The sequence below is a fragment of the Aulonocara sp. 'chitande type north' Nkhata Bay genome, linkage group LG4 (assembly GCF_057382095.1).
Source record: "Aulonocara sp. 'chitande type north' Nkhata Bay isolate Kocher_YH1m ecotype deep benthic linkage group LG4, A_spYH_male_GT1.1, whole genome shotgun sequence".
NCBI classification, from domain to species: Eukaryota; Metazoa; Chordata; class Actinopteri; order Cichliformes; family Cichlidae; genus Aulonocara; species Aulonocara sp. 'chitande type north' Nkhata Bay.
In genome coordinates this window covers 4,030,164-4,152,059 of record NC_141347.1, presented here as the reverse complement: position 1 = coordinate 4,152,059, position 121,896 = coordinate 4,030,164, and the positions used below count along the sequence as shown (strand labels likewise).

Sequence of the window (121,896 nt, the reverse complement as noted above, 5' to 3'; positions counted from 1 at the left end):
GAATTAGAGAGAGCATGCATCCAGTCAAGGCTCCCTTATCGCTCCCTATCATCCAGAGAGGCTGTTTCATCTGAGAGTAATCCTTGAGATTATATCCCAGCATGGTGGACAATGAGCATATTGTTTTGATCTTGTTGCTGTAATCCAGCTCAGCACCCTATGCAATAAACAGCAACGCTCTCTGGAGAGCTGCAGCTGAATAATAGACTGTCCAGTCATAGGACGGCCAATCATCTCGATGTCTGAAAATAACTCCAAACTACAACTAAATTACAGAGCAGCATCCACCGTATTATCTGGAAAATGAAGAGCAAACATCTCTCTCTTTCTTATCTGGTCATTTTATTTTTTGTTTTTGGTTCAGGAACAACTAGACATATCAAAAGGACACAGCATGGTACATCCATTTGAATGTCTTGTAGTCTAATACGAATATGATTTCAATTTTGGTCATAACCTCAAGTGCACAGCGAGGCGATAGATTGAAATTGGGGATGGGGGGTGAAGCCATCTGTTTTGCAGTAGAATCAGAGAGACAGAAGAAGGAATCTGGAGGAGCCGAGGCTCATAAAGAAACAGCAGACTCAGGCCAAATTGTCAGGCAGTTAGTAGATGAGATGTCATGCTAGCCAGACATGCTAGACAGGCGGGCGGCGTTGCCTGAGGAGGAATCCTACTATTTAATGTGCCTCAGCAACCCAGCTGATTCACCACTACACCATCCCATCTAATAGGTTTTGTTCTGGTGAATCACTCCAGGTTTCCTTAATGGAAAAGCCAAACATACTGCTCTAACATTGGGTGACAAGGGCACCTTGGGTTTGCAGATGTTCACGCAGATGACAGATGGCGTCGGCGCAGCTAAGGGAGCAACGGGAATGATGTCTGCGCCAGGCTGGTGCCACACTCACCCCTCCTCCCTCTTACGCTCCCCCTCTGCACTACAGAGTCCCCATCCCAAAAACAAACCTCCCCCAAAATGATGGGAGTGCAGAGTGTGCATGTGTCTGTCTGAAAGTGAATATTCAAATGTAGTGACTCAGCACCCTGCGGTCAGGGTTGATGCCGCCACAGTGTGTTTCCCATGCATCTTTGTGTTCCCGGTTAAACCAAGTGGCAGCTCAGACCTTTCACCTTTGTCACATGAGGAAGTCACAGAAGGGCATCAGAGGTCAGACTGGTTACTGTGTCTTTCATGCTTTGCATTCTCTGGACAGTTTACAATGACTGCAATGAAAATCATTCACTTATTCACTTCTTAAATGTAGGCTTGTACCAGGATAACTTTGGCAGGTCAGTCAAGTACTTGACTGTTTACTTGAGATCTCAGATAAACTATAAAACATGACATACAATGTCACAAAAACAAACCAAAAATGTAGAAGCAGTTTGTGAAAAACTAAGTACACCCTCACTGCTTCCATGGCAATTAAGAGTCAGCTAGATGTTGGTAATCAAAAGCACTTCATTTACTGATCATCAGCAAGTGTGGGCGGTTCCATAAAAGCTGGTTTGCTGGTTCGGAGAAATTCAAGTGTGTGTTGACACAATGTCAAGGAGGAATGAACTTGGAGAAGCAACTGTTGGTGCTCATCAGTCTAGAAAGGGCTGGAAGGACGTCCATCGTTCTACAGTGAAAAAGATTACTCGCATATTCATGACATTCAGGTTGTGGCCAAAATTCCCAGGAGTGGGGGTTCCAGTGTTATTTTACTCACTGAGGTAAAGGACACTGAGTTATGCACTGTAATTCAGATCCAGACAGACATTTGTTGCAATACACAGTGTTTATCTCCTATAGCAAACTAGCCAATCAAGCTAACTTAAAAATGTGTAGCTAGGAAATGTTTAAAGCTAGCTAGGTAGCTATTAAATGTTCGGACGATAGCCACATGCATGATTCTGTGATCAAGTTTTATAAAGTCAACATCCTATCCAGACGATGATCTATACAGAAAAATAATTATCCGAACATATTCGATAGTAATAAATAAGAAAAAGGGATGAGAAACAGGTTTGGTTGCTGTTTTTTTTTAAATAAAATCTACAGCTTGGCCTACTAAGCTTATCTTGATGTTTCACAGCATCTAAGGAATCATTCTTGTTCCCAGCTCCAGTCTTCCCTCAGTTCTACCCCCGGGATGGGGAAGTCTTATGATCCAAGAGCTTTGGGCTGTTGTGAAATTTAGTCAGAAGGGCTATGGTTAACTCACCGCAAATAAAATTAAATGATGAAAATCATTTGTTTTCTTGCTTTTATACAACAGAAACAATATCAAATGTACATGTGAGTAACACATCATATTGTTACAATGCAGTATCCTGCTGGGAAACTTTGAGTCCTGGAATTCATCTGGATATCACTTTAACACATACCACACTCAACGTTGTTGCAAATTACACTCCCAGTGCACCCCAACAAAGAAGAAGAGCACAACAGCCAAAGAGGGGTTGACCTTGCCTCTGAGCTTCACAGATCCCAATCCGAGCGTCTACAGCCGGTGCCAGAACAAGCCTGATCCATGGAGGCCCCATTCTGCACCCTGCAAGACTCAAAGGAATTGCTCCCACTGACTGAGTACCAGACGCTATCCTGGCAGGTCGGGTCTGTTTTTACAGCATGATTTGCACAATATTAAGCAGGCGGTTTTATGATGTTATGTAGAAATTTTGTTTTTAAAATTTGAATACAAGACCCTGAAACATGCGACCATGGGAAGGAAAATACCCTCCCAATCAGCAACGGGCCCCATAGAAAAAAAAGGCCATGTAATAATGTCTCAAATCACTCTTTATTTTATAATATTTACAGTAATGTCCATGCCATTTGCACTATTTTAAGCTTAGAATCCACCAATGCAATGCAGTGTGCATGAATGTCTCAAAGTCCTATTGGAAAATGACATTAGCAAGACATGCTACGTCTTTGCAGGTAAGGTTGCAGTAAAATCAAAGAGATTAAACTTTTTGTTAAACTCTTTATATTAATGTTAAAAGGCAGAAAAAATGTCTCCTCAACACCGCCTCGTCATGTTGACAAATCAAAAGCAGGGTCGGCCTTTGCTACTTCGTCCTGCGTAAGGAGTGAATGATCAGTTTTGTTCTCTTTGCTAACTGAAGCGGAATTGTCCGAAAGCGGGTCTGGAAAATAAAACTCGAGGATAGTAAAAGTTTTTGTCAGTGCTATTTCTAGCTGCTCTTCCAGCAGTTACCATTCTGGTAATTTGGCAGCATTTTCAGCATCTCAGGGAGGAGATTTCATAGAAATCACTGACATTTTAGCACAATGCCAGCTGGAGCACAAACAGTGATAGCTGTGTTGACCAAGTGTTAGCAGTATCACTTAGAGTCGACTGTATCAGCGGAGAATGCTTCGTGATTAGATCGTTTAGTGCCAGTGTGCAGAACGAGGCATTCGGCGCGGCATTTCTGTGTCAGATGAGAGCAACAATACTGCTGTATTAGTATAATGTGGAATAATCTCTCATTTCGGGTTCAATTGTGGTCTATCATTAAGAAGAGGAATTTGAGTTAAATGTGGGCTTTTTCTTGCAGACAGATTACGAGGCTTGGAACGGCAGGAAGCCACGCAGAAGGCTGAGAGCAGGTAGTGCTCATAATTAGCTCCATTCATCTTCACTGGACCCAGGCACTGTTTTATGAAGGTGCATCTGAGTGCGGGCCCACATTTGATGAATCTCCCCTTAAATTAGCAGCCACCGGTGGATCGAGAGCCTCCATCACTCCGTATGTTCCCATTCATCATCTCATTAGGACCCTGGGCTGGGCTGCAAAGGCCCGAGGACTCCCAAAGAGAAAGGAGAACCTATGAGCTCCATCATAGCTAAACATTTCAGGGATGTTATCATTGCTGTTTACAAATCTGTCAAATCGTGCATTTTTGTGTGTGTTTTTTATAAACTGCAATCTGTTCAACTCCCAAGGCCATTTCATGATTTGTGGGGGGGAAAAAAAATCTTAATGTATCATGGGCGGAGAGTGGCGCAGTTGTTTACTACCACGGGAATCTGGTGCCATTACAGCCCGAGAACAAATGCCAAATCCTTATGTAAACCCAGTCTGTGTGTATGTTTATAGGACCGGGCTTCTCCTCAGGTATTTACGTGAGCGTGTGTGATATAAAGGTTTGTGACGCAAGGTAATTTGGTTAAAATGTTACGGCCATTGTGATGCGGGAAATCCAGTGGCAGTCCGAGGAGTCCCGGCACGCCATTTGTACTGCACTCTTTGCAGCAAAGTGAGCAGAAATAAAAGGTCCCCGGTGGTCTGGCTGCTCCGCTCCCCCTCTTTTCTGGTTCCTCTGTCACCCCTCTTTTGCCCAGGTGGGATGAATCTTTCAGAAAGCCACAGGAACACCCCCTCCCTGCATTTTTTCCACAGACGGTGAGGATGCAAGCAGGGGCACCGAACAACCCCCGGCCCTCTTCAAAACCCCCTGCCTTGCCCCCAGACACACCACAAACTAGAACTCCATGTGGTACATCCATTACCATAAAATACTCTGCTGCTCCCCTCGCTATCCTCCTCTGCCCTCCGCGCTCCCTTTGCGCACCCATCAGCCCTTACACCTCCCCCTAAAAACGCCACAGCCACAGTCCCTGTCGTAAGAACGCTTACGCTGGCAGTTTTGAATTGGGCCAAGTCCAAGTTTAACATTAGTGGGGTGGGGGGTGGTTAGGGGGTTTTAAAAGCAGCATGCAGAGAGAGCTGCAAGAGGGATCACAGCCATGACTTAAGCTCTGTTTAAGAAAAAATAAGCATCTGCATGCTTTGTAGAGAGTGCGATGGTTTTGTTCGAGACCAAGTTTAGAATTCAGTAATGCCATACAGATGTGCGTTCACATGTTGGAGGAGAAAGCTGAAGTTGTCTATGGGCAAGTTATGTCCCTGCTGCCAAGGACAACATTAGTTACCTCAGGATTATTAATTTCTGTATGATGTTCCCGTGGAGAGCTGCAATTCATCACCAGCGCTGTGGGGACTTGCCTTACCAATGAGGACCCCCCTCCCTCATTTTCTTTTTTCTTCTCCTACTCTGCGTATATCGCCAGAGTTTGCTGTCATTACCAGGAAATGGAGATATTTTAAGGCTCAGCTCTCTTTTATTTGGATTTTGTCCTCATCTCTTGTTCTGCGGAGATGCTGACAAATCAAATTCTTGGTGCCAAAATTCTGAGTAAAATCCTGTCATTGTTTAATGCCAACAAAAGAGCGGTTCATTTGGTCTCAATTTATTACGATTTCGTCTTTGTGTCGACACGTAGACGCACAGGCTTGGGAGATTCACGGGAAAGACAAAACCCGGTGCTGGCTCTTTCTGAGCGTGAAAAAAGTGCATCATGTGGAAATTTGGGGGCTTTGGGGCAAATGTTTAATCACCTTTAAAATAATAGAAAAGTGTGCATATCAAAGCTCCAAGACATTTCAATGTGTTAGAGAAAAAGGAAAAAGTGTTCATTGCAACTGCAAGCTTTCCATCTTTATGAAGAGACGTTATTAATAAAGTTATCAAATTCTGGTCCTGTGGTGAATTTCATCATTTAAAAGGGGTATACCTACATTTATCACACAAATCTGTTCATTTAAAATCAGGTCCAAATTAGGTGCCAGCAATCAGAACTTTCTTTCCTACATGTGCTGCAGCTATGTAAAATAAAAAGGAAGTCTCAGAATATGCCCAGTTTATCAGAGCATCTGCAGGTAATCCTGAAATTGCTCATGTTAACATGTATGTGAGCTTGCCCTTCACTGGAAGTAAAGCCTTTGCTGACACAATATTGGAGCAAAACTGCTTTATAGCAGAGAAAATATGAGCTAAGCCTCTGAGAATAATGTGCAACAACTGAAAAGCATGGCATTGGAAATGTTCTGGTTTAGGATTGCATCGCAGGTGCATATTAACATAAACAGCACTCTGGTCACATGATGTCAATGCTGTGAACTGAATAAAAAAGCAAACATACAGGTTATAATAATCACTGCTGTTCTTAACGTGCAGGCATTGCAATTTTTTGTGGTAGGCTGTAACAGAACAATGGCCAGATAATAGCCTGCGCCGCACGAAATAGCATCACTGGACCAAGAGTGTGTAATTTTACGTTTTAATGTCTGCTGTCTCGACTCCTCTCTCACCCTCGCCTTTCCTCGCCTGCTCAGCTTGCATTTCAGGCGGCAGGAAAGCACGGACGTAAAAGCTACGAAGGAGGGAGAAGAGGGATTGGATTCAACTAAGAAATCTGCACGTCATATCAAACTGTGCTTCAAGTTACTGTGTGGCACCTGTTCTAAAGCTGAAGTTAAACCCAAAGTGGACCTTTAAGCAGGATAATGATCGGCACACAGCAAGTCCACACAGGAATGATCCAGAAGAAATGGACTCTAAATGGATGGAGTCAAATTCTCGTTTTAAATCCCATCAAAATATTTGGGTAAAGGATCAGATCAGTCTTTCCACAGACAATTTTATATCTATTGATATTTCATTCATTTCATTTTCACTGAATTAATTTAGGGATGAGCTGATTTTCCTCAGGCATAAAGTTCATCTGTACGAACACAGTTTGACTTCTGACTGCACATAAAGACTTCTGGTCCTCATTCTGAACCTTTAAATTGCTGTTTGACGGTTCACATTTTTTGGGTGTATTAGTGTATCACTGTAGTAGTGATGGTTCGGATCTGGTTTTATATGCCTGTTAGCACAAAGAAAATCCATCAGTAATTACTGGTTAAGTAAATCACATGTGGGAACCAAGTAATGTGATCCACTTTTTTGTGCAGCTTATTAGGAAGTTCAGAAAAACACAATAGCTTCTTGGTATCCTGCTAAGAAAACCAAACCACAGCTGCACAGAGGCACCACTTATAAAATCATAAACTCTAATAACTGGATTAAATGAGTGAAGTAAGGTCACTAAAATCAGAGTTCCTCTAAGTTAACTGCAGACTTTGTAGACATATTAAAACGTTTAGCTAAGTGTCCCACTAAGTTCTTTCCTTCATTTTATGCTTCCCCTGCTTTTCCATGATGCTGTGACTTTAGAGTGAGAGGATCAAAAAGCAAGGCCCAGTGGAAGATGCATAAGGATTATTCTACCCTGTGAATAACCCGCTGACGTGTAAGTGATCATATGTGCTAACCCTATCTCTAATCCTAACCTGGACTTCGGGAGAGCAGCACCAGGAAATGGCATCAAACAGTCAAACAAACACCAGCATCCCAAATATCTAGATTATTAGATTATATAACACCAACTGTGATAACATTTTTATTTTTGTATGTATTGTTTTACATAGTTTAACAGCATCATTCTCACATCATACAATATTTTATTTACTGTGAAATTTCTCCACATCAGACAACATAAGCTTGGTTATTTAGTCAGCGTCCATCTATTTTTGTGATGTAGGACTCCAAGCATATAGGTCTTTAGTTTAGTTAAGGGTACCACGCACTGACAAAATAGATGTTGGGTTTTGTATGATGTGTCCATCATTGTCTCAAACTTAGATCATTTATTTAGCTTATAAAATAGTTGGAAAACACCCACTGAGTTACAGTTGAACTTCAGGGATGCACCAGAACCTTGCAGCACTTTGTGCTACTGAAGACTAAAAACAAACGCGCTGCTCAACAGAAACTAAATGCATCTATTGCTGAGCTAATAATGCAGGTGAGCGTGTTTTATATAAGTTCCCCAAACATGTATTAGCACACAGCCATCCCTCCTACTCACATACTCACTCAAAAATAGAACCATCCCCTTATCGTCTAACTGCTAACAAGCCTATTTGCCTGTGACTGACGTTGATGTGATCCCTAAAGCCTCGAGCTTGGCACCAGATTGCTTCTAAGCCAAATTAAGCCTCTGTCATGCCCACCCCCACCTTCAGTCTAGTGCTACCCCTGCCATGGGAACCCTAAATCTTTAATGACGACGGAGAGCTCTGCGCGCTCCCACGATACAAAAGCGATGACATCTGTCTCTGTAAGTGCCGCACTCCAGAGCAACCCCATTTGTTCTATCCTCGCTTCTTGAAAATAAATCAAATATAAAAGTTGCAGGAGGGCGGAGGCTGCTAAAAGAGGAAAGAGGAGGTGGAGTTAAGGGGGTTAAAACAAAGATCCTTTCTTTCGGCGGTTTACTCCCCTGCCCCAGTAGTCCCAACATGTTCAAAGAAGGTGTTAAAAACGTTTCAGCTTCCCTTCTTGCACTGGAGCTCTGGCAGCAGCCCACCTGCTTACAACTGTTTCCAAGTCAACGGGGACCACACACCTCTAAATATAAATCTGTAAGAGTCAATGTAACTTCAAAATGCTTTGAACACTTTGACCTTTAGTCACCCACTACCACTGAATCTAAGTGAAGTTATTTATTATGAAATATAAGAAGCAAACCATGCCAAACAGAAGGAGAAAGAGCATCATTCTACAGATAGATAAAGAATTGGGATTAAGGAAAAAAGAACACATAAAGGAAGCTTTGGGCCAGCACATGCTGTCAAAGCAGCGTGGCACGGACTCTCTAAACTCTGGAACTCTGCTGATGGGATGAACACTATATTTTGAAATTACATTCACTCTTTTGTTCAGGAAGGTTAAAAACTGGTGACGGCAAAGGTCGTGGAATACTTGACTTTTAGATCCTTTTCATGCTCATCAAACCAATCTGTGACTGCTTGTGCTCCACGGATGGGGTCATTGTCATCCTGAAAGAGACTGCTCCCATTAGGAAAGAATAGTGTCATATGATATAAAGGTGATCAGAAGCATCGATGTGGGCGGATCGATCCAAATATCGATAGTATTGATACCAACGCTAGTGTTGGTATGGGAACAATACTTTGCTTTTATCCTCCAAGTTCAGTATTAATTATTTCTTTGGAGAAACTAAACCTCAAACATGCACTATGAAAAATGTCCGAACCTTATTGTGTGCTTTAGTTTATAGACAGAAAGATTTACATTCAAGGTATCCAGAAACCCAGCTGTAAAACACATGAAAAGCTCAAAGGTGTGTTTTTGTTGTGCTAACTAATTATCGTGGAAAATAACAATCACAGTGATGTAGTGGTGTTTAAAATATGTTCAGAATTTGCAAATTCAGAATTCATCAAGACATGGCACACTACTGTCCCCCACATTAGCTGCCTGAATAACTTAAAATCATTGGTACTGATATTGGCAATACCGGCCATGTATTTACTTGGTATTGGATCGAACTGAATCAACGCTCCTTTCTACTAATTTATCAAACTGTTTCCCCATCACACCCCAGCAGTGTGCAAAATCCATGAACTGCCAAGCTTAAGCTCTAACGACTTACAAAATCTTTCAATGAAAATAAACATTCAATTCATTATTTTGACATGTCATAGAAGATATACATGAAATATCACACACACACACACACACACACACACACACACACACACACACACACACACACACACACACACACACACACACACACGTCACACGTGGTTAAAAGCTTTATGGTTTTCTGATAAACTTATTTGAAAATGTGAATAATCATAATGGATTTTCTTTTCCCCCACATAAATCCACCACACTGAATTTAGAGATATTCCGCGTCCTTATGTAAGACTTCCGTCTCTAGAATTAGGGGGAGAAAAAGGCCAGCTTTCATTGAACTTAAAGACATTTTATTTTCTCTTCATGCTTCCATAAATATGAATTCCTACTCTCAGAATCAGCAGCACCAGATGCTCATCTCCCTAAAACATCAAACATCTGTTTAATAACAGTGTATGTAACACTGCAGCTGCAACATCACCAGTGTAAAGATTTAAAGGAGTGCTTTGCAGTTTTCCAGCTTTAATCGCTGAGGATCAAATTACACAAATGTCAGCAGGAACTCTTTCAAACCGCTGAGCCACATCAAAATGAGCCCTGCTTCCTTTTGACGCGAGTGTTACTGAAGATGATACAGATGATGCTGAAAAGCAAATACTTCTTTAATAAGATTAATTATGTATTCAATATAATTTATAACAGAATAGTGTTTAGATCAGTTGCATTAATCCTCCCTTAATGCTATCACAAAATCGCATGGTTTAATGTAATTACTATGTAAATGCACTTTTTCATATTTACCATATAATTTCTGTATAATAGTAATTATAAGTGTCATTATCATCATAATCATAATTATTGGGGCAAACTATTGTTGAACTCTGGGGGTTTTGTCAGTGGGTAACACAGCTGACAGAGATTTCTCAGAGACATAGAGCGGGAATAATTTATAATTATTTATTTAGTCAAATAGTTTTCAACACGTTTCTCAGATTTTAATGATTATTTGGAACACTTAAATGACTATAATATGCATGCATGTATCGTGGTGTGTATTTAAACAGATAACTTGAAACAGCACAAAAGAGAAAACAAAATTCTTGTAGCGTACACATTTTCTGCAAAATAAAAGAGAGTTGTTTTTTTTCACATTACCCCAGAGTTAAACTTTTTTCTCTGTGTGTATTATTGTAGGGTCCAACTTACAATATAAAGCGTCTTGAGGCGACTGTTGTTGTGATTTGGCGCTGTATAAATAAAACTGAATTGAACTGAATTAAACTGATCACTGCCTGAAGTGAACATTTTTTTAAATTCATAAATTCGACCTGTGTACATGAAATGTACCACTAATTAATAAACTAATTAATAAACTAACATCTATTACACATTGCACATCATCTGCAAGCGACAATAATTTACCACTTACAAGCCTAATTGATCTTTTTATGTGCTGCGAGCATGTGAAATAGATAACAGCAAAGACTGCCCATTACAATTCTCAACGCACCGGTTTTAATTAGCAGCTATAAAGTCATATAAAGTAAAGGTTTTAAGCTGGAATTTGGCTTTAAAACAACAATGATTTAATAATAAAGGAATTTTCTTGCTAATTAATGCTTCCAACACTTTTCACGACGTTTACTTACGTCATAACGTGTCCTGGAGTGTATGCGTTTAAACTATATTTGTGTCCTAAAAATATCTTGGAAATATATTTGGTGCTGCTATCTTTTCCTTTATGTAATGGCACGTTATAAAAATCCATCCATCCATCCATTCGCTTCCGCTTATCCTTTTCAGGGTCGCGGGGGGCGCTGGAGCCTATCCCAGCTGTCATAGGGCGAAAGGCGGGGTACAACCTGGACAGGTCGCCAGTCTGTCGCAAGGCCAACACACAGAGACAGACAACCATTCACACCTAGTGACAATTTGGATTAATCAATTAACCTATCCCCACAAGCTGCATGTCTTTGGACGGTGGGAGGAAGCCGGAGTACCCGGAGAGAACCCACGCAAACACGGGGAGAACATGCAAACTCCACACAGAAAGACCCCGGCCTGATGGAGGAATTGAACTCAGGACCTTCTTGCTGTGTGGCAACAGTGCTAACCACCGTGCTGCCCCTACGTTATAAAAATAAACTGCATAAAAAACAAACTACTGTCACATTAAGAATGTAAAAACCACACGGAACGGTCATCTGTCGCATTGAACAGGCACTGCGGTAGGCATCTATGACTTCACTCCGGGTCCTTCTTGTGTTAGAAGAAACATGGCGGCGTCCATGCTGTGCAGGAGGACGGCTGCCTTATGTAGGACTTTAAAGGACTTCTCATCTTGTAAAGCTGTGCTTTCTGTAAACTCTCCGTGTGGATCTTTATCACAAACAGCGTCCTATAATCCCAAACCTTTAAAGCTGAACCTCCGGAACCCGTACATCCCGGACAAGGACAGCGAGAAGACGCCGGAATGGCAGAAGACAGCCCGCTACGATAAGAAGCTGTTCGGTCGGTATGGCTCTGTGTCGGGCATCGATCCTGCATCTCTGTGGCCCACACATGAGGAGCTGGAGAAGATTATTGCGGAGGAAACCCAGTGGCATCCCCCGCTAGAGGTGATGCTGAAGAACATAGAAGCCAGGGAGAAGGAGGAGAGGGAAAAACGGCTGGCGAGGTAAGGCTACATGGCTAACGTCAGTGCGTCCATTATCGGACAACGTCCTCACCAGTGTTTGTCATTCTGTCAAACACGTTTACAGAGTAACTAGCAACACGTTTTCATAGTTCTCTCTTTCAAGCTTTTAAAAAGAGCACTTTTTAAAGCAGGATTTTTAAATAAGCTAATGTAAAATCAAATCGAATTAGAAATTGTATCTAATAAAATAGAAGCTTGTCTTAAGTGTACTGAAGAAGGTAGAGTGGCAGGCTTTAGCTCCCTTCTGTACCAGCGTGGCGGGCCTAATGAATTGTTACCCATTGAAAAGGGTCTGGTTTTAAATGTATAGAGGAAAATGTGTGGACAAATCCAGCTGTCTTCCACCATCCTAAAGAGACATTGAAAGAAAACCTTAGTAAGGTGCTTGGGCTCCACATGTAGTGAGAAACCCTTCAGTGCTCCTTCTTCCAGCTGTAGTAGATGGATATGGGTGTCTTTTTTTTATTAGTGGTGAAATGAAGTCCAAAACGTTCCATCTGTGCTGGCCTGTAGTCACTGCAAAAGCCAAACTGTGTGATTTACGTCAATTTCACGTTTCATCACAGGAGGTCCTTCCTTCTCATATGACCCAAACCATGCTAGTAAAATGAGAACTGTGGCATAAGCTTTTGAAAGTGTGAAAAGGCAGGAATGAGAATGAGCACCTCCAAGTCTGAGGCCATGGTTCTTCCCACTCCGAGTTGAGGAGTGGACTTCACCATCCATCTTTACAGTCGAGGACTCGGAGTGGCCCAACTGGAGGAATTAAACAATTTCAGGGTCGTGTTCAGGTGTGAGTGGAGCTGTGGATTTACCTGTCAATCTACATCCTCACACTAGCTTTGGGTAGTGACCGAAACAATGAGATTGTGGATACAAGCAGTGGAAATGAGCTTTCTCTGAAGGGAAGGCTGATGTCTCCCTTAGATATGGGGTGAGGGGTTTGGTCATTTAGGGGAGGCCCAGAGTAGAGCCGCTACTCCACATTGAAAGAAGCCAGCTGAGGTCATTCTGGATTGTGACAAGGATGGCTCCTGGATTCGCTACAGGAGGTAGCTGGAAGAGGGAGGTCTGAGCTTCTCTGCTTTGGCTGCTGATCTGGGCCCAAATAAGTAGAAGAAGATGGATAATTGTGAAGAATCAGAGGCGTGATTGGTTTTCTTTGATCTTGTTTCCCTTGTTTCTGTGGGCAAGTTTAAAAAAATATTATTTTTATTTTTTTTGGAGCTGTAGTAACGGCAGCTTTTTCCTCCATATTGTATGAATGCAGCACATATCAACAGAGAATGGGAATAAAGGGCTCCATGCCGGGGTCAGCTCGTCAGCAAATGTTTAAAGAAGAAGAAACTGAAACACCATCTGGCCCACTGGTCTCATTAGAGTGCAACTTTTTAAAAAAAAACCTTGGCCGCACTCCTTGGATCACATCCAGTTTGTTTCTTTGTTGGATCACATAGCGGAGACCCTGTTTGTGAACTAGTTACTTTAATATGAAAATGTGCTTAATGACTTAATGTTTTCATTTTACAACATATTCCACGCCTTTTGTCATGTTCTTGTCTTGCACATTGAGCTTTTAGCTTAGTCACAGACTGGAAAAGGCTTTTAACTTTCTAGTTCTCTGCATGGATGATGGCGTACTTTGGTTAATCAGAGATCGAGATGTCTTTCATGAGACTCAAGGAAGCTTTAAATGTACACAACCATCCTTGTTAAAACAGACAGGTATGTTATAATTATAATGAGAGTCACCAGCTTGAACATATCTTAAGAAACTTCCCCAGAGTTGATACCATAGACTAGGGCTGCTCGATTATGGCAAAAATGATAATCACGATTATTTTCACTGAAATTGAGATCTCGATTATTTGACGATATTTATTTAACAATAACAATGTGTTGAATGATGACTTTAAAGATTGTCAAAAAATAATATAAAACAGTGCAAATACTGATAACAGTGCAAATGTTTGCAATATAAAAATCAATGAAAAATGTAAACATCTATGTTTAGTGAGCTTTGCAGTGTTGCTCTGTGGTGCAGCTACATTGTAGCAAAGTTTACACACTGTGTCTACTTGATCCACGTCTGACTGAACCCATAATGTTTCCACACCACTGAAGTTTTTTTTTAACCTCTTTTCAACCAACAGCAGTCACTCTCCTCTCCAAATAACTTCTGCTTAGCTTTCCGAGCTTCCCTCGGGTCCTCTTAATCAGCGGTCCCCAACCCCCGGGCCTCGGACCGGTACCGGGCCGCGAGCGTTGAGGCTCAGGTGTGAAATGTCTGGTTTTCAGGGTTTTTATCGGTTTTCAGTGTTATTTTGTTATCGCTTTTATCGTTTACTCGGTTTTCCTGGGTCTTTTCATGTGTGTTATGAATAAATCTTTTTTTCGGTACCGGTACTAGTTTTATTTTGTTGTATTTATCCGCGACACCTTAAAGGCCGGTCCGTGAAAATGTTGTCGGGCATAAACCGGTCCGTGGGGCAAAAAAAGGTTGGAGACCGCTGCTCTTAATTGTTGTGACACGTGTTCGAAATGCAGAGAGGTGCGCTCGATTTGCCACACGGAGCAGCGCGAGAGTAAAGCACGAGGGAGGGGCTAATAATCGGCTCAGTCATTTTTAATGATCGTTGAAAGCCCAGATCGTAATCGTGATTAAAATTCGATTAATTGAGCAGCCCTACCATAGACTGTAAACTAAAGATGCACGAAGCTTTGAAGTTTGAGAAGTGAAGTAAACTTTTTTTTTTCCAGGGGTGACTCCTTTGTTTGGAAAATATGTGCATAGGTGTAGAAGCCTGTCACTACCCGATCCGTACCGGAAACCCGATCGGTACCCCGCATGCGCGAAAGGTTTCTACTTCCGGTCGTAGCGTTTTACGATAGTTATGGGTCAGAGTATCTGTTAAAATGTTAAGAATAACAAGTATATCTTAAAATGTTTGCAATAATGAAGCATTTCAGTACAATGTAGACAAAAACGAAAAATAAAAAGAAAGTTACGGATCAGGACTCTCCGATCCTTACTGCGCATGTGCAGATGTTTTCTTCTTCTTCTGTTCGTTTAATGGCAGTTTACTCCCCAGTGTACGAGGATACCGCCACCTGCTGACGGAGCGAATAAACCCTATTATAAACTGAATTATCGTCATTACAAACGTGTGTTAAATCTGATTTAGCGAAAGTCGAGTGTGTTTATGCTCGTCTGTGAGGAGAGGACTGTTGGAATAGTGATGATGATGTGCGCTATCACTGTCAATTGTCAGTAAACACTTAATCTGGCTGATGAATCTACACGTGAGATATTACAAAGTCGGCATTATTAACTCTGTAATTAGGCGCCATTCTTCTTATTTTACGGCGCTGTTGCTCAATCGGGGGATGCTCTCTGTTGAGGAGAAAAGCATGAATTTCTTTGTATACGGATTATCCATTGTTTAAATGTCCTGGGCAGTCGAAAAGGAGGCAGAGCTGTTGAGAAATGCTAGGAGCTAACTGGGCGCTAACCGCATCATTCAAATATATTGAATGTCGCAATGTTGGCAAAGAGAGGAAGTGACGTAAGATTTGCGCATGCGGGGTACCGATCGGGTTTCCGGTACGGATCGGGTAGTGACATCGCCTGTGGGAAACATGTTGTTCATTTAGCACCATCAGCGGGTATACCTCGTGATTGTGTTGTCACACTGCGAACCTGCAGAGTCCCACAGTGTAACACACAGATCAACGCCTCACTCATCAGATGTGGTTTCAAAACGGCAACAGCACAAATACTCAGCTCAGGGCTTCAAAATGACCTCACTAACCAATGTGAAACATCGCCATCCATCTTTTAGGTCCAGTCTAATCAGTGTAGTCCTAGATGTTCCAAGAAATGCTCAAGTCTCATTCCTTGAATTTGCTGTGGTGGTATCAGCTGTGAACTGACCTCAGCTAAGCATAGCAGCACCTGCACGCAGGCATTCTGATGTCATCATGAGTATAAACCATATACGGTAATAAAAGACGAGCGTAGCTTCAAGAGCGTGAAGCCAAAGTGTAATAACCTTTAACGTGTATTCTTTTGAATGGCCACCAGATGGTGATACGTATGGCTTTACATTGACTTCTGGTCCTGTACAAGTCTATGGATGAAGGCCTTTCTGTCTTGACTTCTCGAAACACTTTACTGATGGTTTCTGGGCTTACGTGACCAGTTTGTAGTGTACCACAGCTGAATCAACAATTACATTAATCTCTAAGGACAAACTTCTTGAAACTGTAATACTTTTAAACTCATTTAGATTTGTGTGATGGATTAAAGTCCGCAGTTGGTTTTCTGAAGTGTAGCTGTGATATCCAAGTATTGTGGCCAAGTTTTTGTTTTCCTTCTTAAAGTTGCACTTTAATAAGACCAGTGGGCCAGATGGAGTTTCAGTTTTTCTTCTTCAAACATTTGCTGACGAGCTGACCCCCGGCACAAAGCCCTTTATTCCCATTCTCTGTTCCATTCATGCAATATGGAGGAAAAAGCTGCCATTATGTTAACACAAATACAGCTTTACACTTCTCACTTTCAGAAAAGTGAAACAGTTTGATCCAAAACTCCTTCTTCATTGACGGCTTTCTTTGTGTTAGCTGGTTTAACAAAACTCCTGGATGGAGTTGGAGACTGTGACACATCATCTGGCTCTTCCTCCAGACAGACAAATTGAATCAGTCGAGTGCCTCTTATTTCAGTTAGAGACACACTGAGAGGAATTAGTGAACATTAAACAGTCCCATAGCTTAATAAAGGACATGTGGAAGTTTAGTCTCCAGATCAATTTAATTGGCATTCTTGGTGATGGATAGCAAATGTAACTGATCAGTTTTCTAATCTGTGTCCGAGTCGCTGTAGTTCCAGCTGTGCAAAAGACTGCTGGAACTACAGAGGGATCAAACATAAAAGCAAATTCCAGTGACAATAACACAGTTTGCACTGCTTTAACGTTGCAGCTGGGCTTCATTCAGCAGTGTTGGGAGGGGACAGCTCGACAGTTTGCATGTGCAAAGTGGAGGAGAGGACCTATATCGCACACAAAACATACTGTAGACTTAATAAATGGTGAAAACGTGGCGCTTCCAGCTGATTTTAAACACACACTCCAAACATAAACTGTTCTGGACCAAGTTATGTTCTCAGCACAAGTTACCATGGTGATTTAGCCAGGTAAAAAGAAAGCTACTTAAGCTTAAAGCTTAGGCATCGTTTTATTAGCTTATTGCTTTGGAGTATGTCCACAGGTCCGTTGTTTACCGTTGCCGCTTCCCTTGAAACTAGTATGTCAGACAAAGTTGATCTGAGGCTGATGTTTGTGTTTGTGTTGTTGTTGTTTTGTTTTTCAGGGTTTTTGAAAAAGTTTTATTTTGATGGGCTAACCTTAAGATTAATCACTGTATTTGGTGTATATCCAGATACCATGGATGGCATTACCTTGGCCTCCCGTAACACTGTGAGGAATCTTGCAGTCAGTTTGACCAGGACACGTCCTTCAGCACGCATATTAAACAAATGTGTAGGACTGCTTTCTTTCATCTGTGCAGTATCTCTAAAATTAGAAACATCCTGTCTGAGAGTGATGCTGAAAAACTAGTTTACGCATTTGTTACTTTTAGGTTGGACAAATTAATTTATTATTATCAGGTTGTTCTAAAAAGTTCCCTTGAAAGCCTTCAGTTAATCTAAAACACTGCAGGAGCGTACTGACAGCACCGGCCTTCTGCTTGACCATTTCTGATTTGCATAAAAATGTTATGGCTAAATTTGAACTTGTATATTGACTTTCAGATGGGTTTTTTTCACAGTCCTTGAAATTTTAGGCCATATTTGGACATCAATATCTCCAAAAACGATTAAAGTTAAAAACTCAGCATTTTCACTGGTCTTTCCTAACATTAAATTGAATTAGGATTTCTAGTTTAGGGTAGATACATCAAAAATGTTTGTGTTGACTAGTTAAAATATGAAAAAAGAAACTGAAAGAATGAAATACTGGAGTTTCCAGATGGTACTGTAATTATAACTGAGAACATAATTTCTTAAATATATGTATACGTTTCATTTTTGAGAGCTACTGCCCTGCAGGAGTCTAATTCAGGTGGCAGTGTAAAAACTTTGGCTACATTTATTTTTATGTATTAAACGAGTCATGCAAACAGGATGATTTCACAGGAGTAGTCTTGCGAGGTCAAGCTGTGGTGTCTAAATGGCCGAACTGGTAATCTGACACAAGATGCTAACCTAATGTCACGACTGCTGCAGGCAAGCAGGGATCAGACGGTCGGTGTGTTGACTGTCTAAATGAGTGTTGCAACAATTGTAATACATAAATAAAAATGCTACATTGTTGCATTTTAATATCTCTTTGTACATTTCAAACTAAACCTGAATTATTAGTCAGCTCCAGGGCACTAGGTCTTGAAATGATAGGTAGAGTAGGACTTGAAAATGAAAAATCTGAACAAATTTCTTATCTTAGTTAAAATCAAAATACCATCTGGAAACTCAAATTTTGTTCTGTTCAGATAATAATACCTACTGATATTTTTGTGGCATGACTAATATCTGCTCCATCCAGCATGAAAATACCATTTTCTTCATTTTTTTTTTACTAAGAATTTCACGTTAAACTATTCTGCATGCTTTGTTACACTGTTTATTACAACTACATATGATTCAGAAATAGTCTTTTGCAATATGGCATATTTTTATTAGTGTGTGCTCAAATTTAGACTTTGCAGGAACACTTGATTCTTTTTAAATGAAATTAAAATTCAGACACTGAAGACACCGGAGATTAAAGACCCTGATTTAGGGCAATGAAAAGTTCAGCCTTTTATCTTTTAACAGTGTTTAGGATATCCATCCATCCAATTGCTTCCGCTTATACTTTTCAGGGTCGCAGGGGGTGCTGGAGCCTATCCCAGCTGGCATAGGGCGAGAGGCGGGGTACACCGCAGCACGGTGGTTAGCACTGTTGCTGCACAGCAAGAAGGTCCTGAGTTCAATTCCACCATCAGGCCTTTCTGTGTGGAGTTTGCATGTTCTCCCCGTGTTTGCGTGGGTTCCCTCCGGGTACTCCGGCTTCCTCCCACCGTCCAAAGACATGCAGTTTGTGGGGATAGGTTAACTGATTAATCCAAATTGTCCACAGATGTGAATGCGCGAGTGAATGTGTTTAGGATATTCGTCTTCAAACATTGAATCAGATGTAGGGAAAAATGGTGTGGAGGGTTAGCAAAGAGACCTTTTTTAAAAAAAAGATGTAGATCTTGAAAAGTATTCAGTACAGGAAACTAAATTTCACAGCAGTCATACTACGTGTTCAAAGTTTGGACCATTAATTATTTACTTTAGGCAAATGGCACAGTTGATCAGAAAACCTTTAAAGACATTTGCTGTCTTGAGATGGATGATTGCAGTTTTTCCCTTTGTTTCTGTCGGAGGCTTCTTCCTGTTAGAGGGAGTTTTTCCTTCCCACCATTGCAAAGTGCTTGGTTGTTGGGCACCGTTCACCTTACAGTGTGAAGCAACTTGAGACTGTTGTGTTTTGGAATCGGAAGTTATGTTAAGTTCTTCTGACATGAGTGCTTGTACCAAATTTACTGTAAAAACCACGATATTCACGCCAGGACATTTCTCTCAAAATCAATGTTAATTACCAGCCAGTATGATGGACAGCACTAACATCTGCTATCTTTTCTATTTTCACCGCAGAGAGAAGCTCATTGCCGCAAACATGGCCAAAATGCCCAAGATGATAGCAGACTGGCGCAGAGAAAAGCGTGAAACCAAACAGAAGCTAAAGGAGGAAAAGGCTCGCCGTACAAGGTTGCTGGCTGAGGCCAGAGAGCGTTTTGGCTATGCAGTGGACCCCCGCAGCCCCAAGTTCTTGGAAATGGTTGCTGAAATAGAAAAGGAAGAGAAGAAGAAGAAGAAACTAATGAAACGCAGACTGAGAGAGGAACAGGCAACAGGCTCCGATGCACCTCCTGCTGCCTCCTCATAGTCTTGGACCGAGTCGTTAAAGACGTAAATAACTGTTGGGCCTGGGTCAGATTGTGTTTGATAGTTTTGAAGGTGTGCTGTGTAGTACAGTTCAATGGAACCGTTCAAATGGCTAAAAATAAGTTTTGTCCTTCTGTGAAGATGTGACGATTCCAACTTTCAACTTAGTTTTTCAGGACTGCTCCAGATAAATACAACCTCTGCACAGATGGTGTGGGTGTGTTTAAAACATGACACGAGGCCAAGTTCAGCAATTTTCATGATTGCAGATATCCATGAGAACAATTTATTTATACAAAAATAATTTTTACACTCAAGTTTTCTGAAAAGCGCACGTCGTGTCTCGGCACCGACGCGCTGAGTGTGAACAGCAGTAAGCCGTAGTTTAGCCTCACTGGCTCTGCCGTGCTCTTATGCTGCACCCGTACAGAATGGGCGCGCAGTGCACGAGCCAGTCCTCCTTCATGCTCGTTATCTTTGTCTAAAATATGTTTGTGCAGCTGCACATGAAATGCTCTAGCCATCTCAACACCTCATACACTACCAAACCTGTGGCAGTAGCAGCGTCTAACCCTGTAAGGTCCAAGTTCTCATCGGTGATGATGAAGTAACACCAACCCAAACTCGCTGGTGGGGAAAAATAAAAACTTTGAGGGTAAATTAAAGTTTTTGTGTGTCTGTAGGAATGCAGAATTTAAAAAAAAGTCCACATTTGGGAGAAACATTACTTTCAGAAGCCAAATATATTTTAATGTGTTAGGGTTCGTAGTACTTAGACGTCACGGGAGTGACTACTGCATATTACACAGAGCTCTTTTAGAACAGTAAAATAAATTCATTGCATTTCATTAGGTTTTCATTCTATTAAATATTTCTCGTGGCTTCCAATTGCTTAAGATTTGGTGTTTATCAGTGTAAACAATAAAACCATGGCCTATAAGTGTGTGTTAACCTGTGGCAGGTGGTGAAATTAAAGGTCCCTCAGCTGTGCCTCACTGACAAATATTCTACAGATTACACCTTTGTCCAGCTTAAATTGTGGAGTGCATATGATCACACAAAGGTAAACCTGACCACAGCAATACCGTACCCAGTGTACTCTTGTTGAAAAAGGCACTTTGGTCAAAAACTGAAGTAGCTGTAACTGTGAGGGGAATCGGAGACTCCAGCGGAAGGAGCCCGAGCAGTCTTAGAGGTGGGTGTCATCATCCTCACCGGGATCAGCCTTGAGTTTGGCAAGAGCAGCGTGCACCCTGAACTGTGTGCGAGACTCCATGGAGTAGTCTTTGTAGTTGTGCCTGTAAGTCAGAACAGCAGACGTGGTAAAGGCGTGTCCTGCAATGAAACTTAACTTGCCATACACATTATATGCTGCTGTTGGATGCACGTTTCTAAAGTACAAGCAGATGGATGAGAAATGGATAAAAGTGTTTGGCATCGGCACCCTTAAAGAGGATCACGCTTGAAGAGCTGGAGTCATTATCAGCTAATGGATCGTACATGGTTACACAGGGATAGGGTGACCTCTAGTGTTCCCTACAGTTGCTAACAACCATTTTACTGCAGTCCTATTTAACCCCTAAAAAACATCATTTTCCTGATTTTGCATTTCAGGATTCTGTGAGTTTTACAAGTACACTAATGTTGTTTACTTTTGGATACACACGAGCTGTTTCGTAGTGCTTCGATTTTACACTACGCCAAGATAACGGCTTAAGAGTTGGGAGTTCGCCTTGTAATCGGAAGGTTGCCGGTTCGAGCCCCGGCTTGGACAGTCTCGGTCGTTGTGTCCTTGGGCAAGACACTTCACCCGTTGCCTACTGGTGGTGGTCAGAGGGCCCGGTGGCGCCAGTGTCCGGCAGCCTCGCCTCTGTCAGTGCGCCCCAGGGTGGCTGTGGCTACAATGTAGCTTGCCATCACCAGTGTGTGAATGTGTGTGTGAATGGGTGGATGACTGGTTGTGTAAAGCGCTTTGGGGTCCTTAGGGACTAGAAAAGCGCTATACAAATACAGGCCATTTACCATTTACAGGCCATAACCTATCAACTACAATACTAACACACCATAAAATAAAATAACAAAACCACTTGTTATAACCAAAGTATGCAGAAGAGCATCTCTGAACACACATGGTGTTGAAGCTCGATGCAGATGGACTACAACGGCAGAAGACCACACTGGGTTGCCACTCCTGTCAGCTAGTCTTGAGTTCACATGAGCTCGTTGAAGCTGAACAATAGCAGATCGGAATAAAGTTGCCTGGTATGATGAGTCTCGACTTCTTGTACAGCGTTCAGGTGGGGTCACGTTTGGTATAAACAACATGAAAGCATGGATCCACCCTGCCTTGTATTAACAGTTCAGGCTGATTGTGAGATAATTTTGCTGGGGATATTATCTTGGCACACTGTGCCCAGTCCTTTATGACTGCTACGTACCCGCTATCATGACAACCCAAGGTGTACCTAATGAACTGACCAGCGAGTGTATACCTAATTTTGTTTTGTGGTGCAGCATGCCAGCACTTTAAACTTCCGTCCAACTAATTAGTGTCATTTACTACTCATTTACATTCCATTGGCACTAAAGTGAAGCTGGGCTCATCATCTGCTCAGACTGAACTCAAATGGAAGCAAAAACGCGTGGCTATGTGAGGCACACTATGTGGGCTTGTTCAGTTGAAAGCCAGCTGAATAAGGTTCTAGCTCCCTGCCAGTGCCGCTAAAATGGTAGAAAAGTAGTGCAAACTTTTATATTCAAAACAGAATGCTGCAGTCTCACAATAATATGGAGAGTGAAGACTGAAGGAGTAACTTACTTGGCCTTGTGCAGTATTTTAATAGCTTCATCCCTTCTGCCTTGGTCTATGTAAAGCAGACTGAGCTCCACGAGACAGTTGGGCACCAAGTAGTGGTCAAACCTGATCTTCTTTTCACTGCAATAAGAAGCGAGTTAAATATTCATTCAACACGGACATTCATTTAAGACATAGGCTATGATGTTGATCCTGCACTGTACTCAATGTGGCATCCTTGGGAAGGCTGAGGGTTGTGCTGCAGGTGGCTGACCAATTTGGTGAATAAACAAACGTCTCTCATGAGGACTGTCAGTGTAATTTAAGCTGGAAGTCCTTCTTGATTGCCACGCAAATATTCACACTGTGACGTAGTGAGATGAGAGTTTTATGGCTGCAAAACAAACAGGGCACTGAAAGGACGTCCAATGAAGAGTTACCCTGATACGTTTTAAAAGGAAGACCTGCAGAATTTATGCAATGTTTGGAAAATCAGAGAAAACACTGATGTAAAAAGCTTGTATTACAGGTTTTAGTAGAAGAAAGTAGTAAGATTCTGAAGTACTCCCTCTTCTGCCACTAATTCAAGAAAACACAGTGTGTTAACCAGTGTTGCCAAAAAAAACGTTGCAATGAAAGGCTGATATTCATTTGTTCACACAAGATTAATTGATTCTGAATAAACTGCTTTCACTGTGAGCAGGAAATAACTTGCCTGCGTTTGAAACTCTGCTAGAGCTCACCTGGAACACACTTTGTTAAAGCACTCCTCAGCAGCCTGGAGGAGGCCTTGATTCTTCAAACAAAGGCCCTTCAACATGTGGATCACACAGCGGTCGTCCACTGTGTACTCGTTTACTGCAGGGGACGGAGCAGACACCATGAGCAAACATGAAAAACTGCGTGTTCCTGTTTCACAGTTTGGAAAAAGGGCAGCAATACCAGGAGCTTCCAGTAGAGAGCGCTCTGCCTCCACCAACGTCTGCATCATGCCTTCAGTTAGCTCTGGTGTCTTGTTGATCATACTGAATCCATTCCACATGTACATCATTTCCTGTAATGAAGCAGTTCATATTGTTGGGACGCTCTTTTAATCAAACATAGCAGTCGTTATATGTGTTTATTTTATTTCGTAACTCTTACCAGCACTGGTACAGGTAACCTGACTGGGAGGGCAGCCTTGTAGCGTCTGGCTTTACGAATTGCAAACTTCTCCGTTGGAGGAGACTTCCCCGCTATCTTCTGCTTCAAGGTGGGCACTTGTCTAAAATGACAGGGGATATACAAAGACACACCAACGAATGATTCAGTTACTAAGTACACCATGTGACTGTTTGGCATCGTAGTGAGTGTAGGCTGTTACTCTGCTGTTTACCTCAGCTGTCAATATGTGTCCGTGTCTATTTATTGTAAAGTAGGCTACAAGACTTTGTGAAAGGATAAAAATCGATTGACCAGCGAAGCTCACTTCTTTCCAGTGACTGCGATACGGAGGTGAGTTACTGAGGGCTACCACTATTAGCCGCTGTTAGCTGCTGTTAGTTAGTGTTAGGGTTGCCAACCGTCCCTTAAAATACGGAATCGTCCCGTATTTCGAAACAAAAGTACACGTCCCGTATTGAGCTAATAAGGGACGCACTTTGTCCCGTAATACAGTGAGAATCAAAAGTAGTCTATAAATGTTAATGGAATTAACACTTTGTTTGAAAACATAATTCCCAGCCCCTCTCCTGCTTTGTGACCAATGAGCTGACAGCACACTTACGAGTATGACAATTCAGATTACCGCTCATCTCATTGGTCGAGATAAGGTCGCTTACGGAGAAAATACCGGAAGACAACAAATGACCACAACAAGAAGCATGGCCAACAGGGGAACAAACGCAGACACTGCGGTGCAAGTCTCGGACGACAGTACACCTAAAGCTGGGCAGACACTGTGCGATTTTTTCAGTCACGTTATTCAGCTCCTGCTCAAACTGCACGATTGACTCGCAGTTGGTAGGTCACGATGCAGGTCTCACACTATACCGCCCGATGCTCTGATGCGACCTGAGTGCTCACACTGTGCCTCCATAACATGAAGGTTATAACAGAAAATCTGTCGCGCTCTCTGTCTTTCACTCACACAGACACACCACCACCATCAACTTTGCTAAATTGCTAATGAAAAACATGATCAGGCAGCTGTGATTGAGCAGCAGTGTAAATCCAACTATTTTCACGTTTGTTGTGGTCGTGATAATTTTGTGATGCCACATCGAAAAGGCTCGGATGAGCTTTCCAAAGTTCTACAAGTTGTGCCTCCATCGCTTGTGTCCAGATCACACGCTGCACAGCCGTGCTGCTCCATCTTTTACACCAACGTTTACGTGTTTGCGCGCGAGCAGTGTGAGCGGCTGTGGTGAGACCCTCACGAGCGATTGATGATCGGGAGCTGGTCGTGAGGTGTTAATCACTTCTCGTTACCCCACGTATACTACACGACGCACGATGAAGGCCAAAATCGGTCCGATCACTCAAAAAATCGGCTCAAAATGGGCCTAAAACCGCACAGTGTGAGCCCAGCATTAGAGCAGCAATGTTTGTTCCCCTCAGAGAAAGGGAAGAATGGGAAAAGGAAAACACCTGGCTGGAAAAAGTTAATATGGGCATGTGCAGTGAATATCAGCGCTATGTGGCCAGAAGTGTGATAATATAATTTATTTTGTGTAATAAACAACTGCAAGGATGGATGATTACAACAAATAGATGACTAATACATAAAAGTAATACATAGGTGAATAATGATGATGAGTTATGATGCGTAATCATGGGAACAAGCGGGTTTACAAACAGGAGCAGCTGATTAGAAAAGCTGAAATAATACCTCAACTGAAGCCAATTGTACTAAATGCACTAAATGTGCACTGTTACAAGAATATTTTTCTTTCTATTGTTTTCTATTATTTTAAGTTAAGCAGGACAGAGTGCTTTTAAAGAAAGGTTTACTTATATTCTCAAAAGTTAAGCATGACAGGCTTCTGTTTAAGAAGGAGACCTGTTTTACTGTGTTAATGTTGTCATTTTGAGCTAAAAATAAATGGCTAAATGATCATTTGTTTCACATGTGTTCATATCACAAAGAATAGAATATGCATCTACTTAAATCAACTTCAAGTCAAATGGTTAAAAAAATAATTTCACACACAAAAAAAGAGCTAGAAAATTCACCACACTGGGAAGGGTGAAGACAACTGGGTCGCCCGGCCCTGGCCACGAGGTGTCCCTTATTTATTTTTCAGGGAGTTGGCAACCCTAGTTAGTGTTAGTAGTGAAAATTTCTTTGACATGGATTTAACATTGTTGGACTTAGCAAATAAACTCCCATGTGATGTAAGGATGTAATCTCTTTTTATCAGAGGGAAAGTTTGACTTTTAGGACCCTTGAGCCAATAATTAGCTGGCTTAATGTTAGCTTATAACCAGCTAATATAATGTTAGCTAACAACAAGATGTTTTTGTGGTTTGGTTTGTGGTTTTGTTGTTAGCTGTCTGGAGATTTGACGAGTGCATGTCTATTTGCTGACAATAACTAATTGCAACAATATTGGGAATAAATAAGAATGTCATTTCACGCTTTCCTTTGTTAAAGCCCTGACGTGAGATCAGGAGATGAGGCTTGAGGTAAGGAGGAAGAGGATAAGATTTTATTCAGATGCCAGTCATGTTGTCTCTTTCCTTTCCGTTTTTCAAGAAACCTGTGAGTTCCTTTCTCCTTTGCTACATATGTGGATGGTCTAACCACATATGTGATTAAACACGATTAAGTGGAATAGCTATGTCCATCCAGGCCACTGTATTCAAGATGGCAGGGCAACATGTTGGCTTCCACAAACTGGTGCCTACTCAATCTGCAGGAAGACACTAATTAACATTTTCACATCAAAGTTTGGTCTTCTTCATATTCTAAAGGAAAAATATCCCTCCCATTTAGCTGTAAAATGTACCACGGTGTTCATCCATGTGAAAAATGAAACCAATAACCAAAGTGCCTGAAACCTGTATTCTAACTGAAAGCGCCAGATGGCGATACCTGTGGTAATATTACTTATTGAAGAAATAAAATTCTGTTTTTAGGCATGTCACGTTTCAGAATGGAGGGTTATCTGTTGTACGAAACCACATGCTCATTGGTTAAGGACCTGTTATTCACAAACCAATGAATGTGACGCAGTGACCTACGTCCCTCTTTATTGTGTCTAGTTATTTTTTTGCAACCAAGATGGCGACGGCAGAAATGCTGGTCCCAACTGTTTGAAACAGAACAACAGAAAGCAGAGGATGCCATCACAGTAGCTATGTTTTTTTTAAATATTGTCTGTATTGTAAGCAAAAAGCACAGAGACATTTACGTGAACTATACCGCTCACCTCACAGCATCTATACTGGTAAAGAGGAAGTAAGGATATAATCCCTGCTTACCTAAAGAGTTCTACCTCGTCCTCCCCAAAAGGCCTGGCCTCATCTTTAGGCAGCATACTGAGGTAAGCAGCTTTCATGTACACATACATGGCCTAACAGGGAGAACCATAAAGAAAGGATTCATGTATTAAATCCTCAAAATGTCTGACAATAAATTTTATTCTGATCTTCTCCCGTCATAATTTCTGTACCTTGGACCAACGACTCTCCTTGCTCAGCAGGTCAGCGTAGAAGTACGCCATCTTCCACGCACGCTTGTACGTGAAGCACCACATCAGCTCCCAGTAGCACATGTGGTGAAACTGCTTCCATGTCTGCTGGGCCTTACAGCCGTCTTCAAAGAATTTCACTGCCTGGAAGCGCAGAGAAATTAAACCGTAGAGCAGAAGAACACGGACAGTGACAAGGCATGTTGTACATTTAATATTAACACTGGGCGCTGGTTTTTTGGAGCTCATTTCCTTAAAAACATAGAAACACTGCCACAGCAAGTGACGTATCATAAATGCTCCTCATACCCTCAAGAAGTGCAATCAAGCAATGTTTTCTTGACACACCTCATCAATGTTCCCTTTGATTTCCTCAGTTCGACCAGCAAAGAAGAGGAATATGGCCCCCTAGAGAAAAGAGAAAAATGTACAAATCTAAACACTGTTAAATTTTCATCTACCTGGAAGCAGGCACATCACACAACAATCATTCTTGGCAGTGTTTGATCAAGAAATTTTCATCCGAGCGCTCAGTTTGTTCTCTGGGATGGGCTGTGAGTAAAAGGTGGAGCAGAGAGAAGGATTGTGAATTTACGAGAATGTGCGTCATGCGGAGTGGTAGTGATGGCATGAAGCAAGCGTGACATGGACGAGAGACCTCGGCAAGGATCGTGCGAGTGGAAGTTTGAGACAGTATCGGGTCGAAGGAATCAAGGTGTGGATGGATGGCAACGTGAATACAATCAACGACTGTGTGAAAACTATGGCGTGAACCCGTCAGAGACAATATACATTTACAAGCAATACAAAAAACAGAAATGTTTGGCAATAATAAATGATACGGTTTTGCCTTTTTGGCCAAAATTCCCATCTGTTATCATACGTTTGTTCTGACCACTATAAGGATCCTTCACTGTGTATGGAACTGCAGCTGGTCAAAGTTTAACCACATTACTCCATACAGGTTCTTTGTTGCTAAGTTCCACTCTTATCAGCTACTCTCGTGTGTGCAAATATGAGTTCAACTAATGTCATCCCACCATCCATTTTCTTCTGCTTATCCAATTCAGAGTCAGAACTGGGATGGAGCCTATTCCAGTGGTCATAAGGAGGGAGACGGGGTACATTACGGATAGTTCGCCAACATAGCGGGCTAACAGAGAGGGACAGACATCCATTCACACTCACATTCACACTAGAGACAATTTAGAGCCACCAGTTAACCTAAACAGTCTTTGGACTGTGGGAGAAAGCCAGAGTACCTGGAAACCTATGCCAACATTACACAGAAAGGCTGGCTGTTGGATTCAAATCCAGCTAACCACCATACTACTGTGCTGACTTCAAATACTAAAAATTATGAGTTAAAAATTCCTACAGCCCTGTGTCCTGCACTGCCTGGCCAAATGTTAGAAACCCAAACACATTCAGTTAATGGGGAACTTAAAAAAGGTCACATTTAGATTAAAAAAACAATTTGATCATCAGAAATGTGTTTATTAATCAGCCAGTTGTCACAGTGCTGACTACAATGCAGTCAGCTTCTGCCATGTCATTAAAACTAAAACATTTAAACATCAAAACAGAAATGACACGTTAATAATGAACTCTAAAGAACAGTATCGACGTTCCATAAGTTGGTGTATTTATTTAAAAAAATAAAATCAGTCAAATCTGAAGCAGCAAACCAAAAGACTCTTCTCCAAATACTTACTCGTTATGTAAACATGGACGTATTTGAAGAGCAGCCAGTGCTACCGACAGTTACAAAAGACACAATGGCACTGACAGGAGTGCAGGCACGCTAGTTTTCATTCTTTGTATTGATTAAACAAGAGATTTTATTTCCATGGGACTCACAACATGGAAGGAAAACTGGAAGCTATATTCTGCTGCCTAACGTAGCAGAGCGTTTGATTATGACAGCCTTGAACTGAGCTGCTCTGGACTGCAAAAGACATTACTGGGTTGGGGGTGATAGCTGTCTTCAAGGGTTTTTTTTAAATGCTTGAATCATAGTTTAGTCTGTGGTACAGTATATGGTTGAAACATCATGACTACCTCGAAGGTTTACCATAGCTGGTAAACTAACTGCTGACACACTAACCAGCAGGCCATGTAACTGTCCCTGAGACAGTTAAAATAAAGTTGGTTATTTCATGTTTCTGTGATAGATTCATGCTGTAATGTGTAAAGTGCTGTAATGTTTGTATGAGGTAAAGTTTGTAATTGTCACATGACCAGAGTTTGGTTGAGAGCACAACCATGGCATTGTGGAGCTAGCATGGATACATGGCTACCGATGCATCTACAGCCTCAGCGTTAATGTTATTCTGCATGTGGTCCAAGAGGCGCACACGGTATGGTTTCATGTATATTGTTTGTATAATGTTGCATACGTGTTCTACACTGGTAATGAGAGGACATTTTTGTGATATCCATTATTGTGCATTTTTCTGTTCTGCTTGCACAAGACTGTTTATGGACACTGATATGAGAGACTGATAAGCTCAAAACATTTATGTTGTAAACTTTGTGTTTCTTCAGTTTTCACGGTGTCTGAAGACAATAAGAGTGAGAGAGAGAGAGAAATAAATTTCCGAAGACATCAGTATGATGCGTGGCCATTCTTTGTTGGACCCCTGTAGTTACAGGCCAGCTAGTCACAAGGAAACCCTGAAAAGTTCAATAAAATAGCCTCAAATGTTTTTAGGACTCCTTTTTCCATTTTATCTCACACTTGCAGACTGAATCAACCAATCACAATTAAACTGACAGGAACTGATTTTCTCACATAATGTTTCCACCTCAAATGTTGTCTGTTAGCAACAATGCATATCCACCCCAGTCTGTGAGTCATTTACAGGAGACTAACACACAGTTGGTAAACAACATCGTTATAACACTTTTAAAACCAAAGTGCTTTACACTAAAATAAAATAGAATAACAAAACTGACGTTGCACACATTCACCATGTTTACATGACACGTCCCAACAGCAGCCCATCATCCAATTACAGTTCTAGACACCAGCATTTTCCAAACGCTTAACAAAAAAGGTTTGTCCTTAAATACAAAACCTGTTACAGCTGATGTCTGAGGTCAGAGTTTCAGTGCAACAACAGCAAAGACACGAGCTCCTTCTGAAATAAGTTTGACCACAACGTGATCAGACTGACCGAGAAGCCAACATTAATGATCCTGCAGCATTATCTACCACATATGTATATACAACCCCATTAAAGGCTTCTGGATACTGGATTCTGTAATTAGCCAGTGCAAGGCTAATAACAGTATAGAGTTATACTCCAATATATTCCAGTTTAGAAGTAACAAAGACATGCATAATCCTTTGCAGATCAGAAGGTTGCAAAGATGTTTTTAGTCTGGAGGTTTTTCTGAGGTGGAAAAAACTGATCTTTACCGCAGCATTGATTTGTTTGTCTAATTGTAAACGTGTCACAAGTTTTTAAGCTGTGTTTTTAATAAAAGGAGTTAAATAGCTCAGGTAATGCTTCAGCCTCTCAGTTAATACTGGAGAGCTTCGGTTTTGAACTGACTTAACTGTAAGAAAGTGTGGGATATCCAAAAATGTACTCATCGAGCCTTCTTATGTAATAGTGATTTCCAAGACTCAAAAGGTAAATACAACCATAAATCATCTGTATATGACAAGAAATGTTATGTTAGCAGATAATTTGACCATGAGGGAGCATGCAGCAAAGAAAAACAGAACAGGACAGATGCCTGTGGAACTCCAGGTGTCACATTAAGTGACATAGGAAAGTGTTACCCAGGGGGAGTCACATGCTTGACTGCTGCACAGTCTCCGAGCGCTCACTGAGTAAGTCACAGTCAAAAAGGTTAAAAGCAGCACTCAAGTCCAGCAAAACTGAGATAGAAGGATAAAAGCAGACTCAGTACCACGAAAGGCCCTGAAACCTGACTGAAAGGTCTCATAGTCTCTAGTCCAGTAAGGACAATAGTTGAATACAGACAAGTTTTTATAAAGCTTTTTTAAATAATTAGAGTAAGTTACCCGTGGGTAACGCAGAAGGAAAGGTTTCAGCAATCTCTCAGCTTCCACCACCTCTCCCTCGCCTGTCCCTGAGAGGATAAAATGGACATATAATATAACACAGGCGTCTTGTAGGAATGATTTAAAAAAAACCCTGATTTTTAGCACTACCTAGTATGAATGTGAGGAAGGTGTAGTAGCAGAGCAGCAGCAGAGCACACAGCATAGAGCGCAAGTTCATCCCCGTCGCACCATCGTTCAAAAGAGACAAGCCGTATTCCTGAACAGGATTAAAAAGAAAACAGAAAGTATCATAAAATAACAGCTGTCAGCTAATGATTAAATACACAGAGGTGGGCGTGTATGTTCATTGCACCTTGTCTCCAGAGAAGCCTGCAAACTCCAAAACTTTGAGTATCCGCGGAGGGAAGAGAGAGAGAGTCTGTAAGCAAAGAAGATCTGATAAACGGAATAATACAAACACGTAATTATACACATGCAGCCACCCAGCAGTGCAAATATATAATGTGGGACATACCAGGTTAAACGCCCCTATCCCGAATGCTATTCCTCCCTCTAAGTGAACGTGGCTGGGCTCTTTGAGACAGCGGTGCGATTTTATGAAGGAATGCAGCTCTCTGCGTTATGAAAGACAAGCATTTCTAATCACACAGCTTATCATATCACCGTTTTACTACAGAGGTTAATGAAAAGTAAAAACATGGAAGCGTTCAGGAAACACTTATTCGAGACTGCTTTGACTTCATCATTTCTTGTATCTCACAATATTCTGGACTTGCAGTTGTGATAAATCAGCAAATCCTTCAACTGTAAAACTGGTGAAGTAGCCGTTTAATAATCACAGTGCAAATATGTTTTAGTGACTGATTTCTGTTTAGACATTAAATACAGACAAGTGAAAGTAAAGTTCAGAATTACTTTAATTACTATACTGCATTATAAACATTACACATTTACTTAAAAACAGCTTCTTGTTTCATTGTTTACTTACTTGTAAATAAGGTAACTGTTTCGTACTTTGATTCCTCCTTTGATAAAACTCACCATGTTCTCATCCTGCAAAACAGTGCAAGGAATGCATCGCTACAGTTTACCTGTGTGTTGTTTGCAAACAAATTTAACATGACACAAATGGTTTTTGCATGCTATGTGTTATATGAGGCAGGTTCTACAGCTTGTGCAGCCTTAAGAAGACTAGACTGGGAGGTTGTGCTGTTTTTGAAAGTGTAGAGAAATTGTTACTTTGTTAGAAGGATATTAGCATACTGCACCTGCAGGAAGGTGAGGGCAGCTCTTTGGAGTTGACACTCTGCATAACAGACTTCTGCATGGAGCTGCACTGCAAAAACACATCCATGTACACACAGATTAAATGATAAATTATATATGATGAAGTGTAAAATCTAGGTATACTCCTGTGTTTGGTGTTCATCTACCAGGCAGGTGCTTCCTAGCTTAACCCTCCATATGCAATCCTGACTGAAGACATTTAGTCAGCTTATCAGTTCGAATACATTTTATTTATATAGTGCATAGGTGTCAAACTCTGGCCCATGGGCCAAATTTGGCCCGCAGCCTAATTACATTTGGCCCGCGAAGCCATACCAAATTACTATTAGAGCTGGCCTACTGGTATTATACAGCTAATATATATATTGTTTAGTATTAAGCTTTGCTTGTTCCATATTCAGTTTTCCAGCAAAACTTATTTGAGTCCATAAGAAAAGATTCATTCTTATATCTGGAGGAAGATTTTTTTTTCAATAAATATTAAAGTTAGCCCGCGACTTTGTTCCAGTTTTGAATTTTGGCCCACTGTGTGTTTGAGTTTGACACCCCTGATATAGTGCAAGACCCTATAATATCAGACATACAGGCCCCTTTATGCAAGAATGTGGCAATGTGGAGAGGAAGAACTCTGAGCTGAGGGTCCTAGCCTCAACGGTTCAGAGCGGCGAGTCAACTGCAGAAAGAATGGTTTCACTGCTGCATCACAGCAAGGAATGAAAAACAAACGTTGCCTGAATGTGTTCATTAATAGCTGGGGTCCGTCAGTGCTGGAACAACTATTGTTCATTTTCCTTTTTCTAGGTTCTCTGATCTGTTTAAGGCACTTTAAGTCACACTGTTAAAGCAGATCTACAGGTACAAGTATGAGTCTGCCAGCCAATCACATAGCTGCATTCTGAAATACTCAACATCTATAACTTTGGTTGCAGGATAATTTTGAGCCAACATTAGTAATACTTCCATGCATTGTTAAACTGTAATTCTTTGGTTATCCTGGTTTTCTTTTCTTAGCTCAACTGTCATTTTCATTTTTCCTATATATGTCTACAACCTGCACTCCCATCAGCCTCAGCTACACTGGAAAAAACTACATGCAAAATACATGACAGCATGTTGGAATGGTATCACATTAAACCAAGGTGGCACACACAGTAAAAATTATGCACGCTTATGATCAGTTTTTTAGCAGTGTCTGAGATCACGTTGGTATATCAATGTGTAATGGAACTTTTTGAGAGGATTCCAAAATGTGGATTCTGTTCATCCAGATGTAGTAACTTAGTGTCAGACTCTTCCTAGACTGCAGAAAGAACTGGCATGAGTAAAGAAACGTTTTCCCCACCGAATATGCAACGTCCAGGGGTGTTTAAAGATATCTATTTAAGTGCAGGCAGATGGGGAAATTGGCTTCTTCAAAAAAATGGAACTAAATAAAATGACTTACAGTAGACATTTCTCCACTGCATTTTTGGAAGGATCCTTTAAAACTACACGAGTGGCACATTTAAACCTTTTACCTTCAGAAAGTGACCCCCCGGCTGATTTGTTGGAAAGGCTGGAAGACTTCCGTCGAAACCTGAAAATAAAAATCAAATGGCACTTCAGGACACTCAGACACTGACTACTGCGGCCATGTTATCTGACACATCAACCATTTGCCAATCAAATGTGTCTATTTTCTCTTATCTAAGAAGTTGCTATTGCGAATTCTATTATGCAAACACAGTCAAACTGGTACTATGGTCACATGGGAGCCATAAAAGTACATGCAGCTCTTAATATTTGCCTCTGTGGCTCATGGAATGTGGAAGAATAGTTCACTGCATCCAAGCTGAGGATTGGGGGGTGTTACCATCGTTAACCTTTGTAAGACAGAATCAGGGGACAACAATCTCGACATCCTGACCTCTGACAGACCTCCTGGGCACTCTTCATGGTATTTCCTGCATTGGTGATGTCATCCTGCTGGAAAGTCATCATTGCCTGCATTTCCAACACTGTGGCGTAGATAAGAGCATGGTACATGCTCTCATTCACTCTACATAAAAACACAGAGTTGCAGGATCAACATCACACACCTCAGGCTGTAAGCAAACATGTAGTTACTGCATTTCCCTGTTGCGCAAAGATAAGAGTAAATATCTGGCTCTTTTTATTCTTTCTATCTCTTCCACCATCCCAGTCCGTCTTGTGCACAGTGTTTATTTTGCAGGCCTAACAGTCTGTACGCTGTTGAATCAGTCAGACCTTGGGCGTCAGCTTCGGCAAACACTTCATATCCTGGAGAACTGAAGCCTGACAGGAAGGCCACTGCTTCACGGTTCACACCATATAAGTCTCTAAATATCACCAAAGGCTAAAATACTGCTGACATCACACTGAAAATGTGAACACTGTGAAACAAAGCAAGAACACCACAAGCGCATACAGCCTGCATCGTAAGAGTTACATGAAACCTCCGGAGAGCTAAAACCTGACTATGGATTGTTGTGTCACCTTGGTCGCAGCTTCTCCAGGCTCTCGTTGAAGTGGTTGTTAAGGAAGAGATCCAACGCCTCCATACAGTCATCCAAACACTCTTTCAGGGTCATCTCAGAGGAGCTGCTGCACACACACACACACACACACACACACACACACACACACACACACACACACACACACACACACACACACACACCTGTGACTCAGGGTAAAACAAGCCTTGCAGTATTAGCATGAGATAATGGACCAGATCTATTCGGGTTCAGCGATTAGCATGCCTCCCAGTTAAAGCTGACATCCGCGTTTACATGCAGGCGTGTTTACTTTGTGAAATTTGCCTAAAAGACTCGTTGTTTAATAAGATCGCAGCAAGTGGGACAAAATATTCGATTAAAAACATACGGAAGCCTAATTGAGTTTTTTTAACTTGTAGTTTGAAGTAACACTCTCCGTTTCACTACGTGAAAGAATGCGAAACTACACAAGTCTCCTTCCTGGTGCAGCACAAACTTTTTAAAAACATTGAAAAAAGTTCTGCTCATTCACGTTTCCCTGCTACAGACAAAGGCGAATAATCACATTTATAGATCTGCACAGGTGGCTTTTCAACATTTGCCGGGCGATATGTCACCGCTGAAGTGGACAGACCCACACATAAACACTTTGTGGGAAACAACTCCAACTTTTGACGTGTCCTTGACTTTTCACTCGCCTCCCGTACTCACTTTTCCGCGGCGTTTGTCTCTCTCCCATTGGACATGTTCGCTCTCCGGGCGGCGCGCCTCCCAACACCTGTTCGGAGTTCAGCGGCACTCGCAGAAAATCGGGACGCATTCAGCTCTCACACCGCGACACCAAGCTTTCAGCTCTCACGCTTCTTCGCGTTGGCGTAAAAGCTGACAGTTAAGCTACCGAGGCTTTGCTGTCAGTTAAAGTTGACCAGAAATAAGAACGTGCACTCCTCTGTGCTGACCCAACAGCCCGATACTACGCATTGCGCAACAGAAGCGCAGCTCCTCCGCCTACCTCTGTGGCTCCACTGCCACGCAGACACTACACCGTAACACTGATCAGTGTCAGGTGCTCGCAGCTCTTAAAGATCCATCTTAGTCTTGACTAAGAAGTTCGGTAACTTTCAACAGTAAATGGCGCCATTTCCCCTTTGTCTTCTTCTCCTCTCAAAAGTGAAAATGTTGAGTACATTCTTCTTTGCGCCATTGCTGCATATGGACGCGATGATGGGCTGAGGGGAGAGCAAATATGATGAGGTGACAGAAAAGGGAATATTATTTCGCTGTTAATCAGAATTTAAAGGCAAATTATTTTGTTGCTGCTTCGTCTCTGGTACCTAAATAAGGAAGAGGTGAGTGTACTGTAAAATTCACGCGTCGGCTCACGTGTGATTCCACGGAATCGTGAATAGGGGTCAGTGTTGTAGTTATACCTCACGAGGAGACACAGATGCCAGAAGTGGTTCATCATCTAGTAATCTAAATCTACACCTTTTTATTTATTTTAAGTTATTCCAAAATCTTGTTTATACAGCCCCTCTCACACTTTGCATCCCTGCTATGAACTACAGGTACGACAGCAGTGCACTTGTTTGACAAACAAAGACAAAAGCAGGGTGAGACTGTGGGTAAAGGGTGGGACGGCGATAGGAAACTTGCGATGACTTGTTGCAGTTTTGTATTTTCTAATTCGTTTTAATTTTCTTTCAATTTTAGTTTGACTTTTTGTTTTAGTTTCGGGTAGTGTACAGAGTAGGTTTGTTTCTGTTTAATGTTTTACTGTTTCAAAAGGTTTCGTTTTTATTATTTCACTTTTAGTCTCCTCAAGTATTACTGCACTGCAAGATGTAGGAAAACCCGCACAGGTCATTCAATGAAAACACTGAACTTTTTGGAACTGGACTCACAATCTTAGACATCCAAGGCCCCAAGAAGCGTGTGCATCAAAGGAATTACAGCCATGTCCATTTTCACAATTCCTGTTATATATGTGCAGGGAGGCTACTTTGTCAGTCGATGCATTTTAAAAGGATTTGCTATAAACTCACTGCCCCAGTGTAAGATCATGCAAAGAGCTTATATACATGGTCTCCCGTTTTTAGAGGTTAACATATAATTTGACAGTTTACAAAGTATATTTCATGGCCAGGTGAGGCCTGTCTCCTTGTTAGTTGTTGATACATGATGTAGACATCTGAAGTTGATTCAAGGTGTTGAATTTGTATTTCAGGGCTGTAATCAGGGCTTAGAAATGAATGAGTTCCATGCTTTCTCTTAACACTGTGGATTTAAGGTGTGGCATCTGTTCTCCAGCAGAAAAGACTCCTGAAGAGACTCTGTCCTACAGTTGCAATACAGTCAAAGAAACAGAAATGTTGGGAGCTGTAAAAGGCTTGTACAACTTCCATCTTTTGCAGGAACAACTGTGTATAAAGAAATATGGAAGAAGGCTGTTGTGTCTATGAAACAATTAAATAAAGCAAAATAAAATGTAGAATGATTTCTTTACTTCAAATTACAATAGCACAGATTTACTCAGAGCAATTCTTTAAAAAACTATTACCCTTCAAAATGGTGATGTCTTCTACTCATGTTTCGTTCTCCCTGAGCATATTGTGACCTGACAAAGCTAAACTGATCACTTAACAATATGGATCTGTCTTTGATTAAAAGTAACATCTGTCCCCTATTTTCATACCACCATTAGAAATATGTATTTGTTTGAATTATAACCTTTTTCAAGCTGCTTGATTTTATAAAGCTTCTTAAAGTGCAACATAAATGGTCTGCATTTGTATAGCGCTTTACTCAGTCCCTAAGGACCTCAAAGCACTTTACACTACATTCAGTCATCCACACATTCACACACTGGTGATGGCAGCTACATTGTAGCCACAGCTGCCCTGGGGCGCACTGACAGAGGCGAGGCTGCCGGACACTGGCGCCATCGGGCCCTCTGACCACCACCAGTAGGCAAACATGGGTATCTTGCCCAAGGATATTTGGAGATCGAACCACCGACCTTCTGATTAGTGGCTGACCTGCTCTGCCACCTGAGCTACAGCCACCGCCAACATAAAGAAGCAGTGTGTCCCATTCAGTTCCTAGTTGGCCACTTGACTTTCTTTTTGTTTTGGGTCTTGAGCAATAGGCCGTCAGGCTTTTTGGAAGACTTACTAAAACGTTTCTTTGAACTTACTTTTTACATTCATTTTCAGTCATGTGTCTGTACCTGATCATTTACAGAGAAACCCCAACAACAACAACAATATAGGTATGAACTGGGACCTGCCGACAGAGAGAGAGAGAGTCTTTCCTCTTGAATATTTGTTCAGTATTGTATCAACCTCCTTAAATGTGTAATTATTATTGGCGATTAAAATTCCAATTCAAGAAATAAAATGAAAGAAAATCCTTTAAATGCATTTAATGTATGTATTTCCAGACATACAGAGGATTTTTGCGTTGCAGCATTTACCTATATGAAAACGTTGTTTTTGGAAAGCAGTTTATGCTGTTACCAATCTGAATTAAAACAACTGATTTATATTATTTGTTCAGCTGTTTAGCAGTTGGCCTTCTCTTTCATTTGATAACAGGAAATTAAAGTAACTACTGATCATGAGCTGACCGTAAAGTTCGAGATAGGAACCACTGCAGTCTAGAACACTAACAGTCTGTTTTACACTGTAGCTCATGATCAGTTTCAGTGGATTTGTTTGAGATTTTTCTTGTTATTTCTTATGAGATGTCAAAGTAAACGCATCAAAAGGACACAGATCAGTGAGCATGGATGGGTGCCTGACGCTTTATCTGCAATTCCTCTGTTTGAACTGTAGGTGGAGCTGCTACATAAAACATTGACCCCAGACTAAACCATGCAAAGGCTCCAGTGTTCCTCTTCTATCTGGACTATAACACAGGAATCAGCTCTTAGAACTACAAAGTGAAAACATAAATGTGGTTCAGAATAAAACAGGTTTGTGTGTTTGTGTTACTTCAGGACGTCAACATGACACGTTCAAGGACCCAGTAAACATCAGAGCAGACAGCTGTTCATAAACATGTCATAAAAACGTGCTTAAACTACTCAAAGCTGCCCCTGTGACCACTGCTGCAGAGCAGAATGAACAGTACTGATGGGGACTATGAAGGTTTGTAGTTTAATTCCTGCTCTTGCAGGATCAGTGAGTTTAAAGATAAACCTCACGAACACAACTTTAAATCCCCACGACATCACCAACAGTTCTGCAGGAGGACAGAAGCCCCTGATTTAATCTACCATAATGCTCTGTGATATGTTGTCATGGCAACATGAAGTCCAAAAAATACAAATACAAAAATGCAAAAGAAGAGGAGGACAACAAGACAGGCAGCTGGAGGAGCTTTTGAAGCAGGACAACTTTTCTGGATTTATCTTAACTGGAAATTCTGCTAAACAAGTCAAGCTGGAAACAAGGAGGCAGCTGGTTGGATTATATCTGAGGACAGGACGCATGAAGAGAAGCATGAGGAGAGAGGAAACAGCAGAGAGATGCTGTGGAGACGATCGTGGATCAAGTCGAAGAAGCAAGCACCAAAACTGTGAGTAGACATCACACACCAAGAGCTAAAATGACTGTGCTGATTAAGGAAACATTACATTTGGTTAGTTTGGGGTCTGGAGCTTCAGGTTTGTGGGTTCAGTTGGTCTCAAAATTGAAGAAAGACAAAAACATGTTTCTTTCAAAGGTTGTTGGAGGATTCTTACTGTAAGAACTGAAAGTTAATCCGTGGGGTTTAACTGATAATTAAATAATTGTAATTGTTGTTATACAAATGTGCAAACATCAATCATAATTAGTGATCAATGTGAGTTTTAATCATTGACATTTCTTTTAATTTCTTTATATTTCTGACAAATTTGCAAAATATGAAAAAGAATTTTAGTATTTTTTCAAAATAAGACGTTTCTAATGGACTTCAAACTTCTGAGCTGTAGTGTAGATTGCAATGATAGTTCTCTATTATAGAAGATGATATAGAAGTATGAGGACAGGGAGACACTGTTAAAACGTTATGAGCTGTCTTGCTGCAGAGAAAGTGGAGTCTGTCATCCTTGAAATGCTCCCTAGATAGGCAGCTGGCAGGATTGAACGATGCTCTGCCTCTGTGGTCAAGTACAGACATCCATGAGCCACTGATGAGCGTGACAGGTCAGGAAGCATGCATGAAGTGGACGTGTTAGGGAGAGTTTGCCATCAGAGTTAAAACACTTCAACTCAGTTTTTGATGATAGACACAACTAAAAATCCTGATCAGTTACAGACACACGTACACATGTAAAAGTTTGGAGTCAGCTTGTTTGGATCCCTGCAATCTTCTGTGACAGTGTGTGAGTGCAGTACCTCTGCCCCGTCTCCTGGAGCCCACAGTGTTTATCCTGGATTCATAACTATCTGCAAATAATCCTGTGAAACTTTACCACAGTGTCTCATGATCACTCCGAACACTACACTTATGTAGATATTTCACTAAATCTCATTCGTGATTTGCGATAAATGTTACCATTAATCTTATATTTCTTTATACTTCTGATTAATTTAGTAAAACATAAAATTTTTTTTTACTGTTGTCAGAAAATTATAATGTTTACTAAGTTAAAGCAACTTCTTCATTATGTGTATATAGTACTACGATAGTACTAAAAATACAGTGGGGCAAAAAAGTATTTAGTCAGCCACCGATTGTGCAAGTTCCCCCACTTAAAATGATGACAGAGGTCAGTAATTTGCACCAGAGGTACACTTCAACTGTGAGAGACAGAATGTGAAAGAAAAATCCATGAATCCACATGGTAGGATTTGTAAAGAATTTATTCGTAAATCAGGGTGGAAAATAAGTATTTGGTCACCTCAAACAAGGAAAATCTCTGGCTCTCACAGACCTGTAACGTCTTCTGTAAGAAGCTTTTCTGTCCCCCACTCGTTACCTGTATGAATGGCACCTGTTTGAACTCATCATCTGTATAAAAGACACCTGTCCACAGCCTCAAACAGTCAGACTCCAAACTCCGCCATGGCCAAGACCAAAGAGCTTTCGAAGGACACCAGGAAAAGTATTGTAGACCTGCACCAGACTGGGAAGAGTGAATCTACAATAGGCAAGCAGCTTGGTGTGAAAAAATCAACTGTGGGAGCAATCATCAGAAAATGGAAGACATACAAGACCACTGATAATCTCCCTCGATCTGGGGCTCCACGCAAGATCTCATCCCGTGGGGTCAAAATGATCATGAGAACGGTGAGCAAAGATCCCAGAACCACACGGGGGGACCTGGTGAATGACCTGCAGAGAGCTGGGACCAAAGTAACAAAGGTCACCATCAGTAACACACTACAACGGCAGGGAATCAAATCCCGCAGTGCCAGACGTGTTCCGCTGCTGAAGCCAGTGCATGTCCAGGCCCGTCTGAAGTTTGCCAGAGAGCACATGGATGATACAGCAGAGGATTGGGAGAATGTCATGTGGTCAGATGAAACCAAAGTAGAACTTTTTGGTATAAACTCAACTCATCGTGTTTGGAGGAAGAAGAATACTGAGTTGCATCCCAAGAACACCATACCTACTGTGAAGCATGGGGGTGGAAACATCATGCTATGGGGCTGTTTTTCTGCCAAGGGGACAGGACGACTGATCCGTGTTAAGGACAGAATGAATGGGGCCATGTATCGTGAGAGTTTGAGCCAAAACCTCCTTCCATCAGTGAGAACTTTGAAGATGAAACGAGGCTGGGTCTTCCAACATGACAATGATCCAAAACACACCGCCCGGGCAACAAAGGAGTGGCTCCGTAAGAAGCATTTGAAAGTCCTGGAGTGGCCTAGCCAGTCTCCAGACCTCAACCCCATAGAAAATCTGTGGCGGGAGTTGAAAGTCCGTGTTGCTCGGCGACAGCCCCAAAACATCACTGCTCTCGAGAAGATCTGCATGGAGGAATGGGCCAAAATACCAGCTACTGTGTGTGCAAACCTGGTAAAGACCTATAGTAAACGTTTGACCTCTGTTATTGCCAACAAAGGTTATGTTACAAAGTATTGAGTTGTATTTTTGTTATTGACCAAATACTTATTTTCCACCCTGATTTACCAATAAATTCTTTACAAATCCTACCATGTGGATTCATGGATTTTTTTTTCACATTCTGTCTCTCACAGTTGAAGTGTACCTCTGGTGCAAATTACTGACCTCTGTCATCATTTTAGGTGGGGGAACTTGCAAAATCGGTGGCTGACCTGACCTGCACTCAATCTACAGCAGGCGGTGCTGGACCAAGGCCAGGAAGATCGTGAAGGACCTCAGCCATCCCAACAACAGACTGTTCTCTCTGTTGAGGTCAGGAAAGCGATTCCGCTCCCTGAAGACCAACACAGAGAGACTGAGGAGGAGCTTCTTCCCGCAGGCGATACGGTCTCTCAATCACACCACCACACAGTCCTGACCCACACATATGGTTCTTACACACACTGGACTTTCTGAACATTTGTTTACACTTCATTACTTAAATCACGCTGCTGTTATTGTGTATATATTTATTTATATTTCTTCATACATTCTTATATAGTTCTATATTGTGTATTTTGTTGTACAGTTATTTTATTTTCAACTTTAATTTATATATTTTATCTTATTCTCCCAGTTAAATTTACCCTTCATTCTAATTTGTGTTGTACAGTTATTTCATTTTTAACCTTAATTTATATTTTATTCCTTCCTAGTTAAATTTACCCTTTTTAATTTTTCATATTTATTTCCTATCTTATTCATAGCCTTTTCCTTTTTTGTTCTCTTTAGGTCACGAGCAGTTGTCCAAGCATTTCACTACATATCGTACTGTGTATGACTGTGTACGTGACAAATAAAATTAGAATTTTTGAATTTGACTAAATACTTTTTTGCCCCAGTGTAACTAGTTTGCTTGCATGCAAATTGAATGCAACTAAGTAACATTATGTTTGATTGCCCTTCGACCTAAGAGATGTTTGTGGCTGTGTGGCAGGCAGAGGTAGGACCTAAACGCAGGACTCAGAACCAAAAGGACAGAAACAGGTAGCTTTACTGTTGTGATTACATAAACTCAAGTGTAAAAACATACAAAAAATCAGAAATTAGGAACTATACACTAGAATTAAACAACTAGGAATTAACGACTGAAACATGGCCCACATGGAAATACAGCAAACGGGATGATGCAGCAACAGTCAGAGGGAGACTGACATACACAGGATGAGGAGAGGATGGACCACTGCTGACACTAATTGCACACTGACAGGAGAGAGGAGGCAAAGCAGAACACAATGCACACAGGACACAGACAGGCAAAATAAAACAGGAAACAGATGGAACGGACACAGGATGACGGTGGAAACAAACACTGAGACGAGACTGACTCGATAAAGGGAACGCATGGAGGGGACAGACATAAGACTAGAAAGACAAACGCAAAGACACTGAAGATGAAAACGAGGGCGACAGAGAGAATGAGAGACAGAAAGGGGGAGACGCAAAACAAACTAAACTTAAAATAAATACAATATACTCAGCAAACTCCTAAGCACAAGAAAATACACCAGGAAATGTAAATCACTCTAAGAATACAGCAACAAGATGAGATTCAAGAGTCCACAAAGACAAAATGCAATGACAAACACAACAATGCTAAATCATTACAAACATTGTATGTGGGTATGATTAAAAATAATTAAAAACCAGTTGTTGTAATGCAATTAAATGATTCCAGCTTTTATTTTTAAAATCAAAAAGTGTATCAGCCAACACACTGGACATTTTTCTGCTGAACAACAAACACGAATATTGCCACAATTGTAGCTGGTGTTATTTAATAAAATTTAAATTCTATATTTATTTGTTACACAATTTAAAATTTTAATATACATATTATAATGTCATATATATCATCTTACAATAAAAACAGATTCAATAATTCTGAAACAAAGTTTAAGCTTCCCATAACTTTGTACTGCAAGTTATAGTATTGATATAATTGATATAAAATGTATGTATTGTTCAGCCATAAGTGCAGTCTCTGGCTCAAACAACACATTTGTTTTGCATTCAAATGCACGAAATTGGTATGTTGTATTTATATTTTAAGGATGGCTTGTTTCCAGTCCAGGCACTGCTGCCTGATTGACTGTCATGGATTTAGTTGATCCAAATGCCTGAAGAAAGTCTTTAACATCTCCCTTTAAGTACAGTGGCAGTGGATGTGGGCTTGAGATGCATTGACCTAGAACCTGCTGGTGACCATCTTCACTGAACACACCGTCTGTGACGGAGGGTGAAGTAAAATGCTTCCCAGATGGTATTGCACGGTAGCTCAAAGTCATACAGCCCTTTTCTGTGATCATAATTCCATCAGTTTTGTCAGGACTGCAAACATCACCAGCCGCAGCTCCAAACCATGACACAGCCTCCCTCTTACAGTTTGTTGTAGACATTCATTGTTATACATTTCTCCTCGCATCCTCCTTGTATACTGACAGTGAACCAACATTTTTCAAATTTGAATTCATATGTTTTTATGGAGCTGCCAGCAGGAGGGGAAAGGTGAAGACCACAGAGAAGGTTTATGGATGAAGTGAAGGTGGACATGCCGAGCGATGGTGTCGCAGAAGCGAATTCAAGGGATAGGCTATAGTTCTTTGAGAATCACTTTGTTGGTGGAAAAGTAATATTTTATGCTTTTATCTTTGTCATTTTTCACTGACTCAGCATGCAAAATGGGAACAAATTACATCTGTTTTGCTTAGTGTTTTTGACAGGCTGACAGTTCCTAAACACACTTACAATTAAAATAGGTTCTTTGTTAAGTTGCTTATTTATTAATTTAGTGCTTCAGTATATTATGGATCAGTGATAAGTGGCTTAACAAACAAATCTTCACCTAAATACAGTCAGGTGCAAGGACTTGATTAAAATGACTGGGAAAAAGTAAAAATAAAAAGTTTAAAAGATCTTTACAAACCTGAGAATTATTGCTCAAGACTACTTTAAATCAGTGGTTCCTAAACTTTTTCCCGCCACATACCCCGTGAAACATGTCAGCTACCAATGACTCACGATTAGTGTCTATAAATACAATGCAATACCGCATGCATAAAACTAAATACTGCAAAGTCGATTATTTCTCACTACAAAATGAATTTATTAAAATATTTTAGTAATGACCCAATTTTAATCACAAACTTTACTACTTAATACTAGCAGTGTATCAAAAGATTTATTAGAATTCACCATTTTGTCGAGAGCTTAAAGGCCAGATGTGAACTTTCATTAAGCAGAACTTTATTTAATGTGATGGGCAGACGCACACAGCTTTTCAATATTTGGCTCAATTTGGGAAAGGATGAGTCTTAAATCGTTTTCCACACAAAGTCTTGCTGTGTGTTTTGTTTTCATTTTTTAAAAGCAGAAAACCCCCTTTCTCACAAGTATGTGGTTGGCGGAAGGCATCAGAGTCTTGATAGCGTGCTTAGCCAGTGCATGCTGTTTAGTGCGCAGTCCTATGCAGAAATCCACCAGGGAGATCCAACTGTGGCGATCTCAATTAGGCTCTCCTGGTCAGACGGTCATAACGAAGTAGGCTCGGCTGAAACATGATTCAGACGGAGAGGAATTCCCTTTGCAGCAAGAACCTCTCGGTGGATGCTGCAGTGTACCCAAGAGGCATCTGGCGTGACTGCTTGTACACGCCAAACCACACCTCCGTGTGTCCCAGTCATGGCCCATGCGCCATCAGTGCTAACACCTCTGTCACACACGAGTCCATGTGTGTTCACGAATGTGTCCAGCTTTTGAAAAATATCAGCGGCAGTTGTCTTTTCTTCCAGCGGTTTACAGAACAGCATGTCCTCCTTGATAGTTCCTTCATAAATGTTGCCCACATACATTAGGAGATGCGCCAGGTCAGCCACATCCGTGGACTCATTCAGCTGTATTGCATAAAATTCTCTGTGAAATATGCGCTGATGGAATGGACTGTATCGTCTTTTTTGCCTTTTCCATTGTCCCTACCATATCTAAAGCAGCAGGGAGAACGAGGTCCTCCAAGTTGGTTTTAGCCACTCTGTAACTGACCATGTAAGATGCTTGTAGTCTGTTTTTCTTCATAGGATTTGGCATTCGAATGCAAGTTTTACTTGTTGAAAGTGATTTTAGCTGTCGCTCAATATATTCTCTTGGTTTATTTTTCAAATGGGGATGATTTGTCTCTAAATGTCTGCACAATAGTGAAGGTTTCATTGAGTTGTTAGACAATACTTTTGCACAATTAACACATTGTGGCCGGTAATATCCACCAATATTTATACACGTGAATCCCCGCAAAATATAATTGTCATCATATTTGCGCTTCTTTGATGAGGGTGTGTTACAGTCCGAGGTGATATGCTTTCTCCCACTTTGACGCTCTGCATCAGACCCTTAATCACTTTCTCCACGACTGTCTCCAGCTATGCTAGCCACTTGGCTAGTAACCACAGATGCATCTGTGCTAGAACCCCAATCTGACCATTGTTGTTGAACAATCACCTGTGCGGTCACTGGCAAATGCATCTTCAGATATGAGCTGATTGGTTTTAGTGGCCGGTGTTTTGGTGGTAGGGTGTTTTTTTCCTTCTTCTTGTTAACCATTTGTCCATTTCTGCGCTGCACTGAATGCTTGGAGGCAACTTTGACTGTCAGGCCTCAGTCAATCGGGCAAGTCACGCCCATTTATTTTGTCAGTGCAATGTTTTTGCTGAACACCAGAGGGTGGTATATAGTCATTTAATAACCACAGCAAACTGTATTAAAGCAAATTTAGGCTTTTTAAATTCGTGATCGCCACTCCAACCTCAACCCTCGTGTACACCCTACAGCCACTTGCCTGCCCCCGAGGGTACGCGTACCCTAGTTTCGGAACCACTGCTTTAAACAATACAGGACATTCTGGCTTCTTGACAACAAAATAAATGTGGTTTGGCTCAAGACTTTTGCACAGTACTGTACGTATTGAACAAATGACTAGATATCGTTCCATTTGCCTGTGCATCAGGAAGTCTACATCTACAAGTATCTGGAGATTAATCGTTATATAATTTACATATTTTGCTTGTTTCCTGATGAAATGTGAAAATGCTTTGTCATTGCACGTGACTATCTGCCAGCAGGTCACATTAAACATTAAAGTGGATGATGAGATTTCTACGAATCAGGAGGAGAAAAAAATGCAACTTCATCCTGTGAGTCACAGCTGGTACAGACGCCCCGGCTCAGTGATTGGTGGAAACATACGTCACATCTTGCACGAGCACTTCCGGTGGAGTATAAATACAGGGACCCGCGAGTGTGCCGTTTCACACCAGGGGAGAAATCTTTGAGGAGTTTTTGCTTCAACAGTGTTTGAACGGAACTTCTTGACTTCGTCCCGCTTTGTATTTCAGCTACTCTGCACTTCGGAAGAAAAACCCTTTTCTACTTGAACACTACACATAAAGTCGACGTGAAGCTTTATTTTTGCACCGTTTTTGTTAATAAAAAGCACAAGAAACGCCAGCCGAAATGGAGTCCCAAGTGCGCCAGAACTACCACCGCGACTGCGAGGCCGCCATCAACCGGATGGTGAACATGGAGCTGTTTGCGTCTTACACCTACACTTCTATGGTGAGAACACGTCATGTGATGCTGATGTCTGTAATAACCTTAGTCTCAAGCTATATTAGCTTAATGCTAGACAAAGAGAACGGAGTAGAGTCGTTAAATGTAAAGTCCGGTATGTTGTTGCTAATTTCAGTAATACATGATTTCAGTAACGGCTTCTTTGCTGCCTATCATGTGCCAATAAGCAGGTTGTCAGATACGGAGTGTATTTTCACCACAAGTACTGTCACTAAGTAACCAAAAAATGCTGCGTCATGCTTACGGTGGCTTTTCCATACACATGCTCGCTTCGCAGGAAACGAGTGTAGACTCTGTCCTGCAGAATTTAGTGCACATTGTCTTTTTAAATCAAATTTGAAACATTTTATATCAAAGTTAAACTTGTATAACTTGTGTTGTACAGGGGCGAAATGATTGGTGCTGTGTACTAATAACCTGTGTCTGATTTGTCAGGCCTTCTACTTTGACCGTGATGATGTGGCCCTGCCAGGCTTCTCCCACTTCTTCAAGGAGAACAGCCATGAGGAGAGGGAGCACGCTGACAAGCTGCTGTCCTTCCAGAACAAGAGAGGAGGTCGCGTCTTACTCCAGGACATCAAGGTGTGTACAAACTGAACCAGTCCTGCTGTGACATACCTGACTGTGTCTCTAACACAGAAACTGGGATTAATGAGCAGTGTTATGACACTTGTTCTCTTGTTGTTAGCGTTAGTGTGTAATGTGTACACAGAGCTTAAAACAAGTGTTCAGTCTCTAACAGAATTGTTTGTTGTGCAGAAACCAGAGCGTGACGAGTGGGGCAGCGGGCTGGAGGCCATGCAGTGTGCTCTGCAGCTGGAGAAGAATGTCAACCAGGCTCTGCTGGACCTGCACAAGCTGGCTTCTCAGCATAATGACCCTCATGTAAGTGGGAGTTGGAGGGAAGAGTTTGGGGTTAAAGACTGAACTAGTTGATGCTGTGTATGTTTGACAAATCATCAAATGTTAACTGTAGTTTGTTTTCCCAGCTGTGTGACTTCCTGGAGAGCCACTACCTGGATGAGCAGGTGAAGTCCATCAAGAAGCTGGGTGACCATATCACTAACCTCACCCGCATGGATGCCCACAACAACAAGATGGCAGAGTACCTGTTTGACAAGCACACTCTGGGTGACAAGAGCTAAATGCTGAGACGTAGAAGTGAGCCTGGAGTCAGCATGTTAACAACACAGGCTTTGAAGTAAACTCACTTCTGCTCCAGCTGATTCTTTCCTGATTTCCTCACTTTAAAGCTGGCATCAGTTCTTGTATGTTGTGGTGTTTTTGTGTGAAATGTCACATGGAGCGATGGATGTTATCAGGGTATGGCTCTGCTTCTAAGCTGTCTGACATTTGGAAATGTTTCTGATCTGTTCATCTGAATAAACCTTTTGAGCTGGATCTTTGGTCTGTCTGAATCTGTGACTCACTCACGAATCACTTCAGTGACTTGGGGTACAAATAAGTGTTTAAATCAGAATGTGAGTGTTACTTGGAGTTTTGCACAGTGAAGTCATGTTAACTGACACTTGCTGACAACATTTTGGTACACTTCCACCTCAGTGCAGACCTGCAGTTTCATGGCTGAAAGCAATGAGACTTTGTTACTTGTGATTGTGCTTTTACTTAACAGTTGCTGGGTGGATGAATTCTGACAGATAGGGCTGCAAAAGCAATGAGTGTTTGAGAATCCTTTTTCTGGTCAGATGAAACAAAGCTGGGACTGAAAAGCCAGACTTGGACTTTTGAGCTACAGTAAACTTGCTCTCATGTAATTTTCTTTAAAGCGGTCTGGCTAAAAGATACAGTAACCACTGACCTTAAGTTCATACTTAAGAATGGAGATAATTTTAACTACCCAGTAAAAGTAACCATGTTCTATTAAAATGTTTCCAGGAGAAACAAAAGCCACCTGTGTAAAGTTTATTCATACAATAGTATACTTTGGTTAAAATATACCGTGAAAAACATATTTCAAAGTAATAGGCCTGTCAGGGGTCAGCAACCTTTAACACCCAAAGAGCCATTTGGAGCCGGTTTCCACACAAAAGAAAACACTGAGCCGCAAATACTTTCTGACATGTAAAATGAAGATAACACTGTATTGTTTTTCACCTTTATGCTTTGTGTGAACAACTAAGGTGTGTTGCTTATGAAATCCATGAAGTGCTACAGAGAAAATTACATTTTATTTATGTAATAAACACATTTTGAACTCTTAAAGAAATATAAGAAAAGGAAAGATGCTGAACTAAAATGATCCAGCAAACAAAAACTGTTATATCACCTTTGTGCTTTTGGAGCTTTGACCTGACTTTTAAAAACTAATTGGAAAAAAAGCACTATGCTGCTAAAAAATGAAAAATAGATATTTGCAAAATTCTGCCTAAATATGTATTTTACCTGGTTAATGTGTGTGGCGGGGCGTGGTCTGCAGCGCCGCTGCTGGGGAGGCGACGCACCTGAGCGGCACCCGCAATCACGCCTCGCCGCTTTAACGTCTGTGCTCTCTCTGCTGTTGTGTTGGTGTGTGTCGGGCTGTGAGCTGCAAAGCTACAGCCGGCTGTGTGCGCACAGCAACCGTGTGTGAAAAGTGGTCAATATAGAGATGCTGAAAAGCGTGTTCATGCAAACATCGTCGGGCCTGCCGTGATAAGTTTACAATGGGACTTCTGCTCCTGAACCTCTGCGCACAGCGTCTGCAGATCAGGGCTGTACGAAGTCAGTTTACGCAGGACTGTAAGCTGTCGTCTGTGAGGCGTGAGCGCTGTTTGTTTGTAACATAGTTCACGGTGGAGAACAGCTGCTGACATAATGTGGATCCAAAGATCCATAATTGGCCTACCTGGGTTTGAAAGTCTCGATAAATGCAGGCGTTTCGGCGGGTACACCGGCTTCCGCGAGTGTGACGCTTATTTTGAGCGATGAAAAATAATAAAATAATATTATTTTATATTTCAATATCACAATAATCTTCTAGAACTACAAGTTAAAAAAAGAACTAAAGACAAATAAAATACACTTTAGCTAAATACTGAAGTATAAGGACAAAAGAGCCGCAGGTTGCCGACCCCTGTTCTATACAGAAGTTGAACTGGAACTTTGACCACTAGGGGGGAGTGTTTTACCATTAACAGTTCTAATTGTTTGACTGTCAGATGTGAGCTGTAGATATTATTTTATATTTCTTTTTAGCCCTACCCACCTTTTTTCAAGGTTTCTGTTACAGGTTTCTGTTGTGGAGAAGAATGTTTTCATATTTATTAGAACTGTCAAGAGAGGTCATCTTGTGCCCCATTATGCAACACCAGCAATGATGGCAAAGAGTCGCACAGCGCCTGATGCAGCGCCGTAGTTCTTGTGGTGAAGAAGGGTCTAAACGGTTCTATGTTGACTACTGCAAGATGAATGAAGTGTCACAGTTTGATGCTTACCCCATGTACCGGGTCGATGAGCTGCTGGACCGGTTAGGCACCGATGTTAGATTTAACCAAGGGCTACTGGCACTTGCTAATTATACCCCTCAGTCTGTTTTGTTGCCACATTAATTTCACCCTCCGTTGAATTCAATTGAATTCCTCTTTCCTCTAAAAGGAACATGACTTCTGGAACAATGTCCTTTGGACAGATGAGAACAAAGTGGAGATGTCTGGCCATAATGCACTGCTATATTTGGAGAAAACTAACACAGCATATCAAGACAAACATCTCATACCAACTTTCAAGCACGGGTGATGATTTGGGCTTAGTTTGTTGGTGACACCACGGCCCATTGTTAATCAGTGTAGCTTCAGTCATTTTGCAGATGTACTGTTTATAAGGTTGGGGAAACCTGCAGGAAGCTTAGGTTGAAGAAGTCACTTGGATGAATGACAGAATATTTGTTCCACTGAAAACGCAATGTTCACTTGAACAGAATCAACTTTTTAGGATTTCCTTACCTGGATCATTGAGCATGCATTAAGACATTTTAACCAACTTTGGGAAGGACTGCCTCAACCTAGTATGTGAGCAAACTTAACATAAGAGCGCTGACTACAGAAACCACAACAAAAATCTTCCAGAAGGCACAGAGCCAGCTGCTCAATGAACAGGTGAGACAAACAAATTTTACCATCGATGTGTTAAATTCGAAAGCGGCTCCGATTGAGACTTACAGTGAGTCTAGATGAGAATACCCTTCAAATGGTGTTTGAATTCATTGAAAAGGCTCATCCAGCACAGCATGAACAGTCTAAGACCAGGCAACAAAGCAAGTTTGACTTACTTGTTGACATCAGCAAAACACAGAGCGTATTCTCAGCCACTAGATGAGAGAAAGATGCCACACTGAGGATGTGGATACATGAGCATGTTTCTGGCAGACAAGTCACTCAAGCAGTGAACAACATTCTCGCAAAATGACTGAACACTGAGAAAAATCTCACGAGTGGAAATGATCACAGCCACAAAATCAGCAATTTAAAAAAAACACAGTGCAGATGTGAAAGCAGATGTGGAAGTTTTGGCCTATCGCAGCAATGCAAAGCCCCCGGCCCTCACATTGCTTAGTAAAGACAACAACATTGTCGTCCTTCTGTCAGACAAGGGTTGGTGCGCAGTTTTGCTAAACCAGAAAGACTATCATGGGAAAATTATGAGCCCCTGAAACGAGACCCAGGAAGTAGTTACAGGAAGATTGTCTGAAACAGGACGATGCTATTAACCGGACCTCATGCCACAGGCTATAACCAGGGGAAACTACACCAATTCTGTATGGTTTACTGAAGATACTGAGAACAGGTACAAGGGGTGTACCTGTAAGACCATATTGTTTATTTGATCAACTTGGTCATCTATAACACCTCAAAGTTTCTGGCTTTGATCCTCAACCTGTTGGTAGTCAGCTCTAAACACCACATTTCTGGATTTTTCTGAGAAGGCGAGAGACGTCATTATGGAGGCAGATGGTTTCGTATGATGTAACATCTCTCCTCACTTGTGTTCCCGTCATTGAAGCAGTTGAGGTAGTAAGAGATAACAGGATGACTCCAACTCAGCAACAGAACCACTCTCAGCGTAATGTGTAACATAATATATGAAAAGTATTATATAACGATTTATCATATTACATCCTTTAGAAAGCTACAATGAACATGGTTTACTTTGCTATGGCTATCTGAAGATGCAAGTGTATATACTGCCCCACTCTCTTTAGGTGCTTTCTGGACTCTATATACTAGGCATGGGTACCGGTGTCCGGTGCCATGATGGCACTGGTTCTGACATAAACGGTAGTAACCAGACCGAAAAGCAGCGCACATTTCGGTGCTTTATTTCCCTGAGCTGTGATACACTTCTAGCCAATCATTTTACGTTTCCGAGGATAGTAGGCGGGTCCAGGTACGTGCGTTCTTTTAGAGCAGAGCTACAGATTAAAAATGTCCAAGGCGAAGCGGTCAAAAGTCTGGCTGTACTTCACAGCAAAAGATGCAAACTCAGCAGCAACAAGTGCTTTAAGCTGATACTGTGATACTGTCAAAGGAGGTAACACCTCGAAACTGATGAAACACCTGGCGACGCATAGCGTTTTTTTTTAAAAGCCGAGAAATGCGCCGTATTTGATAGCTTGCTGCGAGACCTCACACCGAGCACATCTACTGCGGGTGTGGTGCCTGTTATGCAACATCCCCCAAAAACACGAAGAGGAGAGTCGTGGCCCCTAGCCCTGCCAGTGTAGCAGAAATGATGAGGATATTGATGGCAGCAGCCGTTCTTCTCTGTGTGAGTAGCTTAATGTTGTTCGTGTATAATTTACATTGAGTAGGCTAACCACGCTATTACATTAATGCATGTAAGGTGAACTAGCAAACATCATCATAGCTACATGCGGCTGTCTTCTTGTTTGATGGCAGAGACTCCCTTCACCCTGGCCAAAAAGGCTAAAATGACCAAAGAAAAAGTGGGAAACAGCTAAACATGAGAGGTTTTTGGACAAAGTTTGTGTTTTTTTTTTCATTGTTTAAGCGCTGCTTCCAGCCAAGAGTGATACCATATATGCCACATAGCTGCAGAAAAGGCACACATTGTTATCTTTTTACAAAAACAAAACAAAACAGCTGAACATGAGAGGTTTTTGGACAAAGTTTGTGTTCTCCATTCTTTATTAAGCACCGGTTCGAGCACCGTTTAAGCACCGGCACCGTTTCAAAAGTACCGATTTGGCACTGGTATCGGATAAAACCTAAACGATACCCATCCCTACTATATACCCAGATCTCTCATACTCCTCCCAGCCATGCTGTGCAGAAATACTAATTAGCCATCTTTCAGTGGTGCATCTCTAACTGGTCAAAATTCTTTTTTCTGTGGTCAGCAGTCATTCCCTAATTCCTTGAAACATAACGTGCAGTGGGATTTGGTGCTCCTGAATCCCCACATGAACATCTCTTGCAATGGGGTTGACGCAAAAGAACATACACTGGCCTGCATAAGAGTGGTATTATAACGAGCATAGCTGGGGCCGAGATGAATTCTAGCCTCTCTGAACACGACAGAGCATGCAGCAAACTGAGGAGAGTCCTATTAAAACACGTGCACTGGCCATTTCCTGGCTTGATGGTAAATATTACGAAAGCTGCTGGATGAGGCAGCTTCCAAAGCTGTGGCCCAAGAAGCTTTCGGCAAAGTGTAATGAACAGCCAAAATTATATTTGGTTGAGTGGCCTTGTCAACATTAACAAAGTGGAATCCACTCACACCACCACCTGTATTGTACTTTGATGAATTCTGAATCCTGACTAATACTCAGTCTAAAATTAGCTAAGACAGCTAGGTCAAGTAGCTCAATAGTGCTCTGACTCTTTGTCAGTGCTCTGACATGTGAGACCGTTCAAATGCAAAACATTTGCAAAACATAGAAACTTAAGGGGCTGGCAGTGTCAGGAAACTCACAGAAAGTGCAAATTAAGTTGTTTGGATGACCCAAATTTGGGTGTGTCTTCCTTCATGCAAACATTGACGAACACTCATTAAAGTTCCATATGTTCTCCTTTACCAGACTAAATCCAGTATGTTATTTGTAGTACTCTGAAGAAAACTACGGAGAAAGTAAGTCCTCTACTTGCCAGCTGGTGTATACGAGCAATTAATGTCATTTGTTCAATTTCATAATCGATTTGACATTTCAAGGAGACATGAATGGCATGGATTATATTTGGATCTTCACAGGTAAGACAAATTACCTTTTACTAAATGTATTTTCCCATATAAAGAATCAATGCCAGATATTTTATTGTTTTAATCTATCTAAAACCCACACCATGAACCACAATTATGAAGGAAAAAAGTGCACAATCACAAAATGTACTCTTCTTTTACTCATAACCTGCTTTGCTCACTTAGAGATGTTGTGGAATATTATCTTCCCTTAATTCTTTCCTCTTTGGGTGCCTATTTTGAAAAATCAAGAACCCGTTCTAATCTCATGGTCCTGGGTTTGACCAAATGTTTTGTTTTTTGTTTTGGGCTTATATTATGTTTCTTTTGGATGTAAGAAAACTAAAGCTCTTTAAATACTTTATGTTAACAGGTATTTTCTTCTTGATGGAATCTGGTGCACCAACAGGTACAACCCTACTCCAACACCCCTTCCCACCACCCTCGACTCCCAGAGTAATCTATTAATTTGACTAATTACTACAGTTTTTTTTCTTAATAAGGTCATCTCCTCCAAAACCTGGCACTGAATCAGAATGCTGTACAGTCCTCAAACAATGACAGCCTGGGTTTTGCTGACAAGGCAGTTGATGGCAACAGAGACTCGAGCTATCAAAGAGGGTCCTGCACACTTACCACCTCACAATCTGATCCCTGGTGGAGGGTAGACCTGAAGAAAGTGTACAGAATCGGCGCTGTACTAATTACCAGTACAGTAGAACTAGAAAACGGGCTGGATGGTGCTGAAATTTGGATTGGAAAGTCAACAGAGATCAATGACCATGAAAGCATGAGGTGAAAACACTTGATAAAGCCCCAAATAATGAAATCATTATGTGAATAAGATTTATTCCTTCACTTTCTTTCTGTTTTTTTTGGGCTCTTGCATACACAGGTGTGCTGTGATCTCTCACTTTCCCAGTGGACAGACATTTTACTTTCCCTGCAGGTCTTTTGAAGGACAGTACGTCACAGTGTTTCTCCCTGGAAGCAAGAAGATCCTAAGTCTCTGTGAGGTTGAAGTGTACTATGGTAATCACATTTCAGTCTGATGCTGATACAGACGTCTGGTATTTCATAGACTCTGAAACTCAGAAAATGTTATGAAAATTAAGTGTGACCTTTAAAATAACTGCACAGTGCACCTTCTGCAGAAACCAACTTTTCCTGGTTTTCTTTCAAGGATACCCATCACCCAATTTAGCACTTAAAGGAGAAGCTACTCAGTCATCTACGCTCTCTTTTGCTGCTGCATCCAAAGCCATCGACGGTAGACGGAACTCGTTCTATACCAATGGGTTCTGCAGCCACACTGCTGAAGACGAGACCGACCCCTGGTGGCGGGTAGACCTGCAGCACAGCTTTACAATCACTACTGTAAAAGTCACCAACAGAGGAGATTGCTGTGCTGAAAGACTGGATGGAGCTGAGATCCGAATAGGGAACTCACTGGAGAACAATGGAAACAATAATCCCAAGTAATGATGAGAATTCAATTTTCATTATGAAATGAAATTAAGAGATACATGCTATCCAACTTTGGGAAAATCCATATTAACAGAATATTGTCTGCATATATTCGTCTGTCAGGTGTGCTTCCATCTCCCACATAAAAGCGGGTAAAACCTACACATACCAGTGTGACGGAGGCAGCATGGAGGGTCGCTTTGTGAACCTGTTTCTTCCTGGACAGAAGAAAACTCTCACCCTGTGTGAAGTGGAGGTGTATGCTGCCCGAGGTAGAGCTTTTAGTGAGTGAATCTGATCTACTGAAACACACCTGCCTGATAATGACTCATGTCTGTTTGTTCTTTTCGATACTCAGTGGAACCGCTTCCAAATGTGGCCTTAAACAAAGAAACAGTACAGTCATCGACTTGGTCTGGGACAGAATATTGGGCCTCAAAAGCTGTCGATGGATGCAGAAATGGACAAGTGCCACAAGGATGCTGTACCCACACTTCACCAACAGAGGACTCGCCCTGGTGGCACATAGACTTGTTGGGTCTCCATAAGGTCACTGCTGTCACCATCATCAACAGAGTCGGGAGTACAGCTTACAGGCTTATTGGGGCGCAGATCTTGATTGGGAACTCACTGGATCAAAATGGAATTAAAAACTCCATGTAGGACATGATTTCTCCATAAATATTTATGATTTTATTTTTCTCATTTAAACAACAGCACATTATTGTTTAGCCAAAACATTTTCTTTTGTAGATAAAATAAGTTTGATGTTTGTGTAAATCTATCAGGTGTGGCACTATCAATTCATTAGGGAGTTCCCCAACACACACATTCCAGTGTAATGAAATGGAAGGTCGCTACATCACTGTGTTCTTACCAGGACCTCAGAAAATACTGACGATGTGTGAAGTGGAGGTGTTTGCTTCTCTCTCTGGTATGGCCGTGGTGTGTTTGTTTCTAGCACCATATGTTGTGGTTGCATGTGCTTGTTGTTGCTTTCTTTATTGTCTCTATATTGCTTTCCACCTCTCAGTATTCATGTTTTAATTTGGAGCTGAAAGCAACCTTACAATTCAGCCTGTTAAAACAAAATGAAAACAACCAAACATGGTTGGAACAAACGCAACCTGTCAAAATTTTTCTTCTCAGCCCCCAAAGCTGTCACTCCTCCACCAACTCCTCCACCATCTCCTCCCACTGTGAGCGTGCTGCTGGGCGAGAGGAATGTGATGGTTGTGGGAAAGAGGCTTTGCTGGTCTGATGCTCTGATGTACTGTAGACATCATCACTGGGACCTGCTCAGCCTTCACAGCCAACAGGAGCAAGACGAGTTGGAGCAGCTGCTGGGCAGCCTTCCCTTCACCCTCACAGACTACATCTGGCTGGGACTGCGCAGGTACTGTGCTTATCATGTAAATGCTCTTAACACCTCAATGAATGAACAGGACATAATATGAATGAGATGTTGTTCATGTCCAGTTGCAATACAATGTAAAAAGAAATCTATCCAATGATTAGAAATGTGAAATGACCACAAAGAGACAGAAGAAGAAGTAACCACATCAAATAAAAATATCACCACAAAGCAATGCAAACAATGTACACAATGACTCAAACTGACTAGGAAAGGTTTAAAAGAAGATAGAGAACACACAAAGTTACCAACAGAGCACCACTTATCTAACCGAGGGTCACAGGAGTGCAGTTAGTTCATAATAACCCTGAACTTGGTAGGAGGAAGAAAATGGATGAATGGTTGGTTTTAGGTTTTTGGCCCCATTTAACATCATAAAGATAAATCTGCATCATATAATTGTGGAAAAAAGAGAAAAAGCTTTTAAACATCCACAGGTAACATAAACAGCAGCATTTTGTTCACTCTGTCCAACAGGTCACTAAGAGGAAATGACTGGTTCTGGATGTCTGGACATTCCATGAATTTCTTCCATTGGCCACAAAATTGGGTCCCTCGCTATTATTCGAACACCTGTGGCGGCATGGGCAGCACAGAGGACTTCCAGTGGAAGGACATCCACTGTGGGAAACAACTCAACTTCATTTGCCAATTAGGTTGGGCTTATACCACTGTAATGCATTCTGCGATTTGTTGTACACTTGTGATTCCTCACAGTATCGTGTTTCTGGGGATTAATTACTCTACTCTCTGTTCATTAGGTGCTGGGGACGACATGCAAAGAGTGTATTTCTACAGCACCAAGAAAGACAGAACCCTAGAGTAAAGGCCAACAACATATTGCAAATGCAAATTGCAATGTGTATAAGGGGGGCTCATCTCACCTTATAGGAGGCAACCTTTCTGCAAACAGCTGCAGTCGGACTTGGACTGACTGCAGTCACTCTGAGAGAGATTAGTGAAGGTTTCAAATAATTGCTGTCCAATTTATAAATGCAGACTAACTGCTACAACGATTCCATCAGTTTGAATGAGGCTTTATCAGTGAGCACAACTCAACTTCAGGTTATATTCCTTTGTTACTAGGTTACTGAGTGCAAATGTAAAAGTTAACTATGAATTTCTGTTAAATGGGTTTTTCTCTATATATAGACAGATCGGTGATTTACAATTTATTACTGTTAGTTGCCGTATTATCAGAAACATATTGCATGTAATTACCAGCTTGACCCCATTCATCTCCTCCTAGATGAGTCGACCAATCATGATGAAACTTTGCACAGACATTGTCTAGGGCTCTGTAAGTGCCAACATCTAATTGCTATATACAAATGTTTTACCCACAATTGTATATATTTGATAGATTAGAGTGTTTGTTGCAATATAATGTATCATAGCATCATCACTATAGTGATTGTATGTTTGTATGTTTCCTCTCTGCTAGTTTAAAAAATAAAGTGTCACTGTGTTAATGAACCTTTATGAACCATTTGATTTTAATTTGATTACAAAAGTAGCTTTAAAGGTGTTTCTGTATTATATGAATGATCTTAGCAATGAAATGCAGATCACCGCTGAAAAAACACAGAACTAAACTAGGTGATTAGTTAGTAGCTGGCAGTGAGGGATACTGCAAGGATTAGTGCAGAGGGGGTGAGAGAGAGAGACAGTCGTGCACACCAGCTTCTCTTTAATCAGTGGTGGAGGATTTATGGTGGAGAACATTTGGATGCAGAAAGTAATAACAGAAAAAGACACAAGACGGACTGAGGTTACATCATGTGAGTTATGCTTTTCCTCTTTTATTTTCACTGTATCATGTTTTACTTTAGGTATATAATGCATATAAAATATACATTTAATCAAACTGTTGACATTAATATTGTCTATAGATATAAAGTATCAAGCTTTGTATCTATTAGTGTCTTATTTCAGGTCTTATTTACAGTTAATACCTCCCTGCTTTTGTACACGTCTGTGTATTTATAAGCATATTACAGTCATGCTGTAAATTTCTTAAGATATAACCATGTAGACATTAATTTGCACCCTTCAGTTATTGAGTATCGATTGTTTTTGAGCAGTGAGAAAGTTCCCTCTTGGAAAATACATTTGATGATACATAGTGTAGGATTCCTAAGGTGGCAAAGATTAGTTTAAGTGGATTATAGGAATCTACCTCTATTTCTAGTGTCTGTGATCACGTGAAGTCACCTGCTGTATTCGCCTGTAACATCTCTGTTTGTTATGGAGGTTAAAGGTTTGCTTCTTTCCTGTCAGGGCTACTGTAAGTGCAGATGACTTTTTCCAGTAACTTTGTTTTGATAAGCTAATCTATTCCACAAAAAGGATCTGTTTTGTCATGGTTGGCAGCTATGGGCTGCTGTATTAGAGGTGAACCTTGATTTTTTTGTTGGTTCATTTTCCATCTACTAACAGGAAGAAGTGGGGTTTAGACATCAATAAGTCTATTTGATTAATCAATCCAAGTATTTGGTGGAGGCATGTTGGATGATCTGATGGCTCACTGAAGCTTGTATACGTCAGCTCTGTAAACTCTGAGGTGCAACATTTCAAAAATAGCTTTTGAGATGTTTCCTTGTAAATAAAATGATGAACCAGCCAGCAGGCAATAAATGCCATCCACAGAGCTGCTGTTAAAAACAGCAGTAGAGCCCCAGCTGTGAGTCACCTTGTGCTCCTTTATGAAAGACAATGTATTGGCAAGGAATATCCACAATCTGTAGTTCCTCCAACAGTGCCGATCACCAGAGTATCCAGCGCATTTCCAGATCGATGAGGTGAAACGATGATGTTCTGAAGACAAACTACAGAAAAGTGCATCTTTGATGTTTTACAAAGTGCATTTTTATCCTTTTGGGGGTTTTTGTATCCAAGACGTGATCATATGAACAACCCAGATACAAAATATTACCTCATTATCAAGGTGAGATGGAGATGGGTAGCAAAGGGGCTTGCAGATACAGAGCAACTTTAAGAAGACTAATGCAGCTTAAACTGCAAATCCTATATGAAAGGTTGATGTGCTGAATGGTATGCATGATTTACTCTTTAACCATAACACAAATCTGATTATTACATCATAGCTAATAACCTGTATACGCTGAACACCTTTCTAAGCTGTCTTCCTCTTGGCAGCACTTTCACAAAGTGCAGATTTTACAGTACTGTGCAAACATTTTTGAGTTTTGAGTTTTTAATCATAGGAACAAGTTAGTGCATTAAATGAAAAACAAAGTGCTGATTCACATGTCTGCTGCATTTTGTGTCAGCTGGAATTGTCTCCTTTCCAGTTTATTCTATGCTAAAACAAGCACTCTTGCTATGAATACCATTTATACAGTGTCAGTCACAATAGGGTCCTTTTACTCAGTTATACAACACTGCAATTAAAGAACATGAGATTGTGAGGCTGATGCAGAATATTAATACACTTTACTGGCTATTGTCATGTTTGACAAACTCTGAGATTCAGGTTTCTTTGTTTGTAACACGAGTTTTCTTAACAAAACAGGAAAAAGAAACCGTTGCTACTATTGTGTGTGGGGCATCCTTTCTCTTCAAGAGTTGGTTCACATTAATAATCTTTCAACTGAATTTCAGTCTTCTGACGTGTGATTTGGGTGGACTGTGTTTCTCCAAGCTTTAAATTCTGGACAGACACACACATTACTGACCAGGATTCTGACTTTGGGTGGAGCCCAGCTTAAAGCTGCTGTGACCCAGAAAACATGTGCAATTATCATCCAAAGGTTTTGGGGTGTTCTAAATCCCTCCAAACAGGTGGTTATTTAACACACCTTCCTGTGGCATAAACAGTAATATGATACATAGTATGATGCTTGCTATTATCCAGGATCCTCACTATACCATCTGAGGCTTATACCTACTGAGACATTTATTTGATTTAAACTAATATGTTATACGCTGATGATCCCATCCTGTAAAAACATAAAATGAAGCATTCATTTATTTGCAATTGAAATAATTTAATTGTATTTTACTTTGACTCACATGTTTTTTATATTTTTGTGTGTAAATATGTTTTAACCTCTTTTTGATGCAGTTTAGTGTTAACAGCAATGTGCGGTGTGCAAATCCATTCAAAATACACATACAGTGAATTATTCTATGTATCTATCTGCATGCACAAACACAGACACACAAACATGCTTCGGTCTCCCTCTCTAATCCTCTGCTTATACAATCAGGGGGCTGTAAGGGTCATTGTAACAAAGCTTGCCAGCTGAACCAGATCTCATTATTGAAATATGTTGCCTATGAGCCTCTCCGTGTGCAGTAGTGCATATCAGCAGGGAGACATGTATCTAAATCAGGACTAATCACAGACAGATGGAGACAACAGAGGGAGGAGGAGTGAAGGAGAAGTGGTGACAGTGTGGGCGGAGAAAGGGGAGGAACCCCGGAGAGGCAAACTGTCCTTAATTTGGTTAAGCCTGAGATTTTTGGATTACCTTTGGCAATTAATCTTGTTACAGTGCTGTGCAGCGACAGAGGGACGTGGGAGGGGCCTGTGTGTGTTTAAAAGTAACTAACCTTGTGGTCTGCTATGATGTAGCTTATTTATCTGCTCAGCTACATAGGTAAGATGAGTAATATGTATTTGTATTAGGTTGTTACATTGTAGAAAATGAAACAATGTAGCCACTTTCAAATGGACTAGAAGTGTGTTAGTGTAAACCAAGAATCAGAAACGGGAAGTGTTACTGACTGACAAACAGAGATGTTCACAAAATAACAGCTTGTTAGCCAAACGCTCCAAAAAAGTATGCCTTTAACATCAGGTTGTATTAAGTGAATTTTTGGATTTGAGAAAACCTGGAAAAAATGTCTTTGAGAAAATAAATCAGACCTTACTCATTCAGACCTAGTCCTGTTAGCTGTTAATGTCTGGCTGCTAGGGAAAAAAGTGTAGTCTCCAACTGGTAGGTAACTGGTTCTGGAGTTTCCTGGTTAAAAACCTTCATTTGATTGATTTGGTCGCTAACAAATTGCTGTGGTCACTGCCAGTTTGCACAGTGGGTTCTCTTAACTTTGATGTAAACATGCGCAAACTGTGACAAGTGCAAAACAAACCAGAAACATCAACTGTTTGCCTTCAAAGGAAAAGTTGCATGATTTGAAATGTCTTGGGTGAAGCAGGAAGGCACAACTTTTACCTTTTTAAGTTTCACTACAAATTGTAGGGGCCACAAAGGGGCTACTTAAAAAAATCTCTAAATAATGAAATTAAATATCAATCAAAAATTGGCTCCTTAAACTGTTGCATAGGTAGTCTAGAATATGCTGATTGTTCTATTAATCTTGTACATGTGGAACTCTAAAAGCACCTGATTTTACTGGGTAATTCAGTTTCCTACTATATTATTATACATTCAGAAAACGTACAGATACATTTACTTGTTATCTAGTTTGAACACAATGTATGAAATATGTGAATACCTTATCAAATATAACAGATTAAACTACACAACAGCAGTCTATGTAAAAGGGATGAAGTTACAGTGACACTTACACACAAATGAGTTTGAATATTTCACTTACCTGATAAAACACAATGCTTTAGACTAAGCACACACTTTGAGCATGAGAATGAGGCAATGGAGAGAGGATTAAAGGGATTACAGCCAGGTCAAAGGTCAAAAAGGACAGAATGAAATGAGGGCACATTTAAATCAGAGTGAAACAGTGAGAAGAGCTATTACTTTACTGCACTTTGTAGTAATTCTGTTGCATCGTGTAGGTAAAATTAAAAAATCCAATTAATCTAAAGACTAAAATTAGTGGAGGTTTTAACCTCCCCACAATCAATTTGTAATATTGTTCCCAAAAGCTGCCCACCATTGCTGGACATGTGTGGCTGCCTGATCACAACCATTTTATCAACCATATAAATACAAATGAACTGCTGTGCACCCGGCGAGAGGCGGGGTGCACCCTGCACAGGCCACCAATCTGTTGCAGGGAAACTCTAATTTAACTTTTAACAATGAATTTAATTTATTTGATTCATTTCATATCAATTTAATTTTCATATGCTTTTATATTTTTATATGTGAATGCTGATCCACAGCAAATGCCAGCTGAAAGCACATTATAAGGCTTTACAAAGTAAAAAGGAAAACGACAACCAGAGAGCAAGCGCTTGATGACAGTGGAAAGGAAAAACTCCCGCAGAACCAGATTCAGGGAGGGGCATGAGGGGAAGGAGAAAAATGAAAGCATGCATAGACAAATGCCCTTTAATGACAAGCAGCAGTGGTGTATCAACACACAAAGAGAAGGACTGACTGTGACTGAACATGCATCTCTTCTGGTTTTCTGTCTCCTAAATCTGCCGATTTGCAATCCTATCGTCACGCTGCTGTCTCCGTCAAGTCTTCTTTACGATCAGCTTGGATCCTGTTATTTATTGTTTGTCTGCTTTCCTTTTTTTTTTACAGAGCAACAATGCGACTGGTCAACATGGCTGGAGTGCGGCTCCGCCGGGCAGCTGAGGAGGAGGAGAAGGAGCGGCCACCCCCTCCACCACCCGTCTCCCACCACCAGTTTAACAGCGTGAAGAACAAGTTCTTTAATGAGCTCACACATCTGCCAAGTGAGCACACGGCTATCTAAACATAACGTTACAGTTTAAGCTGAAAAGAAAAAAATCACAAACTTTCATATTGTAAACTTAAGGAAAATGTTAGATGAAATTGTGCATCAGAAAGCAGATCAGGGTATCTATCTCAGTCTCTTTCATCTCATCATCCTGTCATTCATTTTTCCCATTCTGTCTTCTCTCGTTTCTTCGCCTTGTGACCTTTCTGTCCTGCTCTCCAAGATCATAAACTCAAGAGTAAGTTCATCTCACATCTCATGCTGCTGTGTTTGTGCACAGAGTCACGTTCTTAAGGTTATTCCAACTCATCCTGGGCGGAACAGCAGACACATGAAAAAAGGCAACTGATAAAATGTTGACCCTAAAAGCAAGTATTTTATAGAGTCAGTCTTTAAGTTTATTTACTCATCTACAGTATAGCTAGCTACCATTTCTTAGAAACAGCAGTGCTTTGAGATAAATGCTCACAGTAAGAGTGCTAATAATTTGATTTAAACCAGTCAGAGGGCTGAGGGCCACTAAACCTGTTGGAAGCCCAAGAAGCCATGATATTGTGAGCTGATTATGTTGGATGACACATTAACATTAACACTTTAAAAGCGTTTGACTTTCTGACCTGTGCAGTGTGATCACTCTTTTCTTTTTATGCAGCACTAATCTACATTTCCCCTTCCTCTCATCCTTTCTCCAGTGCCCATGTGGGCTGTGGGTGCCATTGTGGTTGTGGTCCTTGCTCTTGTCGGCTGCCTGGGATTCTGCATCTACAAGAAGTGCTTCAACAAGGGCAAGCCCAAGAAGGCCCGCGAGAGGAAGGGAGGACGAGGACGCAGGAAGAAGGACAAGGAGGGAGAGGAGGGAGAGGAGAAAAAGGTGAGAAAAGAGGAATTTCTTTTCTTCAAAAAGAAGAAAACCTGCACTACTTGGTAACTCTGCTTAGTTTGGTCTAAAATTCCCTTACTGTGGGTTGTGCAGTAGAGGGGCAACATTGAGACAACCCCCAAAACAGGAATGTTTTTACACGTGGAGGATTTTTACCCCTTATCTTTTATTAGTTTTGCATTTGGCTACAGTCAGTGTTACCGCTGGTAGCATGAGGCTACATATAATATATAACCCCTCCAGGATGCCACATTAATATATTCCACTGTCAGTGAGTTTGCTGTCTCTCAAGGGCATGGAGGAGATTCCAGGACACAAACAGATATTCTAGGAGAGCTGGATCAGACTCTAGAGGATCTTTTATTCAGCAGGACCAGAATCTGCTTCTTTGTGCGAGAAGAACGGGATGAAGACTTCCTGAGCTACGATATGACATCCAGCTGGAAGCTGGTGTGAATGTGTGTGACCAAACACTCAAAAACAGATTTCATGAGGGTACCCTCAGGGCCTCTAGTGGGCCCTCTGCTTATTGTCTGGCACTGTGAACCTGATTTCTATTTGCAATAGAAGACCAGAACTGGCAGGTCCACCACGGACGTCTATGCCCCACAGATGGTCTGCAGAAGCTGTGGAGAGCATTGTGATGCCTGTAACATTATTCAGCATGACGAATTTGGTGGTGGGTCAGTGATTGTCTGAGGAAGCGTATCAATGGAGGGACACAGATCTCTACAGGCTATGCAACATTCACCCTAACTGCCACATATTATCACACATTTGCAGAGCTTTTTATGCTAAGCAGCTATTAGGAACAGAAAGAAAGGGAAGCCTAAGGCCCAAGGCTAGCCTAATTTATCCTAAATGGTAGCAGAATGTAGATTTTCTTTTTTCTTTTTTTTTTTACAATTTTGTGGCTAAGCTATCAGCTGCTGGCTGCAGTATCAAATTTAAAATTAGGAAATGAGGGTGTTATTAGGTATAATTATTATTATTGGGATGTGAATCAAGAAAGATCCATGGCTGCATACATCCTCCACCCTCTGCGTGTCAACAGATGGAGTTAGCTGCAGCTCTGGGTTTTCTATCTGATTGTAATCACTGATTAACTGTTCACAGCTGTTTGGCCTTTATCCAGGTTGAGACTAGTGATGGCTGAAATCACTGCTTAAACTGCACACAACAGCCACAGTGCACTAGGGTAAACACAAAAGGAGTCAGAACTGCCAGTACTTTGCTTTTGGGCACTGGAGAATATAGATTATTTCATCAAAGGGTTATATTTTCACACAGACTCCAAACCAGAGTATTATATTTAAATATTTACATTTAAGCCTTCCTTGTTCATTTTCTTTTCCATATTTTAGACATTTTGCAGAATCATGGTGTGGCATGGTGTGTTAACTTCTATCCAATTTGTGTCTTCCAGGAAGGAGAGGAAGGGAAGGAGGAGGAGGAGAAAGAGTCCCTTGGCAAACTTGAGTACACACTGGATTATAACTTCACTGATAATCAGGTACACACACATTTAACCCAATAAAAGAAGGATTTTATGACCTTCATCTAACATCTGTTTCCTCCCTCCTCTTGCAGCTGATAGTTGGCATCCTCCAGGCTCAGGATCTCCCAGCCATGGACATGGGCGGCACCTCAGACCCCTACGTCAAAGTCTACATGTTGCCAGACAAGAAAAAGAAATTTGAAACCAAAGTCCAGCGCAAGAACCTCTGCCCTGTGTTTAATGAGACCTTCACCTTTAAGGTTTGAATCACACTGATGATATTATATTTTTAAATCGCTGAGCACCACCTCATCACTCAACATTGTTAATAATTTTCTTCTTCAGATACCCTACAGTGAACTGGGCGGTCAGACTTTGGTGCTGCAAGTTTTTGACTTTGACCGTTTTGGTAAACATGATGTCATCGGTGAAATCAAGATCCCCATGAACTCCATAGACCTCGGCCAGCCAATACATGAATGGCGGGATCTGGTTGGAGGAGAAAAAGAGGAGGTAAAGGTGTTTTTCCATCTCCTGGAAACATGATAAATCTAATGGTACATACCGGTTTTGGGCAAGATAACCAAATCCCTGTGTTTATTTTTTGTTCCTGACAGCAAGAGAAACTCGGTGATATCTGTATTTCCCTTCGTTATGTCCCCACTGCCGGAAAGTTAACGGTTAACATTATGGAAGCCAAGAATCTAAAGAAGATGGATGTTGGAGGACTGTCAGGTGAACACACATACTCGTACTTGTGCTTGTTAAAGACTCTGGAGAGCTCTGCTAACTGATTATCCTGATGTCATGTCTCTCTCTCAGATCCCTTCGTTAAGGTAGTTCTTCAACACAACGGCAAACGAATCAAAAAGAAGAAGACGTCAGTCAAGCAAAACACACTGAATCCTTACTTCAATGAGAGCTTCAGCTTCGAGATCCCGTTCTCCCAGATCCAGGTTTGTATGCATCACAGTTTGACCCCGTCATATTTAGACCAGAGAGTTGCATCAATGGACAGGGCTTAAATTGTGCAACGTTTTTTCCTGTGGTTGTATTCAGCTTGTGCACTATTTTATTTTAGGAGGCCTGAAACAGAGGCTGTTAGAAATACTGCTGTGCCAGGTTTAGGCTGAAAATTCCAGCACTGTGTTTGAATGAGAAGAAACACAAACATCTGGAAAACGTGCCCCCATGTTTGCCTCTCGATTGGCTCTTGAAACTCAAAAGAATAAAGGCAACATTTTTACCTAGCTCGTATAGATTTTGTGATTTCATCAATCAATCAATCAATCAATCAAAATTTATTTATATAGCACATTTTTAAGACCGAAGTACACCAAAGTGCTTTCCAGTAAAATCGCAGTACAAATAAAATCACACTAAAATATAAATTACAAATATATAAAATATAAGATAGTTACATAATCTAAATACAGAGCCAGATGTAAATTACCCTAATTCGCCTTAAATGCCAGATCAAACAAATACGTTTTTAAACGTGATTTAAAAGACTGAATGGAATCTGACGCGCGAATATGAAGAGGGAGAGTATTCCATAGCCTGGGTGCAGCAACGGCAAAGGCACGGTCTCCTCTGGTCTTCAGCCGAGACCTAGGTTGCACCAAGAGCAGTTGGCCCGATGATCTTAGTGCTCTCTGAGGGCTGTACAGACAGAGGAGATCAGCTAAGTAGTCAGGTGCCATATTGTTTAAAATTTTATAAGTAAACAATAGAATTTTAAAATCAAATTTCATCTTGTGCTTCTTGCAGAGATTTTCCTTTAGTCTTGCCCCAACTTCCTCTAATGATACTCATGCCACAGTTTTAATATGTTGTATAATTTGCAAAGTTCACATTTGCCCGGTATGTTATATAGTTTTACAGCAGACTGAGCAGAGAAAACACTGAAATAATATAGGTTTAAATTTCAAATGAATCCGTTTGATTTAGCCTTCTCAGAAGACCAGTCACTACATGTATCAACCCTTTAAAGCTGGAACCATGTAATAATTTAAATATAAAAAATAGTGTTTATCAAACCGTCTGAGAATTAAAAAGAAAAAAAGTTAAATTACAAATATTATTTCATATAGTTTTAATTTGTATCATAATTGCAACATGGAGCATTTTTGCAATTTGTTGCTTAAAAAGTATTTTTTTTGGGGGGGGGGCAGGACGTCTCACTGATGATGATGATGCTTACACTAGGTGTTAAGAGGTTAAATTATAAATGTGAAAGTACTACCAAAGTATTCCAGAGGGACGCGACAAGACAATGATCCAAATCTACAACAGGATGGCTGAAAAGAAAAAGAATGAAGGTGTTGCAATGACCAGTCAGTATCAACCTGATCGACATGCTGTGGCAGGACTTTAAGAGAGGTGTACACAAACAAAAGCCCTCAAGCTTCAGTGACTTGAAGCAAGATTGTTGAAGAGTGGGTTAAAAATTAAGTAATTATTGCTAAAGGTGAGTCTACAAGCCACTGAATCATGGATCGTACCTAGTGAGTCCTGTTAAAACTTTCTTTTTCATAGGTCTGCATTACCCAGTAGCTAAACCTGACCAACCATCATAACCTGAGTTTACTCAAAAGCTTTACAATAACATCACTCAACTTGGAATAAAGGTGCACACCTGACCCTCATCTGTCTCCTCACACAGAAACTTCAGGTGGTGATCACCGTATATGACTATGACAAGCTGGGCAGCAACGATGCCATCGGCAAGTGCTGGATTGGCTACGGCGCCTCAGGCGTCGGGCTGCGCCACTGGTCAGACATGCTGGCCAATCCTAGGCGTCCTGTGGCCCAGTGGCATACGCTGCTGCCCGAGGAGGAGGTGGATGCTGCTCTGAAGGCCCCCATCCGCTAAAGACGCTCACATAGTAACTTACACATGTGTACAGCATCGTGTGCATAGCAGGGTGTTTGTTTCAATAATAAACCAAACGCCTGTAGAGTTTTATAACTTGATGCATTTTTAACCATATTTCAGTTTTAAACGTAATTCCTTTTGTAACATAACTTCGGGATGTCATTGTATGACTGCGTGTTATACTGAGTGCATCCTATAGAGATGCTTACAAACATATTAACATATTAACTGCACACTTCCTCTGAATGGCTCACAAAGTATAAATTAAAGAGCCACAACACAGTTTAACTTTTTGCTTCCATAAAGCTGGAGGACTAACAAAACTGCATCATCTAAGATTTTAACTGAGCTTCAAGGCAAAACTCTCCTACTCTTTGTTATCTATTGACCGTTTTATCATTAAGCTTTATGCTGACTTATGTAGTCAAATCCTGTCTTCAGGTTAATTCTGATTGTCTTCTTTAGTATTAGTATAATTATGCAGCAGTTAACGTTGCTTTTCTGGTACTCTGCCTGGTTAATAGAGTTCTCCAAAATACTACTACATTTCCTAGAAACCCTGCTTCTCCTGCTTTTCGATTGATTTTTATGACCAGCAACAGCCCAGTCTTATACTACATTAGCATGGCCACTAGCAGGTTTAAGTGCAAGGATGCTAATCTGTTAGCAGATTTCCTGCCTCAAAGTTCTGTTTAATGAAGTTTTATACAACAACATTGGGTCTAATGACTGAGGTTGAAGCGCTGAACATTATAGAATTTAGGAGAAATGTGAAATATTGCTGTTAACATTTAGTAGTTAAAAATGTTAAAAATGTGGTTTTGTTAGTTTCTTACAGTACAAATAGACCAAATAGCAAAAACTAGCCTACCGAGCCTGTGGCTGTCAGTTCTCGTTGTTGTATCGTCCCAGAGGAGCAAAACGGAAAAACCAGAGGAGCTCTGAGCTCATGTGTGAATCTTCTTCTCAAATTTCTATTCCTTATTTTGTCCCATGAATTTATCTTCATGGCTCCTGTTTTCAACACAACGTAAAACTTTTCAATGAAAGTGATGAAATTTGTTGTATCTAGTGTTCCATGTTTTACTTCTTATTTATCTTTCTCTTTGTGGTTCCTTCTCTGTTTGTGTGTATAAACTGTATAAAGAACTGTATAAAGAAAGATGTTTTCATTTTCATTGCATATAATGTGACTGTAAATAAATAGCTGAATAAATGTTTCCAAACAATGACAAATGTATTTATTTATTATGTGTCAGATTGGAAAATGTAACATATAATACTGCACATTAGAGGTTTTACTGAACTTAAAATTACCAGCACTGAAAGTGGAGTCTATTTCTCTGCCCAATCTGTGTGTGTGTGTGTGTGTGTGTGTGTGTTTTGATTCAATGAGGCGAGTGAAAGACTGGATTAACACTGTGTCCTTTTTAGTCCTTGCCTCACACAATGAGCCAAACATGTGAGGGAGGCGTTAGAGAGAGGCACAGGGTGTCACAGGAAAGGAAAATGCACCCTCCATCGCCCATACAAGACAACCCTTCACACCAAGGAGTATTAACCTGACACATTTTATTGTAAACCATTTCTTAGTCTTTTTTTATTTATTTATTTATTTTACATCGCCCATAATCAGTGTGTTAACTCATTTTGAAAATCAGTGGATGTGCTGGTACTGATGCAGGGACATTAACTGAATGTGTAAGTTTAATTAAATTCAGACCAACACTGTTGGACATTTACCAATTCTAGTTAACTGCAGACGGACAGATGGATGTCTCAACATGCCATAAACTTGCAGGTCCTTCGGCCAGATGAGCAGGAAAAACAACAAAAAACATTTTGAGGTTTTGAGGAAGAATCCAAAAGAAAATTTGTGTTTGTTTGAATTTGAAAAAGTATTCATTAAACTTTAATTCTTTTTCTTTTACCCTTAACAGACAGTAAAATGATAATGAGAAAAGTTACAATATTTAGGATCAGTTTTTAAATGTGGATGCTTATTACAAAGTTGGATCTGATGTGTGTAAAAACTGTTACATTCTAATGTTAATAGAGCAGGTGGGGTCATATCCTGCTGCACATACTGCTTGGTTTGGTTTACATGTGTTAGGTTTACTATTCAGTGGGTTTAGGGACCAAATCTATATGGTTAGGTTTACAAAAAAATGAAGTTTGGGTTTATTCTCGCGGAATTAGAGATAAGAGTACTGCATGCGTCACAGCAGTGGTCCCCAACCCGGCCCGGTCGTTTGGTACCGGGCAGCGAGAGTTGAGGCTCGGGTGTGAAATTAATGGTTTTTCAATTCAATTCAATTTTGTCTATATAGCGCCAAATCACAACAACAGTTTCCTCAAGGTGCTTCATATTGTACAGCAGATCGTACAATAATAGATACAGAGAAAAACCCAACAATCATATGACCCCCTATGAGCAAGCACTTTGGCAACAGTGGGAAGGAAAAACTCCCTTTTAACAGGAAGAAACCTCCGGCAGAACCAGGCTCAGGGAGGGGCGGGGCCATCTGCTGCGACCGGTTGGGGTGAGAGAAGGAAGACAGGATAAAGACATGCTGTGGAAGAGAGACAGAGGTTAATAACAGATATGATTCAATGCAGAGAGGTCTGTTAACACATAGTGAGTGAGAAAGGTGACTGGAAAGGAAAAACTCAATGCATCATGGGAATCCCCCAGCAGTCTACACCTATTGCAGCATAACTAAGGGAGGATTCAGGGTCACCTGGTCCAGCCCTAACTATATGCTTTAGCAAAAAGGAAAGTTTGAAGCCTAATCTTGAAAGTAGAGATAGTGTCTGTCTCCTGAATCCAAACTGGAAGCTGGTTCCACAGAAGAGGGGCCTGAAAACTGAAGGCTCTGCCTCCCATTCTACTTTTAAATACTCTAGGAACAACAAGTAGGCCTGCAGAGCGAGAGCGAAGTGCTCTAATAGGGTGATATGGTACTACAAGGTCATTAAGATAAGATGGGGCCTGATTATTTAAGACCTTGTATGTGAGGAGCAGGATTTTGAATTCTGGATTTAACAGGAAGCCAAAACAGGAGAAATCTGCTCTCTCTTTCTAGTCCCTGTCAGGACTCTTGCTGCAGCATTTTGGATTAGCTGAAGGCTTTTCAGGGAGTTTTTTGGACATCCTGATAATAATGAATTACAGTCGTCCAGCCTGGAAGTAATAAAGGTATGAACTAGTTTTTCAGGGTCACTCTGAGACAGGATATTTCTAATTTTAGAGATGTTGCGCAAATGGAAGAAAGCAGTCTTACATATTTGTTTAATATGTGCATTGAAGGACATGTCCTGGTCAAACGTGGTTTTTATGGTTTGTATCGGTTTTTAGCGGGGGTTTAACCGTTTTTATCATTAACTCAGTTTCCCTGGGTCTTTTCCCATGTGTTATGAATAAATCTTTTTTTTGTTTTATACTGGTTTTATATTGTTGTATTTATCCGCGACACCTTAAAGGCCGGTCAGTGAAAACATTATCGGACATAAACTGGTCCATGGCGCAAAAAAGGTTGGGCACCGCTGCATTACAGGACATGTGCTAAAAGATAAACTGCAGGTATCTGTAACAGATAACAGCAGAAACATTGGCTAAACAGAAGTATTCAACAGAGCACATAAAATGTTGTAAGTCACCAGAACATATATTTTGCTATCACTTATTAGCTATAGAATAATAAAACAATATATAACTGATAAATATATTGATTTTAAAAAGTTATACAATCGACTAAATAAGTTTAAATGAAAAACTGCCGTGCAGTCCTCTGCTTCCATGGCAGTGCAGTGCCACTATAGTCCACCTGAGGGAGCATGTTGCTTTGCTTTGATTTTAGACTGCTTCTGAAATCGCCTGCAATCATTGCAACTCAAAAGCCGGATCAACCAGATATGGTGCAACTCTACAACGTCACATTTCAAACTGACCTGTGACACATGCCAGTTGGATTTGTACTGATAATTGCTGGGCCAATTACAATACAATGCACAAGTGTCTTTATGCCTGTTTTCCTTCAGGCTCTTTCCAAGAAAAACATTTATAATGTCTAGGTGACAGTGTTCTGCCATTTTCCCACAGCAGCACCTCTAATGAACACACGATTTAGTTGCAGCTTGTATCAAACAGAATCCCCAGTCAACAGTGAATTATACTTATTTTATGTTAGCTTAAATATATAAAAAAATGTAATAATCGTTCATGTTATGATGCGTTTGTACCTGCTGTTGCTTGTCCTTTCAGGTTGTGCAATGCTGTGTTCTGGGTTTCTTGTTAGTTTTATAGGCAGCTCAGATAAAGGCTTGTCATGTGAAACACTAATTATGATAAAGCTTCAAACATTACTAACTGTTGGGAAATATTTCAGTATGGAAAACATGTTGATTTTTGCAGAAGTGTTGTGTTTTCCTTCTTTGAGACATGCCACATTGCTACCAATCCGGTGCTCTACCCTGTGCCGCACAGACTGACTCTTCAACCTCTAACGCTGTGGTGTAACCCTGAACACGACCCTGAAACCTAATCTTACAATCATGCTTCTTTTGTATGTAGTTTTTGTTCCCTTTGAATATTTTCTCTCAAGTGTTGTCAAGGGGATTAAAAAAAATAAAAACGGTAAATTATTAAGCATTGTATGTCAAAAGGTAAGTTTGATGTTAACTCTCTGGTGGCTGGTTCTTCAGCTGCTGCTATTTTGCACAGTGTGCACCAACTACTTACCTCCGTCCAGGAGGTTATGTTTTTGTTAACGTTTGCATGTGTGCATGTGATGACAACTGTGTTTAGACTGTTCCTTCCCATAGCTTCCCAAGTGTGGTGTGTTCTGTCAGTGTCTACAAAGTATCATATAACGATCTAAAATTAACTGATGTGAAGGTCAAACTGATAATAATGCCACTGTGATGGACCAACCAGTAAAGCAAAATTAGACACAGATTAAAGTCCATAAAAAGTTTTTATTTAACCCAAAAATCAAACTTTAAATTATACAAAAAAATCTTAATTCTGGGCCCATAAAAGGGGTCAAAGTAACAGAGCTCTACTCAAAAGCTGGCAACAAACAAACTGACCCACTTAAATGAGACCAAGGGGAAACTTAAACAGTGTGTGATCAGCCCACAAAGACAAATAGGCTAGACACAAAAACCTGACTTAATTCAGATCAAACTGAGGTTATTGTACTCGGCCCTGAAAATCTTAGAAATATGGTATCTAAGCAGATTCTTACTCTGGATGGCATTACCTTGGCCTCCAGTAACGCTGTGAGGAACCTTGGAGTCATTTTTGACCAGGACATGTCCTTCAATGCACATATTAAACAAATATGTAAGACTGCGTTCTTCCATTTGCGCAACATCTCTAAAGTTAGAAATATCCTGTCTCAGAGTGACGCTGAAAAACTAGTTCATGCATTTATTACTTCCAGGCTGGACGACTGTAATTCATTATTATCAGGATGTCCAAAAAACTCCCTGAAAAGCCTTCAGCTAATCCAAAATGCTGCAGCAAGAGTCCTGACAGGGACTAGAAAGAGAGAGCAGATTTCTCCTGTTTTGGCTTCCTGTTAAATCCAGAATTCAAAATCCTGCTCCTCACATACAAGGTCTTAAATAATCAGGCCCCATCTTATCTTAACGACCTTGTAGTACCATATCACCCTATTAGAGCACTTCGCTCTCGCTCTGCAGGCCTACTTGTTGTTCCCAGAGTATTTAAAAGTAGAATGGGAGGCAGAGCCTTCAGTTTTCAGGCCCCTCTTCTGTGGAACCAGCTTCCAGTTTGGATTCAGGAGACAGACACTATCTCTACTTTCAAGATTAGGCTTCAAACTTTCCTTTTTGCTAAAGCATATAGTTAGGGCTGGACCAGGTGACCCTGAATCCTCCCTTAGTTATGCTGCAATAGGTGTAGACTGCTGGGGGATTCCCATGATGCATTGAGTTTTTCCTTTCCAGTCACCTTTCTCACTCAGCATGTGTTAATAGACCTCTCTGCACTGAAACACACTTGTTATTAATCTCTGGCTCTCTTCCACAGCATGTCTTTCATCCTCGACTTTAGACTTGACTTGAAAAATTGTTTTAAGACTTGGGACTTGAACCTGTTTACTTGAAAAGACTTGATATTTTACCAAAAATCTATAATTTAACACACATATTATATAAAAATTGTGCACCATTAATTAAATTCATTCATTCATTCATTCTTACCACTCTGTACGTATGTGTGTGTGAACTGTAGCACAGCCAATCAAATCAACAAGATTAAAAAAAACAAAACAAATAAAAAACTGCTCAGGCCAAAAATGCTGCCAAGCCTTCTTTTGGGTGCATAAATTATGAAGCAGTCAACAGAAAACGAAATGCAACATGCAAAAAACATGCAAGATGAGAATCACAGACGGAGAAAGAACACCATCCAACTGAAGTTGAATTTGAAGTTGCATAAAAAAATGGTAGGTGGTGCTTCTCTTTTGCTACGATGAGATAGCATCATCTTACTAGCAAATGTTGCTACGTTGATGATACTATTTGACTTTAATGTGTATGATATTTGTGTCATGCTATTTTAAACCCGGTCCTACAAGCGCATCCAAGAATAACATGCAGATTGTTATCTCAGTCTGTCGGTGGATGGTGAGCAAAAAAAATCGAAACTCAGGGAACACACAACACACACTCTGTCACTCAGACATGGACAGATACAAACTCATACGTGCACAAACGGACTAGGTGAGAGGGAGAGGACATGCTAATCACGCTGCACTAAATATACTGCAATGGTTTGTTTTGTACTGTGGAAATCTCAGCACTTTTTGTCTGAACAGGAAGTTCTGCTTTTGTGTTTTTCATTGAATGTTTATTCTGTGAATTGAGCTGTATCTTATAGAGGTGCAATTTCAGAATTACTTTGTGTATATTTTGTAAGTTCACTTATTTCATCATGTGTTGAAATAAACACAGACGTGTTTTTTTTTAAAAACACATGGTCTGTTATTTACATTTAACATGTCATTGCAACATTCTTTTTTCTTTTTTTAAAGACTTGAAAGGACTTGAAATTCAAAGTTTCAGACTTGTGACTAAACTTGGACTTTTACACCAGTGACTTGAGACTTGACTCGTGAGACTTACTTACAAAACAATGACTTGGTCCCACCTCTGCTTCTCTCACCCCAACCAGTCGCAGCAGATGGCCCCGCCCCTCCCTGAGCCTGGTTCTGCCGGAGGTTTCTTCCTGTTAAAAGGGAGTTTTTCCTTCCCACTGTCGCCAAAGTGCTTGCTCAAAGGTGGTCATATGATTGTTGGGTTTTTCTCTGTATGTATTATTGTAGGGTCGACCTCACCTTGAGGCGACTGTTGTTGTGATTTGGCGCTGTATAAATAAAATTGAACTAAATCGAATTAGTGTAGTGTTATAAGTCTCGATTGTAGCACTGTGACATTTGGTAGATATTACCCAATATGTGTGGCTGTTTAAAACGGTTTCTTACTGCCTTTGTTTGTATTGACAGAATATAGGCATGATATACAAACAGCATATAAGGAATGATGAATGAAGAGTATGTCACGGTCCTGGGTCATGTGACCAAGTTTCTTGATGTTTTGTTATTCTTTTCAGTCCAGTTTCATTTCAGTTTATCTAGTTACATTCTGACAAGCCTAGAATCTAAACATCATGATATGGTCAATTATTTTATCGTTAAACCAGTGCTTAAAATTCTGATGCTTTTGCTTGTATTGGCAGAATGTAGGAAATGATACTACTATATGGGGTTTCTAAATATCACATTATAATTTGCATCCAAAGTAACACTGGACCTCTGACCAGGTCTGCCTTTCTTTCAAGTTGCCCCCAAACGTGTTATGAATATGCTTACATCTCTGCCTGTTAACCGGATTCTTTGCTAATGCTATAATCCTCAAAAATCCTTGGTGGTCCCTTTTGTTGCACATACGTGGTTTGCAACAGGTGTGTCAAATACTAACATTCTTGTGTTGTTGCCACCGAAGTTATGTACTCTGTCTCACAAGTTGACAAGGCAACAGCTGGCTGCTTCTTTGTTCTCCATGATACTAAGGTATCATTCATTCAGACTTACTGAACCATGTAGTACTCCTCCTATCAGTCACCTCTGCAGCCAAGCCTGAGTCACCGTGAGCTTGTATTCCCAGATCCTTGTTACTTTTCCTGTACCACAATGTTTTGTCTCCTGATTGTTTTTACGGTAATGTTCCAAAGTTGCTTCTTTGAATTGCTGCCATAGCTTACTTAAAACAAAACTCAAATCTGGTTGCATGCAAGAGGACAAGTACATAAGGCTGCTTACTGCCTCTCTGTACATCTTGGCATTCTTCATTTTCAGCATCATCATTGTAGTTCAACTGTTCATAAGGAGTTGATCTTGGTTTACAGTCTCTCCTGCATTTTACTTACATATCTTCTGTTTGCTCAAAATCAACACTGAGAAAATGCTTGAGTTTACCCATATCTTTCATTTTGAACCTTGCAGTTAGCATTCCCTTCACAGTTTTTAAAACACTTTCATCACTGGCTACAATAAGAATATCATCACCTCATAGGATGAGGATCACTTTGTCTTTTCTTGCTTTCCTTGAGTAAACACAATGATCTGCAGGACTCTGCAGGAAACTGTTTTCTATCAAACAGTCATGTCATGTCCTGTTCCAGCAAACTTGTTCACTGCTTACTTTCTTCAGAGAAATCAATTCAGTAAGGCTGATAATTCTTGGTTTACCTTTTCCAGTATAATAGTCTCTTAATATTTTCATTGTCTTGCGGCCATCAGCAGCAGCTTCTCTCATCAAAAGTGATTAACTCTGTATAGGCCTGGGCATTCTTATCTTTATCGTCCTCGTCTTCACCATTACTATTCCATGTTGTGTCTTTCGACCTTGTAGTCTAAGACAGCGGTTCCCAACCCCCGGGCCACGGACCGGTCCGTGAGTCGTTTGGTACCGAGAGTTAAAGCTCGGGTGTGAGATTAATGTTTTCAGGGTTTTTATCGTTAACTCAGTTAACTATTTTGAAAGGATTATTTGCACGTTACCATAGCGACCAGAGAGCATTAAGGGGCAGAGAGGAGGATGTTACTGTCTGTGTTGTTGACGCATTTCAGGAGGACGCTGCTAATAAAGTTACACGATTACACAGTGAATTTGCATTTATTATTACATTTACAAAGTTCCACATTTTTTGTCTTGGTTGTATCATTTTATTTTGTTGTATTTATCCGCGAACCTTACCATGTTGTCTGACATTAAACTGGTCCATGGCGCAAAAAAAGTTGGGGACCGCTGGTCTAAGATGTGCTAAAAATGTTGTCGGCCACAGTTCATAATTCTTCTCATGTCCATTAAAAATTTGTAAGGTTGAATAAACAGACCGTCCATTGGATCCTGTTTAGTGTGCCCACCCCCAAGGCCCTATATATAAGTGTTGTGAGAGTGTAAGTAAAGTGGATGTGTAGGTTGTGGAATAAAATTGAGGCACAGGTGGCCAGGAGCGGACAGAGGAGGAATGCCTCCCCTGCACCTCAGTGACACACCTGTACCTCAAGGCCCTGCATGTGTGGTGGTATGATGGAGTGGAAAGAAGGAGGCAGTTGGGAATGGGGAGGGAAGGATGGGGGGGGGCAAAGTACCTCCTCCCTTGAGCCAGCTCCCCTGCTGACCCCGGTAGGCAGCCCCGTTCCCTGGAATCCACCAAGGGCAGGGGGCCCGGCGACCCGGTGGCCCACCCAACCCCACTGCAGAGGAAAATTACACCCGCCCCAACATTCCATCAACTCCCAGACTCCATGAGATAATAGACAGCCAGGTTGAGTTCATCCTCCACCTCTGCTAGAGCCCTCTTCCACTTGCAGAGTGAACTCCTGGAGAGCAGAGAGCCCTGCAAAGGATGGTAACAAAGTTACCAAAACTTAGCATTTTATGGTGGTCCAAATGTGCCATAATTGTGTCTGATGAGGCATCTCTATGTCTTTGCAATATGGGTATGATAAATGTGTATTATGCTTAGGCTATCAAGATGCCATGCTGACCAGGGAAGCTCAGTCCTGCATGGACTGTTTCATATTACGGGCATGTACTGTAGTAGAGAGGCCCATGCTCTCTTTTTTTGCCTCTAAACATGTCAGCCAACCACTTCCCGACATGCAGGGGTGGCTTCCAGGTTTGATGCCACACAGCTTTTGCACCCTCAGCTGCAGGTGCCGCTGCTGCTTTATTTGAAGGACCTGGTGTGCAGGCAGTTTGCCGCCCATGCTGCTTTGCACAGGGTGGTCCCACAGACACACAAAACTAATGAACAGGAACACTGCCTAACTTGTTCTCTTGCAAGATTTTCCAACATGCACAGCCAGGAGCAGATTGCCTGAGGGCTACTTATCCTAGCAGGGACAGATTATAGAGTCCCTGCTGGCTAGGCAGGATCATGTCTAATAGCCAATTTGGCATCCATTTTGTCCCTCTACCTGCGTCACCATCGGGTCACAAATCTAGCTTGGCCACCCACTTTCAAAAGGATAGACCACCAGCCCTCCTCCCCAGTCTTGGATGCTTGTGAAAGGTGAGGAAGGTGGTTGTCTCTTAAACAATGGCGGAGTGTCTGGGCCCTCGGGCAGGGACGCTCCCCCATCTGTTGTGTGGCCATCCTCCAGCTGCCACTCCCTTGCCCTCGCCCTAGGCAGGAGTCAGTGAAGATTGATTGTCAGGAGGAGGATGTCCATCCTTTCCTTCAAAGCTGTGACCTGTCCTAAGGACAACCTCTGGCTAGCTCCCCAGGAACAGAGTCAGGCCACGATTAAGTCTTGGTGTTAGGCAGGGCTCTGGGGACCCTGTGGCTCCTCCTCAGTGCCGCAACAGCATGTAGTCCACCTTCTAAGGGCTACAGCCCGAGTGTAGCAGCCAGCTCCTTTTTCGGGAGTGGGTGCTGGGTGCCCCTCAGCAGCAGCCTTCGTCTCCGTGGTCACCTTGGCATCTTGCAGGCCAACCATAGCAGGCTGCTCTGTTGTGGCCGATAAGAAATGCCTCATGTTTCTCAGAGTCTCACAACCATGCTTAATAAACATTTTGTAGCAAAATTAAGTAAACGTATGTGCTCATTTGTGCTTATTTATCCATGTAGATATACGAGCACTGACAACAGATGAAGTTGTGATTCACAAGCAGCAGAATCAGAACAAATGCAATGCTTTAATTAGACTTGCTCCGCATAATGTGCATACATGCCTTTGCAAAATCAAAACAAATGAAGCAGACTCAAGATGCTACTCAAAACACAGTGCGTATATTTTATTATCCATTTGCAGTGAGATATAATATCTACCACATTCTTAAAATGAAGGCAGAAAGGCTCTGATACTAGAGAAGCACGGAGAAGAAATGTTTAATTCCCACAGCGACTTCATTTTTTTCTCCCCTGTCATCTGTCCTGTGGTTTTCCTTTTTGGAATTTCCCGGATTTACTTCCAGCGACCGCCAACCTTTCCTTTGCCGTGGCCTTTTTTGCTGGAGGACAACAGGAGAACAGAGGAAATTTAAAAAAAGAAAAAACAAGAGTAAAATCTGACTATTTGTATAAAAGTGACTACTCACAATTTTTGGGCATGTTGGATTCTGTTCAGTAGCACAATGATCTGCAGGATCACAGAAACACAATTAACATATTCTGTTGAATAGAGTTTAGAGTAAAACGCTGAAACGTGTATACAAATTTTTACACACGTTGAGCTTTTTTAAATTTTTATTCTTTTTTAAATTTTTACTTTCTAGTTGTATTTATTTATCAAAAACACATCTTTGAATTGACTGCTACTGTTGAGATAGTCTACTTCAAGATGTAAAGCAGGTTATCTGCCACGGTTGATGTTCAATCCCTTGCTACTCCAGTCTGCATGTCAAGGTATCCTTGGGTGAGATACTGAACCCTGAGTTGCTCTTGATGGGTTTGTTGGAGTGTGAATGTGAGCTACAGGGAGTGCAGAATTATTAGGCAAATGAGTATTTTGTCCACATCATCCTCTTCATGCATGTTTTCTTACTCCAAGCTGTATAGGCTCGAAAGCCTACTACCAATTAAGCATATTAGGTGATGTGCATCTCTGTAATGAGAAGGGGTGTGGTCTAATGACACCAACACCCTATATCAGGTGTGCATAATTATTAGGCAACGTCCTTTCCTTTGGCAAAATGGGTCAAAAGAAGGACTTGACAGGCTCAGAAAAGTCAAAAATAGTGAGATATCTTGCAGAGGGATGCAGCAGTCTCAAAATTGCAAAGCTTCTGAAGCGTGATCATCGACCAATCAAGCGTTTCATTCAAAATAGTCAACTGGGTCGCAAGAAGCGTGTGGAAAAACCAAGGCGCAAAATAACTGCCCATGAACTGAGAAAAGTCAAGCGTGCAGCTGCCAAGATGCCACTTGCCACCAGTTTGGCCATATTTCAGAGCTGCAACATCACTGGAGTGCCCAAAAGCACAAGGTGTGCAATACTCAGAGACATGGCCAAGGTAAGAAAGGCTGAAAGACGACCACCACTGAACAAGACACACAAGCTGAAACGTCAAGACTGGGCCAAGAAATATCTCAAGACTGGTTTTTCTAAGGTTTTATGGACTGATGAAATGAGAGTGAGTCTTGATGGGCCAGATGGATGGGCCCGTGGCTGGATTGGTAAAGGGCAGAGAGCTCCAGTCCGACTCAGACGCCAGCAAGGTGGAGGTGGAGTACTGGTTTGGGCTGGTATCATCAAAGATGAGCTTGTGGGGCCTTTTCGGGTTGAGGATGGAGTCAAGCTCAACTCCCAGTCCTACTGCCAGTTTCTGGAAGACACCTTCTTCAAGCAGTGGTACAGGAAGAAGTCTGCATCCTTCAAGAAAAACATGATTTTCATGCAGGACAATGCTCCATCACACGCGTCCAAGTACTCCACAGCGTGGCTGCAAGAAAGGGTATAAAAGAAGAAAAACTAATGACATGGCCTCCTTGTTCACCTGATCTGAACCCCATTGAGAACCTGTGGTCCATCATCAAATGTGAGATTTACAAGGAGGGAAAACAGTACACCTCTCTGAACAGTGTCTGGGAGGCTGTGGTTGCTGCTGCACGCAATGTTGATGGTGAACAGATCAAAACACTGACAGAATCCATGGATGGCAGGCTTTTGAGTGTCCTTGCAAAGAAAGGTGGCTATATTGGTCGCTGATTTGTTTTTGTTTTGTTTTTGAATGTCAGAAATGTATATTTGTGAATGTGGAGATGTTATATTGGTTTCACTGGTAAAAATAAATAATTGAAATGGGTATATATTTGTTTTTTGTTAAGTTGCCTAATAATTCTGCACAGTAATAGTCACCTGCACACACAGATATCCCCCTAAAATAGCTAAAACTAAAAACTACTTCCAAAAACATTCAGCTTTGATATTAATGAGTTTTTTGGGTTCATTGAGAACATGGTTGTTGTTCAATAATAACATTATTCCTCAAAAATACAACTTGCCTAATAATTCTGCACTCCCTGTAGAGAGCACTTAGCAGTGGAAACAAAGGGCTCATAATGTTTGTTTGGATGAGAGATGTTGTATACAGCAGTTTATTTGTGGTCTTCTTTTGCGGCTGAACTTTGGTCGGAGCTTGATGAAACTTGCAGTTTTGAAATCTGTGAGATGTTGGCTTTTAGAAAATTAGTTGTTTGGCTGGTTAGACGTGGTCAGAGTGAACACGGGGTTCACTTGTTTGTGTGTTATGTCAATTTCGTGAAATTATTTAACTGCTCTTTTAATGGTTTGTTGTTTTCACTGTATTTGGTGGTCATAGAAATGGTTTATATCAGAATCAGAATACTTTATTGATCCCTAGTGGAAATTATTTATATGATCTTTTAGCTAAGATTCTGAGGTTTTGGTGGATATCCCACTTGCCTGTGTTTACATAACCGACCTCATGTCACAGCCGATGAAACAGAAAGCCTTCCATTTTCGAATGTTCACTAACATACGCACAGTGGAAAGAACAAAACTGGCAGGGTAAAGTGACATTTAAAGTGATGAGGTGCGTTTGCAGTATTACCTCATATTTCTGGTGTTTCATGCACTCCATGAAATCAAACTTCTCAGATTCCAGCTGGTAGATCCAGTTCCACATTTCTTGGGCCCGTTGCCTAGAACGCATAGTTCGTAAAGTTAGAAATGATCTTCCTTTACTTAAAGTCAGCGGTCTCCAACCTTCTTTGCGACCGGTTTAATGTCAGACAATATTTTCACAGACCGGCCTTTAAGGTGTGGCGGATAAATACAACAAAATAAAATGATACGACTGAGACAAAAACGGTGGTATTTTGTAAATATAATAATAAACGCAAATTCACTGTGTGATTGTGTAACTTTATTAGCAGCGTCCTCCTGAAGTGCGCCAACAACACTGAGAGTAACATCCTCCTCGGGGGTTGGGGACCGCTGCTTTAAGTCATTTAAGTGAAAAATTGATAGAATTACTTTTTGTAGCAGGCTACACATTTGTAGTCAGTGACTGTGGATTTGTCTAATTAATCTAGCTAAGTTGGTTCTACAAACCACTCATTCATTGGATCTTTGAGCTTTATAAATACATTAAATCATTGTGCTGAAATCATGACATTATTGCTGCATCATCACTATCTTGAGTTTCTGGAAAATGCTTTAAGAAAAGGTGGGCTGCTTTATAGAGAAGTTATAGTAGTTATTTTATTATAATCACTACTTAGCTGTCTACAGTCCCAACTGGAGGAGACTCACTTCAGCCCGTCCTCTCTCAGAGTGTCGGTGGCTAGTGGCTGCCGTCTATCAGCCAGAGTTCTCTTCTTGATCTCTCTGCCTGTCAGGCGCTTCCCTTTCCTCGACTCTGCCTGGGACAGAACACATATGTTTCACAGTTATTCTATATGTAAACACTTACTCCATATCTCATCATCACCATCACACCCCAGACTGACAACAGCCATTTGTCTACCTTGGCCAGGAAGCCTCCAAAGTTCGCCCCCATCCCAGACAGCACTTTCTTCTTTTTTAGATCATCATCAGCTTTTCTCTTGGCCTCCTCTTCTTCTTTTCTGTGACGCTCTTCCTGTCAGATGAACGAAAACTGAGCCAGAAACACATTTGGAAACAGTTTGGCTGACCTGAGAGACACGCTGTGGTAAAATGTCCAGAGAACTGAACTGACATTTGGTATTCTTAATTCAAAACATACGGTACTGTGCCAAAGTCTAGAGCACGGGTCTCAAACTCCAGTCCTCGAGGGCCGCTGTCCTGAATCTTTTCCATGTGTCCCTGCTGCAACACACCTGAATACAATTAGTAGTTTATTAGACTCTGTAGACCTTAGCTGTGTCCCAAAACGTCGGCTGCATCCTCCGGAGGCCGCATTTGAAGGCTGATTACATCACAGCCAGGCGATGAAGGCTGTCCCAATTCGTTGACTCCTTCAAATGCGGCCGACAAATGCGTCCTTCATTTCCCCGAATTTGAAGGATGGGTCGGGTGTGTCCTTCGTGGCCCACCATATCCCAGAATTCATAGCCCAGCCAAATTTCAGCTGCCAACAATGACGCTACTGAGTTTTAAAATTACTCTTATTAATCTTTCTGGGCCACAAAATAAACTTTTAACATATTTTCAGTGTAAATTACAAATATCTGCTTGGTTTATCAAGACATCGCATATTTGCAAAAGTGTGCCGACGTTTTCGGAGACGTCTGTCACCCACCCGCTCGATAGCAAGCCGGGGGGTTCAATGGTCACTCGAGCCAGCGAGAGCAGTGGACTCCCGGCTTCATCGTTTTCAGACCCCCGCTGTCTTTCGCTACTCAGGTTAAACATGATATATAAGTCACTCGGATAACTTAAAAATTGGAAATAATTGTTTTCCTTTTTTCTGTGTTTTATTTGTTCCGGAGTAAATCGTTTGGCTGAGATCAAAGTTATTAGATTATTAGATTAAATACAACTTTATTAATCCATCGGGTAGGTTCCTCCGGGATTTTCCCACAGCTGAATAAACGTTAAACAGAAAACCGATTAAACAGAAGTGTGAGACGGTCAAGAATTTACGGCAGTCTCCTGTTATATTTTAGATAGCAAGGAGCAGACGGCCGAGTTTGTTAAACTCCGGTGACGCAAATCTGAAGGGTAGACCGTCCCATTTCACAGCCTCGCACTTCCGGCCTTCTCGGTCTTCGAAGGACCGGGCCCACGTAGACCGCGAAGGCCGGGTCCTCCGAAGGATGCAGCCGATGTTTTGGGACACAGCTCTTGACTGCATGATTTCAGCCACTGGATTCATGTTACAGCAGCTCGTGAGTGAATTAACATAGTGCAATAAAAGTACTTTTAGAAGTACATTTTTCCAAACACTTACATACCCATATGGAAAAGAAATTGTAAAAACTTCTATGATTTACTCATGAAAGTGGCCACTTTCTCATTACTTTCATACATTGTTTTAGTAAGTGTCCAAAACATACAAGTTTCATTATATAATTTTTCAAGGGATCTTATATCTGTTTTCACTCTTGTATGCTTTTCATACAAGTTTCACACAAGACAGATACAAACTTTATAAGATTTATATATATCTTTTCCATATGGGTATACTTGAGTGGGGTTAGGGGTTGCCACCTCACCATGCAGTCAAGTTCTATAGATTCTTGCTAATGACCTACTAATTGTATTCAGGTGTGTTGCAGCAGGGACACATGGAAAAGATTCAGGACAGCGGCCCTTGAGGACTGAAGTTTGAGACCTCTGGTCTAGAGTAACCCCTCATTTCTTTATATTCTGCTTCCAAGGAGCCAAGTGGTCTTCAACAGTTCCCTATGTCTTTAGACATCGGTTTGGTATCATTTATTTCCAGTCAAGTTCTTGTACCTGACCATTTTTGGAGGTCAGGGTTTTGCCACTACACACTGATATATAGCACGTTCAATCATAAAAAAGACAGTGAGTTAGGTTGTCTCTACACATAACCTACAGTCAGCATATTTTTTAAATTGTATCTTTAGTATTTGTAGCTTTCTATCAGCCTGTTGCAAAAACACATTTGTTCTCATTTCTTTAGTTGAATCTCTAAAAATTACTAAAGACAACAAATCTTGACGGACGTATTTTTGCACAATATTCTGTGGAATAGTCGCTGTGATGAAGCCACTTTAACCTTTCATGGCAGCATTTTTAATTTTTCTTCGCTATTTGGGCCGATTGGGACCTGATGAATGTAAAAACAAAGAATTACCAGATTTTGATTTTTACCTAATTTTTGTTTCTGAGAAAAATGAGAGCCACATATGAGGACATCCGTTTTAAATTTTGATAGAACAGTGGCAGCATAATGTCCTCGTAAGCAGATATCAGGCCCTACAGTAAAAATAGGTATTTTGGTCTCGACTACCCAAAATATGATGTCCACATATGTGGACGCCAGGTCCTAGGAGGTTAAGGATGGGCAACGGGGGAGAAGAAGATGAAGAAGCTGGTGGAATAAAAATCAGTGGCAATGGGTGTTATGGAGTGATGGATTCACGGGAAACTTTTGATTCAAACTGTTGTTGATAAGTAAGGAGGTCAGGAGAAAGGGACTACAGTGAGGGTCTACAGCCCATCTGTTAAACCCACTGGAGTCTCTGTCATGCTTTGGGGCTCCATTCCAGCCAGTGGTGTTGGGGATCTTGTCAGAAATGATGGAATTATGATTGTAGAAAAGTACAGTCAGATTTTGATCCACCATGTTAAAACTGTTGGAAAGCATCTGACTTGCAAGCTAACTGAGGATCACCGTGACAGAGAACGGGTGAAAAAGGCAGACAAACATCCGAAGACAAGCTTTGAATATCCTTCAAGAAGCCTGGAGAACTGTTCCTTAAAACGACTTATGTCAGAGTGTTACCGCAATTCTGTTCTGTCTGTCCTTCTCCTTTTCTGCTCTAACCCTCTGGATCTCAGCTCTCTCTGCACGACGACGCTCCTACAGGACAGCAAAACATGTAATATTAAGAACAACACAGAAGAAGCATTTATCCTACACATGATTCATTTGTTGGATTCAACTGCTTTGAGAGGTGTTGGTAGCAAAGTAAACTTACAATTCGTTCCATAAGAGCAATGAGTTCTTCCTCGTCCTTCTTCCTCTGCTCAAAGTGTACATCGATCAGAGTGTGTAGCTCCAGTAAGTCTTTCTCCATACGTTTTCTGTGGATGTCCTGGGGGAAGAAGAATGTTTCTGTAACTTAGAAAAAGATTTAGGGTCAAGTACAAGTGCAAGATAAAACATGCAAAGACCACATGCTGAGGTCTGAACCAACCAGCTGGTTTGAACCAAGAATCTACTTTCTGTGAGGAAAGAGTGTTACCAGCTTCACTACAGTGCTGTACTGGCCAGAAACTGTTTTTCAAATAGTTTACCCAAACTTGAAATTCTTGGGACAGTTACAGTTTTCAGAAAATGTAGCATATCTGTTGATAGATCTTAGATAGACTACAGGCTGCAGGAATAATTAAATGTAACAGGAAGATTAATGTTTCTGGCATAATAACAATAAATAACATTGTATAATTAGACGCATGTGCACAACAAGATGTGATCCTACTACCAGTCCCTGAGGAATACCGTATTCATAGAAAGATATATTACACAATGAGTTTCGATTCAGATGTGGAAGAACAATCTAAGCCACAGCGCTTAAAAGAAAATGTCCTTAAAATGCTGCAAGAGTATGTACACAGTGTTAAAGTCAATTTGCACACCTAAAACAGCAGCAAGTCTCAGATATTAACAAACTTATTCTTGCCCTGGCTGGCATGTGTTTGGCAAAGGGATTGGATCTGGTTACAGGCTAGGAATATGCAGGGACAGTGAGGGTAAAGGAAACAGAAATAATTCCAAAATTGAAACTTGACTAAGATTAAGATGACTGTGATTGCTAACTTAAAAGAGAAAAGTGTAAAAAAAAAATTAAAAAAGGAATATAAAGATTGTGGTGGGCGTGGCTGCGGCACGGCTGCAGTAGAAGCTGACGCACCGGAGCTGCATTGGCTCATCACGCCGCCCTGCATAAATGGTACTGGATCCTGAGGGTGTGTTGTGGGTGATGTGCGCGGCTGGCAGAGGGAGAGCTGCAGCCAAGTTTGTGAAATAATGATTAAGTGTGCTGAAAATTATGAAAACGTGGTGAGGTCTGCCGTGGATTTATTACTAAGATGTTTTGGTTTAATATCATGTTTGTGACTTACATCAAAATCCACCCTCTCTCCTTCAGGAATCTTTGGGGGAGCAAGTTGTGGCACCATGGGTCTGAAGGTAAAAAATACGACAGATTCAAAGTGAGACTGCAGTTCTTTAAATGAATAGAGAACATCTGTTTTCTGCTACAAAACATAAGAAAAACAGATGGAGTGAACATACTTGGGCTTGGGGCGCTCTTCTTCTGAATAAAAGAGAGACAAAGATAAAACAAATGGCTATATGAGTAAAAAGTGTTTAGAATGACTGGTTGTCATTAGTCAAATACAAAATGTTGCATTCAATACACAGCAAGCATGGGAGTGAGAAAGAAATGCAACACGGGGTTTTTAAATGTTATAACAAAATGTGAAATAATACTATTAAAAAACCTGGGCTTGGGTACACTAAACGGCTACATGAATTTGACCACATAGTTTGTATTAGGCTGTCTTGGAAGATTTTACCAGAAAATGAGGCATATGGAAAGTAATAACTTAGGAAACTACATAACATAGCTTTCAAAGGCTAGAGTCCAGTGAGAACCACAAAAGTTAACCTGCTCTCAATGTGTTAGATAATTAATGACGTAAACACAGTGCCAACAGAAAGTGATGAGTGTGACCACTTCAGGGAACTGCACGCCTACTAGATCTCACCTTCCTCCTGGGCATCTTGATCTGAAGGACCATCCACATAAAGACACAGTGAAGCATGGAAGGATGGTAACACGAAAATATGGAATGAAAAGGAGGGTTAATTGTGGGTGAAGTGTGAACATGAGCAAAGCAAGAAAGAGGAGGCAGCAACCAAAAAAGGTGGTAGGAGGGAAACAGTGGGAACAAAAATTGAAAGGAGAACAAAATACGGATGAGTAAGAAATGAAGTTGTAAAGATCCAGAAGAAGGAAGTGAAAAACAAAAGAAAGTAAAACATAGATAAATAAATAAAAATAGAGGGGGAAAAAACGTGATAAATGAATGGGAAAAGAGGTGTGAAATGACCAGAAGAAGCTCCAGGTTATATATGGTGCTGCAGGATTTAGCTATTTTTGGAATATATACCAATTACCTTTCTAGCTAATACCTGGATTAGAGTATTTAAAGTTGTACTGTAAATACAAATCTACGCCCAAGACTGGAAACGTGGAAACACTGTTTCTGTAAGTTGCCACTAATAAACTCATTTTAGTGGTGCTGGTAGCTAGCTAGTTTTTTCCCCCCAGCTCTCGGGCTAAGCTAAGCTAGCTGGCAGCTAGCTGTAGCTTTTACTAAAAGATGGAGTTCTATCAACCATCTCATCTAATCTTAGCATCCAAGTAATAAGCACATATTCCAAAATGCTTAGCTATTGCTTTAAAACTATCATTTCCCATCATGCAACTAGAGCCAGTTCTACACTGGCACATGGTGGCTGTGGGAAATGTAGCCTTTTGGAATATTCTGTGAGCATTCATTATTGCAAAATGTAGATGTTTTTGCATGCCTTTTAGTTTGACTCATAGATGTTCTGTGAGGTCAAACTGATTTCATGTTGGAAACGCAGGAAACACATCTATACACTTTGCACTCTGTGTAATAATGAACGCCAGAATATTTCGAATGGTTCCAGATGAAGAAATGAAAACACAGTACAAGTTTTAAAAGGAAAAAATTTTCCAAAACAGAAGCTTCATATAATATTATGATGTTTTACTGAGCTTTTAAAACTGAACTAATGTGCTTCTTTCATGTTATAAGTATCCAGCTGATATTAATGAATTCTATCCATTTGTATCAAGCAAACCCAGCTTCTAAGGACCGCTTCTGTAGCTTTAGTTGCTAATTACACAGTGGTTACACTTAGCTGCCAACTTGTCTAACTGCTATGTGGTACTGGACAGTAAAAAGCTTCTTACAGTAAAGTTGTGGTCCGCAAAACCCCAACAATGAACTGAAAGTCACTAAATTTCGGAGCACAGGGCAATTACAGAGTTTGTAAAATTCCCAGTTCATTTGTTTTTATGAGCTAAGCTTGTCACATTATACATAACTTGATCCAATAAAGCAACATTTATTACTGCAGCTTTAAACGGCACACTCAAACAAATATTATAATTAACTTCTGTTTTGAGTGTTTGCTCCTTTAAAACACAGATTGCAACGACAAGCATATATGCATATATATGTGTGTGTGTGTATACAGATAGATAGATATGTGTGTGTGTGTGTGTGTGTGTGTGTGTGTGTGTGTGTATACAAGTGGTGTCTAAACTAGCCTGTAGGGCTAACTCTGAATCATTTAAAGTTTTCAGTCTGCTGATAAGTGAGTGACTAATGAAATGAAATGTGGCAAACTTGAGACTCAAGCTGGTGTGAATCACCCTACCTTGATATTCTTGTTGCTCTGATGGTCCATAAGAACAACAGCAGAATATTAGCCAACAATGTTGGGAAACAAGGGAAAGAAGGACACAGGGAAAAGTGATAGGTCAGTTCATCCGCAACATTTATGAATAAGAGTGCTTGACCAACTCTTTGAGAGCATCTCTGGAGATTGAGAAAAATTCTCATCCATTCGCAATGGAAACAGTTTTTCCAACACCTTACCTCCTCCATCTTCCTCCGCCTGCTCCTCCTCCTCCTGCTGCTCAGGCTCAGGCTCAGGCTCCTCCTCAACCTCTGGGAGAAGGAAAACAAAGATAAAGACCACGTCAGATGTGTGTACAATAGTACAGTCACTATATTACTATATGTGTCTGATTTAATGTGTCTTGTCCATATTAAAGACCCATGCTGATTATATAGTGTATTTAAAAGGTGGACATGTCTTGTGAACAAACCAACACAGGGTTGGCCTGCTGTAAAGCGAACCCTGGTTTGTTGGCTTTTTTGGCACCAACAGAAACAATAATGGACAAAGTGATCAAGTTACAAAGACACCATAAGCTAATCAGGAAAGTTTTTACTGAGGTCTTTACATTTAACTTACTCCACTTCAAAGAGTATATTTTTAAGGCATAATGGTTTTACTGCACTATGCGTGTGACTGATATGGACCGATCTGACTGAACTTACCCACTGTCTGATCCCTGGAGAGGTGAGAAAAAGGATGAGAGAAAACCAATATTTATCAGTAGGCCTGTCAGCTCATGGATTTGCACTAGTGTGAAAGCTGAGAGGTGACATCAAATGAAAAACTCTTGTAAGTTCTATTTCACTCACTCGTATTCTTCTTCTGCGTCTGACATGCCTGCAACAAAATCAAAATGCAGGATGATGACGCCAAGATGTTAAACATAAATGCAAAAGACTTTTTCCAACTGATTGCATAACTAACTAATGCATTTTTATAAAACAAAAGACTGCAGTGATTAATGTTTTTATTATTGAAAAGAAAATAGTATTATCTCATCTTAAAATTAGGGAATAAATACAAAAGCAAATTGAAAGTCAGGGGAAATGGTAAAATGAACCGGCACTTATGTCTCATTTTTGACTCTAATGGAGCACCCAGAGCTCTTTTTACTACAAGCCCCACACACTCTGGTGAAAGCACCTGGCTGCCAGGTGGGTTTCCATAAAAAGAGCCCACAAAGACATTGCTATGCAGACTAGAGGAGCAGGGATCAACTGACTCACTCTACTTTCTGAGCCACAGTCAAAAATGAGAACTGCAACGATCCTGTTGTTTAAACAGTTATATAATTTTGCCCCATTTAAAGCAGAGCCTACAAGGACAAAGGAACCCTTTATTCCTTCAGTACATGGAGACTGATGGTATACTACGGGCTGCCCAGAATTAAAACAAGCAAACACACAGGGACGTCCAAAGACTATACAATTTATCTTGGACGATGAAAATGGATAGAAAAATTTAACTTTAAAAGGGAAACAACAAGTTTTTAAATGGCTACCAGGGGTGAAACGTGACATTTCAAAACAATGCAGTGACTGCACACCAAATGTAACAGATGAAGAAAACAAATATATATATATATATATATATATATATTTGTTATATACAAGATAAATTGTATAGTCTTTGTATGGAACGCCAGGACTGCCATAATGAATTAATTAAATACACCATTAAATAATTAATTAAATGTGGCAATAATTAATTAAAATTGGAATTAATTCATTAAATAAATAGTTATGACACATGTAATTAATTAATTATTGACACATTTAATTAATTATTTATGTATTTCACATTTTAATTAATTATTGACACATTTAATTAATTATTGACACATTTAATTAATTATTTATGTATTTTACATTTTAATTAATTATTGACACATTTAATTAATTATTGACACATTTAATTAATTATTTAATGATATATTTATTTATTTCATTTTGGCAGTCCTGACGCCTGGCTCTCATCATGAAATAATTTTATCTGTCAGCCTCACCCATCAAACTCAGGGGGCGGGGTTAACGCTGATCGAGTCAAAACCATTGCTTTGGCCTGGTGGCCATTGTTTCTAGCACACAACAACCGGCATGTGGAAGCTAACAGAACTGAGCTTTGAAAAACCCTGTTTGTGTGTCACCAAATACCGTTTTAATATTTTTTTAGCCGAGAATGTAGTGGTTTAATCTTCATGTGTCTGGTCGGTTTGTCAAGATACAGCCTCTTTGCAAAAGTGTTTCGATGATTTCGGAGATGTCTGCCCAGTCTCACGGCAAAGCGTGGGATAGACCCGCTCGCCTCGCAAGCAATCCCACCGACAAAGCGCAGGCCCCGGTACACAGCTGTAGTAACCCCCGCTGACTTCTTTTACTGAGGTTATATTTATCGGTGTTTTATTTCCTGATGTTCTTATGTGTCCTACGTGTTTCAGTCTGAATTATAACTAACATTAAAAACATGTTTAAGGAGGAGAGAGAGCAAATAAATCTGTTTAACATCTGATCTTTGGGTTTTTGTTCAGTAATCAGTGTGACCTGTGTATAAACACATAAAAGAGATAACGTTGGTGTTTCCGTCATGTAGTAACTGCTGGCTTTAACTGTACAAAGGTTGTTCGACACTATGAAACACATACAGACTTCATGATGTTCAGCTAATATTTTTATTGTGAATATTAATCATGCTGACCTCGCTCTGTACACCACGCAGCGAGGTCAGCATATCCACGATATCCTCAGCTCCATGAGTTAACACAAAGTTTCCCAGCTGACTATCTAACTGCCAACTATTCCAGAGACGTGAAAATATACAGCATAAAGAAAAGTGTAAGAGACTCAGCAGCAGATTAGAATAACAGTTATACATTTAATAAATCACCAAATGAATCCAAGAAACAAGCAAACCTGTTCCGACAGTTTGAGTTTGTATTCCCTCAGCTGCAGACTCGCTGCTGTTTAAATGTTTGAAAAGGAAGATTAGATATAAAAAACGTCAAACATAGACTCAGTCTGCCTTCACATTTGATATGAGGCCAGCACGTATAGTGGCCTCAGCAGGCTATTACTGAAATACACGTGCTATATCATAAACTATGATATAAATAGGGAGGTCCTATTAACATGTTTAGTTTTACAGGACACCTTCCTGCCTTTAGTCTCATTCATGAGCAGTATTAGTTTTCTTCTAACATCCAGAAGTCTGCACCATGTGTTTCATAGTTTGTAACAAGCCTTTGACAGGTAAACATAACATGACCGAAAAAGCAAAAAAAAAGAAAAAAAAGAGAGAGAGAGTGTTGACATAAGAAGAGAAAATTCTCTCAATTATGGAGACAGGCAAATGGTTCATTTATGTTTGATGTGTGTTTATTCCTCCCTAAATATCGTCGGTGAAGTTTGCCATGCATGTCAGATTTTCCTGCGCATTTTTATACCTCTGCCAACAGAGAGAGAAAAAAAATCACATTCTAACAGACAGCTGGTGCTTAGAATACAGTTGAATAACTATTAAAAAACAGATGATAGTTCAGTCCAACACATGTGCCAGTGAACCATTAAACGTCTGTGAAACTATGCAGTTATGAAACGTAACTTTAACCTCAGCCAAACCGATTTGCTCAGTTGTAAATAAAACAGCGAAGTAAACGTGACCCGACAGACAGAACCTGAGTGAATGAAGTCCAGCGTTTAACCACTGAGAGCTAAAACTCAGCTGAGGTTTCAAAGCTGTGTGCCGGTGATTGGACATCAGCCGCTGATGAAGCTGTTCGCCTATAAAGTGCTCTGTAAGGAAACAAGCTCCAGCAGCTCTGCGCTCGGGGAAAACACTATATTTACTTATCTTGTGCAGAAAAATGCGCTGACATTGCGTTATATCGAGCACCAGCTGCCCAGTTAAACTGTGACTATCACCAGGTAACGTAGGCGTGTTTCTTGAATTAGCAGCAGGTGTTAAACAGCTGACAGATGAGGAGGAGGATGCATGCAGGTAAACTGAGGGTCTGCTGAGCTGATCGCTGGTTTCGTGAGAAAAATGTCAGCTCGTTCTTTATGTTACAGAAGCACAGAGACACAAGACCAGGCGGAAAGAGACGATCGTTCGGTGAAAATGAGAATCTGCGAATGCAACATGTGGAACACGGAGAGTGGAATATGTAAACAAACCGGTTAACGTAACCCCCTGGGTGCACTCTGCATGCTAACTGTTAGCAGAGCTAGTGAAATCTCTGAAAACATCTGAGCACTTTTGCAAACATGTTCTATGTTGACAACCTGACCAGACATACGGCGTTAAAAGTGTAGCTGGTGACAGAAAAACGGGGTATTTTAAAACTACACCACCACCATTGCTGCCTGTGATTTGATCTGCATTCTGGGATAACTGGCTGCCCCAAGTCTACACAAGCAATCGATTATCTAGGATCGACCTGTTTTGACTTACTTTGCACGGCAACCAATCAAATGTTAGAGAAGCTGCATGGGCAGCGTTAACCCCGCCTCCTGAGTTTGATGGGCAGTGTTGGTCAAGTTACTTGAAAAAAGTAATCAGTAACTAATTACTGATTACTCCCCCAAAAAAGTAATCCCGTTACTTTACTGATTACTTATTTTCAAAAGTAATTAATTACTTAGTTACTTAGTTACTTTTTAAAAACACGATTTACAACCTGAAGAGGTGATAAAGTGATAGATCTTTCAGCCCAGTTCTACTTTTTCTACATAATCCATCATACAAAATGTAATCAAATGGAAAAGTCTCTTTTTTTAACTTGTTTTATCAGTTTTAATCTTTTAACTTTATGCATCAAGCAAAAAATTTAATTATATGCAACATTCTCTGACTTGAATAAATTAGTTTAACATTTAAACCTATTTTCTACACATTCCAGCACATAAAATAAAATATTTTTTCTGTTTTCACTCACTCTTTCAAACAGATGCAAGTAAAACACAGCAGAAAATAAATAAAGTCAAAGACTCAGCGGTCCTGTTGCTCTATTTTCACCTGTAAAGCAGGAGCAGGGTAGGCGGAGGGTTACCCTGGTGCAGGTGTGCCGCGGTCAGTGGAAGAATCCGCGAGTTTCTCTGTGAGTTTCCCATTACGTCGTAGCTACTCGGTGCTTGCTCGGAAGTTTAGGGGTTTTTTTCGCTGTAAAAAGAAGTTTTCTTCCCACGCACGATGGACGCTAATGTTTTTGTCACTTTTTATGGAATCAAACTCAAAGTAAGGTCAGTACTTCCACGCTTTAAACGCTGCACGCTCATACTCTCTCCCGCACTCGATATATTATCCATTGTTGATCTGCACACAGCTGCTGTCACCAACGTCGCACTTGCTTACGTCACTGTCATGAGACATTCTCGCAAAAAAAATCACGGTTTTAGTAACGCAGTAACGCAGCGTTCCTACGGGAAAGTAACGGTAATCTAATTACCGATTTTGCAATAGTAATCCCTTACTTTACTCGTTACTTGAAAAAAGTAATCAGATTACAGTAACGCGTTACAAGTAACGCGTTACTGCCCATCTTTGTTGATGGGTGAGGCTGACAGATAAAATTATTTCATGATGAGAGCCAGGCGCCAGGACTGCCAAAATGAAATAAATAAATATATCATTAAATAATTAATTAAATGTGTCAATAATTAATTAAATGTGTCAATAATTAATTAATTACATGTGTCATAACTATTTATTTAATGAATTAATTCCAATTTTAATTAATTATTGCCACATTTAATTAATTATTTAATGGTGTATTTAATTAATTCATTATGGCAGTCCTGGCGTTCCATACAGCAGATCCCGGGAACAACATCGGAGATCTCTGTCCAGAAGAGCGCAGTCCTGGGAACAGCTAAGATACTGCGCAGGACCCTCAAGCTCCCAGGCCTCTGGTAGAGGACCCGAGCTTGAAGGATAAACCGCCCGCAGGGGCGTGCTGGGTGTATATATATATATATATATATATATATATATATATATATATATATATATAAATCTGCTTTTGCTGGACTATGGAAACAAAGGACCATTTGTCGTCCTCACTAAATCACAGGTGACTGACGTTTCTGTGCTCCTGCGATTAATCACTCTGGAGACAGAAAAATACACAATCCCCATCGTGACGCTTTTAGTCATACACTGTCCATCGGAGCTGCCATTGTTCTGACATAAAACCCTGCACAGAGACAAACATTCACAGTGGGTGTGCGCTGACACCGTCCTGGCAGGGGGACACGTTGGAGATGGATGGAGTGTCAACAGGTGAGAATGTGACAGGGGTCAAACACATAAAGAGCAGGAGAGATAGGGTTTCTCTCACTTTCTAGTGTCTCCCTTCTCTCTCTTGATGTTTGTCCTCAGTGCACTCTCTCAGTGGTGCGTCTGACAGGTTAGCAGGTGTGGTTTGGAAAGGTGGTGGTGGAGGTGGCTCAATTCCAAGCTTCAAATGTTCAGTCGAGCATTTTGCAAGCAGCCAGATAACTATGAAGCTCTTTCATCAGTTCATCTCAGGCGCTCCGGTCCCTGTCGCATTATTGTGTGCCCTAATACAGTACTGTACAAAAGTCTTGAGTCAGCCTCATAACCTCCACGTAGGAGGTTATGTTTTTGGTTGTGTTAATGCGCATCATTGTGTCTGTAAACATGATAGCTCAAAAAATTGTGAAGGAATTCTGATTAAACTTTGTAAGCGGTGTGTCACGTTAGCAACCCATTAAAATGTGAAAACTGACCCAACAAAGCAATATAATTTAGAAACTACAATGTGGTAATGTTGGCTCAGCACATTTGCACATTACAGTATAAGCACAGTGTGAGAGAGAGCTTGAAAGAGTGTTTGATTGATTTCCTGTTTAGATTTAAGTTTAACAGACAGTGAAAAAAGTTCCATGTAGGAAGACCGGTCTGTTAACAATTAAAAAAATAAATAAATCACAAGACCCGTTTATCACCATTTCCATCGTGGCCTGGTCCTTTTCCTTTCATCTTGAATCATTTATGAATTTGTGCAGTTGAACTGAAAGAGGCAGAATTGTTATTCTAGGCTGTGATGCAGTGCCAGCATTAGACCCACAGCTTTGGCATACCCATCGGCTCCTTAATGCTACGTCTTAAAATCTGAAATCTTCCATGTGTTGTTACTCACCCCCTCACTCTGTGTGCATGTGTATATACAGATGGAGGAAGGCCTGTACATAAATCAGCCACAGCATTCGGAGTTGCAGCATGGCCTTAATTTTCTCTCTATGCACACTAGCCACAGGTTAGCTTAGCTTAGTGCATGATATATAACTTCCAGAAACGTACTGATCCAAAACACTATCATGGATAGACATAATTATTCATCTTAAAGGACTCATCATTAAATCAAAATATTATAAAGATTCAGTCTCACTTAAAGACACTTAAAGATCATATGCCAAAAGTACACCTCCAAATCATTTGGTATGTATAAAACATAAAGCAAATTCCACACACTCACGTGGAAAGGAGGGTTAACCTTTCTGGGATTTTGATTACTCTTTATAGCAGAAAGGCCTTGTTTAGCACCCGTGTCCACGCCATTTATTAAATGCTGGATGAAGGGGCCTTTCATGTAATGTCCTTTGTGGTCTCTGGCCAGCTGCAGAGGAGGGGTGACGCAGTGAGCTCCCGGGGCGGCGCAGGGGCGGGGTGAACAGGTGTGCTGGGATCTGACAGTGATTGTGTCTCTTTATATGTTGGCAGTGACAGTCGGAGGGGAGAAGCGGACGTGACAGCAGAGAGAGCGGGAGTGTCTGTGTCCCAGTAAACAAACCACAGTATTAAACAAAAGTTATGCTGTCATCATATTCGCTCCAGCGTATGTTTCTTGGGTCCAACGTTACACCCTTCCTGTCCACCCTCTTAGCTATGTTCATTCAAAACAATATTACACATCTTTCTCTTACAAAACACATGATGGGCATCATGATTGTTAATTAAAATAACACAACTAGCAGTAAATTCCCAGTAACGGACACTTATGGCAGATAACCTTAAAAATATTCTGCAGTAGATCAAAAATGGAAGAAAACCATGAATTAACATATAAGTATTACCTGATGCTGCTGAAGTGAAGCAAAGTCACAGAGGTTGGATTAGACACAGCTGAGCATTTTGCAATTTGGCATGATTTTAAACAGTTTACATTTCTTCAGTATTAAACAGAAATGAGACTTTCTTGTCGGAAAACAGTTAAATTAAAAAAAAAAAAAAAAAACGACAGCGCTGTATAACGGTGGATTTGTGCAACCTGCTCTCATTTAAGTTTTTAGCTGTTTGTTGGTTGTCAAACTTCTGTGAGGTTTAACCTGAGATTCTGGCGTTTTGGGCAAAATAAATTTATATTTAAAAACCGATTCAGGATTTTAATGAATCGATATCATATTATCCAAGCTAGAATCGATTTTCCGATTAAAATCGATTCTAGCTTGGATAATATTGGATAATCAAAACCCACCCCTAGTTATAAAGCTGGATTGCATTTCATTTAAATTCATTCTTAATGAATTTGAACTTTTATTTTAATGCTTTTATAATACTGGTTAATTAACACCTTTTAAATAGAGCTGCAGAGCAATTGTTTGCTCAAAACACTTCTTATCAGGAATGTAAAATCCTAGAGCTTCATTAATATCATTCATTTTATGAAGTGACATTTCCTGCAGCTGTACCACCCGATTTTTACAGCTATTTCTCATTCTAACAGACTTTGTCATGGATCCAAATGAAATATATGAATAACATTTTCCGAGAACAGCGTGGTTTGAAAGTCAGGGAACAACGAAAACAGGAACTGAGCATGAGATATTGTTGGAGTGCAGACAGAAAAACGCATTAACCTCCATGTAAACTCAAATCAAAGCCATGTGTCTGAAAGTACAACGATGGGTAAAACCTTAATTAAACAAGCTCTCCTCTCCCATTGGGCGAGTGGGTTGTGCTTTCTTGCAAGAATAACAAAAGTGTTTTCAGTGCATTGACTGAGGTGGATTTGGAATGAACACCAACCTAACTGGTTTACTGGTTTCATTGTGACTGTAGGCCCACATCTGGGTGGGCCCAGCCATTTTTTACAGCAGTGAAGCCTATGAATAAAGTTATGACGCATGGTAATGAGAGAAATGACAATTGGATTCCTTAAATATTTATATTTCAACACTTCTTGCCGGTATAGCTGGAAAGTGCCTATTTGGAACTGAATGGAGGGAGGATAAGTAAACCAGGGGATCTGGAGAAGGGTCAAGTTTCAGTGGGCAACTAGCACAGGCTTTAGTGGGTTAATTTTAGTCAAGGACAACAGGTGTGTGTGTGTGTGTCATGCACAGCGCACAGCACAATATATCATTAGTTTATTTTGAGTACGAGCTATTGTGTTGTCATACTCAAAAGAGTTTGAAAGTTGGAGTTTGGAAAACAGTTTGTAAAAGGAAACAAAAATGATTCCAGAACAGCTTTTTTAAAAGCTTTTTTTTTACAGGCTTGTATCCATCGTTGTCAGCACATCTCTGCTTCAGTGGTTTTTAGGTTGTGTGTCCAACTTAGTGTAACAGGAGTGTAACTTTATTTCTTAATGAGTCGCCTTTTTAGTCTCGTTGACCATTCAAAGTACTTTAGACTACAAGCCCTATTTTCAGTCATACAGTACTCCATGCCCTTTATCCACCTCACACACGTCCAACTGAAATGGCATGCGTATCTTCCAAATGTGGGAAAGATTCCAAAATACTTGGCAGAAACCTGTACAAGCACAGGGAGAACATGCAAGTTCCCACTGTGTTGTTTGTTTTGTTGAAATAAAGGCTCTACTGAACACGGGAACAATCCAGGCCTGAAAAACACTGGATAGTGACTAACCGGATGATGAAAGAAACAGGCATGATGTAACTGCTGGAAATGTACCACAAGCACATTTGTGCACACTTGTTAGTACATCATCCGAGTGCTAAATGAACCAGTCTGATATCAGACTATCAGCAACTGTGTCTGCTGCTGACAGTGACCGCAAAGCCACAGCGCTGATGGTGGTATGCTACTAGGGCTGGGTTTTTATAATCGATTCATCGATTAAAATCAATTCTGGCTTGGATAACGTAAAATCGATTCATTAAAATCCTGAATCGATTTTTTAATATAAATTTATTTTGCCCAAAATGCCAGAATCTCAGGTGACATCTCACAAAATTTCAAGAACCACCAAACAGTTAAGACAGTAAATGAGAGCAGGAACACGGCTTCTGCACAAAGACTTAAACACACAGCGCGACCCGCGGATCAGAATCAGTTAGATGTGACTTTCTCACAGTCGGGGCTGAAAGCCGACAGCTCGCTGATTCTGATCTGTCGGCGGGTCTGCGCTTTGTGTTCACGCCCTTTGAGCCGATTCTAAAGCTGTTAGTTTGATCTCTCTCCAAACAATATTGACCGAACCAGCAGCAGAAGAAGATCCAAACGCTTCACATAAACATCGTCATGAATTCACTCTGACTTTTACTGTTTTGCTTCCACCGCGATGCACAGCTCTCTCTCTCTCTCTCTCTCTCTCTCTGTACTTCAAGAACAGTTTCCCTTTCTTCATTATTCGCTTGCTTGTTACGCACAAGTCTACTGTTGTTTACAGGCTGTCGGCCGCTGTTTTTTTCCCTTTTACATTCTTCCGAAAAGAAAACCTCATTTCTGCTGTTCAATACTGAACAACTTTAAACTTTTTAAAATTATTCAAAATGCAAAATGCTTAGCCGTGTCTCTAATAAAACCGCTGTAACGTCAGAGGTGATGTTCATATGTTGATTAATGGTTTTCTTTCGTTTTTGATCTACTGCAGAATATTTTTTATAAAATCCCAGAACAGGAAAATCACCTTCATGTTTTTCTGTGTTTTATCTTCAGCTACTTTGACACAAAGGCATCTGCTGTGATGCTCACACCTGTGATAAAGTCTTGCGTGTGTCAGCTTCCTTTTTATGGATACAAAAATATGTAAATGTACTGATCTGAATTATATTTCTGACTGTCAAAATTTCCCAGATTTAAATCGAATCGAATCAAATTAAATCGAATCGTGGATCGAATCGATTCGGGGCCTTGTGAATCGGAATTGAATCGATTCTAGAAATCAGTGACGATACCCAGCCCTATATGCTACACACGCACACACATACTCATAAGAGTTAATTTGCTGTCAGACAGCAAACTCTGAAGAAGCTATACAACAACTGTGTTGTGTTGACCTCTCCTTGAACACTTAATTGCTGCCTTAACAATTGTCCTGTGCAGTAACAAATCTGAAATTTATTTGGATTTTTCTCTCATATTAACACATTTAAGTTTGCCGTGTTTTCCATTTATTTTATCTGGCCTGAATTGCTGATTTTAATATTCGTATTTTACAGATTTCTCCTTTGTGCTGCGTTCAGGGATGAACATACTACAAATTTAGTTTTACTTATATTATCCCACAGAGGGGAAAAAAAACCTCCAGAAAAATCAAATTAGAAAAAAAAGGTTATAAAATTTGCACTCTATGATGTTTAATTGTCTAACTGTTTAATTATGCTAACTGGTGAGAATAAAACCCCAGAAAGATCTCATTAAAAGCCTGAAAGACATACCTGTGTGATGATGGGGTATCAGCAGACGACAAAGGCAAACAGAGGGACAGGGACAGACAGAATGGCTTTTGTACAGAGACCAGGGCAGTTTTATAGAGAGCGGCGGCGTGGCACAGTGAGTGCACGTGTGCTATCTGAATGACTATGCGTGTATGCATGCTGTGAGAATTACTGAGTGTCTGACTATACAATACAAGAATAACTGCAAGTCTGTGTGCAAAAGCATGCACATGTGTATGTGTGGCTGGAGCCAGGGGCCACAGGCGGATTAAAGGGAGGCAGAAAGATGAGCACCTCGCAGGATTAGATGGAACAGAGGGATGACCTCACTAGACAAATGGAGGGATGCCACAGGGCAGGTGGAGAGGGGTGATAAAACAGAGAGAGGGTGGGTTTGATGGATGGGGTGGATAAGGAGTGTTTTTCTTTTACTAAGTCAAACTGTTTGAACACTGGGAGGTGAATAATGAGGAGTGGAGAAGATAAAAGAGAAGAGAAGAAGCTGCTACTACAGAAGCTCACATCACGCTCGCATTTAAATCCGTCTCTCCGTCTCTCTCTGTACGGGGCCTCTACCACTACACGCTGTCTTTGGAGGAGGGCAGGACTGGGACAAAAAATCAGCCCAGGCATTTTGACCATTGACTGGCCCACCGTGGTATAATAGGAAAAGCCATAAAGCCTTTATAATAAACTTAAACTTACACCATCCTCCCTATTCTGGTATTCTAAACAGTACTTAGCAAAAATATAAAACAACCTGATTTATAATTACATATATCTCACTAATAGGGTTGCCAACTCCCAGCAAAAAAAGAAAAGAAAAAAATAGGGAACCACTCCCCCACCCTCTGCCTCAAGATGCTTAATTGACAAAACCGATTTTAATTTAATGCATGTATAAAACAAATGCACAGAAATCTATTATTTTTCTCCAGTAATTAAGTAGATTCAACATCTTTCTTCAACAGAATTGCAGACTGCACTGATGGTACCTTCCCAAAGGAAAGAATACCACAACTTACTAGAGTATATACTAGACTTGATATTTACTGAATACAATAATGGATTTCTATACATTTTACATCAGATGAAAACTTTGGTTGTAAGATTCAGATGATTATTTATTAAAAGCTCGACATTTTAAATGACAATAAGAAAGAAAAGTATTTCTATTAGTGGCATAATATTTAATAGTAGGGTGACCACATTTTGATTTCCAAAAAAAGAGGACACTTGGCCCAGTCATGAAGAATTTTAATAATACTGTTTGTTTAAAGAACATTTTAACATATTTAAAAGATACCTTATCTGTGCGGTTAATGAATGGTGAAATAAAAAATGTCATATAAGCTTTTACAAGTCAACAAGTGCAAAAAAAACCCCCAAAACTTAAAAACCTCTGGAATTAAATAATGTTACAGAAATAATGCTTCATCTGTGTAAGAAATATTGCCAGTGAGGTATTGTGCAGTGGTTTCTGCTGCCTCATTTGTCGTTTCTAACCTCAATTAATTTTGTTTGCACACTACCATTCTTCCAGTCAAAGTATGATCGGGAATATTTTCTCTGCTCCATGATTACTTTTTTTGATGCCCAACGGGTTAACTTTACCAAATGGACCATCCCAGCCTTACAGTATTGGTCTATTTGATTCACCTTTTATATTTTATTTTATCTTATTTTCACTTGTTAAATACAGGACAGACTTGACTGGGGAAAAGGGGAGAAAGAAAGAGGGAAAGAAAAACAGCGGGGAAGAGGAACAGTGATAAAGGGCACAAAACAAAAACCAACAAAACTAACAGACAAAAATACAAATATCAATCACCTGGATCAGCTGTTGAGAAAGAAAAAAGAGAAAACAAGCAAAAAAAAGAAAAAAAGAAGAGCAACATAATAAACAACATCATGATGATCTATGTGAATATGACAGTAAATACTAAATATTAAACATTATTGTGCAGCACGTAAGATCAACAGCACACAATGTGCTTTGAGGTAGGAGCCAAAAAGGGTGTAGTTTGTGGGTGTGATCACCCGTGTGTACACCTGTGAGCATGGACGCGCTTGTTTTTAAAAGGTTCCTTCATGTAATGATCTGTTAGAGGGTGTGGGGGGGCCACAGCCCCGTCCTCCAGGGTATGAAGCAGGTATGGAGGAGATCCAGGCTCCAGACATCCAGAGGCCCTCAGAGCACAAGAGACCAAGGTTCCATGATTACTTAAGTCTGAGAAATGCCACAGTACTGGATTTCATTAAGAGCTTCAAGAGTGATTTCCACTGAGTGTAGCACTATCACACCACTGACAACAGCTTCAGTCTTGGTGGGGCACTGCTGAACTTTTTAGCTGTGTTAAAGTCTGGAAATGCTTTTGATTTTTTTAAGTTATTATTATTGTTGTTAGCAACACACTATCCATAGATCAGTAGCTATTGGGATGCTTCATATGAAATGCCAGTGCACCTGCTGCTGCAGATACAACAGCATCCTCGTTTTTCCCAGGTGTTTTCACCTCGCACAACCTTTTTATGTTTTTCTGTGTCCATGTAAGCAGCAAGATCTACGGTACCTTTGTTAGACACACAAACGTCTGTGCCAGCTCTGCATACAGTGCACTACGCTTTCCATTTATTCCGAGCGGGATGGTACGAGGGAAATTTCTTTTGCAGTTTGTCTGAAAAGATGCTCTTGCGCTTTGACATCTTTTCAGTGCGCCGCTGTCCTTTCTGTGAGCGCGGAACAACACTTAACACAACAGTTCGGGGATGGCCGATAGGAAAACCCCAGACATTTTTACCCGTCTCGAAAATCCCCCTGGACAGAACGTGAAAAGTGGACATGTCCGGAGAAAAGAGGACGGTTGGTCACCCTAGATATTAGCAAACACTGAAATACATTTTTTGCACGCAGCAATGAATTTTGTTTACTCAAATTTAGCTTTTCTTTGCTCAAAATAAATTTCTCCTTAAAATGCAAGTCTTTACGTGCGCTCAGAACAGTGGCACAAAAATAACCCATACAACATCAAATGGATGAGCTAGCGGATAAATAGGGATGAGCAAGTTTAGGATTAGAGAAAAGCGACTTTTCCAGCAGGTGAGAAAGTCGGCATGACATTGTTGTTCCAGTTCCTCTCGCTATGATTCCTGCTCGTGTAATTCCGTTTCCTGTTGATGCCACAGTTAAAGCATAGTCACTAATCAAAATCTGCAGAGTCAACTTTAGTCCAACAAAAAGATCTGTTTCCCAGGCATTTTAAGGACAGTTTTTTGTGACTACTGGAGAACTGAATAAAGTGGAAAAAGAAGCTCTGCCAGTTCTCTTTTCCTGGAGTCATAATAAAATACCTACACCATAGGCTCAGGGTTGGAGCAGTTGCCCTGGACAAAGAGTACGTCAGACTTCAATCACAGCTCTGTGGCCACAGTAAATGCAGAGGAGAAGGGAGCGCCAAAACCACAAAGTGTCACGATGAGTTGTGTGGCTGTCAGTGGCTGGACCCACGTGCAGGACTCAGAGACAAAACATTAACTTAAACGACGGCTTTATTTGCTGGAGAGTCATCCTTGGACGATACATAAACAACAACTTAAACTAACTAGACAGGAGATGCTGAAGGTAGACGACCATGGATACACACACAACAAACGTGGAGGACGCAACAACTGGCAGGGAAAAACACAGGGCTTAAATACATACTGAGGTGATTAGGGAATGTGAAACAGGAGGAGAGCACAGCTGGGACTCATCAGACATGACAAGACAACGGGAGGCAAAACTCAACACATTGACATAGTACACAGACTTTCAAAGTAAAACAGGAAACTGAACAGACGTGGACTAAACTAGGGGATACAGTGACAGAAATCAAACCCAAGAGAATCAAAACACATCATGAAAACAAAGATAACTAATACAAACAGAAAAGCACTGAGTCCACAGACTCAGGACCGTGACACAAAGAAGTGCTATCAGACAACTGAGCAATCCCTGACCCTCACTGAGTTTTCATAGCAGTCTACATACAACTGACGCCAAAGCAATCAAACATCTGTGCCAGCTCTGCACACACACACACACACACACACACACACACACACACACACACACACACACACACACACACACATTGAGTAGCTTTTCTGGGAATGGGGGTACAACAGCCAGGAAAAATGTGACTTCTGGAACAGCAGTATGCGTGCTGCTCCAGACGCCACAGTGGCAGTACAAACCTTCATAAACCTCTCATTGGTACATCCCACGTGGCACAGGAACAGCTCGTGCATTGACAGTAAACGCTCATCTCTTGAGTGCACAGGTCAGCGGCAGCTCTCATCAGGATAATCCTGCACTGCAGTCCCTGGAACACTTTGCTGTGCCAGGAGAGTGCAGTGTCCATTCATTTTTATCAGAAGTTTTCCTTTTTTTTTTTTTTTTTTTTTCTTGGGCATATCAAATTTTTATTTATTTATTTATTTTATTTTTTTTGCCTGTCCCGTTTGGCTCTTTTGCCATCAGAATTGTTGTCTAAAGGCAAAGAAAGATGCCCAACGGATTTACTTTACCAAATTGACCATCCCAGCCTTGCCGTAATGGTCCATTTGATTCACCTTTTATTGTTTATTTTATTTTCACTTACTGAATACGGGACAGACTTGACTGGGGGAAAGAAGGGGAGAAAGAAAGAGGGAAAGAGACACAGCTGAGAAGAGGGACGGGGGAGAAGGGCAAAAGACAAAAACCAACAGAATGAGCAGAGAAAAAAAAGAAGAAAAAAAATGCATATATCAATCACCTGGATCACCTGCTGAGAAAGAAAAAAGAAAACAAGCAGAAGACAACAAGAGTAATAGAATAAACAACATCACAATGATATATGGGAATATGACAGTAAATACTAGCTTCATAGCATAAGTGCCTAAGTCATGTTTTGGTCAAATTGAGATTTTTGCCTAACTTTACTCCCCTACCACTGCTGCATCATCCTGTCCGTCTGCCTATGTCATTGGCCAATCACAACACTCATAAGAGTCAAAAAACATACTTGCCTAAGTCATTCATTTGACTTAGGCAGTTTTACCATTGGACTTAGGCAGTTTTGCTACAATCAATTTGACTTAGGCAGTTTTGATGTATGCAAAATGGCTGATAAGAAGAAGAGGTTGACCGCAAGTGAAGCCCTTGCTCTTCTTTTTGATTCATTTACATCTGGTAAAAGTTCATATTTTTTTAGTTTTTTGGTCACTAAATGTATTTTCATTCAATCAAAGAGGTTATGACCATGTTAAAAGATTACTTTTTTGTTGCAAACAAAGTATGATGGCTAGCTAACATTAGCGTTAGTAGTGTAGCATTAGCATAGTAATGTAGTACAAGCTAGCAGCTAGCTAACAGCAGCATGCTACCAGAGTAAATCTTTGGCAATTTCAAAGGCAATTTGAGCATTTTCAGCAAGTTTGCAAATTATATTATGTTTCAAACATTTGCTTTTTATTAGGAGGAGAGTCTAAGGACGGGGGACGCCCTGGGTTCATTGTTAATTGTTAAATTGGACTTTATATTGACTGTGTTCAAATGACTGATACTGGTTGAACTCTATTGCCAGTAATATTCATGTAGCCCTTTGAGGCGACTGTTGTTGTGATTTTGGGCTATACAAAAATAAATTGATTTGATTTGATATTAATAGTACAAATTGATTTTTTTTTTTTTTTTACATAGCAGACATTTTGACTACACAAGTAGATTTAGATGTCATCTTGATTTACCATTTTAAGATACTCCAACAGCATTTTATTTTCTGTTGTATCATCAGGAAAGGAAGTTGATGTGAACTTAGAGGAGTTGGTGGATATAGATGAGGGAGAAGGAGGAAATTATGTTGATATGGGGCAACAGACTGATAAGCAGCCAGAGGAAGGAGAGGAAAATGAAGGAGAGGAAAAGAAAGGGGAAGGAGAGGAAGATGAAGGAGAAGAAAAGGAAGGGGAAGGAGAGGAAAAGGAAGGAGAAGGAGAGGAAGATGAAGGAGAGGAAAAGAAAGGGGAAGGAGACGAAGATGAAGGAGAAGAAAAGGAAGGGGAAGGAGAGGAAAAGGAAGGAGAAGGAGAGGAAGATGAAGGAGAGGAAAAGAAAGGGGAAGGAGACGAAGATGAAGGGGAGGAAGAGGAAGGAGGGGAGGTGGAAGCAGAGGAAGAGGAAGCCAGTCCAACCCCCAGCACTTCTGCTGTTCGTCACAAGCGTCCACTGCCCCATACGTGGAAGAAAAATGTCATCAAAGAAAAGCGTCTGAAGGGAGAGAATTACAAGAATACAATGGGACAGGAGAGACCACCAAAGGCCATGGGCCCACCATGCACATCACAGCACTGCTTCAAGTCAACGAAAAGAAGTTGTGAGCTACTGACTGAAGTTGAGAGAAGAGGAATCTTCAACAATTTCTGGTCCATGCCTTCCTGGGAGACACGCAAGGTGTATATCCAGACTGTTGTTGAAAATGTGCCCATAAAACAGAAGAAAGGTGGTGTTGATTCAAGGAGAACAACATCTCTGCTATACCACCTGCAACTCTCAGATAGATGCAAAATACCTGTGTGCAAAAATCTTTTCTGTTCCACACTTGGTATTGCCCTGAGAACCATTGGATCATGGTTAACTGCAGGCATGAAACCCAACACTCATACCCAGCCCAACCCCAAGATCAACAAGACTGGTCCTCATATGCCAATATCAGATGGAGACCAGGCCTTCCTGAAAGAGTGGCTCTCTGGAATACCTACAGTCCCATCCCATTACTGCCGCCAGGTTCCCTCTTATCAGAACAAGAAGTTCCTGGAGCCAGGAACAGTTTTGAGAGAGCTTCACAAGGAATACCAGAATGCTGCCAATGAGAATGGAAAGCGTGCTGTGAGTGAGACATACTTTCGGAAGGTTTTTGGAGAGCAGGATTACTCTGTGTTCATTCCAAAAAAAGACCAATGTGACATCTGTGTAAGCGCCAAGGTAGGAAATACAGATGAGGATGCTCTTGCTACACACTTGAGATTGAAGAGTCAGGCTCAAGCTGAAAAGGCTGCAGACAAAAATGAATCCAGTGACACACTTTCAGTGTGGACAATGGACCTTCAACGCGTTCTTCTTTGCCCCCAGACAAAAGCAAGTACAATGTACTACAAAACTAAATTACAGATGCACAACTTTACCTGCTTCAACATGAACAACAGAGATGGGTACTGTTATGCTTGGGAAGAACATGAAGGCTCCCTCAGCAGTGAGGTTTTTGCACATCTGCAGTCCAACCACTTTGAGTCTGTCCTACAGGCCAACAGAAACATTGAGAAAGTCATTGTCTGGAGTGATGGCTGCGGGTATCAGAACCGGTGTGCTACCATCAGCAACGCCTACCTTTACCTGGCCATGAAGCATGGTGTCAGCATTGAGCAGAAATTTCTAGTTGCAGGCCACACACAGATGGAGTGTGACTCCATGCACAGTCTAATTGAACGGCGCATTGTGCAAGACGTTTACACTCCACGAGATTACGTTGTCATCTTTGAGGCTGCACGCATTAATCCATCCCCATACAGGGTGACTCAACTATACCACAATGACTTCATGAAGTTATCTGGCACCTATGTCACCAATATTCGACCCGGCAAAAAAGTTGGGGACCCCACAGTCCATGACCTCCGGGCTTTGCAGTACTTGACTGATGGACGGATCAGGTACAAGCTGGATTTTGAATCTGACTGGGAAGACCTGCCTCGGCGCATCAGCATACCCGACAACAAGCCATTCAAGTGGATCCCACTCTTTCCTGCTCAGTTGCCCATCACCCTGAGGAAATACAGTGACTTACAGTCAATGAAAAATGTACTACCAAGAGTGGCCCACAAGTACTATGATGATCTTCCTCATCAGTAGTATACATAGCCTACCAAATAGTACACACACACACGCACGCACACACACACACACGCACACACACACACCCGCACACGAAGAGAAAGAGAGAGAAGAGAGAGACAAACACACACAGACAGATACAAACACACATAGACACACGCACACCTCTTTTATGAGCCTACAGGCCTCCTCTGCAAATTAATGGGTGGGTGAGGTGAAGTGAGTAAGTCTCCTTACTCTAGCTGCCATTTTGTGATTAAAATTGAAAAGTTACAGTGTGTTATGGTTACATTATAGTATGTCATGTTCATTTTATAGTTTGAAGAAAAACTGCCTAAGTCATAGGCATAATCTGCCTAAGTCACTTTTATTAGACAAAAGAAATGATGTTGGGTTTTGTTCTTTTTCCATACTTTTCCTCACATATACTTAAATGTTCTGTGAAAATATCAATTAAAAATATGCATGTGATATTTAGAAAATTAGTTTTTTCTTGTTTTCCGAAAACACAAAAAAATGACTTAGGCAATTATGCTATCAAGCTAACGAATATTAAACATTATTGTGCAGCACATAAGATCAACAGAACACAGTGTGCTTTGAGGTAGGAGCCAAAAAGGGTGTAGTTTGTGGGTGTGATCACCCGTGTGTACACCTGTGAGCATGGACGCGCTTGTTTTTTGTTTTTTAAAAGGTTCCTTCATGTAATAATCTGCTAGAGGGTGTGGGGGGGCCACAGCCCCGTCCTCCAGGGCATGAAGCAGGTAATGAGGAGATCAAAACTCCAGACATCCAGAGGCCCCCAGAACACAAGAGACCAAGGAAGACCAACAGAGGGGCAGCCGCGCCACTGTCCCAGAAAGAGCTGAGGAGAGTCCCAGATGAGGGCTCACTCAGCAGCCGCGGAGCAGAAGCCAGGGGGAGTTGCAGTGACGCGCCCGTGAGCTCCGCCGGCAGCCAGCCGTGCCTGAGTGACCGAGCCCCAGGCCGAGAGGCCGGGGGCACCCCACCTCCGAAGTGGCCCGAGCGAGCCCCAGGCTCCAGGCCCCGATAAGCGGCCGCCAAGGAGTGAGCCGGTGTGTACCTGGACGCCCATCCCCAGACACAAAGAACCACCAACGCACCGATGTCTGCGGGAGTCCGCCACTGGCAGGGGAAGTGGTGGTGGGGGGAGATAGGCCTCCAAACCTTGGAGGGCCTGAGATGTCCCCAGAGAGGTGGCGCCTGACACCCAACCTGACATATAGACACAGAAATACAGGCACACACAGATACAAACATCCATTCCCACCCTCATGCTCTCATATGCACTTACTCCACACTCAACCAACGTGGAGACAGACATAAAGAGACGCTGTACACACGATCACACTCCCCAAGCGTACTCTACAAACCGGGTCTAGGTACCCTTGCCCCTGGAGAGGGAAACTGCACCCAGACCCAGGTGGTGTTACCCTTTTCCCTGCGGTGGGGGGAGGCAGACCGCCCCGACTCCGCAGCAGCAGGAAGGCCCCACACTCCAGACCGCAGTCGGACGGCCAACTCCTCCTCCTAGCCCCCCCGCTCCAGCAGGTCGCAGAGAACGGGGGTGAGAGAAGACTCCAAACCTCCCTCCACCCGCTCATTGTAGTGTTGATGCATGTGTGTTCTAAGGTGCATTTAAAACCCAGGAGGGCATGGAGCTACCTGCCAGAGAGCAGCAGGTAAGCGCATAGCCCCTCCTGCTGGCCCTCAATGTCTACGTGTATTTAACCTTGAGAGGTGGGCAACGACGCCAGGGGTGGGGTGTACACCCTGATGGTACTTTGGATTCCGTGTATCGTGCCCACCCCCAAGATCCTATACAGTGGGGCAAAAAAGTATTTAGTCAGCCAGCGATTGTGCAAGTTCCCCCACTTAAAATGATGACAGAGGTCAGTAATTTGCACCAGAGGTACACTTCAACTGTGAGAGACAGAATGTGAAAAAAAAATCCATGAATTCACATGGTAGGATTTGTAAAGAATTTATTGGTAAATCAGGGTGGAAAATAAGTATTTGGTCACCTCAAACAAGGAAAATCTCTGGCTCTCACAGACCTGTAACGTCTTCTGTAAGAAGCTTTTCTGTCCCCCACTCGTTACCTGTATGAATGGCACCTGTTTGAACTCATCATCTGTATAAAAGACACCTGTCCACAGCCTCAAACAGTCAGACTCCAAACTCCGCCATGGCCAAGACCAAGGAGCTTTCGAAGGACACCAGGAAAAGTATTGTAGACCTGCACCAGACTGGGAAGAGTGAATCTACAATAGGCAAGCAGCTTGGTGTGAAAAAATCAACTGTGGGAGCAATCATCAGAAAATGGAAGACATACAAGACCACTGATAATCTCCCACGATCTGGGGCTCCACGCAAGATCTCATCCCGTGGGGTCAAAATGATCATGAGAACGGTGAGCAAAGATCCCAGAACCACACGGGGGGACCTGGTGAATGACCTGCAGAGAGCTGGGACCAAAGTAACAAAGGTCACCATCAGTAACACACTACAACGGCAGGGAATCAAATCCCGCAGTGCCAGACGTGTTCCGCTGCTGAAGCCAGTGCATGTCCAGGCCCGTCTGAAGTTTGCCAGAGAGCACATGGATGATACAGCAGAGGATTGGGAGAATGTCATGTGGTCAGATGAAACCAAAGTAGAACTTTTTGGTATAAACTCAACTCGTCGTGTTTGGAGGAAGAAGAATACTGAGTTGCATCCCAAGAACACCATACCTACTGTGAAGCATGGGGGTGGAAACATCATGCTATGGGGCTGTTTTTCTGCCAAGGGGACAGGACGACTGATCCGTGTTAAGGACAGAATGAATGGGGCCATGTATCGTGAGATTTTGAGCCAAAACCTCCTTCCATCAGTGAGAACTTTGAAGATGAAACGAGGCTGAGTCTTCCAACATGACAATGATCCAAAACACACCGCCCGGGCAACAAAGGAGTGGCTCCGTAAGAAGCATTTGAAAGCCAAAATACCAGCTACTGTGTGTGCAAACCTGGTAAAGACCTATAGTAAACGTTTGACCTCTGTTATTGCCAACAAAGGTTATGTTACAAAGTATTGAGTTGTATTTTTGTTATTGACCAAATACTTATTTTCCACCCTAATTTACGAATAAATTCTTTACAAATCCTACCATGTGGATTCATGGATTTTTTTTTCACATTCTGTCTCTCACAGTTGAAGTGTACCTCTGGTGCAAATTACTGACCTCTGTCATCATTTTAGGTGGGGGAACTTGCACAATCGGTGGCTGACTAAATACTTTTTTGCCCCACTGTATTTATGTGTAATGAGAGTGTGAGTAATATGAATGTCTAAGTTGTGGGTTAAAATTGAGGCAGAGGCAGCCAGAAGGGGACGGGGGGGTGGCCCTGGTGACATACCCCTACTCCAAGGTCCTGCATGTGTGGGTGGTTGTGGTGGAGCGGGAAGAGGGAGGCAGCTGGAGATGGGGAGGGAAGGAAGGGAGGGGCAAGTGACCCCTCCCTGGGGCCAGCTCCCCCGCACTAAGGGGGAGGTTGGAATGTTACATTTCAGACACTTCGATAAGTCTTCACATATCTCGCGCCAAAACTTCTGAACTGGTGGACAGAACCAAAGAGCGTGGATATAATTGTCTGGTGAATTGGTTTGGCAGTGTGAGCAGTTGTTGGTAGACGTAAAGCCCATCTTGAACATCCGATGACCTGTATAGTGCACTCTATGTAATATTTTGTATTGAATTAATTGAAGACTGGGATTTCTAATTAGATGAAAGGTTTTTAAGCAAGTCTGAGACCAGAAGTTTAGGTCTAAGTTAACTGATAAATCCGCTTCCCATTTTGCAATAGGAAGTGATATTGATTCATCTGTTTTAGAAAGCATTCTGTATATTTTGGATAGTAATTTGGGGGTTTTAAGAGTAAGAAATTGAACCACACTTGGTGGTGTTTGTAGTTCAACTTGACCCGGTTTAAATTTCTTTTTTACTATGGATTTAATTTGTTGATATTCTAAAAATCTTTTCTTGTTGATCCCATATTGTGTAACTAGTCCGTCAAATGAGATAAATTCTGTTCCTTCTAGTATATGTTCTAAATATTTGATTCCTTTATCACTCCAATCTGAAAAGTTTATCATATTATTGTTTTGTAATATGTCAGGGTTGTTCCAGATAGGTGTACGTTTGCATGGGATTAATGAAGACTCCGTCAATTTTAGAAACTCCCACCATGCTGTCAGAGAAGAGCTGATGTTGATGCTTTTAAAGCATTCATGTCGTTGGATGTTTGAGCTGATAAATGGTAGGTCTGAGATCTCTAGATTATTGCAGAGTGCTTGTTCTACATCTAGCCAAGGTTCATCTAAGAGGGTGTGTTTTAGCCATCCTGAGATAAACTGAAGCCTGTTGGCTAAGAAGTAGTGCTGAAAGTTAGGCAGTTCTAGTCCTCCTTTATCCTTGGTCTTTTGTAGTGTTTTTAAGCTTATACGTGGGGGTTTATTTTTCCAAAGGAATTTGGACATACATGAATCTAGAGATCTGAACCAATCTTGTGGCGGTTTAGTTGGGATCATTGAGAATAAATAATTTATTTTTGGTAAGACCATCATTTTTATAGCGGCAACCCTTCCCATGAGTGATATGGGTAGACATTTCCATCTAGCCAGATCATCTTCTACCTTCTTTAAAAGTGGGATATGGTTTAATTTAGTTAGATCTGCAAGCTTGGGAGAAACATTAATACCTAAATATTTTATATTTCCCGATTGCAGTGGTGTAGAAGAGGAATTATGGAGGGAGCAATTAATCAGTAGAACTGTAGATTTTGACCAGTTAATTGAGTAATCTGATATTCTTGCAAAAGAGTTTATCAATTCAATCACCCCAGAGATATTGGTTTGTGAATTTTGGAGAAAGAGTAACACATCATCCGCATAAAGGCTGATTTTATGTTCCACGTTCTTGCATTTTATGCCCTTAATTACTGAATTCTGTCTAATTGCTGCTGCTAGTGGTTCAATAAAAATTGCAAACAGTGAAGGGGAGAGTGGGCATCCCTGCCTGGTGCCCCTCAGGAGACAGAAGCTGGAGGATGTTTGGTCATTTGTTCTAACACAAGCTGTTGGGGAATTATATAATATTTTTAACCAGTTTATGAAAGAGGATCCAAAACCAAATTTGTGTAAAGTTGCAAATAGAAATTTCCAGTTAACTCTGTCGAATGCTTTTTCTGCGTCTAAAGAGAATATTGTAGTTTCTAGGTTTTTACTGTAAGAGTAGTCTATCAAATTAAGTAATCTACGTGTATTTGTTGATGAGTGCCTACCTTTTATGAAACCAGTTTGGTCAGGATGAATTAAGATGGGGGTTATTTTCTCCAGTCTCTTTGAGAGAGCTTTGCAGATTATTTTAAGGTCTACGTTTATAAGGGATATTGGACGATAGCTTGAGGGATATACAGGGTCTTTGCCTGGTTTTAGCAGGAGATTAATGTTTGCAGAATTCATATTTGATGGAAGTCTGCCCTTTTCTTTAATTTCCAACAACGTTCTGTAGAAAACTGGTGCTAGAATCGACCAGAATTCTTTGTAGAATTCTGCAGGAAAGCCATCTGGACCTGGAGCCTTATTATTGGGCATACTTATCAGGGCTTCCTGGAGTTCACCTGGTGTCAGTGGTGAATCCAGTGCCATTGCTTGAGTGTCCAATAATTTTGGAAGAGTTATGTTGTCCAAAAACTGATCAATTTCTTTTTTAGATGGGTTTATTTGTGGTGAATACAACGTTTTATAGAAATCCCTGAAAATGTTGTTTATTTGTATCGGTTCATATAATGTGTTCCCAGATGAATCTTGAACAGCACATATAGTTGTTTTTTCTTTATTTATTTTTAGCTGGTTTGCTAGAAATTGACCGGATTTATTACCATGTTCATAATTTTGTAGGCGTAGTCTTTGTACTAAGAATTTTGTTTTTTTTATCAATTATCTCATTTAATTCTAGTTTTGTTTTGCGTATTTTGTTCAATGTTTCCTGATCTTGGTGGGACGCGTAGGCTTCTTCTAGTGATTTGATGTTTTTTTCTAATTCCTGAATATTTTTGTTTTCTTTTTTCTTTTTATGTGATGAGAAAGAAATTATTTTACCTCTCATCACAGCTTTCCCTGCTTCCCATAGAACAGAAGCTGATGTTTCGGGAGTGTCATTATAGTCCAAATATGAAGTCCACTCTTTTTTAAAATATTTAATAAAGTCTTCATCTTTAAGTAGTGATGTATTAAATCTCCAGTTTTTTCTTGGCGTAGTATTATTCTTGTGCATTAGTGTTAAAGATACAGGACCATGATCGCTGACAGCTATAGGATGAATCTCAGTGTCTGAAATGTCGTTCAGCAGTGAGCTGCTGACCAAAAAATTATCCAGACGAGAGCAAGAGTGATGGACATGTGAGAAAAAAGTATATTCCTTACTGGTGGGGTGAAGGGAGCGCCATGCATCGCAAAGACCAAAGTCGCTCATATACTGTTTGATTATATTTGTGGACTGCCAATTACGCTCAGTTCCCGCTGTATTGAGCCTATCCATGTCTTCATTTAGTCCAAGGTTGAGGTCGCGTCCAAGAACAAGTGTGCCATCTAAGTGTTCAGAGAGTGCACTGAAAAAACCGTGAAAGAATGAGGGATCATCAACATTTGGAACATATACACTTGCAATACATAGCTTTTTATCACGTATAGATATTTTAATGATTAAGAATCTGCCCTCTGGATCTATAACTGTATCGAGTACTGTGAAATTAATATTTTTATGTATTAAAATTGCTACTCCCCTTTGTCTAGAATTATAACAAGCTGAGAACACATTAGGAAACTCAGGTGTTTTTAGTTCATTCGAACCTCTAAGAGGTCTGTGGGTCTCTTGTAAAAGGACAACATCTGCCTGTAGTTTTTTGAGTTGGTTAAATATTTTTAACCTCTTTACTCTGGAGCCAGCTCCATTTATATTCCATGTAATGAACCTCAGTGTACCCATAGATGTTTGTGTATAACTAGGGATGTATGCTGTGTGCGTCGCTTAGACAGGTGGAGAGAATACGTCACTTGTTCATAAATAAAGAGAAGGAGAGAGAGAAAAAATGTGTGGCGAGATGCTCCCTGAGTCTGACTTTGTGTATGCATAGTTACTAATATGAGTAGGCTTGGCTTAAGTGTGTGTGTATCTTATATGACTGTGTGCGCTGTCTGACTGATGTAAATGTGCTGCCGTTGAGCGCATGGTGCGTATGTGTCGAAATAAAGGATGTTTGTGGATGAGTGTCGAAGCAGGTGATCGAGGCAGTGAAAGGAATAAAGAAAGAAACCAAGGACAGGGGTGAGCAGCATAAAACCAAGAGGGGGAAAAGAGAGGGAAAAAAAAACGAGAAGAAAAAAAAAACAGAAACAAAACGTAAACATTCCAATTAAATCACTGACGGAGAGTGACGGTGTTAATTCTGCTATGAAATCACACTTTAAGATGCGATTTGATGCTGGTAAGTTAAACAGATGTTAATGCAAGTTAGTGTGAGTGGATAAGGAAAGGGTGCAGCTGATTCTTATCTGGTGTGAGGTTAATACAGCCACGGAGTGATGTTGGGGTCGCGGTGGAGCTGTCCGTCCACGTACAGCCGGTCCACAGCGATGACAGCGCGGGAGCCCTTCTGGATGAAGCCGCGTCGGATTGGGAAGAGGACCCTGCGTCGTTCCAAGATCTCTTTGGGGAACTGGTCGTTCACGCTGAAGTCCGTTCCTTTTAATTCCCTGCCGCGGCTTTTCACATGTTGCTTTTGTTTGAAGTGGCCGAATTTGGCCACGATAGGACGTGGTCTCCCGGCCGTAGCCCGAATGGGGCCGAGGCGATGTACCCGATCGAAGACGATGTTCTTCACAGTGTCCTCCGGCAGCTTCAGGTGGGTTTTGATGAAGCTTTTTACCGTGGTCTCCGCGTCCTCTCCAGCGGCTTCTGGAATACCAGAAAATACCAGATTATCACGCATGCTACGAGCTTGTAGATCGATAACTGTTTCTTTTATTTTTTTATTTTCTCTATTGAGCTGGGTAACATTATCTGTGAGACATTTCACCGACTCCCTTAGCGTGGCATTTTCAGCAGCAAGCGTTTCCACCTGCTGCTGGCTGTACTCCAGGGATTCTCGCAAGCATTTAAATTCTCGGTGAAGAATCTCCACCAAGGACAGCCTTGCGTCGAAACTGGACAATCGCTTGTCGATTGACTCCAGTATGTCAGCAATATCTTTGCCGGCTGGCGATGTTGAGCCGGGGGAATCTGCCTGGCGTTGTCTTTTCGACGACGGCGTCTCAGGTTTGGCCGGGGGAGCTGCACACTGGGTCTTCTTCATCACGAGATCCTGAAAGCACTGATCAATATAATCTTGGAGAGTCTCTAAACTCTCCTCGTTGTTCTCCAGGGTGTTGGAGATTATTTAGACAAATAGTGTTAGTTATAAGACAATTGATAAGTGTATTTGGTAATACTGAAGCTTAAATGAATTTGTTCAGATCTAAACTACCATTTGCTTTAATTTGCCGCCAAAATCTCCGGCGTCTGACGTCAGTTACAACATGAGTCGCTTACCTTGTCCGTCACTTCCGTCACTTACCTCACTTACCTTATCAGAAGTTTTCCATAATATCAAAAACATACTGATTCTCCTTCAGCCTCCTCTCTTTGCTTGAAGCATAAGCGTGAGTGTCATGTTCGGAGGCAATAAGACGCAGGGTTCTCAAGCACGAACCACTTTTTATTGAATTGTAGCAGCAGTGTACGTGGCTACATCAATTTCTGGAAAAACACATATACACACCGGTCTGCTAGCGACCTCTAGTGGCTGCCCTCATGGTAGCCTTACTAGGACAACATAAACAGATTTCACAACATCTCCCCCTTTAACAAAAGTACTTTAAACATAAAACAGTGTTGTCAGAACGCAGGACATCACGGGGGTAGACTACCCTCAGTCCTGATAAGGGATTATTCTGCCCTTAGAACATAGAAAGGAGATAGTCCTCAGTCTCTGAATCTGAGAGGTACTTTAATCTCCCGCCCCCTGGAAGTCACTCTCACAGGTGTGGTAGGGTGGAGAGGAGACCCCGGGACAGGGATTGGCAATGTCTGCCTTACTAGTGGTTCTCGGGAAGCGGCCGCCCCTTTAGTTGGAGTAGTCGGTGTAGCTGGAACAGTGCTCTGCTGCTGCTCCTCAGGATCAGCGGTGCCTGGGACAGGCTGAAGGTGTCGTCTGTTGCGGCGAGTCACGTTCCCATTCGCCATCTCCACCAAGTAGGATCTCGGCTCCTTAGACTTACTGATGACCTTGGCTGGAGTCGTCCACCCCTTTTCCCCGTCAAGCTTCACTACAACATCCTGGCCTGGGAGAAGCTCAGGAAGTGGACGAGCTGAATGTCTGCGGTTGTAGAAGAATCTGTAAGAGTCCTTAGCTGCAGCATCTCTTTGGCACACTGTGTCCCTATTGACTGGACTGGGCAGCAATGTCTTTTCGAGTACTGGGACGGTGGTGCGGATTTGACGTCCTGTCATAAGTTGAGCTGGGCTTGCACCGGTTGCTGCAATTAGTGTAGAGTGGTAACTCATTAAGGCTAAGCAGGGGTCAGGCTGTTTGAGAATGTACTTGGCCGTTTGGACAGCTCTTTCAGCAGCTCCATTTGACTGGGGGTAATGAGGGCTCGACGTAGTGTGGGTGAAGCCATAACTCAGTTTGAAGTCTTGGAACTCTGATGATGTGAACTGCGTCCCATTATCACTGACCAGTTCTAACGGGATGCCCCATCTAACGAACATGTGTTTAAGCTTGTTAATGACCTGTCTGCTGGTTGTTGTAGTGAGGGAAGCAATCTCAATGTCTCTTGAAAAATAGTCAACAACGACAAGAAAGTTCTTACCCTCAAGCTCGCAAAGATCAGCTGCAATCTTTTGCCAGGGGCCATTGGGCAGAGGAGTAGTCACGAGAGGTTCCCGTCGCTGTGTAGGCTTGTGCTCTCTGCAAAAGTTGCATGACCTCACCTTATGTGTTATTTGAAGTCCAATGTTGGGCCACCACACTGTTGATCTTGCGCGCTCTCTACATTTAGTTAGTCCTTGGTGGCCTTCATGTAATCGGTCAAGGACACTGGGTCTAAGTGCTGTGGGAATTACGATGCGATCGTGGTAGAGCACTAGACCATCTGATTCTGAAAGGTGGCTTCTGGCTGCATAAAAGCCTTGCAGTGGTGAGCTCTTTGCCATTTTCCGAGGCCACCCTTGTCTGATGAAGATGATTGCTTTTTGAAGCTCTGGGTCCCTCTGTGTAGCTCTACGAATTTCCTCCAACTTATGTGACTTGATAGGTTTGCTTGTCACTACGTTGCTCACATATGCCTTGACATGGCTGTCTGTCTCGGACGGGTAGCATCCATGCAGTGGATGTCTGGAGAGTGCGTCCGCCACCACTAACTGTTTACCGGGAACATGCTCAGCAGTGACATTGAATCGCATCAGTCGCATCAGCAATCTCTGACATCTC

At 41.1% G+C, this 121,896-nt stretch overlaps 7 protein-coding genes across 13 annotated transcripts; 4 read left to right on the top strand and 3 right to left on the bottom strand.

Annotated features, from left to right (window-relative positions):
* The first annotated feature begins 11,527 nt into the window (after positions 1–11,527).
* gadd45gip1 (growth arrest and DNA-damage-inducible, gamma interacting protein 1) lies at positions 11,528–20,277 on the top strand. Its single transcript, XM_086288000.1, has 2 exons — positions 11,528–12,014; positions 19,780–20,277. Exons 1-2 carry the CDS (start codon positions 11,614–11,616, stop codon positions 20,069–20,071), a joined length of 693 nt encoding a protein of 230 aa, XP_086144126.1. The 5' UTR covers positions 11,528–11,613; the 3' UTR covers positions 20,072–20,277.
* A 46-nt stretch (positions 20,278–20,323) lies between these two features.
* On the bottom strand, positions 20,324–36,498 carry LOC147331779 (tetratricopeptide repeat protein 39A). Of its 2 annotated transcripts, none has more exons than XM_086287998.1 (18): positions 36,076–36,498; positions 35,363–35,470; positions 34,773–34,904; positions 34,384–34,442; positions 32,848–32,915; positions 32,568–32,632; positions 32,094–32,193; positions 31,932–31,997; positions 31,727–31,835; positions 31,577–31,644; positions 27,886–27,945; positions 27,520–27,681; positions 27,329–27,420; positions 24,008–24,128; positions 23,807–23,918; positions 23,608–23,722; positions 22,889–23,005; positions 20,324–21,368 (listed from the first exon to the last, which is right to left on the bottom strand). In XM_086287998.1, the coding sequence occupies exons 1-18, from the start codon at positions 36,108–36,110 to the stop codon at positions 21,260–21,262; spliced, it is 1,698 nt and encodes a 565-aa protein (XP_086144124.1). In that variant the 5' UTR covers positions 36,111–36,498; the 3' UTR covers positions 20,324–21,259. The 2 variants fall into 2 exon arrangements, with proteins under 2 accessions (XP_086144124.1, XP_086144125.1); XM_086287999.1 differs by having other exon boundaries at positions 35,363–35,467.
* Positions 36,499–47,943: 11,445 nt separating this feature from the next.
* On the top strand, positions 47,944–49,500 carry LOC147331778 (ferritin, middle subunit). Its single transcript, XM_086287996.1, has 4 exons — positions 47,944–48,066; positions 48,517–48,663; positions 48,841–48,966; positions 49,071–49,500. The coding sequence occupies exons 1-4, from the start codon at positions 47,965–47,967 to the stop codon at positions 49,224–49,226; spliced, it is 531 nt and encodes a 176-aa protein (XP_086144122.1). The 5' UTR covers positions 47,944–47,964; the 3' UTR covers positions 49,227–49,500.
* Positions 49,501–56,053: 6,553 nt separating this feature from the next.
* On the top strand, positions 56,054–59,544 carry LOC147331777 (uncharacterized). Its single transcript, XM_086290514.1, has 9 exons — positions 56,054–56,073; positions 56,174–56,310; positions 56,462–56,756; positions 56,869–57,017; positions 57,104–57,404; positions 57,534–57,679; positions 57,895–58,141; positions 58,637–58,815; positions 58,921–59,544. Exons 1-9 carry the CDS (start codon positions 56,069–56,071, stop codon positions 58,983–58,985), a joined length of 1,524 nt encoding a protein of 507 aa, XP_086146640.1. The 5' UTR covers positions 56,054–56,068; the 3' UTR covers positions 58,986–59,544.
* Positions 59,545–59,806: 262 nt separating this feature from the next.
* On the top strand, positions 59,807–71,296 carry syt5a (synaptotagmin Va). 2 transcript variants are annotated; one of them, XM_086287994.1, is made up of 10 exons: positions 59,807–59,940; positions 64,645–64,799; positions 65,028–65,042; positions 65,497–65,675; positions 67,111–67,197; positions 67,275–67,442; positions 67,528–67,695; positions 67,800–67,917; positions 68,005–68,138; positions 69,848–71,296. In XM_086287994.1, the coding sequence occupies exons 2-10, from the start codon at positions 64,652–64,654 to the stop codon at positions 70,055–70,057; spliced, it is 1,227 nt and encodes a 408-aa protein (XP_086144120.1). In that variant the 5' UTR covers positions 59,807–59,940; positions 64,645–64,651; the 3' UTR covers positions 70,058–71,296. The 2 variants fall into 2 exon arrangements, with proteins under 2 accessions (XP_086144120.1, XP_086144121.1); XM_086287995.1 differs by lacking the exon at positions 65,028–65,042.
* A 10,074-nt stretch (positions 71,297–81,370) lies between these two features.
* Positions 81,371–92,429, bottom strand: LOC147331775 (troponin T, slow skeletal muscle-like). Of its 5 annotated transcripts, none has more exons than XM_086287989.1 (12): positions 92,413–92,429; positions 91,945–92,016; positions 91,724–91,741; positions 89,540–89,561; positions 89,368–89,428; positions 88,221–88,337; positions 88,025–88,102; positions 85,094–85,207; positions 84,880–84,989; positions 84,176–84,266; positions 81,701–81,741; positions 81,371–81,613 (listed from the first exon to the last, which is right to left on the bottom strand). In XM_086287989.1, the coding sequence occupies exons 5-12, from the start codon at positions 89,422–89,424 to the stop codon at positions 81,568–81,570; spliced, it is 654 nt and encodes a 217-aa protein (XP_086144115.1). In that variant the 5' UTR covers positions 89,425–89,428; positions 89,540–89,561; positions 91,724–91,741; positions 91,945–92,016; positions 92,413–92,429; the 3' UTR covers positions 81,371–81,567. The 5 variants fall into 5 exon arrangements, with proteins under 5 accessions (XP_086144115.1, XP_086144117.1, XP_086144119.1 ...); XM_086287991.1 differs by lacking the exon at positions 92,413–92,429 and adding an exon at positions 90,016–90,036; XM_086287993.1 differs by lacking the exon at positions 92,413–92,429 and adding an exon at positions 90,016–90,036 and having other exon boundaries at positions 89,540–89,558.
* A 25,790-nt stretch (positions 92,430–118,219) lies between these two features.
* Positions 118,220–119,760, bottom strand: LOC147331774 (uncharacterized). The gene has a single exon (XM_086290513.1). The coding sequence runs from the start codon at positions 119,716–119,718 to the stop codon at positions 118,930–118,932; it is 789 nt and encodes a 262-aa protein (XP_086146639.1). The 5' UTR covers positions 119,719–119,760; the 3' UTR covers positions 118,220–118,929.
* Positions 119,761–121,896: the final 2,136 nt, after the last annotated feature.

Coding starts and splice junctions, on each gene's coding strand:
- gadd45gip1 (XM_086288000.1), top strand. CDS start 11,614: ATGGCGGCGTCCATGCTGTGCAGGAGGACGGCTGCCTTATGTAGGACT. Junction 12,015..19,779: donor AGGGAAAAACGGCTGGCGAG/GTAAGGCTACAT, acceptor TTTTCACCGCAG/AGAGAAGCTCATTGCCGCAA.
- LOC147331779 (XM_086287998.1), bottom strand. CDS start 36,110: ATGTCCAATGGGAGAGAGACAAACGCCGCGGAAAA. Junction 31,645..31,726: donor CTTCCTCACATTCATACTAG/GTAGTGCTAAAA, acceptor TTATCCTCTCAG/GGACAGGCGAGGGAGAGGTG. Junction 27,946..31,576: donor TCCTTCTGCGTTACCCACGG/GTAACTTACTCT, acceptor TCTTTTCTCTAG/GGGGCCATATTCCTCTTCTT.
- LOC147331778 (XM_086287996.1), top strand. CDS start 47,965: ATGGAGTCCCAAGTGCGCCAGAACTACCACCGCGACTGCGAGGCCGCC. Junction 48,067..48,516: donor CTTACACCTACACTTCTATG/GTGAGAACACGT, acceptor CTGATTTGTCAG/GCCTTCTACTTTGACCGTGA. Junction 48,664..48,840: donor TCTTACTCCAGGACATCAAG/GTGTGTACAAAC, acceptor TTTGTTGTGCAG/AAACCAGAGCGTGACGAGTG.
- LOC147331777 (XM_086290514.1), top strand. Junction 56,757..56,868: donor AATGGAAACAATAATCCCAA/GTAATGATGAGA, acceptor TTCGTCTGTCAG/GTGTGCTTCCATCTCCCACA. Junction 58,816..58,920: donor CAACTTCATTTGCCAATTAG/GTTGGGCTTATA, acceptor TCTGTTCATTAG/GTGCTGGGGACGACATGCAA.
- syt5a (XM_086287994.1), top strand. CDS start 64,652: ATGCGACTGGTCAACATGGCTGGAGTGCGGCTCCGCCGGGCAGCTGAG. Junction 65,676..67,110: donor AGGAGGGAGAGGAGAAAAAG/GTGAGAAAAGAG, acceptor TGTGTCTTCCAG/GAAGGAGAGGAAGGGAAGGA. Junction 67,443..67,527: donor ATGAGACCTTCACCTTTAAG/GTTTGAATCACA, acceptor TTTCTTCTTCAG/ATACCCTACAGTGAACTGGG.
- LOC147331775 (XM_086287989.1), bottom strand. CDS start 89,424: ATGGTGCCACAACTTGCTCCCCCAAAGATTCCTGAAGGAGAGAGGGTG. Junction 84,267..84,879: donor CTGAGAGAGGACGGGCTGAA/GTGAGTCTCCTC, acceptor TATGCGTTCTAG/GCAACGGGCCCAAGAAATGT. Junction 81,614..81,700: donor ATCCAACATGCCCAAAAATT/GTGAGTAGTCAC, acceptor GTTGTCCTCCAG/CAAAAAAGGCCACGGCAAAG.
- LOC147331774 (XM_086290513.1), bottom strand. CDS start 119,718: ATGAAGAAGACCCAGTGTGCAGCTCCCCCGGCCAAACCTGAGACGCCG.